The sequence below is a fragment of the Oncorhynchus clarkii genome, chromosome 5, assembly GCF_045791955.1.
Source record: "Oncorhynchus clarkii lewisi isolate Uvic-CL-2024 chromosome 5, UVic_Ocla_1.0, whole genome shotgun sequence".
NCBI classification, from domain to species: Eukaryota; Metazoa; Chordata; class Actinopteri; order Salmoniformes; family Salmonidae; genus Oncorhynchus; species Oncorhynchus clarkii.
In genome coordinates this window covers 74,380,114-74,524,292 of record NC_092151.1, presented here as the reverse complement: position 1 = coordinate 74,524,292, position 144,179 = coordinate 74,380,114, and the positions used below count along the sequence as shown (strand labels likewise).

The window sequence follows — 144,179 nt, the reverse complement described above, 5'->3', positions numbered from 1 at the left end:
CAAACAGGATCCTGAACCGTTTCTATCCCCAAGCCATAAGACTGCTAAATAGCTAAATAGTTAACATTGACCATTTCTGCAATAACTTTTCTCTGTCATCACATACAATGCTGCAACTGTTTGTTATCTGTCACTTTATTCCTAGCAGTATGTACATGTCTACCTCAATTAACTCGTACCCCTGCATATTTCAAATATATCGTTACTCATTGTGCATTTATTATTGCTTTAATTATTGTTTTAATTTTCTCTTCATTGTTGGGAAGTAAGTATGTCACTGTTAGTCTACACCTGTTATTTACTATATATATTTTTTTATCATTTTATTTCTTGACTCATTGAACACACATGTGCGTGTGCTCCTGTTGGACAACAATCAGAGTGGTGGACTGATTTCCACTCTCTCCCTTGTCGAACTGTTCTCACATAAAATAAGCCTTTCAATCTGTCATCATAATGCATAAACTATCTATTTTCCTTACAATACACTGTTTTAATTCCTTCCCTGTGATGCATAATGGGCAGTAATCATCCATTATAAAATACTTTAAAGCCATGGGGAGTTGGTTAAGGCTGGACGCCAGACAGAGACACTCCTTTTACAGGTATGACTCATTTGACTAAAGCAGTTTGTTTTTACCACATTGCAGAGCTTTGCAGTGTCTTAGACACACACATGCATTGAGATACAGTGCATTCAGATCGCTTGACTTTTTCCACATTTTGTTACATTACAGCTATATTTTAAAATATGTTTATCCTAATCAATCTACACACAATACCCCATAATGACGAAACAAAAACTGTTTTTTAGAATTTTTTACACATGTTATAAAAATAACAAAAACAGAAATACCTTATTTACATAAGTATACAGACCCTTTGCTATGAGACTCGAAATTTAGCTCAGGTGCATTGATCATCCTTGAAATGTCTCTGCAACATGATTGGATTCCAACTGTGGTAATTTAAATTGATTGGACATGATTTGGAAAGGCACAGACTTGTCTATATATTGTCCCACAATAAACATTGCATATCAGAGCAATAATCAAGCCATGAGGTCAAAGGAATTGTCCATAGATCTCCGAGACAGGATTGTGTTGAGACACAGATTTCCAGAAGGGTACCAAAACATTTCTGCAGCATTGAAGGCCCCCAAGAACACATTGGCCTCCATTATTCTTAAATAGAAGAAGTTTGGAACAACCAAGACTCTTCCTAGAGCTTACCACCTGGCCAAAATGAGCAATCGGGGGAGAAGGGCCTTCATCAGTCAGATGACCAAGAACCCGATGGTCACTCTGATAGAGCTCCAGAGTTTCTCTTTGGAGTTGGGAGAACCTTCCAGAGTGACAACCATCTCTGCAGCACTCTGCCAATCAGGCCTTTATGGTAGAGTGATGATGGCAGCATCATGCTGTGGGGATGTTTTTCAGCGACAGGGACTGGGAGACTGGTCACGATTGAGGGAAAGCAGCAAAGCAAGGAGACATCCGTAATGAAAACCTGCTCCAGAGTGTTCAGACTGAGGTGACGGTTCACCTTCCAACAGAACAACAACCCTAAGCACACAGCCAAGACAACGTAGTAGTGGCTTTGTGACAAGTCTCTAAATGTCCTTGAGTGGCCCAGACAGAGCTTGGATTTGAAACCGTTCGAACATCTCTTGAGAGACCTGAAAATAGCCGTGCAGTGACGCTCCCCATCAAACCTGACAGAGTTTGAGAGGATCTGCAGAAAGGAATGGGAGAAACGCCACAAATACAGGTGTGCCAAGATTGTATGTAGCGTCATACCCAAGAAGACTCCAGGCTGTAATCGCTGTCAAAGGTGCTTCAACAAAGTAAAGGGTCTGAATACTTATGTAAATGTGATATTAGTGGTATGCTAGTAATGGTGCCAGAGGGGATGGCTGTCGTTTTTATGGCTCTTAACCAACCATGCTATTTTGTTTGTTTTTTCGCATTGTTTGTAACTTATCTTGTACATAATGTTACTGCTAACGGATCTTATGACCAACACTAGTTTCTGGAGATCAGAACGGCGACTTCGACAAATAATTATACTTTAAAACCTGTCTAGGACACACGTTTCGCTAACGGAACCCCCCCCCCCCTACATTCCGCTGAAAAGGTGGCTCGGGAAATTCAAAATATTTTTGAGAAATATTTAACTTTCACACATTAACAAGTCCATTACAGCAAATGAAAGATAAATATCTTCTTAATCTACCCATCATCTCCGATTTTTAAAATGTTTTACAGCGAAAACACAACATATATTTATGTTAGATCCCCACCAGATCCAAAAAAACACAGCCATTTCTCCCAGACAAAGATGGTCACAAACGCAGAATTAGAGATAAAATGAATCACTAACCTTTTGAAAATCTCCATCAGATGACACTCATATGACATCATGTTACACAATACATGTATGTTTTCTTCGATAATGTGCATAGTTACAGTGGTGCAAAGAAGTATTTAGTCAGCCACCAATTGTGCAAGTTCTCCCACTTAAAAAGATGAGAGAGGCCTGTAATTTTCATCATAGGTACACTTCAACTATGACAGGCAAAATGAGAAAAAAAATCCAGAAAATCACATTGTAGGATTTTTTATGAATTTATTTGCAAATTATGGTGGAAAATAAGTATTTGGTCAATAACAAATGTTTATCTCAATACTTTGTTATATACCCTTTGTTGGCAATGACAGAGGTCAAATGTTTTCTGTAAGTCTTCACAAGGTTTTCACACACTGTTGCTGGTATTTTGGCCCATTCCTCCATGCAGATCTCCTCTAGAGCAGTGTTGTTTTGGGGCTGTTGCTGGGCAACATAGACTTTCAACTCCCTCTAAAGATTTTATATGGGGTTGAGATCTGGAGACTGGCTAGGCCACTCCAGGACCTTGAAATGCTTCTTACGAAGCCACTCCTTCGTTGCTCAGGCGGTGTGTTTGGGATCATTGTCATGCTGAAAGACCCAGCCACGTTTCATCTTCAATGCCCTTGCTGATGGAAGGAGGTTTTCACTCAAAATCTCACAATACATGGCCCAATTCATTCCTTCCTTTACACGGATCAGTCGTCCTGGTCCCTTTGCAGAAAAAGAGCCACAAAGCATGATGTTTCCACCCCCATGCTTCACAGTAGGTATTGTGTTCATTGGATGCAACTCAGCATTATTTGTCCTCCAAACACAACGAGTTTTTACCAAAAAGTTATATTTTGGTTTCATCTGACCATATGACATTCTCCCAATCTTCTTCTGGATCATCCAAATGCTCTCTAGCAAACTTCAGACGGGCCTGGACATGTACTGGCTTAAGCAGGGGGACACGTCTGGCACTGCAGGATTTGAGTCCCTGGCGACGTAGTGTGTTACTGATGGTAGGCTTTGTTACTTTGGTCCCAGCTCGCTGCAGGTCATTCACTAGGTCCCCCCGTGCGGTTCTGGGATTTTTGCTCACCGTTCTTGTGATCATTTTGACCCCACGGGGTGAGATCTTGCGTGGAGCCCCAGATCGGGGGAGATTATCAGTGGTCTTGTATGTATTCCATTTCCTAATAATTGCTCCCACAGTTGATTTCTTCAAACCAAGCTGCTTACCTATTGCAGATTCAGTCTTCCCAGCCTGGTGCAGGTCTACAATTTTGTTTCTGGTGTCATTTGACAGCTCTTTGGTCTTGGCCATAGTGGAATTTGGAGGGTGACTGTTTGAGGTTGTGGACAGGTGTCTTTTATACTGATAACAAGTTCAAACAGGTGCCATTAATATAGGTAACGAGTGGAGGACAGAGAAGCCTCTTAATAGGGGGCGGTATTTCCCCTTTGGATGAATTGCGTGCCCATATTGAACTGCATAAAAATCTGTCCTAAATTGCTAATATATGCATATTATTATTATTATTGGATAGAAAACACTCTGAAGCTTCTAAAACCGTTTGAAATATGTCTGTGAGTATAACAGAACTCACAGGGCAGGCATTCTTCCAAACTAGTTTTGGGATCCTGAAAGTTGGGGCAACTTTGACGTCATCGCCCCCTCCCTTCTCAAGTTATGGATCTGGAAACACTTCCTATGTCTTCCAATAGATGTCCTCATTCAGTAGAACTTGGAATGGAGCATATTCTGTGAACTTTGACCTAATGGGGTGAAACACTGTAAGTGTCGCAAGGATTTTCATGTGCGTGAAAGGCGCGCTTGAGAAAGAGTGCTTCCTTTGTTCCAATCAGCCTCAGACGAAAAATGGATGTCACGGTTGGAATGATATTCGATCTGTATGATTATAACATCCTAAGGATTGATTCTGCACTTAGTTTGACCAGTTTCGTCGACCTGTAATATGTAATTTGGAAGTTTTGATGCACAATTATTCTGGACCAGAAGTCATTTTTTGGGCATTTGAGCGGAAAGTGTTAGCAGATGCTACTACATGGACACTAGAATTGAACATTATGAAACAAAACGATTTATCGTTGAAGTAGGACTCCTTCCACTACATTCTGATCGAAGACCATCAAAGGTAAGGGAATATTTATGTTGTAATTTTGTATTTCTGTTGACTCCAACATAGCGGAGAAATATTGTTACGTCTGAGCGCCGTCTCATGGTAAACTAATTCCGTAACGTTAAAAAAAAATGTGACACAGCGGTTGCATTAAGAACCAGTGTATCTTTCTAATTATATGTAGAACATGTATCTTTAGTCAAAGTTTATGATGAGTATTTCTGTTATCTGGCGTAGCTTTCTATAATTTCTCCGGACATTTTGGAGAATTTTCTGAACATGGCGTCAATATAAACCGAGATTTATGGATATAAAATGCATATTATCGAACAAAACATAAATGTATTGTGTAACATGTCATATTACTGTCATCTGATGAAGATTTTCAAAAGGTTAGTGAATTATTTTTCTTTTAATCCTGCTTTTGTGATTGTATCTTTTGTTCTACAAAATGGCTGCATATTGTCTGTGTTTTTGTGGTGGTCTAACATAAATATGTGCTATGTTTTTACGCCGTAAAACATTAAAAAAATCTGACACACTGGGTAGATGAACAAGGTGTTTATCTTTCATTTGAGGTATTGGACTTGTTAATGTGTGGAGGTTAAATATTTCTAAGAATATTTTTTGGGGGTGTAGTTCCCGCTTGGGAACCCATAGGCACAACAGAAGATGTTACAGGTCTGTGAGAGCCAGAAATCTTGCTTGTTTGTAGGTCACCAAATAGTTATTTTCCACCATAATTTGCAAATAAATTCATTAAAAATCCTTTAATGTGAATTTTTTTTTCTCAATTTGTCTGCAATGTTGAAGTGTACCTATGATGAAAATTACAGGCCTCTCTCATCTTTTCAAGTAGTAGAACTTGCACAATTGGTGGCTGACTAAATACTTTTTTGCCCCACTGAATATCCACAAATATCGGTTTACATTGACGCTATGTTCAGAAATGCCTCCAAAATATCAGGAGTAGTTACAGAGAGCTACGTCAGATAACAGAAATACATAAACTTTGACGAAAGATACATGTGCTACATATAATTAAAGATGCACGGGTTCTTAATGTAACCGCTGTGTCAGATTTTTTAAAAACGAGACGGAGCTCAGAAGTAAATATATTTCTCTGCAATGTTGGAGTCAACAGAAATATTATATTACATCATAAATATTCCCTTACCTTTGGTGATCTTTCATCAGAATGCACTGCAAGGAGTCCTAGTTCCACAATAAATCGTTGTTTTGTTAAATAATGTCCATTACTAGTGTCCAATTAGTTGCATTAGCTACCACGTTTAGCTCACATGCCCAAAAGCTGGTGCTGGCGCTGGTCCAGGCGAACTCGGATGAACATTTCAAAAATATATATTCCAGGTCGAATAATCTGATCAAACTAACTAGAGAATCAATCTTCAGGATTGTTCCAAACTGAGCATTCGTTTTTGTCTGCAGAGTCATGGAACACAGGCGATATCAACAGACAATTGCGCAACCAGGAAATGGCATTCTGCCAGGCCAGTGACTCAAATCCTCTCCCATTCGGTCAAAATTCACACTAGGGGCTTCATTCCACGTTCTACTGAATGCTGACATCTAGTGGAAGGCGTAGGAAGTGCAAACATATCCATATCTTATTGGGGTGTGAATAGGGGATTACTTCAAATTCGAACAGACTCAGAATTTCCACTTCCTGTTTCGCCATCATTCGCTGGAGAGAAAACACTGAGATTTCACGGAAAGAGATCGGGGTGCATTATGAGGATAAGATGACAAGTGGATCTGCCATTGCCATGGATCTGCCAATCTGCCATTGCCATCCGTACTGTTAACTAACATTCAATTGCTGGAAAATAAATGTGACAAACTGAAAGCACATATATTCTACCAACGGAACATTAAAAACTGTAATATCTAATGTTTCACCGAGTCGTGGCTGAATGACGATAGCATACAGCTGGTGAGTTATACACCCTAGCGGCAGGATAGAACAGCAGCCTCTGGTAAGACATAGGGCGGGGGCCTATGCATATTTCTAAACAACAGCTGGTGCACGATATCTAAGGAAGTCTCCAAGGTTTTGCTCGCCTAAGGTAGAGTGTCTCATGATAGGCTGAAGACCACACTATCTACCTAGAGAGTTTTTAGCTGTACTTTTCATAGCTATCTACATACCACCACAGACCGACGCTGACACTAAAACTGCACTCAATGAGCTGTATACTGCCATAAGCAAACAGGAACATGCTCATCCAGAGGTGGCGCTCCTAGTGTTAGGCGATTTTTATGCAGGGAAACTTAAAATAGTTTAAACTAATTTCGATCAGCATGTTAAATGTGCAACCAGAGGGAAAAAAACTCTAGACTACCTTTACTCCACACACAGAGAAGAGTACAAAGCTCTCCCTCGCACTCCATTTGGCAAATCTGGCTATACTTCTATCCTCCTGATTCCTGCTTACAAGCAGAAATTAAAGCAGGATGCACCAGTGCCTCGGTCAATAAAAAAGTGGTCAGATGAAGCAGATGCTAAACTACAGAACAGTTTTGCGAGCACAGACTGGAATATGTTCAGGGATTATTCCGATGGCATTGAGGAGTACACCACATCAGTCATTGGCTTCATCAATAAGTGCATGTACGACATTGTCGCCACAGTGACTGTATGTGCATACCCCAACCAGAAGCCATGGATTCCAGGCCACATTTGCACTGAGCTAAAGGGTAGGGCTGCAGCTGTCAAGGAGCGGGACTCTAACCTGGAAGCTTATAAGAAATCCCGCTATGCCCACCGATGAACCATCAAACAGGCAAAGCGTAAATGCAGGAATAAGATTGAATCGTACAACACGGTCGTCGGCTGTGGCAGGGCTTGCAAACTATTACAGACTACAAAGGGAAGCACAGCTGAGAGCTGCTCAGTGACACAAGCGTACCAGATGAGCTAAATAAATTCTTTGCTCACTTCGAGGCACGTAACACTGAAACATGCATGATGTGAGTAAGACATTTAAACAGGTCAACCTTCACAAGCCCGCAGGGCCAGACGGATTACGAGGACGTGCACTCCGAGCATGTGCTGACCAACTGCAAGTGTCTTCAGTGACATTTTCAACCTCTCCCTGTCTGAGACTATAATACAAACATGTTTCGAGCAGACCACCATAGTCCCTGTGCCCAAGAACATGAAGGTAACCTGCCTAAATGACTACCGACCCATAGCCCTCACGTCTGTAGCCATGAAATGCTTTGAAAGGCTGGTCGTGGCTCACATCAACACCATTATCCTAGAAACCCTAGACCCACTCCAATTTGCATATCGTCCCAACAGATCCACAGATGATGCAATCTCTATTGCACTCCACACTGCCCTTTCACACGTGGACAAAAGGAACACCTATGTGAGAATGCAATTCATTGACTACAGCTCTGCGTTCAACACCATAGTGCCCTCAATTCTCATCACTAAGCTAAGAACCCTGGGACTAAACACCTCCCTCTGGATCTTGGACTTCCTGACGGGTCGCCCCCAGGTGAGGTTGCATACTCAGCCCCCTCCTGTACTCCCTGTTCACCCACGCACACCTCCAACTCAATCATCAAATTTGCAGACGACACAACAACAGTAGGCTTGGTTACCAACAACAATGAGACAGCCTATAGGGAGGAGGTCAGAGACCTGACCATGTGGTGCAAGGACAACAACCTCTCCCTCAATGTGATCAAGACAAATAAGATGATTGTGGAAAAAACAGGAAAAGGAGGACTGAGCACGACCCATTCTCATCGACGGGGCTGTAGTGGAGCAGGCTGAGAGCTTCAAGTTCCTTGGCATCCACATCACCAACAAACTAACATGGTCCAAGCACACCAAGACAGTTGTGAAGAGGGCCCGACAAAACCTATTCCCCATCAGGAGACTGAGAAGATTTGGCATTGGTCCTCAGATCCTCCATAGATTTTACAGCTGCACCATCGAGAGCATTCTGACTGGTTGCATCACTGCCTGTTATGGCAACTGCTCGGCCTCCGACCACAAGGCACTACAGCGGTTAGTGTATACGGCCCAGTACATCACCTGGGGCCATGCTTCCTGCTATCCAGCCATACAGGACCTCTATACCAGGTGGTGTCAGAGGAAGACCCTAAAAATTGTCAAAGACTGTTCTCTCTGCTAGCGCAAGGCAAGCGGTACCGGAGCGCCAAGTCTAGGTCCAAGAGGCTTCTAAGAATCTTCTACCCCAAGCCATAAGACTCCTGAACATCTAATCTACCCAGACTATTTGCATCCCCCCCTTCTATGCTGCAGCTACTCTCTGTTATTATCTATGCATATTACCTCAATTACCTCAATTGACTCTGTACCGGTACCCACTGTATATTGTTCCGCCATTGTTATTTACTGCTGCTCTTTAATTATTTGTTATTCTTATCTCTTTCTTTTTTGGGGGGGGGTATTTTCTTAAAACTGCTTTGTTGGTTAGGGGCTTGTGACAAATAAGATTTGATTTGATTTATTTCTATTTTTAATTTGAAATACATTTGAAAAATATTCTAAAAAGCTGTTTTTGCTTTGTCATTATGGGGTATTGTGGGTAGAATAATTTTAGAATAAGGCTGTAACGTAACAAAATGATGAAAAAGTCAAGGGGTTCGAATACTTTCTGAATGTACATTAAAATAATAATATTCTTATTTACAATGGCGGCCTAGGAACAGTGGGATAACTGCCTTGTTCAGGGGGAGAACGGGGATTCGATCTAGCTGGCCCAACGCTCTAACCACCTGCTGCCCCTATACAGCTGTACTATATTAATTTGCCCACTCTGTTGTCGCAGATCATTTTCTGTGTGTGTGTGTGTGTGTGTGTGTGTGTGTGTGTGTGTGTGTGTGTGTGTGTGTGTGTGTGTGTGTGTGTGTGTGTGTGTGTGTGTGTGTGTGTGTGTGCTGACTGGGCCACAGCTGTGTAGTAGGGGACAGAACGTGTCCTTGTGGCCTGAGTGCATTATTCAGACATGGGCTCGGCAGCTGCAGCCTCTGACACTGGCTCTGAGCTCTACGGACAACCATATCTCATCCAGAGCTCTGTTACTCTCCTTTATCTGGCAAAGATTTTGGAAAGGAACGTTGGAATTAATGAAAATTGCGACTAAATTGGTGGCTTTTTATAATTGGGAGAGAGAGAGAGAGACACACACGGCTGATGGGTCTGTAGGGGGAAGAGTAGGTTTATTTTAACCTGGTAATGAGGTGTAGGTCTGGGACACAGGGACCTCTACAGGAGCCACTGTTTAATGGTCCCAGCCCACAACTGTTTGTAAAAAAGTAGTTAGGAACGGGATATACATTGATTTATTTGAACAAACATACAGTGTAGGCCTTGGTGTTTACATTCAGGTCAATTGTTTTTGTTCCAACAGATTTCCAACTATTTGGATTTCAATGATTTTTGTTTATTTAACAAAAAAGATTAGTCTTAGCTAAAATTGATTCAATGAACATCAAAATAATTAGCTTAACGATCTCTCTTTTTATATTTCTAGCGTATGTGGTGTCTTGCTGGTGTCATGGACATTTTATATTTACCTCAATTATACACCCAGGCTTAAAATCTCTCCTCACAACCAAATTAGACTTTTATTGCATGGATATGAAATATAGCATTCTAAATCTGAACTGACTGAAAGATGGATGTTGTGGCATCCTAGGGCACATTAGAATGTGAAGAGCTTATCGTAATAATAGGTAGATTTAAGATGACTGTGTTCAGATACATAAATCCTCTCCTCCCTCTCTTCCCTCATTCACTGGAGATGTGCCAACTTATTGGAGGTCTCAATCTTCAAACTGACAACACTCTGTGGCCTGTCTTTGGGCCGTCTCTGCCCACACAAAACTCACTCATTCACATCTCTCTCTCTCTCTCTCTCTATCTCTCTCTCTCTCTCTCTCAACACCTTGTCTTCTTGTCCACAAGTAGCCTACACAACGCATCAGATAGATCTCCAGTAGATTTTTCATGAATCAGTGATTCCAAATACATAGAGTAAAGGCCTAGATTGAATCACTTCTTCCTTAAGCCGTGATAACAGACAACTGCATAGCAGTTTCATTGATTTTATTTGGGAGATGTCAGAGGATTAACTGTGTGGAAGCTGTCAAGTCAGCAAACAGCTCCTGGTGTTACTTATGGCGGTCATTGCCATAGGATGCTCTGAGTCGAATTAGTAATAATCCCATGCAACCTTGTTACAAGTTTAGGATCGGACACTTTCTTTCAATTTTTGCCTAAAAAGACATACCCAAATCTAACTGCCTGTAGCTCAGGACCTGAAGCAAGGATATGCATATTCTTGATAGCATTTGAAAGGAAACACTTTGAAGTTTGTGGATAATGTGAAGGGAATGCAGGAGAATATCGGCAGGTAGCCTAGTGGTTGGGCCAGTAACCAAAAGATTGCTGAATTGAATCCCCGAACTGACAAGGTAAAAATCTGTCGTTCTACCCCTGAACAAGGCAGTTAACCCACTGTTCCCCGGAAGGCCATCACTGTAAATAAGAATTTGTTCTTAACTGACTTGCCTAGTTAAATAAAGGTTACACAATATAACACATTAGATCTGGTAAAAGATAATACAACAAAAAAACACATTGTTTTTTAGTATTTTGTTTGTACCATAATCTTTGAAATGCAAGAGAAAGGCCATAATATATTATTCCAACCCAGGCACAATTTAATTGTTGGCCACTAGATGGCAGCAGTGTATGTGCAAAGTATGAGACTGATCCAATGAACCATTGCATATATGTTCAACATTTTGTATCAAGACTGCCCAAATGTGCCTAATTGGTTTATTAATAACTTTTCACTCTCCTCAAACAATAGCATGGTATTATTTTACTGTAATAGCTACTGTAAATTGGACAGTGCAGTTAGATTAATCAGAATTTAAGCTTTCTGCCAACATCAGATATGTCTATGTCCTGGGAAGATTTCTTGTTACTTACAACCTCATGCTAATTAGCCTACGTTGGCTCAACCGTCCCGCAGGGGACCTACCGATCCTGTAGAGGTTTTGAACACTGAAATGTATGTTGTAATCTACACCTCAATTAGGCTCATATCAGTTATTTTGTTGAATGATTTTCCATTTGAGTGTCATTAATTCTATATAGCCTACACTTTCTTGATCTAAACCTCTGACGCGGGGAAGGAAGTGTCTTCGTGACAATGACCACACTAGCAACCACTCACCGATTTGACAGGTCTAATGCAGTTACACTTCAGACACTGCCAAAACACCAGCTCTGCGAGTGTCGGCTATCGCCGGTTAATGCTTGATCTACTTGAAGCTTGGACTAATATTCAGTTTGGCAAAAGCCAATCCACTGCACCACATTTTTCAATTTGGTCATGCCTTACAGGACACTCGATTAGCTTCAAGGTAAAGAAACAGTTGTTGGTGTCAGGGGAAAATGTCAGTAAGAGACTTCAGGTCCTTTTAGCATATAAATAGGCTAACGTTTAGAGGTAAATTATTTAGTTTTCAGAAATGAAGGGATGCTAATTCTGTGGTACTTTAGCAAGCTGGTTGGAAAATAATGAAGGAGAAAACAAATATGGTAATTGGTATGTGGCTTGTGTTACCATGGCGACTGTAACTCCAACTGGCAAGCTGGTGAGTGACAGGTAGAAATCAACTAAAGTTAACCTCTTTCTGTGGGTGTGTGTGTAAGTTTGTTTGAGTGTGAGTGTGCATTTATGTTTTCAGAGAAACAGAGAAAAGCTTTTACAGAGCTCGTTAATTCTTCATTCTAAGCACACTTGGCCACATTTTTCATCTGTCAATATTTATAACACAGAAAAAAGTGACTGCACTTACAGTGCCTACAGAAAGTATTCACAACCATTGACTTTTTCCACATTTTGCTGTGTTACAACCTGTGTTACAAGTAGCCTACACAACGCATCAGATAGATCTCCAGTAGATTTCTATGAATCAGTGATTCAAAAAACATAGACTAAGGCCTAGATTCAATCCGTTCTATCTTAAATTGCAATAACAGACAACTGCATAGCAGTTTCAATGATTTTATTTAGGAGATGTCAGATGGTTAACTGTGTTGGAGCTGTCAAATCAATAAATGGCTCCTGGCATTACTTATAGCGTTCATTGCCATTGGATGCCCTGAGTCAAATTAGCAATAATCCCATGCAGCCTTGTTACAAGTTTAAACATTAACATAGCCTACACTTCCTTGTTCAATACTTCTGACGCAGGGGAAGGGTGTGGCTTGTAAGGGTGATGCAAATGGCAATACGTTTTTTCCCACAAAAGGGCTACAACAGACACAAATACTCTTCAGTTTCAACAGCTGTCCTTGTGGCTGGTCTCAGATGATCCCGCAGATGAAAAAGCCGTATGTGGAGGTCCTGGGCTGGTGTGGTTACATATGGTCTGCAGTTGTGAGGTCGGTGGGACACACTGCCAAATTCTCTAAAACAACTTTGGAGGTGGCTTATGGAAGAGAAATTAACATTCAACAGCTCTGGTAGACATTCCTGCAGTCAGCATGCCAATTGCACACTCCCTCAAAACTTGAGACATCTGTGGCATTGTGTTAAGTGACTGAACTGCACATTTTAGAGTTGCCTTTTTTTGTCCCTAGCTCAAGGTGCACCTGTGTAATTATAATAATATTTACTGATATGGCACACCTGTCAGGTGGATGGATTAACGTGGCAAAGGAGAAATGCTCACTAACAGGGATGTAAACCAATTTGTGCACAAAATTGGAGAGTGATAAGCTGTTTTTGTATATGGAACATTTCTTGGATCTTTTATTTCAGATCATGAAACATGGGACCAACACTTTACATGTTCAGTTTATATTTGTCACGAGTCCGACCGAGGGTGTTTCCCTTTCCCGGGCAGGTGGCGCTCGGCGGTCGTCGTCACCGGCCTATTAGCTGCCACTGATTGTTTTTCCTTCCCCTCCTTGTATGTTGAGTGGTAGCACCTGTGAATGTTTAATTAGTTTGTCTTTATTAGACAGCCGGCCCGCCTGGTTGTTGTGCGGGATTATTTCTATGTAAACCTTCGGCTCTGTGGTATAGGCACGTTGTTTCCCATTTGTACATTTTGATTCCCTGTGTTTTGGGAACGTAACGTTTTTGTGAGCACCCTGTGGTGCATTGGTGCGATTAAAAGACGCGCAGCATTGAACTCTCTGTCTCCTGCATTTGACTCCACACCCACGACACCCGGAGCATTACAGAATCCCGCACCTATCAAATTGATGGAGTCAGCAGGAGCAGCAGCCAACCCTCTCCCATCGATGGAGGAACGGGTTCTCCACCACACCACCGTCCTTCATCGGATCGGATCCGCGATGGATCAAGTGATGGAGAGAATGGACAGATGGGAGAGGAGTGGTCTCCTCTCTTCACCTTCGGCACCCACGGTTCCGGACTCCCCATCTCCCGACTCCAGCACCCTCCGTCTGACGCTACCGAGGGCTTATGATGGAGCGGCGGCGGGTTGCCAGGGGTTTCTGCTCCAGCTGGAGCTATACCTGGCCACCATCAGACCCACTCCCTCAGGAGAAGAGAGGGTGAGTGTCCTCATCTCCTGCCTCACGGGTCGTGCCCTGGAATGGGCGAACGCGGTCTGGAATGGTCCAGACTCAGCGCGGGAGCACTACCCAGAGTTTTCCCGTCGCTTCCGCGTCGTGTTTGATCACCCTCTAGACGGCCGAGCGGCGGGAGAACGACTATTTCACCTCAGGGCAAATGGGCAAATGTTGCACAATCCAGGTGTGGAAATATCTTACAGATGTACCCAGAAAGTACTACTACAAGTTATTTACTTAAGGGTGTGAATACTTATGTAAATTAGATATTTCTGTATTTCATTTTCAATACATGTCACTTTGTCATTATTTGTTATTGTGTGTAGATGTGTGAGAAAAAAACATGTTTAATCAATTTTGAATTTAGGCTAAATGTGGAACAATTCAAGGTGTATGAATACTTTCTGAAGGAACTGAAGATACAGTTGAAGTTGGAAGTTTACATACACTTAGGTTGGAGTCATTAAAACTCGTTTTTCAACAACTCCACAAATTCCTTGTTAATTAAAAAAACATAGTTTTGGCAAGTCGGTTAGGACTTCTACTTTGTGCATGACACAAGTCATTTTTCCAACATTTGTTTACAGACAGATTATTTCACTTTAAGTCACTGTATCACAATTCCAGTGGGTCAAAAGTTTACATACACTAAGTTGACTGTGCCTTTTAAACAGCTTGGAAAATTCCAGAAAATCATGTCATGGCTTTAGAAGCTTCTGTTAGGCTAATTGACATCATTTGAGTAAATTGAATTGTACCTGTGGATGTATTTCAAGGCCTACCTTCAAACTCTGTGCCTCTTTGCTTGACATCATTGAATATCAAAAGAGATCAGCCAAGATCTCAGAAAAAAAATTGTAGACCTCCACAAGTCTGGTTCATCTTTGGGAGCAATTACCAAATGCCTGAAGGTACCACGTTCATCTGTACAAACAATAGTGCGCGAGTATAAACACCATGAGCCCACGCAGCCGTCATACTGCTTAGGAAGGAGATGCGTTGTCTCCTAGAGATTAGCGTACTTTGGTGCGAAAGTGTAACTCAATCCCAGAACAACAGCAAAGGACCTTGTGAAGATGCGGAGGAAACAGGTACAAAAGTATCTATATTCACAGTAAAACGAGTCCTATATTGACATAAAATGAAAGGCCGCTCAGCAAGGAAGAAGCCACTGCTCCAAAACCGCCAGACTACGGATTGCAACTGCACATGGGGACAAAGATCGTACCTTTTGGAGAAATGTCCTCTGGTCTGATGAAGCAAAATACAACTGTTTGGCCATAATGACCATCGTTATGTTTGTAGGATAAAGGGAGAGGCTTGCAAGCTGAAGAACACCATCCCAACCGTGAATCACGGGGGTGACAGCATCATGTTGTGGGGGTGCTTTGCTGCAAGAGGGACTGGTGCACTTCGCAAAATAGATGGCTTCATAAGAAAGGAAAAGTACGTGGATATATTGAAGCAACATCTCAAGACATCAGTCAGGAAGTAAAAGCTTGGTCACAAATGGGTCTTACAAATGGAAAATGACCCCAAGCATACTTCGAAAGTTGTGGCAAATGGCTTAAGGACAACAACGTCAAGGTATTGGAGCGGCCATCACAAAGCCCTGACCTCAATCTTATAGAACATTTGTGGGCAGACCTGAAAAAGCGTGTGTGAGCAAGGAGGCCTACACACCTGACTCAGTAACACCAGCTCTGTCTGGAGGAATGGGCCAAAATTCACCCAACTTATTGTGGGGAAGCTTGTGGAAGGTTACCCAAAATGTTTGACCCAAGTTAAACAATTTAAAGGCAGTGCTATCAAATACGAATTGAGTGTATGTAAACTTTTGACCCACTGGGAATGTGATGAAATAAATACAAGCTGAAATAAATAATTCTCTCTGCTATTATTCTGACATTTCACATTCTTAAAATAAGGTGATGATCCTAACTGACCTAAGTCAGGGAATTTTTTACTAGGAATAAATTTCACGAATTGTCAAAAACTGAGTTTAAGTGTATTTGGCTGAAGTGTATGTAAACTTCCGACCTTCAACTGTAAATTCATGTGAATGCAATCATCTGAATGTATATGGGATTTGGGAGGTTTAGCTAAAGCCATAGCTCCAGATTTTAAATTGATAATTTTCTCTGAGTGAGTAAATAATCCTGCAGCAACAGGAAATGTGAATTATTATTATAATTAAATGGCATTTTTGTGTGAGTTGATCCATGTTTTGTTAGGACAAATCAAGTCTGACATTTTAAAGTAGACTTTAGAAGCCTCTTTAAACCTCGAATACACTACAAGTTTGCATTTCCTGCTGTGCATTACATACCATGTAACAACAGGGTGATTAAATTAAGATCCTACACCTGTACTTTCAATAACGGTCTCATTGTGAGTTCAATGAATTCAAGTAAATAAAATAAAATGTTATTTGTCACATGCGTCGAATACAATTGGTGTAGACTTTACCGTGAAATGCTTACTCACGAGCCTTTCCCAATGATGCAGAGTAAAATTATGTTTTTATTAAACTAAAATACAAGAGGAATAAAATCCACAAGAATTGAGCTTTATACAGGGAGTACCATTACCAGATCAATAGGCAGGGGTGCAAGGTATTTGAGGTAGATATGTACATAAAGTCAATGTAAAGTGGCTAGGTATCAGGATAGATAATAATAAGAGTAAGAATAAGAACAGAGTAGCAGCAGCATAGGATGTGTCACGCCTGCTCCCGCTCCCCCTCCCTGGAGCTTGAGGGCGCCAGGCTACCCGTCATCATACACACCTGTTACCAACATCACGCGCAGCTGCGCTCATTGGACTCACCTGGACTCGTTCACTTTGTTGATTACCCCCGGTATATCTGTCTGTTCCTTGGTTGTGTTTCCTGTGTTTGCATTATTGTGTTTGTTATGTGTTCCTGTCCAGACTCTGTTCCGTTTCATATCTGTCAGCTAATAAACCTTCACTCCCTGTACCTGCTTCTCATCTCGTGCGTCGTTCCTTATATGATGAGTGTGTGTGTATGTTTTAGAGTGTCAGTATAGTGTGTGTATATAGTGTGTATAAAGTCTTGTGAGTGTGCATAGAATCAGTGCAAGATAGGGTCAATACAGATAGTTAAATAAATGGTTACCTGAACTATTTAGCAGTCTTATGGCTATTTACCGGTCTTAGCCGAGTTCTTATAACTTTGGAGATTAGGAGAGTTGATATAATATATGTTTTATTGTCACATACACCGGATTAGTGCAGTGAAATTAGTTGTTTTACAGGGTCAGCAATAGAAATACAGCACCCCTGGAGCAAATTAGGGTTAAGTGCCTTGCTCAAGAGCACATCTACAGATGTTTTACATCATCAGCTCAGGTATTTGAACCAGCAATCTTTTAGTTACTTACCCAATGCTCTGCCACCCTAACTCCAGTTCCCCACTGGCTCTCTCACTTCTCAAATGACTGTCTCGCTTCACCGGCGTTGGATTGCAGTCGATTAAGATCATTACAAGGTATTTAATGGGAAATGCATTGCCCAATCATTTTATATATGAGGAGATATGCAATATGTACAGCAGTAGGAATACTTTATTTCATGCTAGATTTAAGCAGAATTTTCAGCTCATTTCCAGATTTCTAAAGCCCAAAATCAGTATTATTTCTGCTTTAACGTTTGTGATCTATCAATTTCACTAAAATAGAATGTAGTCGCTCACGCATGCACACACACACACACGCTCACAAAAACACACACACACACACACACACACACACACACACACACACACACACACACACACACACACACACACACACACACACACACACACACACACACATAAACACTCACACACATGGTTAGCCCTCACACTAAGAGTATTTTCCATAGCAGTCAGGCTGACAGTAATGAATTGTGATACGCTGCATTGATAAAAATAAAAAAAGCAACATGAGAATTTTTGAACGAGATTTCCTGATAGTGACTTTTGAAATAACCTTGCTGTGCGTAGGAATAAATAATAAAATGTTATTCCATGGTTTGAATAATTCATAGGCCTACAGAGGATGGTTGCCAAAGAGGTGGTGGGATGTTCATTATCATAATGATGTTCACACAACAGCCTAATATGTCATGATACTGTGACAATCAAAACCCTATTTTTCTCAGATATTGCATTTCATTATCAAATGTTCTCAGTTTCGCTCAAATGCAAATGCAGAAATTTCCGACAAGGGTTTTTGTTTCAGGTTTCACAGAGAGTGGTTGTGACATGAAAGCTATTTGGAGCTATTTGTTTGGATGAGTTGTCAACATGGGATGAATCAAATGACAAGCAACACAGCAAAAACACAAAGAAGTGACATTTACTTTGAGTGAAGTACTACCGTTCACCTGCTGCTGGAGAAACATACTTATTTATTCCATACATTTAGAGCCTGTATCGAATGGATTGACTGCTGAGCCCAGCTGCAAACATGACATTTAATGCACTATGATCTGGCATGGCTCCATGTGAAGGTTGGGGGTTGGGGTGGGATCCTTATGGTGCTCGGAACCGTGACAGGTGAGTTGAGATATGAAGACCTGCAGAGCACTCAACCTGAACCTGAACAGCATGGTTGTTAACGTGACCCATGGTACCTCACCCTTTAAAAGGCTTGGGATTGATATGGGTTAAGGCAACCTAGAGAGGGTCAGGGGGTAGTGCTGAGTGAGATCACACTGATAAACCCAATTCCCCCATCTGTGGCTCAATACATCTCATTCAATAATTTATAACCCTAACCGTCAAGGTCGAATTCTCCTTTATTTCTTTGGCAGCCAGGAGATATCAACTTGCATCAGCGTCACCGTCTTATTGGGTCTTGGGGGTCATGAAGAGGTAAGGTTGGCACCTTGATGTTTCTCTAGGCTAGACAACCAGGGATGTCATGCTAAAATATAGGTGTAAATTCATCGGTGGCTCGTCATAATAAACACTGACACTATCAACGTGATTGATGTGTAAAGGCATCACTACATCCCTGACCTCGATGTTCCTTCAGGGTAGAAATCCCCCACCACCACCGCCACGTCAACCTTGCATGGCCACCCAGAGACGCTTTGGAAAGCCACAGGGCCACGGTTACATCTGCTGGGGTTGACAATGCAGAATAGAGAGAGAGAGGGGTGGGATCCTTATGGTGCTAGGAAGAGCATAGAGAGGAGTGAGATGAGCATAGGTGTCACTGGAGACCTGGTGTGTGTATAGCCGGCATCAATTGTTATGGAACTTTAACACACTTCTCAAGACTTGTACGGGGAGCAGACTCAGGTGGCACCAAACTGACAACACGTTCCTTTATTCCAAATCCGTGCATCCTCCACCAACTCAACAACTCTCCCATTTCTCTCTCATCCAAATTCTTCTTCTCCCAGACTGGCTCTGGTTCACTCCTCGGCACAGCCGACTGCTCCATGTTCCCCCCCAGAATATTTTCCTCTGGGTTTCTGTGGCCTACCTCCCCGACTTCGTCGCTGTCCCTCCTTCGCTGCTTCCACCTGCCTCCATGGAAGGCTGTTCTCTCCTGCTATTATGTCGTCCCAAGTCCAGGATGTTCTCTCCCTAATCTCCTCCACAGACCAGGATGCCATTATCTCCTGGGCACGCTGCTTCGTCCGGTGTTGGTGGGATCTTCTGTCACGCTCGTCGAAATGATTGGACCACATATTTTAATTAATAGGAACTCACCAAACAAAACAAACACGCACGCATGCACCGTGAAGCTACTGGTGTGCACACAGGCAACAATCTGTAGACAAGATCCCACAAAGCACAATAAGGAAATGGCTGCCTAAATATGATCCTCAATCAGAGACAACGATAAACAGCTGTCTCTGATTGGGAACCATACCAGGCCAACATAAACCGTAAATCACCTAGATGACCCACCCTAGTCACTATCACGCCCCAACCAACAGAGAATAAACAGGTCTCTATGGTCAGGGTGTGACAATAGGGAGTTCGATGAGATGGTTAGGATCCCTATTAGCTAAGTTAGGATCCCTACAAGCAGCAGCTACTCTTCCTGTGGTCCACATAAACCTACAAATGCGTGACAGAACAGTAATTGAAGACAACAACATAATATATTACATTTAAAAAAAAGTTATACACTGTATTGTATATAGAAAAGACACCAATAGACAACAAAAATGCTATTTACACTCTATTCATATAAAGTGCCTTCAGATTCAGTATTCAGACCCCTTAACCTGTTCACATTTTGTTAGCTTGCAGCGTTATTATAAAATTGATTTAATCGGTTTCCCCCTCATCAATCTACACACAATTGTCACGCCCTGATCTGTTTCACCTGTCTTTGTGCTTCTCTCCACCCCCCTCCAGGTGTCGCCCATTATCCCCTGTGTATTTATACCTGTGTTCTCTGTTTGTCTGTTACCAGTTTGTTTTGTTCTTCAAACCTACCAGCATTTTCCCCCTTGCTCCTGTCTTGTCTATAGTTCCTGTTTTCTAGTTTTCCCGGTTTTGACATTTCTGCCTGACCCTGAGCATGCCTGCCATCCTGAACCTTTGCCTGCGATCCTGAACCTTTGCCTGCCCGTGTTCGATATAATAAACTTGTGTTACTTCGACACTGTCTGCACCTGGGTCTTACCTTCAAACACGATTCCCCATAATGACAGAGCAAAAACAGGTTTTTAGAAATGTTTGCAAATGTATTAAAAATAAACAACTGAAAAAACAATTACTTAAGTATTCAGACGCTTTACTAGGTACTTTGTTGAAGCACCCTTGGCAGCAATTACATCTAGAGTATTCTTAGTGTCAAACCCTGATCTGTTTCACCTGTTTTTGTGATTGTCTCCACCCCCCTACAGGTGTCGCACATCGTCCCCATAATCCCCTGTGTATTTATACCCGTCTTCTCTATTTGTTTGTTGCCAGTTAGTCTTGTTTGTCAAGTCATCCAGCAATTGTGTTCTCAGCTCCTGCTTTTCCCAGTCTCTCTTTTTCTCGCTCTCCTGGTTTTGACCCTTGCCTGCCCCTGACCCTGAGCCTGTCTGCTGACCTGTACCTTTGCCCCACCTCTGGATAATTGACCTCTGCCTATCCTGACCCTGAGCCAGCCTGCCGTCTGGTACCGGAGCTTGAGAATATCTGCAGAGAAGAATGGGAGAATCTCCCCAAATTCAGGTGTGCCAAGCTTGTAGGGTCATACCCAAAGAAACTTGAGCCTTTAATGGCAAACAAAGGTGCTTCAACAAAGTACTGAGTAAATTGTCAGAGACATTCTACAAGAAGAGAGACTGCAGATTCTTTCCAACAACAATTTTATTATAAGATTTGCAAAAATGAAGCAATCAACCATCACTAAGAATAGTCAGAGTTGAAAGCTTCAAGAACAGAATTGGCGCTCAGATATTATAGAAATGTCCAACCTCTTTGTCTATGTGGCAGTTAGCAGATGTGTGCAAACAGGGGTGGGGAACATAGTGTATAAAAGGCATTTAGCTTGTCTGTGTAGATTAAGATAGCTGACGTTGCCACCATTGTCTGTTCCTTCCTGCAAGTTTCCACACAGAGGAGTTCCTGCAGGTAGTACAAACGGGTGCCACATACTGCGGTTGCACCCGGCTCTTATCTGTACGCCCAGACTTATGACTAAGTCATACAAGACAAGCCTACATCAGCAAAAAAAACACTAGCATATAACACTGGACAAGTAAAAACAGCATAGTATGTCTAATTTTGTTATTTTTCACGAGAAGGGTCTGAATACTTATGTAAAGGTGATATTTCCGTTGTTTATTTTTATAAATGTACAAAAATGAAAAATAACATGATTTTGGCTTTGTCATTTTGGGGTGTTGTGTGTTTATTGATGAGGATTTGTTTTTTAAAATACATTTTAGATTAAGGCCATAATGTAACAAAATGTGGAAAAAGTCAAGGGGTCTGAATACTTTCCGAATGCACTGTATGTCTGTTCGAAGTGGTTAGGCATTTAGATTATACACGTGGTTAGGCATGTTCAATACAGGGGAGACGTGACTGGAAGCTGGAGGGTGGTAAAAAAAGGAGGGGAGATGACACGAAAAGCAGAGATGGGAGGAGTGGGGGATGAATGATGGAACGAGTGAGGGGAAATGAGAGGAAAGGGAATGTGAGAGGTGGCATGCACATCGATATGTCGTGTTGGCATGTGTTTAAGACGCCAGCACTCAGGGGTTACCATGGACATAGGAGAGCGGCTGAGGTGACAACGTTCACTTACTTACAGGCGATTTCTTTATTCATTGTCTGTTACTTTATAGCAACAACAATTCTTCCTGTGTTCCATCTTTAAAAACAGCACAAATCGATCATACAGACAGAACAAGAATATTGAGACATGTTTACAATAAAAACCTGTTTCAATGTACTTTTTTTCAGTACCTGATATTTGAAATGCTTGGAAGTTCATTCAGTTTCTGTTGACGTGTCGGAAACTATGCCGTAAAGACAGAACATTTTTGTTTCTCTCCAGGATGATTTAAGAGCAGAGTAGTCAGATGCTCCAGACTGATTGATGCTGGAGACAGCTGGATCCTCTTGCTGTCTTGATTGATGCGTTGTTCTTGTTTGGTACATATGCTTCTGAAGTACTCGGTTACGTTGGAATCCATCAATCAATCAAAACACAAATGCTTCATTCTCCTCAGACCGACACAGTATGATTAAAGGCTATAGGCCTTGTCTAGAAATTGTGACTTTGGTTTTCTTATGCTATCCCCATAAACTTGAAAGTGTGAAACTCCCTAATATTTTGCCAATGTAGTTGGATGGCCTCGGTTCTCCATGTTCCTTTCGACTCAGAGAGAGAGAGTCAGAAGATGGAGTAAAAGAGAGAGGGAGAAAAAAAAGGATAGAGCGACAGAGTGAGACAGAGTGTGAATTCCAGACCACGGCACTCACAGTCACCCTTGAAAGGATAAACGGATGAAACATACCAGGGGGAGGGATATACTGTATTTCGGACTGTGCCGAGTCAGGATGTTTCCAGCCGTGGCAGAGGAGCACAATAACAGTTTATGCTGACAAAAACCTTTACCTTGTTCAGCCATAAACCCTTCACAAGGTCAGGAGGGGCTGTAAGAAGAGGATATACGTATGTATGGCTCAGTGCTGACCACTACCACTGCACAGTGCCTGGCCTATTTCCTAATATAAGGTCCATCTCCAGAAGGCTCAAGCCATCACACCATTGTCAGCTTAATCAGTATTAAAGTCACTCAAAGTGACTCCACAATGCTTTGATGGGGATGGGGGATTTGCGTTCCTATTCTGGACTACAGAAGCTTTTTGAGTTGTGTAGCCTGTGCTCTTTTACCAAATCAACACGAGGAATTTCACAGGAATTAGTATTAGCTAAACTCCCAGAGAAAATAATAAATGTCAAACATTGCTTCGAGAAAATGAACGAGCTAGAAGGAATGTGACAGGACAGAGTTGTTGAAAGCAGCCCCGGGGTCGTGTGAGACTGGGCAGTCAGTTACTTCAGCTATAACCTTTACTGTTGCTTTAATGCACTGGTGACCTTGTGAAGTGTGTCTGCCAAGATGTGTCAGTGCCAAGGGCCACCACCGGGGGCTGTGTCTCTCCCTGGGTTAGGCCACTGCAACGCTACTTCCTGTCAGAAGAGATCGAGGTTCCATGTCACTGCAGGTCATCATGAATGTTACATACAGATATGATGAGCCAGTCTGGATCGAGATGTTATCTCATTAACATTCACTGTTCCCTTTTTTGCATCAGGGAGGTTGTGTGTGTCTGTCTACTAAAGTCATTCATCCTTCTTTTATTAAACTCATCTCTCCTCCCCTCATTACACTCATTCACCTATCCCTCCATTCTTCCTTACACTCATATCTCCATTCATTCATCCTTCTATCCATATTTCATTCTCCCTTAAAGACCGATGGACGGAGGTATTTTGTGTCGGAAAAGAACATTGGACCCAACAGGCCCTAAGGAAGAAGAGAGGACACTTTCTGACAACTGCCCGACCGCCCCTGGTTTCATCCAGCCTCAGTGGTTTCACTCTCTGGTCGTAAACCTCTGGCGGAAGCTGTTGTTCATGTGATGTCCTCAGATTCCGTTTTTATGATGGGGCAGTCACAGCAATCCCTTCCCTCCTGCCTCCTCCTCTGCAGTCTTGGCGGGCGTGCTGTATGCTAATTCACAGAAACAAAAATCCAATGGAGTATGGCAGTGAGGTAAATCATGCAGCAGTTTTTATCTTCCTGTCATTACATTGTGGCAGATGTATAATGATTCATTATAATGATAAATCTGCAACATTATCTCAGGGGGGGGGGGGGGTTGGGCTCCGTACCTAGTCACTCAAGATGCTTGTTAGAAACAAAAACAAGGACACAGGGAGGATTCAGAACAGCAATGATAAATAAAGAGGGAGAGAGAGACAAAGAGACAGATAGAGATAAAGAGAGTGCATCAGCTGTACACAATACGCAACACTCCCTCAGGTTGTAATGGGTAGCTCAGGTCTTTGTCTCAAGCCATTCATTGTTGTGTCATTGTCTCATGACATCAATGACAACACAATGTGACCCTCTAAATTCCTGGGCTTATGCAGGGATTGACCTGCCGTGTTGACAACCTTGGGGAGTTATGATCCAAAACAATCCCTAAGTCTTACTAAAGACCCAGAAATAGCTCAGTGACTGCACCGCGCCGCTTGGAAGCACTGCGTACCCTGTAAAATGATAAGAGAGCGAATATATTATTTCATGCAGGCCCACACATACTGTATGTATATAACGGTCCTATGATGTCTAGAACAGAACGATGAGGCTGTTTTCATTACTTACACCAGCACGGAAAGAGAGAGTGTCTGACCTAGAGGTGTTTCATTGATCGATTTGTGTTTCTGATATGATAATGGGTTTCTGATTCGCATGTAAATCTATCAGCCCAACAGAACCCTGTTCAGGGTGACAGAAGAAACGCCTTATCATCCCAAGCCATTCCAAACATGCATAATCCATCAAATGTCCCAGCAGCCAACATTAATCAGTACAGAAGAGAAGAGGACGGCTGGTCATTTGGACAAAGTCACAGACGGACTAGGAGGCAGCACTTCAGGGGTTGATGCAGTAAGGTCAAACCCAGTCAACAGAATGGTTTCTATTTTACTGTATTAATGTTACTACTAAGAAGTGACGAGAGGGATGTTAGAGGTGAGTGTGTGTATGTCTCCTGCATCCTTAATTGTTCACCTCTCAGCCAAGGTTGTTATTGTAAAGAAGAATTTGTTCGCAATGACTGTCCTAGCTAAATAAATTAGGAAAATAAATCACACTTGAACTTGGTGATGCCACTCATATCTAATCGAGCTCATTTGACTTCTATTCATCTATGTTTTCAGGGTGAAGGTCGTCTTGTAGTTCGGAGTGCTTTGTTTTAATCAGTCATTTTAAAAGGCTCACCGCCATCACCTTATGATACACTTATAACATTACTTCAGTTTGGCATCCTGACAGATCTATTAAAGCAGGAAAAAAGACAGCTAGGATATTGAGACAGACATGCCGACAGAGTTCGAGACAGATATGACATGCGGACAGTGTGTGGGTCTGTGATTGTGTCATGAAATACATGATCCCAGTGTCTCAGCTATTAACACTATGGATGTGCAGTAGTTGTAGTAGAATATTCAAGGGCACCTGTTTGTTATTACAGCAACATAAAACTCTGAATCAAACCACATTAGCTAATGGCTTATCACTGGATTGTACGCAAAATTAAACATTACTGGCTAAATAACTGTTGCATAGCATTAATCTGACAGTGCTTCATAATACATGTGTGTTAGTGTGTTACTTACTCTCCCCCCACCCTCCCCAACACACACACACACACACACACACACACACACACACACACACACACACACACACACACACACACACACACACACACACACACACACACACACACACACACACACACAATTTGATAATAGGGTACAGCAATTCCACACCCTGTTCCCAATGTGAGGAAATTACATAAATTAACATTTAATAATTTAAATTTCCTAAAATGACTTTCAAACGTTTTAATTAGCGAGCACTTTGCACACTACACTCTTGCAGCAGATGGGTGCTCGTGTCAGCCAATTTGAAGAACCAGCAATTATCAATGCATTTGCATTCATACCCCTCCTCTCCCCTCCGTCCTTCCCCCTCCTCTCAAACCATCTCCCTTACTGAGTGTTTTACATTTATCCCACTGGGATTCTGACTTTGCAGGTGGTCAAGTGCCTATTGAGGATGTCGAGAGGATCCCAGAGCGAAAATAAAACTCTCCCTCCAAAGGTTAATTATCAAATGGAGAATCCCCAAATAGTTTTAATACCCCTTCAGACAGGAAGTTGGAATGACACCATTTACATGATTAAAAAGTTATGTTATTAGAGCTCTGCTCTGAATGTGAGACAAGAGGGTTTAATTCAAACAAACCTTCCCTGCAGGATTCACATAGTAGTTGTGTACTGAAAAAGCCCAAGTTTTAATGGTACTGTGAAAACATAAGATAGACAAGGTGAGACTTGCCATTTTCAGAATAAAACAGATTATGTGTGTGGGCTCTAGACACTCCAAGAAAAACTTGATTGAATCCGGCCCAAAGTGTTAGTGTTGCTACCATTGATGTCCCTCCAATTCCAATGTGTTGATGATTTCTCCTTCCCCCATGACATGTGACATCTCTACCTAAACCCAATCTTTCAAACACCAGGAAGCAATCACAGTAGCATGTAACATAAGTCCTGGTGGTTTGTTTGTGTGTGGGGAGGTTACGCTACCCCACCTCTCACTCTTTTCCAAAGGACGGTCTGTCAGTGAGATGGAGAGGGTTATGACTACTGTTCAGCCACTGTTCTGGGTGTCACCCCAGACAGACAGACAGACAGACAGACAGACAGACAGACAGACAGACTGCATGAATGAATGAATGAATGATTGAATGAATGAATGAATGAATGAATAATCTAGGTGACTGTGACTCTCCATCTCTGACACCTCACCTTGGCAGTCCCCAGGTCACAGCAGTAGAGGTCTCAGCAGTAGAGGTCACAGCAAAGGCATGAGCCTGCAATTGAAGTCCTCTCTGGTCCATACTGTTCCCTTTAGCTGTCCAGTCACCTCCATATGAGGGCCTGTACGATAGTGTTGGAAAAGAATGAGAGGCTGGCCATAGTCAAATTGATGTTTTTTTTGTTAACCTTTATTTAACTAGGCAAATCAGTTAAGAACTATTTCTTATTTTCAATGACAGCCTAGGAACAGTGGGTTAACTGCCTTGTTCAGGCGCAGAACGACAGATTTTTACCCTGTCAGCTTGGGGATTCAATCTTGCAACCTTTCAATTACTAATCCAACACTCTAACCACTAGACTACCTGCCTACTCATCCATTGTTTTGAATTATGCTGGTCATTGTTTAGAACATATACTCTATACTCTATACTCCCATTCATCTATGTAATCCTGGTACAAAGTAAACTGTTTGAAAGTATACTTTTAACCTTCCCTTCATCATTGTAACTATTTAGGTCTTTTGCTTCTGTAGTTTATGGGGCAGTCCTGAGACCTGTAACTAGTTGGCCATGATGGATCCAGGTTTAGACACAATGGAGAGGCTCACCTAAAATGTTATCTAACCTTTACATAGCTGCACGTAAGACATTGAGAACTATGTTCATTTTATCATAATAACCTTGATGTACAAAATAATATTCAAGTCCTTGTCACTTTCAATTGATGGAGTTGTCTGTTGAGTAAAGAGCAAGATGAATAAAGAAACATCCCACTGGGCACACGCTGGTTGAATCAAAGTTGTTTCCACGTAATTTAAATGAAATGACGTAGAACCAAAGTGGATTATACGTTGAATTGACATCCGTGCCAGTGGGATGTCTGTCCTTAAATGTATTGTTTAGTTTAACAATTTGATTGAACCTTGAATGATTCATCCAGGTTAGGCTTGCTGAGAGAAAAACGATTTTTAAAAGAGAGACCAGCTAGTCCTAGGTGGCATTTTCCGCTTTTTTTGTCAATGGAGCCACATCAAGGACAAGATGGAGACAGGAACTTACCTGTCCTGGTGACAAGAACTCAGCTTTATTTACTTGTAGTATTTCCCTTGCCTGTATAAAAGGATAACACTCCCTGGCCCCAACAGCATATCCATTCTCTTTCAAAAAACAAACAACAAAAATGTTTAGAACTACCACCCAGATGGTTTCCACCTCTAAATACGAGCCCAGATATTTACCATGTAGTTTTGCACCTGTGACATACACTCTCCACTCCACGCCTAAGACATGTCTGCTGTCACAGACTTCACTGACTCCTGCCTGTAAAAGAAAAAGAAATTGCCTATTTTTCTCTCACTTTCCTTCCCGTACTCCCGGGAAATATTTTCTAACGCAATTTCAGAACGATCCCACACACCCATGAAGAAATGTTTTTCCTTTGTTGACTCCGTGCAAGGCTGCATCTTAATAGTACAGAGTGGATTCCTCATCTCTTTTCCCCCATTTGCTCTGATGAGAAAGAACCAGCCTCCAGAAAGCTATTTCCCAGACATTGACTAATTATGCATTTACCTGTAATATGTTTTCAGGTCAACGCAGATGAAAGAGAGGAAATTAAGAGATGAGAGGAGGCCATTTTCAAGTATTGAGATGCACCCCATGTATACCCCTGTGTGGAGCAAGGCATCAAAGGCACCTGGGTGATTGGCACGGTTTCTACGATTTCCAGGGGCTGGCTTTGATGAAGTATGCTGTGGTGCGCCTGCCAGGCTCGCTGCCCGACTGTGGCCTCAGTAAAATAAGCAATCAACAGCCATGGCTGTGGCTCCCCCAGAGCATTCACTGTGTGTGTGTGTGTGTGTGTGTGTGTGTGTGTGTGTGTGTGTGTGTGTGTGTGTGTGTGCTTTTAACCTTTATGCAGAATAGATTATCTGCTGGGGTAAAGGAGAGAGAAAGAGAAAGGGGGATACCTAGTAGAGGACACACACTGACGCACACACTGACACACACTCTGACACACACATAGACTTGAGTGGTGTCAAACGGCAGAGGGACTGAGTCCCTCTCGGACAGCAGGTACAGCAGGTGCTCACTGTAGCCTCCCTGACCAGAACCCTCCCTCTATCACACACACACACACACACACACACACACACACACACACACACACACACACACACACACACACACACACACACACACACACACACACACACACACACACACACCATGAACCAAAAGAGACTTTCACAAATGGCAAGATATTGTTTTCAACTCACCAACTGATACTTGTTACAGTCAGGGAAACATAGCAGACTTACTGGCATACTGTCCAATAAGGGTACAGTGCCACCTATTGGTAATGCCCTGAAATAGAGCAGTGGTAAATTTCTGTTCTGTTTCTGTTACTATTAGGCTACGGCCACACTTAGTTAGGCGCATGAACACCTACAACATTGTTCGTTTTTTTCTGTCCAAGGTATATCTCAAGTCAAGCATATGTAAGAAGGTATGTTTTTTTGCCAGACAATGTCAGCCAATGTCCATTGTCCTATGCCTCCTACTGAAAAAGCATTGGCTCCATCCAAAATTCTCAGACATAAAATCCCAGTTTGTCTGCACCCTTTTTCCAGGAAGTGTCTGTGTTCATGTTCATGTGTGTGTTCATGTGTGTGCATAAGTGTTTTTGCGCATGTGCAAGTATGTGTATGTGTGTTTGATGTCTGATGTGTGAGTGTTCCGGTTCAACCTACAATTAAACACAATTAGTCTGTAAGAGTGACAGACAGCTGTGGTGAAATAGCTGAACCTGAAATAAATACTTCCCTCTCTATTGATTAGACCATATGTGCCTAGTCCTCTGAAATCACAGAGCTGGCCACAAGAAATAAGGCTGTTACTTAAAGGAGCCTATCTCTTTTCACATTGCCGGTAATATCTTTAAATATTCAACAAAATGCAAATGATTGAATAAAAAAAAGTATCAGGTATTCCAAAACAACCACATGTGCTCTTGGAGGGGAATAGTACTGGAAAAACAAAAGGAAAACGTATAACCAAAAATTAGTGCCACTGCATCACAGTGCTTGAGGCATCACAACACTACAGAACTGGGTTCAATCCCAGGCTGTGTCACAACCGGGAGTCCCGTAGGGCGGCATACAATTGGCCCAGCATCATCAGTCTTAGGGAAAGGGTTTGGCTGGGGGTTTTACTTGGCTCATCGTGGTCTAGCGACCCCTTGTGGCAGGCCAGGCGCCTGCAGGCTGAGTTCGGTCATCAGTTGAACGGTGTTTCTTCCGACACATTGGTGCGGCTGGCTTCCAGGTTAAGCGAGCGGGTGTTAAGAAGCGCGGTTTGGGAGGTCATGTTTTGGAGGACGCATGACTCAACCTTCGCATCTCCTGAGCCGATTGGGGAGTTGCAGCGATGAGACAAAATCGCAATTAGATATCACCAAATTGGGGAGAAAAAGGGGATAAAATACAAAGAAACAAAAAAACTTTAAATGTGTGGACTAGTTCATTAGCGTCAGTTTATGACAATTCTCCCAGATCCGGGAGGGGTAGTTCTGTTAAATTACACCAACGTGTTTTGGCTGTCTGAGACACCATGTATTTTATTTATGAACTACCCCACACGTTAAAGGCTTTTTAACTTGCAAACCCACATCAGTGCCTGGACTTGGGTCTTTCTCATGCCACTAAGCACTTATTTGACGTTCTAATTTTTCTTCAAAATACAGAAGATATTCAAATTACAAATTACAAATTATCTCGTGACAGCAGCATAAAGCTCAGAACTAGTCGGCTTTATATTTGGCCATCCCCCATTCCTCGTGGGATGCTCAAATTTATCCAAACCCCAGTGGATTGCTGCATATAGGCTAGTAAGGAGAGGAGCATGCCATTCTCCTCTCATCTGAATAATATTAGAGAGGATAAATGAGGGCCATTATGAGCAAAGAGAGCCTCAATAACACTCCACAATCGAATCACAACATTGCAGGGACCATGTCGGCTCAGCAGTGCCTGAACTCATTTAAAACAAGCCCGCAGCTGGGCTCCTCTCCAACTTGCCAAGTAACCTGCTAAGCTGGTCCACCACTGAAATCCTTCCCCCACAAATGGAATCTCTCCACGCCACATTGTGAGGACGGTGAGTGAACTGCAAATACCATGTCTTCTAGTCCCCTTGAGCCTTATGGTTGAGACACAGTTTTATTAGCTATACATTTGGTTTTGGTTTTAATCCAGTCTCACCATAACGTTCTATGTCTCATCTTGTGAAACAGTTCGGCAGCATGTTCCAGAACCATGGAGCAGAACGCTGTGACAACCATGCAGGCAGTGATACTGTGCATCTTATCTGTTTTCAAATGTCTTTTACTGCTCACTGACCAAATATCTCATCATTGATGTCCTTACATTGTACCACCAATATATTACTTAGTTTTTTCTGCTATTACCTGTAAAATAAATCACCGGCCTACTCACATTGATGAGAAGTTTTTTTTACATTCCTTTGAATCCCCTCCTATTCTACTTTAGATAGCATGCAGATGCCAAACACACACAGTTTCACCCAATTTTTCATACAAGCTCCCATCTAACTTATTTTAGAGGCTGTAAACCATTCCCTGGAGTGCTGTCACAGACTCTGACTATAGTCGAGAGAGTATGTCAAGGATATGTACGCAGCGGCACACTCCAAACTGTCAAGTCACAAGAGGCACGTACACACATGCATGCACACACACACAGCTCCGAAACCTCACACACCCTCATTACCATTTCTCCTATTCTTTAGTTTAGGTCCTGTAGACCCATGTCTCCATGGAATTTGAGAGTAAATAAGAGCGTGTTGGAACTAGATTCGTCAGGCAATGCACCGTGGCCTCTAGGAAATTGGAGTCAGTTTCTCAAATTAGCTGCTGCGTTGTGAATCCAAATGGAATAATTTGCGGCTGATCACTCACGCCACCTAGTCTGTTCTCTGCATAATTTCTCCATCTCAGACTTGTGTACTATGGAAAAGCAATTTGACATTTCTGGGTCAGATCTTGATGTTTTTTAAGCTTCAGCTGAAAATGGATACACGGGGAGCGACTATTTCTGTATACATAATGGTATATTAATTGCATAATAAAGGCATAATGACTTCCATGATCGAAATTAAGGTTTGAGGTTTGCCCTGGATCATGCAGCACATGCAATGACACAGACCTACACACAGACACACACACACAAACACACACAGACGCACATGTCCATGGTGCCTCTCAGTCCGTATTCCCCTTAGAAATAGTGAAGAGAAGCTAGATTTCATCTCTTAAAGCTGTATCCCTTCTAGCCACTGCCTACCTTGTCACAATCCCAGTCAACCTTACAAGCAAACTCTCAGAGGCAGCAACAATGTCAGAGAGAGCAACACATGAACAGCTGAGGGGATAGTGACAAGGGAAGAAAGAGAAAGAGGGAAATGCAGGGATACAAATTTGAAAAAGAATGTACAGTAAAAGATGAGTAGCGAGAGAGAGAGAAAAAGAGAAAAAGTGATAGAAACAGGCAGTGAGAGACCGGTGCTCCGGAGCGCTGAGCCAGTTAAACATTTTAAGACGGTGGAAATGTTAAGATGTTAAATCATAGACAGTGCTGCTGAGGGCCAGCATAATCATAAAACACAGAGGCTCCCTGGCCACAGCAGATTAGACGGATGTTACTAAATAAAATAATCTTACACTTACAGGGTTTATGTTACTTTTTGACCCAGAGCCAACCCTTGTGTTTCTTTTGAGTAGTCCTGAGAGTCCTCATGATTTCAGAAACATTGAAGTTGAAATCAAAGCCTTATGTTGAGTAAAATGTTTAGAACTGTCAAACTGCTCCCGCTTCCCCTCTCTGGCAGTCAAGGGCGCCGGGCTGCCCATCATTGCGCACACCTGTCACCATCTTTGCACGCATGAGTGCTTCATTGGACTCACCTGGACTCCATCACTTTATTGATTGCCTCCCCTATATCGGTCTATTCCTCAGTTTCATCCCCGTGTCAGCATTTATGTCGTTTTGTTTCCCTTGTCCAGACGCTGGCCGTGGTTTGTTTCATGTCTGTTATTTAAGTGAGCGGACCAAGTACTTTGAGGTTGCTCTAAATCGGAAAGGTGAAATGAATAAGTCAGGAGCAGTTTTCTTAATTGAACAAAGTTCTCTATTGAGGTATTTCTTTCTTCTTAAACACTCCAACACAATCAAGGATGATCACCCAAGGAAACACAAATCTTATTTTTTTCAAGAACAAGAAACATAAGGAGAGTATCTTTAAACTATAACATAAATCACGGGTGTGTCACTGCCTTCACGATCCGTCCGTGGAGAGATCGGTCGTCTGGATCCGTGGTGACCATTTCCAAGAGATGGTGTGTCCCCTTCTTCTCTCTTCCGAAAGGTACATCCACTCCTTTGTAGAAGCAAACACTCTTTTCTTTCTCCCCACTCTGCCGGATCCCTCCTCTCTCTTGTAGGGGAAAGAGAATAGCTCATTATTACCATCAGCTGTGCTTAGTTGCCTCTGATCACCTTGACTCACATGCCGGGCTGGGCTACTGTTCGTGGGAGCAGCCTGCCTTCTGGTGGTCCTTCCATATACCTCCCCCCTCAGGACCAGACCGGAGGGCCGGGTGCCGGGAGAGCGTCCTCATTCCCGTTCCTCAATCCAGCCCTGTGGATGACATGGAAAGACAACGGTTATAAAGCAAGAAACCATCTGGCTATTCTGTTGTTACTGTTTCTCTTACCGGCCATCCACGTGATGGTCAGTAACGAGGGCAAACCTACACCCGAGAAGGTACTACCAGAGATAATCAAGGGCTCACTTAAAGGCTAGGGTCTCTTTCTCTACGGTAGAATATCTCTGTTCCCGATCACTGAGCTTCCTACTTATAAAGAGAACAGGACTCTCTGCTTCGCCTTCACCCTGAGTTAGGACGGCTCCGAGCCCCATATTTGAGGCGTCTACCTGCACAATGAACTCTTTGGAGAAGTTAGGAGCCTGCAGGATGGGATCAGAGCACAGGCTATCTTTTAGCAACTGGAAGGCGTCTTCCGTCTCGTCCTTCCACGCTACATGGTTTGTCAGGTTTTTATTGATGAGGTTTGTGAGGGGGTTGGCAATGGTTGCATATCTAGGGATGAAACAGCGATAATATCCCATTACCCAAGGCTCGGACATCCCGCTTCGTCTGGGGCCGAGGCCAGTCCCGCTTCGTCTGGGGCCGAGGCCAGTCCCGAATGGCCCTGGTCTTTTCTGCCTGTGGGCGTATTTTTCCATTCCCCCGCGGTGTATCCCAGATATTCAGCTTCGGACAGACCCAGGCAGCATTTTTTGGGATTAGCCGTCATGCCCTGTAGCCTCCATGCTCACGAGCACCGCCCGTAGTCGCAGAAGGTGGCTATCCCAGTCCTCGCTGTGGATGACCACATTGTCTATGTATGCCGCTGTGTACTCTTGATGGAGCTGTAGAATGGCATCCATGAGATGTTGGAAAGTTGTCGCAGCCCCATGCAGTCCGAAGGGCATCCTCACATACTGAGATAGCCCCTCCGGTGTGGCGAAGGCAGTCTTTGGGCAGTCCTCCGGAGCCACCGGCAATTGCCAATATCCCTTCGTCAAATCCAGGGTCGTGATGAACTTGGCCTTTCCTAAGCGCTCCAGGAGTTAATCCACGCGGGGCATGGGATACACGTCGAACGTAGAGATGGTGTTTACACTCCTAAAGTCGTTGCAGAGGCTCATACTACCATCAGGTTTGGGGACCAGGACTATGGGACTGGACCACTCACTCATAGATGGCTCATCGTCAGCATCTCCCTGACCTCATTCTTTGCGATGAGTCAACGGGCCTCAGGAATCCTGTAAGGCGGGATATGCACCTTCTTGCCAGGTTCAGTGTGGATATGATGAAACAGGACATATTTCTTACCTGGGAAGGGCGAGAATACCCTGCATAATCAGCTTGTCTAGCTGACTTGACTGCTCCGGCAGGAGAGTTCGGCCATGGCGCACCCGTAGCTGGGCCTCTTTTTCCTTGTCCTCCACGGCCATCAAAGCCACACCCTCCTCTTTCCCATGGTACTTCTTCAGCAGGTTGATATCATAGAGTTGGACCTTCTTCCTCCTGTCCGATTGCTTGATGAGGTAATTGACCGGTGAGACTCTTTCCGTTACCTCGTAAGTCCCCCTCCACTTCGCCAGTAAGCTGTGTTTGGCTGTGTGCACGAGTACCATCACTTTCTGTCCCACGGTGAACTCCCTGGGTGTCGATTACTTATCATGGGCCTGGGCCTTGAGTCCATTGCGCCTTCTCCACATGCTCCTTTACTATGGGCCCTCATCAGGGTAACATGTTCTATCGTCGACTGGAATGGGCATGGTTGGGCCTCCCAGGTCTCCTAGGCTAAGTCGAGGATCCCTCGTAGAGCAATTCGAATGGGGAGAACCCAGGTGATGCCTGGGGTACCTCTCGCAGGGCAAACATTAAGTGGGGCAGAAGCATGTCCCAGTTTTTCCCATCTCTAGACACCACTCTTCTCAACATGCTTTTAATCGTTTTGTTCAGGAGTTCGCACAAACTGTCTGCCTGCGGCCTGAATATGCTTGTGTGTATCTGTTGAAACTGGTATAACCGACACAAGTCCTTCATCAATCGGGACATGAATGGGGTTCCCTGGTCGGTTATGATCGTCTTGGGAAGGCTCACCTGGGAGAATAGCATGAACAACATCTTGGCGATTCCCTTTGATGACATGTTGTGAATGGGTATGGCCTCTGGGAACTTGGTAGCGTAATCTATGACAACCAGGATGTACTCGTGTCCTCTGGCGGATTTCGGGAGGGGTCCCATGAGGTCCACAGCGATGCGTTCGAAGGGAGTCTCTATACTGGGGAGAGGAATTCAAAGGATTATGCAGGTGTGGCCGTATCCTTAATTTCCTCCGATAACCTTGTGTCACAAGCTGGGCTGGGCCACTGTCTGTGGGAGAAGCCTGCCCTCTGGTGGTACTTCCTCAGTTATTTATTGAAAATTCACTCCCTGTACTATCTTCTTGTCTCCCAGTGTCTGTCCTTACAGAATGCTGACACCAATATTGGAGGCATCAGGGAGTTTTTATTTATTTTTTAAGTTGGTGAGGTCGGGTCCGGGTGCCGCTGCCGTAGAAACCGGGGATGCCTCAGCTGGCTTGTCAGACTTCCATGCCTTAGCTGGTTTGAGAGGTTTTCTTTCCTCTGTTGGCTCGGAAGGCTCCCATCCCACGTCATGCCTCAGCCGACCCGTCGGGCTCCCACGCCTCGGCCGGACCATCGAGCTTGCCCAGGTGGGACGCCGATGGTGGCCCGGGAGGGGGGTACTGTCACGCCTGCTCCCGCTTCCCCTCTCTGGCTCTCGAGGGCACCGGGCTGCCCATCATTGCGCACACCTGTCACCATCGTTGTGCGCATCAGCACTTCATTGGACTCACCTGGACTCCATCACTTTATTGATTGCTTCCCCTATATCTGTCTATTCCTCCGTTTAATCCCTGTGTCTGCTATGTTTTCCTTGTACCGGCGCTGTCCGTGTTTTGTTTCATGTCTGTTATTCATTGAATACCCATTCACTGTACTTGCTTCTCATCTCCCAGCGTCTGTCCATACAAGAAAGTGTTTACTTCTACTTCAACATTGAGTTCATTTACAGTTGTGGGGCCACAGTCTGGGGATAGTTCAGTGGCTGAGGGAATATGAACTTTGCTTTTCTTAAAACTCAATTCACAGGAGGGGCAGAGGGTGTGACATGGGTTCAGCACTGAGATAAATGATCAAAAGTATGTGAATGCCTGATCATCGAACATCTCAATCCATATAATGGGAATTAATATGGAGTTGGACCCCCTTTACTGCTATAACAGCCTCCACTCTTCTGGGAAGGCTTTCCCCTAGATGTTGGAACATTGCTGCAGGAACTTATGTCCATTCATCCACAAGAGCATTAGTGAGGTCGGACACTGATGTTGGGTGATTAGGCCTGGCTCGCAGTCGGCTTTCTAATTAACCCAAAAGTTGTTAGATGGGGTTGATGTCAGGGCTCTGTGCGGGTCATCAAGTTCTTCCACACCAATCTTGACAAACCATTTCTGTATGAACCTCTCTTTGTCATGTTAAAACAGGAAAGGGCCTTCCCCAAACTGTTGCCATAAAGTTGGAAGCCCAAAACCTTTAGAACGTCATAGTATGCTATTGCGTTAACTTCTTCGATATAGGGGGCGCTCTTTTAATTTTTGGATGAAAAACGTTCCCGTTTTAAACAAGATATTTTGTCACGAAAAGATGCTCGACTATGCATATAATTGACAGCTTTGGAAAGAAAACACTCTGACGTTTCCAAAACTGCAAAGATATTATCTGTGAGTGCCACAGAACTGATGCTACAGGCGAAACCAAGATGAAATTTCAAACAGGAAATGCCCCAGATTTTGAAGGCACTGTGTTCCAATGTCTCCTTATATGGCTGTGAATGTGCAAGGAATGAGCCTACACTTTCTGTCGTTTCCCCAAGGTGTCTGCAGCATTGTGACGTATTTGTAGGCATATCATTGGAAGATTGACCATAAGAGACTACATTTACCAGGTGCTCGCTTGGTGTCCTCCGTTGCAATTATTGCGTAATCTCCAGCTGCGTGTATTTTTCCATTTGCTTCAGAGGAGAAACCCAACTGCCACGAATGACTTATCATCGAATAGATGTGTGAAAAACACCTTGAGGATTGATTCTAAACAACGTTTGCCATGTTTCTGTCGATATTATGGAGTTAATTTGGAAAAAAGTTTGGCGTTGTAATGACTGAATTTTTGGGGGTTTTTCTTAGCCAAACGTGATGAACAAAACGGAGCGATTTCTCCTACACAATTAATATTTTTGGAAAAACTGAACATTTGCTATCTAACTGAGAGTCTCCTCATTGAAAACATCCGAAGTTCTTCAAAGGTAAATGATTTTATTTGAATGCTTTTCTTGTTTTTGTGAAAATGTTGCCTGCTGAATGCTAGGCTTAATGCTATGCTAGCTATCAATACTCTTACACAAATGCTTGTGTAGCTATGGTTGAAAAGCATATTTAGAAAATCTGAGATGACAGTGTTGTTAACAAAAGGCTAAGCTTGTGATCCAATATATTTATTTCATATAATTTGCGATTTTCATGAATAGTTAACGTTGAGTTATGGTAATGAGCTTGAGGCTATGATTACGCTCCCGGATATGGGATTGCGCGACGCAAGAAGTTAAGATTTCCCTTCACTGGAACTAAGGGGCCTAGCTTGAACCATGAAAAACAGCCCCAGACCATTATTCCTCCTCCACCAAACCTTACAGCTGGCATTATGCATTGGGGCAGGTAGCGTTCTCCTTGCATCCACTGCTCCAGAGTTCAATTGCGGTGAGCTTTACACCACTGCAGCCAATGCTTGGCATTGCGCATGGGGTCTTAGGCTTGTGTGTGGCTGCTCTGCCATGAAAACACATTTAATGAAGCTCCCGACAAACAGTTATTGTGCTGATGTTGCTTCCAGAGGCAGTTTGGAACTCGGTAGTGAGTGTTGCAAATGAGGACAGACGATGTATAGGTGCTGCGTGCTTCAGCGCTCGGCGGTCTCGTTCTGTGAGTTTTGGTGGCCTACCACTTTGAGGATGAGCCATTATTGCTCCTCGACGTTTCCACAATAACAGCACTTACAGTTGACCATGGCAGTTCTAACGGGGCAGAAATGTGCCTTGTTGGAAAGGTGAAATCCTATGATAGTGCCACGTTGAAAGGCACTGAGATCTTCAGTAAGGCCATTCTACTGACAATATTTGTATATGGAGATTGCATGGCTGTGTTTTGACTTTATACACCTCTCAGCAAAGAGTTTTCCGAAAATAGCCGCATCCATTAATTTGAAGGGGTGTCCACATACTTTTGTAGATATAGTGTAAGAGATCATTGAATAAGTTTTCTGACAACAAAATTAAGACACTCATTCAGAGGCTGTAGTGTAGTTAGTATGTGTTAATAATTCCATATCTGGCCATGTTTTTTTACTTTAAATTCTTATTTCTTCTTATTTCATGTTTTCATGAACATAAGTCAAGGTACAAGGCAATACTCACTTTTAACTTTTCATTTCAAAATTAAATATGAAGGTCCCCCATATGTGACTTACCACCTGGATTTGGTCTTATGTATAAAAATTTGAAATTGTGTTTTTTACAATGGGAAAGTAATTCTGCTTTGAAAGTTTTGAGAAAATGGCCTTTGAATGTTTTGGTATGTAGAGAAGAGCTCCTCTTTGTCTACACCCATTCAGCATCATTCACACCCTCTAAGCTTTAGCCCCACCAATCTCTTTTGCTCTTGGGGCATTCAGAGCACACACTTGACGCTCTGGCCGATGATTTGTTTACCTCTGGATAACATTAAAACAACCTAAACAGCTTTGCTGGCAACAATTTCATTATGCTTTTTTGCCAACATTTACTGACACCGGGCATATTCAACGGGTGTTGTACACTTTAGCGTAAGGTATGTAGCTAGCTAGCTAGGTAAACAATTCACCTAGCAAGGTAAACAATGTGTAAGATCACACAAGTCACATAATTTAGCTAATGAGCCAGCCAGCTAATGTTAGCTAGTTAAACAACAATGAACATAGTGCCAAATCATGTCGTTACTACTCTGCATGAATCTGCTGGAAACTAACCAACCGGCTTCAATGTTAGCTAGCTAACATTAGGCTCTGACTTGCAAAGCAAACGGTTCTGTAATACGAATAATAACGTCATTCACGTAATGTTATCTAGGGAGCCAGCCAGGTAATGTTAGCTAGCTAGCTAACAGTACACTTTAGCTTGAAATGAAACCACTCTCTGTGGTTTAGCATGTAATATCTCAAAATATAGCTAGCTAGACGATCGTACTCATATACAACTTCATGCATGATGGACGCGTCTCCCTGTCACAGATGCCATGCCACGGTTGCCCTTAGTTTGAAGATATAATCCAGAGACAGGTGTTTTCTCCAGCTCTTTAGCTATCATACTCTAATTGCACTGATTTCAAAACTCGATCCTCCAGAAAGAGTAACACTTATGCAGCTCCACAATATGATATATGTAAAAATGAGTTTGACAGGATTACCAATACAGGCTGACCAGCTCAAATAGACAGAAGTCTTCTATTTGGCAGACCAATCCTCTCTCCTCTCTCGGCATGACCAGCCTACTCATTATCTCAGGCTAGTGGGAAGGTTGCTGACTTTTTCAGTGGCTTAACCAACAAGGCTCATCATTTAACAATTGTATTAGTATTTACAGATGGCATACAAGTTTGTTATTAAGGCACATGAAAAAAAACGCATTTTGATAAAAAAAAATCTAAATATATTCAAATGGCTCTCCTGTGAAGTCGTGACTTGCAACATATGCCTAGTTTCCTGAAACGGGTCACATATGTTAAGTGTACAACGGTGTGTTTGTATATATGCACCATGGTGTGAATGGATTTCAAACTATCTTCCGTCCTTTACTTTCAGTTAAAGGCTGATGAATTGAAAGGTTATGTCCATGACATTTTCTTGGTGTATAAAGTTTGGTACTTCTTTGTCAGGTGAATACTAACCGTGCACACTGATGGAGTTGCAATGAAGCAGCAGCACCTACGTGTCAGAAAGTAAGTAATTCAGAATTAGCACTTAAAACCTCTTGCGACGAGCAAACCCGTATCCGGGAGCGTAATCATAGCCTCAAACGCATTAGCATAACGCAGCGGACATAAATACCCCTAGTAACTTTTCCTATTCATGAAAATCGCAAATGAAATGAAATAAATATATTCAAACACAAGCTTAGCCTTTTGTTAACAACACTGCCATCTCAGATTTTCAAAATATGTGTTACAGCCAACGCTAGACAAGCATTTGTGTAAGTTTATCATGGCATAATGCTATGCTAGCTCTGCTGGCAGCAGGCAACATTTTCACGAAAATAAGAAAAGCAAACAAATTAAATCAATTACCTTTGAAGAACTTCAGATGCTTTCACTCAGGAGACTCCCAGTTAGATAGCAAATGTTCCTTTTTTCCAAAAATATTATTTTTGTAGGCGAAATAGCTCCCGTTTCGACCGGAAAATGCAGCAACTATAACGCCAAACTTTTTTCAAAATTTGCTCCATAATATCGACAGAAACACGGCAAACGTTGTTTAGGATCCATCCTCAAGGTGTTTTTAACATATATATTCGATAATATATCCATCGAGGCAATTGGTTTCTCATAAGAAACGATTGGAAAAATGGCTACATCAGTATTTTACGCGAGATTTTCTGCGGGAGACACCATGTGACCACATGCTATATATGGTCCCTTACAGCCATTCTTCAATGGAAATGCCTAAAAAGACATCACAATGCTGTAGACACCTTGGGGAATACGTGGAAAACGTAAGCTCATTCGTAGCTCATTCACAGCCATATAAGGAGTCATTGGCATGAGGCGGTTTCAAAAAATGCGGCACTTCCTGGTTGGATTTTTATCTGGGTTTCGCCTGTAACATCAGTTCTGTGGCACTCACAGACAATATCTTTGCAGTTTTGGAGTTTTTCTTTCCAAAGCTGTCAATTATATGCATAGTCGAGCATCTTTTCGTGACAAAATATCTTGCTTAAAACGGGAACGTTTTTCATCCAAAAATGTTAATAGCGCCGCCCCCTAACGCATAACTGGTTAAAAGGTCAGCTTTAGGTCACTAATCGGGTGAAGCATAGAGCTCCATTCTAAATCTGTTACATTGGTATTGCTTTACGTCTCCTTTCTTCCACACAAAGGCGGTGACAGCATTAAGCACTTGTTATAAAGAGTTAGTGCATTTGTATCTTCTCAGATCTAAATTAAATAAATGTCTGTTGACAAATTCAGGTTCCATCTTATCAGAAAATTGAGATTGTATTTCTGTGATGGGGAGAGGCAAAACAAGGCGAGGTGTGGTGACACTTCAAAAGCTAGTGGCTGGGATTAGGTACTGTTGGGTTGAGTGGTTTTGTTTGGTGTGTGTTGGGGTGGTGTGGGATGAAGGTGGATTTTTAGGGTGAGTTGGTAGGATGCATGATCATATCGCTCTCAGGAAAGAGGCAGGGCAGAGTGTGACCTCTGATGCCAAGAGAGGGCTGGGTAAGAGGCAGGGTCAGAGAGTGGAAGGCAGTGAGAGTATGAGGCCCCATCGTCTCCAGCTCATGCATTTATTAGTGTGTGTGTGTGTGAGAGAGAGAGAGAGAGAGAGAGAGAGAGAGAGAGAGAGAGAGAGAGAGAGAGAGAGAGAGAGAGAGAGAGAGAGAGAGAGAGAGAGAGGCTCCATCATCTCCAGCTCATGCATTTATTGGTACATAACAACAATGACACCAGATGGCACACAGTGCAAATCAAAGAATTACGTTTTTTCAGTCTTTCCATCAGAATTGAAATAAAAGTCTTCCACACTGTACATAAATATTGTTTTAATTGTTTGTTGTTTCGTTGATGCCATTCAGTTCACTGATCAAACAATCAAACTACTACTTTGCACACCGCCAAATCTTCAGGATATTTATTTTTTTGTCGAGGTTGTCATTGTAAAGTCTGCACCCTTAGAAATAATACTGTCGCATGCATACGTATCTTTTGCCCCCTCCAGCCCAGACTGATAAGGACCCACAGAGGGTTTCTCTATCTGCTGCCTGTTCTATTCACAGTGGACGGCAGAGCACGCAGCTCCAGTCCTATCTCCAGCCCCATCTCCCCTCGGTCGCACTGTGCCAGACAGACAAGAACCTGCATAAAAATAACCAGAATGGAATATCAATGGAGCAGAAACATGTCAGCAGGCGGATACAGCCAGGAAAACATTGCATCATTACACTCAGTGTGGGAAAGCACAGGAGCCTGTTTCATACACAGGACAGGCCAAATCTCCAATGACTCTGTATTCCCCATGTTGTTCAAAACGGAACCGTATAAAGAAAGGGTTCTGGCCAACTGTAGTGTGATGTAAAGGGAAGTCCTTGGAGACACAACCAGAAGAATTACAACAAAAGCTAAGAAGCTATTCTCATTGACAAACATTTAAGGAGAGATAGAGCGACAAGATTTTAATTTACATAATTTGTACATAAACTTACATTTACATTACATCCTTGCCTTACCTTTTGTGGTGGGTAGCAACATGACATTCTTGATCAGCAGCTTGAAATGTACCGTAGATATCAGTAGCTACTGACTAGCCAGTAAGCTTGCAAACTATTCAACAATGGAAGCATTTTTTTAAAAACGTATTAGCTACAGTCTTGAATAATGTAACCAAACCATATTACACTCTTGAATAATGCAACAATTCACAAGCATGTGCAGACAATTAAAGGATTTATTTCATTATTTGTATTGTGCATAAGCTAAATGTACCTTGCAAGAAAATAACACAGCTAGCCAGTAACATTAGCATGACAAACATGAACACTTACCACTCTGATACAAATATAAAAGTACGTTTTCAGCGTATTAAAGTTACCCTAGATCAATCCAGGTTTCATTTGATCAATATCATGGAAGTCATTATATGAGGTAAAGGCTAAATTGCAAATGAAAATGTTGATAATTGCCCAGGTGAATTGATCAGCTTCTTGCTGCATGTTTCTTGCAGTGGCCCTTTCTTAAATATACAGTAACAATTTCAGAATGTAGCAGGCTGTTACTGCAAATTTACGTTTCAGTAATGTCTCTCGAGAATCAATACCTCTCGAGAATTTCTTGAAATTATCCTTTCTTCTTGTCAATGAGAATAGACACTAAGAACAGATTTGGGAGAATGGTACAGTGTGTGTGGGTGTGCATGAATGTGTGTGTGCATGAAAGTGAATGTGTGTTGAGTGCATGTCTCACCAGGCTCTTGTATGAACAGACCCCCTAGGGTTCTCTGCTCCTCTGCTAACGAGATGCTCAACTAACAAACGGAAGTTTAACATGGTATCATTGACGTGAGTTTACACCGAGTTGTAATTATGAACATGTGATGAAGGACCAACATGTTTGAGAATGTACCATACAACATGTATGAAACACATGCCCCTGGCTTGGCCTGAATGGAGCCCACACAGGGTTGTCATTAAAAGTGCAGTCGTTAAATGCACAACTGTCATTAAAGCAATAGTAAGTCAACAGCTAAACATAGTGTTGCCTGGCTGGGTCAGGCGTCAGGCCCGGTGCTCACATTAAAGTGCACAGTGCACTAAATTATCAACGTCAGTGTAGGAGTAGATCATGTGCTGTAGAGAATCATCGGTGCTTAGCAGCGATCAAAGACAAGTGGACTCTAGCCAGGCAACTAATGCAGAACGGGACCTGATATGATTTTTATCCTGTTGGAATGGGCAGATTTATAATTGCGGGGTATAATGGACTTATGCTACTCAATAAAGTTCAGAGAGTGTCCACTGCAGTGTGCAGGGAAGTGTATGAAAGCAGAGCTGAGCTACCTCCTATTCTTTCCCCCTTGGCCCCTCTGGTCAGATCCAATAGAGGTTCGTTAGGACCAGAGAGAAGCTCAATTAAGCGCTGGTCTCTTCTAACTCCAATAAATGTTCACCTCTGGGATATTAACTCTGCTCTCGTCCCTGCTCGTTATGCTATTTTCAATCATTTTCCCTTAGCCACGAGAGAGAGGGGTTGTCAGGTCAGTATACCTCTATGACCGTTTCACGCCCACCTCCCATTACCGGTTACATGCAGTGAGATTCATCATTGTTCTGATTGTGTGACAGGGTCGACTCTCTCTGCGTGGGATGCCGGCTTGTGAAGAGCACTCAGAGTTAACAGGCAGTCTATTATAAGGCTGTAATTGGCTGATTGGCAGGGGGGAGAAAGCAGCACTGGCTTGTGAATGAATGGCCAAATAAGGCCATTTGTGTGTGTGTGTGCGTGAGTGTGTGCGTGAGTGTGTGTGTGTGTGTGTGTGTGTGTGTGTGTGTGTGTGTGTGTGTGTGTGTGTGTGTGTGTGTGTGTGTGTGTGTGTGTGTGTGTGTGTGTGTGTGTGTGTGTGTGTGTGTTTGTTCCCCAGGGTAAGGGTACCTATTAAGGGCTGTTTTCCTCCACCCACTCATTGTTACAGTACCTGGTCCTCTGTGATTCCTTAAACCCACTGTCTCCTCTCTCTTACAACACTAAACTATCAACGCAACGCAACCCAGTAAACTATCAATACAACACAACCCAGTAAACTATCAACGCAACGCAACCCAGTAAACTATCAATACAACACAATCCAGTAAACTATCAACCCAACACAGCCCAGTAAACTATCAACCCAACACAGCCCAGTAAACTATCAATACAACACAACCCAGTAAACTATCAACGCAACGCAACCCAGTAAACTATCAATACAACACAATCCAGTAAACTATCAACCCAACACAGCCCAGTAAACTATCAACACAACGCAACCCAGTAAACTATCTTCCCAAATTTCCCACTGTTCTATGAAAGTCAAATCCAAACAGTCTGTTATTTATAATAAACTCCAAACTATAATTTGCCTGGGCATTGCTCAATGTTAACCTCCATATTTCTGTATGCTCTTGCCAGGGGCCCCAGTGTCTCCTTGGCGGCTTTCACAAGCTCAATAATAATAGGCAAAAAACCATTAGACCCTTATACAGAATCTTTCACTGCGGATATTTTCAATCAGCTCTTTTATATTGCAGAAGCTTTTCCCAGTAGGGCTGTGTGAAAGGTGAACGGAACACAGTCAAATGACCAGTGTTAAATTCAAAAGTGATCAACTCCCATAGAGTTGTTTTAGCAACTGGCAGTGCCAAATGACCCCTAGCGCCAGTGGTGATAATTGTTTTTAATTGCTAAGGTACAGTGCCTTGCGAAAGTATTCGGCCCCCTTGAACTTTGCGACCTTTTGCCACATTTCAGGCTTCAAACATAAAGATATAAAACTGTATTTTTTTGTGAAGAATCAACAACAAGTGGGACACAATCATAAAGTGGAACGACATTTATTGGATATTTCAAACTTTTTTAACAAATCAAAAACAAGGAACACACCAGGCAGGTCCGAGATACTGTTGTGAAGAAGTTTAAAGCCGGATTTGGATACAAAAGATTTCCCAGGCTTTAAACATCCCAAGGAGCACTGTGCAAGCGATAATATTGAAATGGAAGGAGTATCAGACCACTGCAAATCTACCAAGACCTGGCCGTCCCTCTAAACTTTCAGCTCATACAAGGAGAAGACTGATCAGAGATGCAGCCAAGAGGCCCATGATCACTCTGGATGAACTGCAGAGATCTACAGCTGAGGTGGGAGACTCTGTCCATAGGACAACAATCAGTCGTATATTGCACAAATCTGGCCTTTATGGAAGAGTGGCAAGAAGAAAGCCATTTCTTAAAGATATCCATAAAAAGTGTCGTTTAAAGTTTGCCACAAGCCACCTGGGAGACACACCAAACATGTGGAAGGTGCTCTGGTCAGATGAAACCAAAATTTAACTTTTTGGCAACAATGCAAAACGTTATGTTTGGCGTAAAAGCAACACAGCTCATCACCCTGAACACACCATCCCCACTGTCAAACATGGTGGTGGCAGCATCATGGTTTGGGCCTGCTTTTCTTCAGCAGGGACAGGGAAGATGGTTAAAATTGATGGGAAGATGGATGGAGCCAAATACAGGACCATTCTGGAAGAACCTGATGGAGTCTGCAAAAGACCTGAGACTGGGACGGAGATTTGTTTTCCAACAAGACAATGATCCAAAACATAAAGCAAAATCTACAATGGAATGGTTCAAAAATAAACATATTCAGGTGTTAGAATGGCCAAGTCAAAGTCCAGACCTGAATCCAATCGAGAATCTGTGGAAAGAACTGAAAACTGCTGTTCACAAATGCTCTCCATCCAACCTCACTGAGCTCGAGCTGTTTTGCAAGGAGGAATGGGAAAAAATGTCAGTCTCTCGATGTGCAAAACTGATAGAGACATACCCCAAGCGACTTACAGCTGTAATCGCAGCAAAAGGTGGGGCTACAAAGTATTAACTTAAGGGGGCTGAATAATTTTGCACGACCAATTTTTCAGTTTTTGATTTGTTAAAAAAGTTTGAAATATCCAATAAATGTCGTTCCACTTCATGATTGTGTCCCACTTGTTGTTGATTCTTCACAAAAAAATACAGTTTTATATCTTTATGTTTGAAGCCTGAAATGTGGCAAAAGGTCGCAAAGTTCAAGGGGGCCGAATACTTTCGCAAGGCACTGTATAACATTTGACTCTATTAGTGTAGACTTTTACTCAGTAATTGTAAACATCATCACAACCCCTAGCCTCATGCTAGTTTGTTCTCTTCATTTCAGCTGCTTACAATATATTAGGAGTATTCTGATTAAGGTGAGTTGTTTATTTAGCCAAATTACTACATTTTCGACTTGTGGGTGAAGCTTATAGATTAATATTGTGGCCATTGCATTTGCAGCTAGCTGGTCTAGCTATCTGCGTTTCCCACTCGCTCTATCACCAGTTCATTTTGGCGGTCTTGTAAGACTGCTCCTAGAACATGACAACATAATATAGTGACTAGTTGGAATTATGAGTGTATTTTACTGGACTAATTAGACCGTGTCCATACTGTATTTCAGGACAGTAAATGTAAGTTTAATATTCTGTTTGCTGTAGTTGCCCTGTGCAACTTGGTCCTGGACTTTCTGATGGGCCACCCCCAGGTGTTTTTTTTTTTTACCTTTATTTTACTAGGCAAGTCAGTTAAGAACAAATTCTTATTTACAATGACGGCCTAGGAACAGTGGGTTAACTGCCTGTTCAGGGGCAGAACGACAGATTTGTACCTTGTCAGCTCGGGGGTTTGAACTTGCAACCTTCCGGTTACTAGTCCAACGCTCTAACCACTAGGCTACCCTGCCGTCCCAGGGCGGTAGGAGACAAGGAGACAAGGGGGTAGGAGACAAGATCCTCAGCACTGGTGCCCCACAAGAGTGCGTGCACAGCCCTCTCCTGAACTCCGTGTTCAGCCATGACTGCGTGGCCATGCATGCCTCCAACTCAAACATCAAGTTTGCAGACGACACTAGTGGTAGGCTTGATTACCAACAACGACGAGACGTCCTACAGGGAGGAGGTGAGGGCCCTCGGAGTGCGGCGTCAGGAAAACAACCTCACACTCAACATCAACAAAACAAAGGAGATGATCGTGGACTTCAGGAAACAGCAGAGGGAGCACCCCCCTATTAACATCGACGGGACAGTAGTGGAGAAGGTGGAAAGTTTTATTGTTCCTCGGCGTACACATCATGTACAAACTGAAATGGTCCAACCACACAGACAGCGTTGTGAAGAAGGTGCAACAGCACAACCGTAAGGCTCTCCAGAGGGTAGTGAGGTCTGCACAACGCATCACCGGGGGCAAACTACCTACCCTCTAGGACACCTACACCACCTGATGTCACAGGAAGGCCAAAAAGATCATCAAGGACAACAGCCACCCGAGCCACTGCCTGTTCACCCCGCTATCATCCAGAAGGCAAGGTTGGTACAGGTACATCAAAGCTTGGACCAAGAGACTGAAAAACAGCTTCTATCTCAAGGCCATCAGACTGTTAAACAGCCATCACTAACATTGAGTAGCTGCTGCCAACATACTGACTCAATCTCTCGCCACTTTAATAATTCAAAATTGGATGTAATAAATGTATCACTAGTCACTTTAAACCATGCCACTTTATATAATGTTTACATACCCTACAATAATCATCTCATATGTATATATTGTACTCTATACCATCTACTGCATCTTGCCTATGCCGCAAGGCCATCGCTCATCCATATGTACATTTTCTTATTCATTCCTTTACACTTGTGTGTATAAGGTTGTTGTTGTGAAATGGTTAGATTACTTGTTAGATATTACTGCACGGTTGGAACAAGATGCACAAGCATTTTGCTACATTCAAATTATAATCTGCTAACCATTTGTATGTGACCAATAGCATTTAATTTGATTATATAACGTGTCATGATTGAAATACAAATGTAATGCTTTTTCATTCATTTTGGCCTATCTTCTAACATTAACTGCTTTCAGACATAGTCGTTCTGAACAGGGTGAAATTCAATGGTGAACAGAAATATGTCAAGATCATTGACCTAACACTTGAAAACCTTTTGATTGGAGGTAAACCTTTAATTTGTGTTTGGAAATAAATGTATTGTTTTCATACATTTACAAGTTAATCTGATTACTTCTAATTGTAGGTTGTTGTTTATAATGTTTGTCACAGCTTTCCTGAAATTTGAGATCCCACTTACTAGTTTATCAGAGGCAAAGCTGTGTGATGGGTCTGGAACTGAAGATGATGGGGATGGGTTTGAGGAGGTGGTGAAACGGCCAGATCTTGGTGTTTTTAAGCGCACACTGAACAATGATGCTAAAGTTATGTGCTGGTTTTCAAGTCTTGGTTACTTGTGGCATTACTTTCAATATAACCATACATTTGACATGCCTGTATTGTCATCTTTGTGTATTTCAGAATCGTCCTTGATGAGTCCTGTCTCTGACAGTTCTGTGATGGGTGGTTCAGACCATGAGTCGGATGATACAATCATTTTGAGCGAGGATGGAAGCCCCTCACAAACGTGTCAAAGATCTGATGACGAAGCCAAAAATGTACGTTTGTATTTCATTCTTCAATTCACTTGCCGTCAAATGGATTTTTCACTGCAGTTTTCTTTTTACAGCTAATGAAGAAAAAGCCTGGTGGAGAGGTTGTCATCAAGGAATATTCCAAAACTAAAAGCCTGACTGACCGCACACAGACGAAAAATTATCAATATTCTTGTTTCGGCGAGGACAGAGACTGACTGGTAAGTTTCAAGGAAAGAATCATAATGAAAATTGTTGAGCATTACTTGCTCCCATATCTGCTGAATGTTAAAAATGACTTCTGTATCAATATCTCAGTCACATAATTGGTTAGACTACTGCTGACTATCCACTGCTATTGGTAGAAGATTTGTCATGTATCAAACTCGATGGGCATGATACTGATTCAAAAATCTCTCCTGATATTTAGCTGACTGGGGACCAATACTGCTTGTGAAGATTCTGATTGACGCCTAAACAAAACATTATATTCGTGTCAGGACATCACCACCTCGCAGAGTGAGAGAAATGTTTGCCCAAGGCATCGTTTCCTTGTTCCTTGTTCCACCATCCTAAACAAATTTCCACACTTTCTGGATGAAAAGGGCTTGGTAAGACTTTTTTTAAACAGTTTTATGTTGTATAAATTGCGTTTAATCTCTAGATGCCAATTCAGGTTGGCCAGTAATGTGTAGGCTGGTGATTTTACTCAAACTCTGTTTTGGAGGTTAAAGTAGAATGTTTTGTGAGAAAGAAATTGCCAAGAATCTGAAGATCTCGTACAATGCTGTGTATTACTCCCTTCACAGAACAGAGCAAACTGGCTCTAACCAGAATATAATGTCCATTTACATGGGGGAAAAGTAAATAAATTAACACTGAAAAGAGTAAACACATTTTTACTCTAACAGGAGTCACTCTAGATCAACACTAGTGAGTGTCACTATAACACCCAAAGTGTTGATTACCTCTTAATGTCAAATTTGATCAACACCGGCCAGTCTAGTGCAGTGTTAACTTTTTGAACTCCTCAGTGTTAAATCAAAACTAGAAATATAACACTTTGACCAGTGTACTTTTTACTCTGTGTAGAGTGGGACCATATGTACTTGCTGACAGTGTTACATTTAACACTTAAAGTGTTGATTTAACACTTTCAAATGTACTGTTTGGAGAGGGCGAGCAGAGCTGCGTAGACAGTCGGCCTTCCTGTCTAGATTATCCATGCTCCTTTTAGACAGCGCTCAAGGCATGTTTTGTTTAACAAAAGGCAGATTCATGTGTAATGGTGAGAGATCCGCTAACAGAAAGGTCCTCATCCTCCTGTTCTCTGAATGGGTCTGTTTTTCTTCCCTTCTTTTTATGTCAGACCCAACAAGGAAACAGGAACATCATTCCACAACACAAAGAGCTACCTAAATAGCACAATGAACTTCGATGTGTACTGTCTGTGACCTTTTTATCAGACAATGGATGAGAGAACTATACTGATTTCTGCCACTTTGAGAGGTGCAATATGTGACTGAGGTATTATTCATGCCCGAAAGAATAAAACCCCAATATGCACCAGTATTTTAATAAACTAGGCTTTAAACACAGAGCATCTTTGTCAGGTTAAGAGTTAAAGAACACATCCCCAGGCAGAGGGGACCTCCCAACCTCTCACACATAATGAACACCTATAGCCTTTAATTAGGGATCCATTAGGGCTTAACACAGGACCCAGCACCTCTTGTCCGTAAGGTTTTTTTTACTGTTCATATCCACCTGTGGGATGGGAGGTACGTGAGGTGTGGTGTGGTGACTCTGCAGGTGAGAGGAGAGGCCAGGCTGAGACCTATAGGCTGTATGAGAGCGAGTAAAGGAGGGAGCATGTAGAGAGGAGGGAGCATGTAGAGACGGCCCTGAACACAACGAGGTTGGCATGAATTAACCTACCTTATCACAAAAGAGTCGGAAAACTGTGCATGTGGTGCACAGAGTAGTGTTTTCTCACGTTGCCCTGGAAACAGGTTCCCTCTACTACTCAGCGAGGAATCAATTATTAATCGCATGTCCCGCTCCCCGCTTTACATAGTCGTTCAAAAACAGCATTTGTTTGGTTGGCATGGAAATGCATAAGGGAATTCCAATTCAAACCGTGGGGTCTGTCTCACTTTACCATGCAGTCAGAATCTGTATTCCATATTTTTCAGTGCTGCTTTATTAGGCAGTAAATGTTACTAAATACACATTAGCAAAATTCAAACGCGATCTGTAGAATTGCAGATCATTTGGTATGATTAATTCATTGGGAGTGTGTGTGTATTTGTGTGTTTGTATGCCTTTTTTGTTTGTTTGTTTGTGTGTGTGTGTGTGTGTGTGTGTGTGTGTGTGTGTGTGTGTGTGTGTGTGTGTGTGTGTGTGTGTGTGTGTGTGTGTGTGTGTGTGTGTGTGTGTGTGTGTGTGTGTGTGAAGGTTACAAACGGTAAAATCAATGACAGTGTTGATCCAAACAGCGTTATGCAGGGCTGCAGGGGACTATACGTTTATAGTGTATCCCTTTCCACACCAGCCTAACACCAAAATCAATTAATGAAACGGGTTAAACAAGCAAAAAGTAATTGTCTGGTTCCTCAGAGAGCTCTTAACCATCTGTAGGATCATGCTTCTACAAACACAATCAGTAAACTTTCGCTCAGCACACAGCGTAAAACGGCCGCGGTAATCCTTAATCACGTGAGGAGTGATTATTAATTTGCCAAGTCAGTCAGAAACTCACAGATGTGTCTTTAAGTCAGGCTTCTGGACTGGCGGGGGCAGATAAAGGCAATGTATCAACTAGTCAATTACAGGACCACTATAAAGAGGACTTAGCAGTTAGATGAGCACAGTCACTGGCTGTTTCGGATGGGACTCTGTCATTCTTGGCTCATTCGGCAGTTTTTTCCCATGCAATGTTTCAACAGTTTTGTTCCGGCATGAGAATGTGTTCTATTTAGTCAACCTTTATGGTACTTTGTAAAGAATAAAAAAAGACAATTATAAATAAAACTAACGCATTGAATGTTCCATGCTTCCTTCATTGAAAGTAGAGTTACACAGCTTGTGATTCAGACAAATAAGACACCAAGATAAAGGGAAATGTCTAATCCTCCTCTGACATTTAATGTGACAGACAGTCAAAAGCAGCCCATGCATGATGAGCAGTACTCGATAGGTTATGACTCTTGGGGTATATACAAACGTAGGATCTTAATTTGATCACAATGTTGCAAGATAACTTACCTGAAAAGCAGACTTAATTTTCAGACTTGATTTTCCAATGCTAAAAATATATCAACCCAAACAAAGATTTCTATGAATTATAATCCACATATAATAGTTTACATTTCCTGTTGCTGCAGGACTATTTTCCTGCAGTAGCAAGCTGGAGAGCATATTGGAGGTTGATTGAACAGCTATTATTGATTGGTATCCCTGCCAACATGTACAGTTGAAGTTATACACTTAGGTTGGAGTCATTAAAACTAGTTTTTCAACAACCACAAATTTCTTGTGAAAGAACTATAGTTCTGGCAAGTCGGTTAGGACATCTACTTTGTGCGTGACACAAGTAATTTTGCCAACAATTATTTACAAACAGATTATTTCACTTATAATTCACTGTATCACAATTCCAGTTGGTCAGAATTTTACATACACTAAGTTGACTGTGCCTTTAAACAACTTGGAAAGTTCAAAAAAAATGATATCATGGCTTTAGAAGCTTCTGATAGGCTAATTGACATAATTTGAGACAATAGAAGGTGTACCTGTGAATGTATGTCAAGGCCTACCTTCAACCTCAGTGCCTCTTGGTTGACATCATGGGAAAATTAAAGACCAAGACCTCAGAAAAACAATTGTAGACCTACTCAAGTCTGATTCATCCTCTGGAGCAATTTCCAAACGCCTGAAGGTACCTCGTTCATCTGTACAAATAATAGTACGCAAGTATAAACACCATAGGACCACGCAGCCGTCATACCGCTCGTGTTCTGTCTCCAAGAGATGAATGTACTTTGGTGCGAAAAGTGCAAATCAATCCCAGAAGAACAGCAAAGGACCTTGTGAAGATGTTGGAGGAAACAGGTAAAAAAGTATCTACATCCACAGTGAAAGGAGTCCTATATCGACACAACCTAAAAGGCCCAGCAAGGAAGATGCCACTGCTCCAAAACCAACCTACAAAAGCCAGACTACGGTTTGCAACTGCACATGGGGACAAAGATCGTACTATTTGGATAAATGTCCTCTAGACTGATGGCCATAATGACCATCGTTATGTTTGGAGGAAAAAGGGGGAGGCTTGCAAGCCGAAGAACACCATCCCAACTGTGAAGCACGGGGGTGGCAGCATCATGTTGTGGTCGGTGCTTTGCTGCAGGAGGGACTGGTGGACTCCACAAAATAGACGGCATCATGAGGGAGGAAAATTATGTGGATATATTGAAGCAACATCTCAAGACATCAGTCAGGAAGTTAAAGCTTGGTCGCAAATGGGTCTTCCAAATGGTCAATGACTCCAAGCATACTTCCAAAGTTGTGGCAACATGGCTTTAGTGTCACAAATTTTACCGAAGGTGGCTCCCCTTCTTGTTCGGGTGGAGCTCGGCGGTCGTCGTCGCCGGTCTACTAGCTGCCACCGATCCTTTGTTCCGTGTTCGTTTGTTTTTGTCTAATTGGTTTCACCTGTTCATTGTTTGGTTGTTAGGGTGGGGTTATTTAATTTCGTTTAGCCCGCTTCTGTTTGTGCAGGCTTGTTCTTCTGTATTTTGTGAGAGGTGTTAGTGTTTTGTTGGGTTTTCTCGCTGTCCTGGTATTTCACATAAGGATACTATTTTGTTTTATAGTTACGCCTGTGTTGGGTATATTATTTTGTTCCTGTGATTTTTTTGGACATTAAAGCGTGTTTTTTCCCACATCCTTTGCTCTCTGCGCCTGACTCCACACCCATTCACTCATTGAGCGTTACAGAAGCCCGCACCATATTAAGCAGTCAGCAGGAGCAGCGACCACCCCTCTCCCCACGATGGAGGAGAGAGTCCTTCATCACACGACCATCCTCCATCGCATCGGATCAGCGATGGATCAAATGATGGAGAGGATGGACCGTTGGTAAAGGAGTGGTCTCCCTACTACCCCACCTACCCACCCACCAGCACCTCTACCATCTCCCCCAGCGGGGTCCGGTACCAGCGCTCTGCGCATTACGCCTCCGAGGGAGTACGATGGAGCGGCAGCGGGGTGCCAGGGATTTCTGCTACAACTAGATCTCTACCTGGCCACCGTTCGGCCGGCTCCCTCGGACGAGGAGAGCGTGAGTGTCCTCGTCTCTTGCCTTACGGGTAGAGCCCTGGAGGGGGCCAATGCTGTTAGTTCCACCTCCTGACCCGCCCGCTCCTATCCCGATGGAGCTAGGAGGGGCCGCATCTAGGGAGATCGGAGGAGGAGGCTCCTCCTGTACCAGTTGTGTCCGGAGAGGGCACACTTCAGGTCGGTGCTGGAGGAGTTCATCTGGGAGTCGAGAGGGCAGGCAGAACACTCCTCGGTTACCCCAGGTGAGTCAGCACCACACTCTCACAGAGTTTCCTGTTGGTCACATGTTTTAATTAATTTGTTTCCTTAAATTTTTTCCCTCTCCCCAGCATAAGACGCTAGTCGATTCAGGCGCAGCTGGGAACTTTATAGATCGCGGACTCGCTCAGAGGTTGAGCATTCCGTTAGTTAAGGTAGACCCCCCTTTTCCCGTGCACTCTTTAGATAGTCGACCGTTAGGGTCAGGGCTGGTCAGTGAGGCCACAATTCCTTTGGAGATGATTACGCAGGGGAATCATAAGGAGCGGATTAGTCTGTTCACCTTAGTCAATTCACCTGCGTTTCCGGTGGTGCTGGGGATTCCCTGGCTGGCTATTCACAATCCGATGATTTTGTGGAAACAGGGAACTCTCCAGGGGTGGTCTGATGAGTGTTCAGGCAGGTGTGTAGGAGTTTCCATCGGTGCGACAACGGTGGAGAGTCCAGACCAGGTTTCCACCGTGCACATTCCCGCTGAGTATGCCGATTTGGCTATCGCTTTCAGTAAAAAGAAAGTGACCCAATTACCACCCCATCGACAGGGGGATTGCGTGATAAACCTCCAGGTAAACGCTGCACTTCCCAGGAGTCATGTGTATCCTTTATCCCAGGAGGAGACGTTGGCTATGGAGACATGTGTCACGGAAGCTCTGGGACAGGGGTACATTCGGCCGTCCATGTCACCCGTCTCCTCAAGTTTCTTTTTTGTGAAGAAAAAGGATGGTGGTTTGCGTCCGTGTATTGATTATCGAGGTCTCAATTCCATCACGGTGGGTTTTAGTTACCCACTACCTCTCATCGCTACGGCAGTGGAATCATTTCACGGAGCGCAGTTCTTCACGAAACTGGATCTCAGGAGCGCGTATAATCTGGTGCGTATTCGGGAGGCAGATGAGTGGAAAACCGCGTTTAGTACCACATCTGGCCATTATGAGTACCTCGTCATGCCGTACGGGTTAAAGAATGCTCCAGCTTTCTTTCAATCCTTCGTTGACGAGATTCTTAGAGACCTGCATGGACAGGGTGTGGTGGTGTATATTGACGATATTTTGATCTACTCCGCTACACGCACCGCGCATGTTTCTCTGGTGCGCAAGGTTCTTGGGCGACTGCTGGAGCATGACCTGTACGTGAAGGCGGAGAAATGTGAGTTTTCCAAACGAGCCGTTTCCTTCCTGGGTTATAGCATTTCCAGCTCGGGGGTGGTAATGGAGGGTGACCGCGTCAAGGCCGTGCGTAATTTGCCGACTCCGACCACGGTAAAGGAGGTGCAGCGGTTCTTAGGGTTTGCCAATTACTACCGGAGGTTTATCCGGGGTTTTGTTCAGGTTGCAGCTCCTATTACCTCACTGCTGAAGGGGGGGCCGGTGTGTTTGCAGTGGGTTGAAGGCGTAGGTTGAAGGCGCTGTTCACTGAGGCGCCGGTGTTGGCACATCCGGACCCTTCTTTGGCATTCATAGTAGAGGTGGACGCATCCGAGGCTGGGGTTGGAGCGGTGCTCTCACAGCGCTCGGGTGCACCACCGAAGCTCCGCCCCTGTGTTTTTTTTCCAAAGAAGCTTGGGCCAGCGGAGCGAAATTATGATGTGGGGTACAGGGAGTTGTTGGCTATGGTTAAGGCCCTGAAGGTGTGTAGACACTGGCTTGAGGGGGCTAAGCACCCTTTCCTCATCTGGACTGACCACCGTAACCTGGAGCATATCCGATCAGCTAGGAGACTGAATCCTCGTCAGGCAAGGTGGGCCATGTATTTCACCAGATTCCTAGGCACCTGCCACGAGGGAAGTTACAACCCCTCCCCGTTCCACAACGGCCGTGGACCCGTCTATCGGTGGATTTTCTTACTGACCTTCCCCCCTCTCAGGGGAACACTACGATCCTGGTCGTTGTGGATCGGTTCTCTAAGTCCTGCCGTCTTATCCCGTTGCCCGGTCTCCCTACGGCCCTGCAGACTGCGGAGGCTCTTTTCACCCATGTCTTCCGGCACTACGGGGTGCCCGAGGATATTGTTTCTGATCGGGGTCCCCAGTTTACCTCCCGAGTGTGGAGGGCATTTATGGAACGTCTGGGGGTCTCGGTCAGCCTGACCTCAGGGTGTCACCCGGAGAGTAATGGGCATGTGGAGAGAGTGAACCAGGAGGTGGGTAGGTTTCTGCAGTCGTATTGCCAGGACCGGCCAGGGGAGTGGGCGAGATACATCCCCTGGGCTGAAATGACCCAGAATTCACTAAGCCACTCCTCTACCAACATGTCACCATTTCAGTGCGTGTTGGGGTACCAGCCGGTCCTGGCACCATGGCATCAGAGCCAGACTGAGGCTCCTGCGGTGGAGGAGTGGGTGCAGCGCTCTAAGGAGACCTGGAGTGCCGTCCAGGAGTCATTACGTCAGGCGAGTGGACGGCAGAAGAAGAGCGCTGACCGTCACCGCAGTGAGGCCCCTGTGTTTGCACCGGGGGACAGGGTCTGGCTCTCGACCCGAAACCTGCCCCTCCGCTTGCCCTGCCGGAAGCTGGGTCCGCAGTGTGTAGGGCCATTTAAAGTCCTGAGGAGAATAAATTAGGTTTGTTATCGATTATTACTTCCTTTGTATAATCGCATTAACCCCTCGTTTCATGTGTCTCTCCTCAGGCCGGTGGTAGCAGGTCCCATGCAGGAAGGTGAGGTTCCGGAGGTCCCTCCGCCCCCTCTGGACATGGAGGGGTCCCCGGCGTACACGATACGAGCTATTCTGGACTCAAGACGCCGGGTGAGGGGCCTGCAGTACCTAGTTGACTGGGAGGGGTACGGTCCAGAGGAGAGGTGCTGGGTCCCGGTGGAGGATATTCTGGATCCATCTATGTTGAGAGAGTTCCATCGCCTCCATCCGGATCGCCCTGCGCCTCGGCCCACGGGTCGTCCCGGAGGCCGGCGTCGGCGCGCCACACCCATTCACTCATTGAGCGTTACATTAAGGTATTGGAGTGGCCATCACAAAGCCCTGACCTCAATCCTATAGAAAATCTGTGGGCAGAACTGAAAAGGTGTGTGTGAGCAAGGAGGCCTACAAACCTGACTCAGTTACACCAGATCTGTCAGGAGCAATGGGCCAAATTTCACCCAACTTATTGTCGGAAGCTTGTGGAAGGCTACCCAAAACGTTTGACCCAAGTAAAACACTTAGGCAATGCTACCAAATACTAATTGAGTGTATGTAAACATCTGACCCACTGGTAATGTGATGAAATAAATAAAAGCTGAAATAAATAATTCTCTCTAGTATTATTCTGACATTTCACATTCCTAAAATAAAGTGGTGATCCTAACTGACCTGACAGAGAATATATTTTTACATGTCAGGAATTGTGAAAAACTTAGTTTAAATGTAGTTGGCTAAGGTGTATGTAAACTTCAGACTTCAACTGTATGTATGATTGACCAGTTATTAAACATGAGTTACCAGAACTCCACTAATGTATCCAAAATGTTTGTTAAGCCCACTGAGCTAAAGGCTAAGTCAAGATCTGACCGCACGGACCCAACAACATCCACAAAGCCTGCCGATGTTTGTACTTGACGTCTTAAGCTAACAGAGACAGACAACATGCAGAGCACAACCATGAGATTCCATCAGACAGACAGTTGTGTTTACAATAAATAGACAGACAGTTGTTTTTACCATGTCTGAGGCTCAACACATGTTCCAGTGTAGCAGAATGAGGGGATCAGCAATTCCAGAGAATAGAGAGATGGTAAACTGGATGTTGTTGGAGAGGATTTGGGCTGAGGTGTTCAGATAGAGAGAGGGAGAGAGACAGAGAAAGAGACAGACCAGACCAGACCAGACCAGAGGGAAGAAAAGTAATAAACAGAGGTAAAAAGAGGACAACGGGATGAACTGCTGAATAAGAGAGTTGGAGCAATAGAACTCTGACTTTGCAGTGCGGCCTCTGACAGAAGCTTTGAGGGGAAAGCAGACTAGGGTTCTGGCTAAAGAGTGTGTGTGTGTGAGATAGAGAGAGAGAGAGAGAGAGAGAGAGAACGAGAGAGTGATAGAAAGTTATTAACTGGCGAACTGAAAGGATGGCAGAGATATGGAGGTTGGCAGCTTGGCGGTACAGGCTGCCAACAGGGAGAAAGCGGAGTCTCGCAGGGCACAGCATGAAGCAGTTAAAGCCTGGGATTTAATCAGTCCAGCAATAACACAAGTCCATAAAATGTTATGTAGCCATCTCGCTTTTATAACACCTGAACAGCGTTTTACATTTTTGTGCATTACTCTGGTCAATTAAAATGACCAACACAAAAAGTATAGGCTTCCACCTAGGGAGGACTGATTAATATCATTTCAAATAATTATGTCTAAGTTGTTCCTCTTTTTATCTACCAACGATTAAGCTGAAATAATTCACAAACACATAATTGTCAAGCAGGGCAGTCAATATCCACTGAGCATTCCTTCTTAGAAGAGGAAGAAATTTCCTCATTTCACGATGGCTCATCCTTTTTGGTTATTATTCTTAGTGTTTGTATTTTAAGGTAAATAGCAGAAAATAGGATCATTAAGAAGAAAAACATACTCCTTTGTTCTTGAGACCTTTCTCTTTCTAAGCTGATGCCAATATCTATAGTTGACGCCAATACGTCTATAGGGTGCTTCTCTACTGGGGTGAGTCTTTGTCTTCACCGAGTAGTTGCACCCCCGAGGCAACAAAACCATTCTTGTCAAAATGATGTTTCCAAGTGGGTAATGAAGCATCACTGAGCTGTTGATAGTGCCAACAGAGTTTGGCCTTCAGGTTTTTGTTCACGTTGTCCATATCAACAGTCATATTCATATCCACGCCACACAACCAATTACTTCACTTAGAAAACATTCAGTTTCACACTTTCTAGTTTGGTCCCGTAGCAATGGTATGTTGACTCATTGTGTGAAGTACTGTGAATGCCACTTCATTCTACAACACACACACACTGTAACAATACTGTATAAGAGTCACAAATGTACTTTTTTGCATGCAGTCCAACAATAAACTCAGTCATGAACTAGTCATATTTAAAAGGGTATGCAGTAGCTCTGAATGGCACTATTGCAGCGTTTGCCTATTGCATCCAAAGTTTAAGCTCATCACCTGAAACCAATTGGTCTAAGAGTAGGGTCAGGTTAAGTGTGTGTGTGTGTGTGTGTGTGTGTGTGTGTGTGTGTGTGTGTGTGTGTGTGTGTGTGTGTGTGTGTGTGTGTGTGTGTGTGTGTGTGTGTGTGCGTGTGTGTGTGTGTGCATGTGTGTGTGTGTGTAAATGAACACTAAGAATAATTGACAAGACTTGAGAATGACGGCATTAACAAGCACCGTCACAGGAATCTTGCCCCTGTATTGGGATGGACATGAGGACTGGAACGGACGTCAAAACTCAATCTTTAACCATAGATATTATTTTTTCAAATACTGTAAAACTATATGTTGGAATATTTTTTGTGGCTACCCGATTGGGCAAGTGACATTTTGTCTTGAAGACAACATTAATGTGCTTTGACTCTAGTGTTCTGGTTGTACATATGCAAAAAAAAAAACAAGCCAAGCATCACACCGTTCTTCTCAATAAATTTTCTTTCCCATCGATGTCTCATTCACTCAATTCTGAACATTCCCTCCACACACGTGTGCTGAGTGCGCACACAAGCTCCTGTTAGGCCTCCTGAAATAAAGGCCTATTAAAACATATCTAACCGATCCACAAGCTACATTCCTTGCCAAATGATGCCAGTTCTATCACACATTGAAGTAGAAAATTATGTGTTCCAACAACGAGCTCCAGTTTTGGAATAATTGTGTCCTATCAATTTTCCGCTTAAGCTACTTTGCGAACTGCTAGTGCCATTTAGTATTGGTTAGCCTAGGCTATAACCCTGCTAAACATAGACAGGTTCCATACTGAAAATATGCAAAAACATTAGTTTGGTCAAAACAAAGAACATATTTTCATCTGAATCATTAAGCATATGCCTACTCCCCAAACATATGTCCTGGCAGTAATGCATCAACCTTGCAGTGTTCCATGCGGAATTGTTCATCCATTTAGAACATTCCAAAGAACAAGTATGATACACTAAATCGAACATCTGTATATCGAAAAGAGAGATTTTGGATTGTAACCCTGTAAAAAATTGTCTTTCAACTTGCCAAATTAAGCCACGTTTCAAATGATGACTTTGAGAATAACTGCTCCAGGCACAAGATGTGCATCACTTCACACTGGCAACTTCTTTCCTTTGGAAAACTGTTCTGTCATTACATCATGTTTAATAAGGGCTTGGAAAACAAGAGTGTCTTGTCTGCTAAATTAACAAAACTAGGCTCTGCCAATATAATATAACCAGTTGATATTATGGTTTCAATAAAAAAAATCTTAAATGGCTCTTGCTTTTTTATTGACTTTTTATATGCGGGGCAATTTAGCAATTAGGATTTATTTTCTGTAAATGTTATGGGAAAAAAATAATGCTCATCCCTACCCCTGTATCCCCGCCAACAACCCCCACATGACTCCAACAACCCCCACATGACTCCGACTTCCCTCCGAAGGGATGCCAAACATCTCAAATCCATTATGTACTGTATGCTCTCATAGACTTAATTGAAACGGAAAATGTTATGTTCCACTCCGGTGCACTCTTAATAGGCCTGCGCTCAGTGACCAGCCTGGTAAAGCAATTACAAGGCAGAGCTGCCACACTGCATCCACCATGACAACAGAGCTTAGCCAGTGGAGATGCTGCTCAGAGCTACACAGACACACAAAGAGAGAGAGAGAGAGAGAGAGAGAGAGAGAGAGAGAGAGAGAGAGAGAGAGAGAGAGAGAGAGAGAGAGAGAGTGAAAGAAAGAAAGAAAGAAAGAAAGTGTATTGATGGGGTTCTGAGTGATGGTTTACGACACTCTTTTACGACACCTGTGGTATATGTGTGGCAATGGCGGAATAACATTAAAACTCGTTAACTATGACTGATGGTGCTAGTTGTCCTTGCTCGCTGAAACTAACAAAGTAATACAGAATGAAAGAAAAAAAGAAAGAAAGAGAGAAAGAAAGAAAGAAAGGCGTGGAGGAAAGCTCAGAGCAGTTTAGGGGATAAAGGTGAAGAGAGCAGTTATTTTTAGACATTTAGCTAGGTACCTTTATGTTTCACACTGATCTACCAGGATCAGCCAAATTCAGCAGTTGGTCTTGGTCTTTCTTTTTCTTTCTCTCTATTTTCGCCCCCTCCTTGCCACATAACCATTCTACTGCATCCCATCTGTCCATCTGTGTATCATGATTAGATCGATACAACATGAGTGTTTTGAGTTTACCAGTTTAAAATGAGATGGGGAAAAAAATTACTTTTTGAGTAAGGTTTAAAACAAACTATGATACACTTTCAAAACCAAACGGATTTGATATTCAAAGTATAAATGTTTAATGTTTGTCAGCTGGTTGCACTTATGCTGATTTTGCTGGGAAACATTAAAGCATTTAGTGGACCATTGGAAGTGACTAAGCTCCCATAACAGATTGCTAAAACACATTCTAATAGTGAGGTGTAAAATACCATTAACGAGGCTAGCAAGGTCATCACAAACTAGCCTCTCTCAGTCCAGCATACGACTTTTTAATTCTGAATGTATTCGCCTGTAGCTCAGTTTGAACTTAAGTGATTCACTGCACATTTCACTTTAATTAAAATAATGAATGCCAAAATCAGTCTCTTTTTGTTGCCTGCTAATGCACTATTGATTATCTCTGCCGATCTTTTATTAAATGCTTCCTAATTAACATGTATTAACACAGGGGTGGGCAAACTACGGCCAACATGACATTTGAGTAAAAAAAATAGATATAATTTTGGGTTAAAAAATAACACTCCAAGCCTCTCTTCAATATCGAAACTAGATTGAAAGTATGTAGAAATGATAATGGACCGATATATTTTCAGATAATTGCCGTTTTTGGGGGCGCAAATTGCTTTTACAAACAAATCAGTCCAAAACAAAATCTGAGCCCTCTGCTGAAGAATAAAATCCAGTTGAGGCCCTCAAACCAAAATGATTGCCCATCCCTGTATTAACAGGACTTAATGGGGAATTAGCTTTGCCACAAACAGCACTGAAGTAAGGAACAAAAACAGCGCTTACATTTTTGTCTGTGTGTGTTTGAAGATGTTTATGATATGATATAAGTACTGTTATAACCAGAAGGTCAATGGCTTATTAGCATTCTGTTGACTCTTGAGAGCAGGCCAGCAAGAAAAGTAATGTTATGACTGAGACACACTTACCTTACAGCCCATTCAATCCAACACAACTCAAATTAAGAGTGCATAGACTAGAATTTGATTAGCTGATGGAAGCTGCCTGTAGGGTCTGTTTTAGTGCTGTTGAAGTGCTGCTGAAGTTAAGACTGACTGAAGACTGGAGGAATCCCAGAGAGGTAACAATATCCTCTTTCCATCCTCTATCCTACAGGCAGAGATAAAGAGAGAAAGGGGGAGAGGAGTAGGGGGAGAGGGACAGAGAGAGAGAGAGAAAGAGAGGAGGAGAGGAATAGAGAGAGAGAGAGAGAGAGAGAGAGGAGGAGGAGAGGAAGAGGGAGAGGGACAGAGAGAGAGAGAAAGAGAGGAGGAGAGGAAGAGGGAGAGGAAGAGAGAGAGGAAGAGAGAGAGAGAGAGAGAGGCTCCATCATCTCCAGCTCATGCATTTATTGGTACAGAATTACAATGACACCAGATGGCACACAGTGCAAATCAAGAAATTACTTTTTTTTTCAGTATTTCCATCAAAATTACAATAAAAGTCTCCCACACATCCAAACTACTTTGTACTGTACATAAAAGTTGTGAATTGAAAAATGTAATTGATGCCACACCGTCAGGGTGTGAATTATACTGTGACATCCGGGTGTCACGGGACTTCATATTTGTGCACCCACATGTGTGAACACAACATATCATATATTGTTTTTTATCTGACTGTCAAACAAATCAGTTCATAAAGTAGGCTACCTGCACATGTTCATCTCCTCCAAAATAATTCCAGCATCCAAACAGCACCTCCCATTTGATGAAAAGAAAGAGATATTGTTACAAAACACCAAAAAGTGTAATGACCTTCGACGATTGTCATTAGGCTTCACTCTTGTACCTGAATTAACTGATGCGTCTTGCTGACAAAAGAAAAGGGGCTGAAAGATGGGCACTGGAAACTGTGACGTCCCAGTTGATCATGTTACAAGTTTACTAGCAGGCTGGAACCAGTCAAACAATGTTGCAATGTTTGCTAAAGAAAGCTGAGGAAAGACAGAGAGAGAGGCAGACATGCAGAGTAGAGAGATGAATGTGATTGAAAGAACCTGAACCAACTGTCACTGGTTTAAAGAGAGAGAATGAAAGAGAATCTAACAACCGTGCTCAATGGTCTCACACAGACCAGGATATTGAACCGGAGTGGAGCAGAGTATATCAGAGCAGAATGACTCTCCTACCTAGAGCATGTGAAGTGTGTGCTGCTGACACCTTTCCACTCCACCCCTCTATCACTCCTCATTGCTCATTCTGATAACTCATCTCTTATGGAAGACGGGCTGCAGCAGGACATTAGCCATCCGCACAGGGTGCCGTGGCAACCGCCCGACAACACCCATTACTCCAAAGAGCCCTTCAGCTATGACATCATAACAGCACGTCAGTGACCTTGATGGATTGGAACAGAGACGTTCTATGCCATCTGATTGGAGCAGAGGCATTCCGTGCCACCCTAACAAGCTCTGAGTTTTAACGCATGACTTCTGATAGATCTAATAGATATGTCCTAGTTGGTATGAACATCGCCATATCAAATCCGTTTTCCGATTCATTTAGCTATGAATAAGAATCTAAATGCCAAGGGACTGCGAACAATGTTAACAACGGTCCAGTCTGCTGTGTGTGCAGCATTAGCATACCTGCCTCAGGCTAGCATTATGTTGAGTGTCAAATATTAGTGCATTGTTGTGGTACAGGGTAACTATATAATGGCTTGAAAATGTCAATGTTTGATGACATTTGGATTTCAGTGCTACTATTCCTTCCCGCTCTTGGTCACCTCTGCCCTTTTTCTAGCAGGTGATAGAAATACAATTGCACAGGAATGAATTAACTCAACCACTGTCATTACTCTGTCTGTCTCTCTGTGCTATCTGATGTAAGATCGCTCTGTCCCACACAAGATGTTCCCTGGGTCTTTAGACTGTCAAGACAAGTGTTTTAACACCTCTCTGTCTGGGTGAGGAGACAAAATGTTCTAGTTGTGTTTTGTTGACTTCCTGCTTCAGCTGAATGACTGGTTGAGAGAGAGACTGGATCTCAGTGATTTCCTCAGAGCAGTTAGTGGGTCATTACCATTTTTGTAATAGCTTTGGTACAATTTTTACAAGTATGTTGTACACTCTTAGTAAAAAAACTCAAAAATGTATCATCAAATTCTTAGCACATTTTCAATTGACAAAGTAGGACAAAGTAGGACACACAAAATCATGGTCACTTTTCCACCAATCTTAATCAGCATTTCATCTAGAAATACAGTGCCTTAGAAAAGTATTCAGACCCCTTAACTTTTTCCACATTTTGTTACGTTACAGCCATATTCTAAAATTAATTCAATTGTTTTTTCCCTTCATCAATCTATCCAAAATACCCCATAAAGACAAAGCAAAAACAGGTTTTTAGAAATGTTTGCTAGTATTAAAAAAATAGAAAACTGAAATATCAGTATTCAGACCCTTTACTCAGTACTTTGTTGAAGCCCATTTGGCAGCAATTACAGCATCGAGTCTTCTTGGGTATGACGCTACAAGCTTAGCACACCTGTATTTGGGGAGTTTCTCCCATTCTTCTCTGCAGATCCTCTGAAGCTCTGTCAGGTTGGATGGGGAGCGTTGCTGCACAGCTATTTTCAGGTCTCTCCAGAGATGTTCGATCGAGTTCAAGTCCGGGCTCTGTCTGGGCCACTCAAGTACATTCGGAGATGTGTCTCAAAGCCACTCCTGCGTTGTCTTGGCTGTGTGCTTAGGCTGGTTGTCCTGTTGTAAGGTGAACCTTCGCCCCCAGTCTGAGGACCTGAGCACTCTGGAGCAGGTTTCCGTCACTTAATATTTGGGAAACCTATAGATTTTACATGTAAACTGGAGTGTACATATTTTGAGAACTACATAATGAAAATGTTTATCTGTAAAGTAGGAACATAAAAATTATTATACATAGAAATGTTTGCTAAATGTTTGCCACTCACCCTCGCCGTGGAGTCCATTCATCAGGAAAGCAGCCCCTTCTTCATCACTACTGCTCCAGCTCACAAGATCATCCTCTGCCTCCCTTAGCTCCAGCGCCATAACCCCACCATCTCATGGTCGAGGATGAGAATCACAGACTGGTCACCCGAATGCCAGAGGACCCGTTTTTCTGTTCCCTCTCATGGTGTTGCCCCTGTGGTCTGGGAAGAAGATGTGGACATTCGCCTAGCTCTGGAGAGGGAACCCGCTCCCACTACCTGTCCTCCTGAGTGTATCTACATTCCCACTGGGATAAGGGAGCAACTGTTGACCTGGGTACACACAGCTGTCATTGCTGGACATCCTGGGATCACCTGTACTATACAATCACTCTCAGAAAATGATTGGTGGCCAACCATGCCGCAGAACGTTACTCGCAACGTCAACTCTTGTTCTGTGTGTGCCCAAACTAAATCTCCCCACCACGCTCCAGCAGGAAAACTCCTTCCCCTTCCTGTGCCTCAGTGTCCCTGGTCTCATCTCCCCTCTGACAGTTTCACCACCATTCAGGTGGTTGTGGACAGATGTTCTACATTAAATCATGCCGGTTTATTCCTCTCTCTGGTCTCCCTACCTTTCTCCAGGTCGCTGAGAATTGGGGGCCGGCCACAGAGGGTACCAGCCTCAGAGGATGAACCAGGAGCTGGGGAGGTTCCTGAGGAGTTACTGCCAGGAGCGGCAGGGGGAGTGGGCCAGATTCCATCCCAGGGCGGAAAATGTCCAGAATTCCTTAGGTCACTCCTCCACCGGGTTTACTCCCTTCCAGTGTGTTCTGGGTTGTCAGCCGGACCTGGCTCCTTGGACTCTGAGCCAGACCGAGGACCCTGTGTTGGACGAATGGTTCCGGAGCGCAGAGGAGGTTTGGAGTGATGCTCATGTGAGGCTCCAGCCGTCCGTAGCCAGAAGTAGCAGACAGATCGCCACCGCAGTGAGTGAGGTCGATCCGCCTGGGTTTATTGATACACCATCCAAAGTGTAATTAATAACTTCACCATGCGCTTAAGGATATTTAATTTCTTATTTTTAATTTTTACCCATCTGCCAATAGGTGTCCTTTTTTGCAAGGCATTGGTAATCCTCCCTGGTCATTGTGGTGGAATATGTTTAAAATTCACTGCTCGACAGAGGGACCTTAAAGAAAATTGTATGTGTGGGGTACAGAGATGAGGTAGTCATATAAAAATCATGTTAAACACTACTATTGCCCACAGAGTTAGTTGATACAAACTATTATGTTACTTGTTAAGCAAATTTTTACTCCTTACGTACATTTTGCATCAATGGTTGTGTGGTGAAAGATGCCTACAAACAAAATGAATGCACAATTAAAGGGTTTGAATGTAAGACTGGTGTTACAAGTGTTACCAGTTTGGTGTTTTGCAATAAGAGTTCAAATAATTCACCACATACTTGTGAAAACAGTACCGAAGCAAAAAACAACAACACTGTTATCATAAACAACCCCTTCCGGCTTCACACTTCACACACGGCAGTGTGTGTACAGTTGAAGTCGGAAGTTTACATACACCTTAGCCAAATACATTTAAACTCAGTTTTTCACAATTCCTGACATTTAATCCTAGTAAAAAATCCCTGTCTTGGGTCAGTTAGAATCACCACTTTATTTTAAGAATGTGAAATGTCAGAATAATAGTAGAGGGAATGATTTATTTCAGCTTTTATTTCTTTCATCACTTTCCCATTGGGTCAAAAGTTTACATACACTCAATTAGTATTTGGTAGAATTCCCTTTAAACTGTTTAACTTGGGTCAAACATTTTGGGTAGCCTTCCACAAGCTTCCCACAATATGTTGGGTGAATTTGGTCCCATTCCTCCTGACAGAGCTGGTGTAACTGAGTCAGGTTTGTAGGCCACCGTGCTCGCACACACTTTTTCTTGTTCTGCCCACAAATTTTCCATAGGATTGAGGTCAGGGCTTTGTGATGGCCACTCCAATACCTTGACTTTGTTGTCCTTAAGCCATTATGACACAACTTTGGAAGTATGCTTGGAGTCATTGACCATTTGGAAGACCCATTTGCGACCAAGCTTTAACTTCCTGACTGATGTCTCGAGATGTTGCTTCAATATATCCACATAATTGTCCTCCCTCATGATGCCATCTATTTTGTGAAGTGCAACAGTCCTTCCTGCAGCAAATCACCCCACAACATGATGCTGCCAACCCCGTGCTTCACGTTTGGGATGGTTTTCTTCGGCTTGCAAGCCTCCCCCTTTTTCCTCCAAACATAACAATGGTCATTATGGCTAAACTGTTCTATTTGTGAATTTATGAAACCTGTTTTGGTGGAAAAATAATTTGATGTGAGGCGCGGTCCTCAAACAATCGCATGGCATCTATGCCACAAACTGCACTGAAGTAAGGAACAAAAACATCAAACAAAATGTCAAAAGAGATATCATGGTTGTTATTGTCACATAAAGCTACGCAGACCAGTCGATACAACATGCCTCTGATCGTCTAAAGAGGTTGATTCATTTTAGTTTTTCTACCCTGAAATGAAATATCACTCAGTCAATCTCAAGCTAATGAGAAATTGAATCGACGAAAATGTAATAATATCAAACAAATGGGATGAACTGATAAATATATGAATCAAAAACATATGGGCCAGAGTAAATAAAAGTGTGTGGTAAAACAGTTACATCTGAGAAAAGAAGGCTTAATTGCAATGGTCATTGTACAATTAATTAGCTGAGGCAGATGGCTTCAGAGTGTGGACAGCTGGTTGTGGACCGGATGCTGTCTGTCGCTCTCTCCTATCTTTTTATTCTCTTCTTTTTTATCAGCTTTTACAGGCTGGGGGCTTAGATTCTCAAAGCCCATCTCACATCACAGACCGATGCATAGCCGTGGAGATGGTTCTACACCTTCTGATGTGCTACTATTAGCTGCTACCGCCACCTTGTGGATTTCTTCTCTCACGACATTAAAGAAAGAGAGAGAGAGAGAGAGAGACTGACAAAGAGCGAGAGGGAGAGAGAAGGAGAGAGAGAGAGACTGCTGGCCAGTCTCGCTAAGCCTCTGAGATCCAGCGTTCTCTGTCAGGGGATCAATAAAGCTCTCGTCAAGATGGATGGTGATGTTTTTTCTACACTGAAGTCTCAATCTTCCCAATGCTAAGCACCCGATAACACCTGTATGGGCTGTGTTACTGATGGCCTGAGCTGATGCTTCACAACTGATAATGTTTGGCTGGCCCTGGTTGACCAGAATTAGGAGAGGGATCAGAATAAGAATGGAATTGGCAGCTAGTAAACATAGGGCTCTATTCATTCTTTCTAAAGTTTTACAGATTGTGCGATAGAAATGATCATTGCCTTTAAATTTCAATCACGCTGTAACACTGAACTTCTGCGATACGGATTGAATAGAGCACAAGCTCTTAATTAATAATAGCTTGTTTACCATTTTAAGGTTATACAAGATATCATACTATTATGATTATCTTCCAACCACTGCTGATATTTATAATGATAACAGACACATACTGTAGCTTTTAGGAGTAGTCCAACTGTAGCATTATAAATTCAAAAGCAAGGGTTGTAAAAGTAAAGAAAACATATTTTAGTTTACATGTCTTTCAAAATTCAATCTGAGCTATCTTTTTTGCAGGTGCATGGTAACAGTTGAATAACATGAGAAAAAAGAAGAAACCCGCACACTGCTCTTGCTAGTATCACTGCTCTTTGATAAGCTGTACGTATCGGCCTCAGGCCTTCACCAGAGCTTTTAGTTTACACAACTTATCAGTGAGCCTCAATCAAAGTGCTGTTATGCAGTGAAGCCAGGCATCTACTGTTCAAACATTCCTTTACACACACACACACACACACACACGCAAACCCACACATACTTATCTGGACTTCACAAACACAACTATTTCACCCGTCGCTTGTTTCAGTCAGCCTCATATGCTCTGGCAGCAAAACCCTATGTAAAGAGGAATAGAGATAGCAGGGGGGCAGGTAGGAAGGGCTGAACAGTTCTATGCTATCTCTGTCATGTATCATACAGAATGTGAATCAGATCAATCAGACCATAGTGTTTACCTCTATCTGCCGCCTATGGTCTGGGTCCTGCTCCCACTGTGGGGTCTGATTCTCACCTCCTTTTTTTGTCTATTGTGCTCTTTCATAAAACTGGCTGTGAATTAAATAAAGAGGACACACACACACACACAAACTGACAGAGAGACCAACCTAAACTTAAAATGCAAAAACTAAAGGAGGGTTGTTGGTCGGGGTGGATGGGTGACCGTATAACACAAACGTCTAGCAACCCAAAGGCTGCATGTTTGAATTTTATTACGGACAAGTTCAGTATTTTAGCTCATTAGCAAATACTTAGTACTTTTAACTGCTTTGCAACTACTTAGCATGTAAGCTAACCCTTCCACTAATCCTAACCTTAACCCTTTCAAAAACCCAAGAGTCGATGCACTACGGAAATCTAACTAGCACAATACAAAAAAATCCTAATAAAAATGTCAGTGATGCCTCTTGCACTGAGATGCAGTGCCTTAGACCACTGCACCATTCAGAAGCCATGATTAATATGACCAATATATATTGTCCTGTTAATAGCCCATCCTAGAAACATGGTTTACAGAATTCACAGCCTGCTACGCTTTTTCCCCATTCCAAATGTTAAAGGTTCCAATTGATGAAGTTTTTTTAACCTCTCTAGGGGGTGTGGGATGGTAGAGTCCCACCTGGCCAACATCCAGTGAAATTGTATAGCGCCAAATTCAAAAACAGAAATACTCATTATAAAAATTCAGAAAACATACAAGTGGTATACATCAGTGTCAGAGTTCAAAAAGGCTTCACGGCGAAAGCATACCATGTGATTATCTGAGAACAGCGCCCAGCAGACAAATCATTACAAACAGTAACCAGCCAAGTAGAGGAGTTACACAAGTCAGAAATAGCAATAAAATGTATCACTTACCTTTGATGATCTTCATGTGGTTGCGCTCACAAGACTCCCATTTACTCAATATATGTTTGTTTTGTTCGATTAAGTCCCTCTTTCTTTTATTTAATTTTTTTAATTTTTTTGAATTTTACCCCTTTTTCTCCCCAATTTCGTAGTATCCAATTGTTGTAGTAGCTACTATCTTGTCTCATCGCTACAACTCCCGTACGGGCTCGGGAGAGACGAAGGTTGAAAGTCATGCGTCCTCCGATACACAACCAACCAAGCCGCTGCTTCTTTAACACAGCGCACATCCAACCCGGAAGCCAGCCGCACCAATGCGCCGGAGGAAACACCGTGCACCTGGCCACCTTGGCTAGGGTACACTGCGCCCAGCACGCCACAGGAGTCGCTGGTGCGCGATGAGACAAGGACACCCCTACCGACCAAGCCCTCCCTAACCCGGGCGACGCTAGGCCAATTGTGCGTCGCCCCACGGACCTCCCGGTCGCGGCCGGTTACGACAGAGCCTGGGCGCGAACCCAGGACTCTGATGGCACAGCTGGCGCTGCATTAAGTCCCTCTTTCTATCCAAAAACCTTTTGTTTCCGCGTTTTGTTCAGTAATCCACAGGCTCAAAGTCAGTCACAACAGGCAGACGTAAAATCCGAAAAGTATCAGTAAAGTTCATAGAAACGTGTCAAGCGATGTTTATAATTAATCCTTAGGTTGTTTTTAGTCATAATAATCAATAATATTTCAACCGGACAAAAGCAGTGTCAATACCTCTGGTGAAAAACCTCTGGGACACTGCAGTGTACACTCATTCAGAGTGGTGTTACTCCCTCATTTTTCTGAATACAAGCCTGAAATATTTCTAAAGTCTGTTGACATCTAGTGGAAACCATAGGGACTGCAATTTGAGTCCTAAGTCAATGGAATCTGTATAGGCAGTCAATGGAAAACTACAAATATAAAAAAATCCCACTTCCTGGATGGATTTTTCACAGGTTTTCGCCTGCTATATCAGTTCTGTTATACTCACAGATATTGTTTTAACAGTTTTGGAAACTTTAGAGTATTTTCTAAATCTAACTCTACCAATTATATGCATATCCCAGCTTCTGGGCCTGATTAACAGGCAGTTTACTTTGGGCACGCTTTTCATCTGCAGGTGAAAATAGTTCCCCCTACCCTAGTGACATTTTAATCAATTAGTATATTTGAGTTTAACCACATTATTTGTTATGTCTTTTCTGATGGACTACACTGATATTGCTGTCACGTTGGTATGAAGAGATTCAGGAGACAGGCGCAGGAATGCGTAATAGTTTTTTTTATTGAGCCCATATTACGGCGTGCTGTGTAAAGGCACGGGGACGAAGACCAAACAAACACGTAACAAAAACACAGGGTTGAAACCCAAACAAAAGAGCGAGGAGTACCTCGAATAAATAACACACGCGCACAATGATTAACACACGGGATGAGACCCCTAATCCTCTGTGCAATCCACAAGGGCACGAAGCCCAAAACACAGAGCACAGGTACTCACACGCACCAACAGATAATGTAACAATAACGGACAGCCCAATGGACACCAAAGAGTGCACTTATACAAGTACTAATCAGTGGGAACAGCGGACAGGTGTGTGTAATGAAAGTTCCGGACGGATCCATGACAATTGCAACCAACTTTCTATGGCTTGTTTAAAAAATAACTATATTTTGGAGATTATTTAGTTTTCAGATAATCTAAAGTGAGCGATAAAAATACCATTACTGAACATGGGGTAAGACATTGTTACTAATTTGTAAATAAAGCCAGTTTGTTAGTTAGAATGATTTGTTTCTGTTTGTAGAGGGAGAGAAACCAAAAGCCTACCATCACTTCATAGGCCTCCCAGTCATGGATATTGAACTGGCATCTGTAGCAAAGCAGTTGGCACTGTGATGCAGTGTCTTAGACCGCTGCGCCACACAGACACTGGACAATGTTGGGAGTAGGCTACAGTACTACAGTAAGAGCAAAATAATCTGAACATTTCCACACCCTAATTGTAGTCTAAGTTTCTCATAGAATAAAAACCTTAGTGTAACAACAGTTTTAGTAAGTGATACTGATGTGTAGAAACAAAAGGAAAAGCGTATTTTTCCAGGTGTGTGCGTTACAGGATAGAGAAATAGCAATTCTTACACTATTGTTCTAAATTCAATCACCTTCTTCATCGTCATTATTCAGTTCATTGAAATTCAATTTTGAAGTCAGGCACAATTATCAGTTTCTATTTGGTTAATGTCAACCATTCATTGTCAGTTAGAGACACAGTAGTGCCTTGGGACTCAAAAGCATAATCAGTGCTCTAACTTCCCCTTTCGCTGGTCTGGAGCAATGAAGTAGTGACGCAGGGTACAGTACAAAACCAAAAATGACCTCTAAATCCTGCAGCATAATCACACAACTTTTAGTTGAGCAACCACTGTAGTAAAAGTAATTCTGTCTCCCTCCATTTAGTATGATGGGCGGGCCGCTGCTGTATCATACTAATTTGATTGTCCCGGATGTACGTTTACTTTGTTACGTCTAGTCTATGAGACCAGGCTGGACAGACAGACTGAAAGACAGATATGCACACACAAAGGAGAGTCGTCATTCTAAGCATAACGTTTGATTAGCTGGTTTCTTTATAACTGTACCGTACCTCCCTTAGTACCCCTGTTTGACATGTTAAGGAGTAGAAAAGTATCTCATCCAAGGGCACTGAATCCAATTTCTCCTGCTGGGGGCAATAGGGCTTGAATCCTGCCAATGCTGCTTGCAGCTATATTTCCATATTCAATTCTGAGCTATGAAGTATGAAGGAGGTGGAGGGTGATATATTTATGACAACACCAACTCTTGGACTTCACCCCCGTATTTTTCATCTTAATGTTCCCTGTCTGGGTAGCTCTCCCTCTTCAAACCTCAGGGGGAACAACAACAATGGGAACAGCCAGGTGACTTTACAGTCAATCTCACCTTGGGTTTATCTCCACCCCCATATCACTGCAGATTAAACAGGCTGAATTAGACTGAGCTCAGCCCAGCCGTGGAGAGACGTCCCTGTGGAACAACAAAGAGACGATGGGGTTCTGCTGGGACTGGAGCAGGGAGTGTGGGCCTCACGGCAGAGGCTGGGTGGGCCCCACAGTGCTGCTCTGTATCTATGGCTTCTGCTCGATGATGAGGCCCTCTGAGCCTTTCCTCACGGACTACCTCACCGGGCCATACAAGAACCTCACCACCAAACAGGTATGGCACATCAACCGTTTATTCATTTATTGATTTAGCTAGAGAACTCATATCACAAATTATATTTTATAATAATGGCAAATGCTTTTATGTTAATTTATTGTTGTATGACATATCCTGCCATTTTCCTGATCTTTCCACAGGTTACAAGGCAAGTGTTCCCAGTATGTGCGTATTCCAACCTCTTCCTACTCATCCCAGTCTTCTTGGTGACAGATATCCTGAGGTACAAGCCTGTCATCGTCTTCCAGGCACTCAACTATATTTTGGCATTTCTGCTGTTCATCTTCAGCTCTGGTGTGGTGTTGACTCAGTGCGCCCTCTTCATTTACAGTATGGGCACCGCAGCAGACGTGGCTTACTATTCCTATATCTACAGTGTTGTCCACCCCCAGTATTACCAGAGAGTGACTAGCTATGCCAGAGGGGCTGTGCTACTGGGCTACACAGCGGGAGCCATGTTGGGTCAACTCTTGGTGTCCCTGGGAGGGGTTTCCATCTACTGGCTCAATGTCATTACCCTGGGATCCCTCTGTGTGGCTCTGTTGGCTGCCCTCCTCCTGCCCATGCCCCAGAGAAGCCTGGTCCTGGGGGGGACTCAGAATGATAACGGCCCATTGGAGGAGGTTGTGTCCAGTTCATGTGTATCCTGGGTTGTGTGGTGGCTGAGGAAGGGGAGGAGGACCGGGAGGGGGAAAATGAGAGCTCTGAAGAGGTTAGCGGTGGATTGTAAAGAGTGTTACTCCTCTGTGGCCGTGCTGTTCTTCTGTGTGTGGTCAGCCATGGGGAATTGCGGCTACCACCAGATCACAGGCTATGTGCAGCTCCTCTGGGCATCCAAACAGCCCCAATACAACTTCACAGAATACAATGGAGGGGTGGAGGCTGTCGCCACACTCTCAGGTAACATAACGATTCACTATAACACACTCGTCACATGACACTTGGTAACGCACTGGAGTTAAACCACATATTTTCTCCACTTTCACTCTCCTAACAAATGTTATTTAACATTGAACTTCAAGAGGACTGTGTATCATCAACTATTACACTTTATACAAGCTTTTAAGGAGATCCAGAACTACACATACTCTACTGTTCAAAATTTTGCGGTCACTTAGAAATGTCCTTGTTTTTGAAAGAAAAGCAAATGTTTTGTCTATTAAAATAACATAAAACGATTCAGAAATACAGCATAGACTGTGTTAATGTTGTAAACGACTATTGTAGCTTGAAAGGGCAGATTTTTTATGGAATATCTACATACTCCATTATCAGCAACCATCACTCCTGTGTTCCAATGGCAGGTTGTGTTAGCTAATCCAAGTTTATCATTTTAAAAGACTAATTGATCATTAGAAAACCATTTTGCAATTATGTCAGCACAGCTGAAAACTGTTGTTCTGATTAAAGAAGCAATAAAACTGTCCAACTTCAGACTAGTTGGGTATCTGGAGCTTCAGCATTTGAGGGTTTGATTACAGGCTCAAAATGGCCAGAAACAAAGAACGTTCCTCTGAAACTCGTTAGTCTATTCTTGTTCTGACAAATGAAGGCAATCCCATATGAGAAATTGCCAGGAAACCGAAGATCTCGTACAACGCTGTGAACTACTCCCTTCACTGAACAGCGCAAACTGGCACTAACCAGAATAGAAAGAGGAGTGGGAGGCCTCGGTGCACAACTGATCAAGAGGACGAGCACATTAGAGTGTCTAGTTTGAGAAACAAACGCCTTATAAGTCCTCAACTGGCAGCTTCAGTAAATAGTACCCGCAAAACACCAGTCTCAAAGTCAACAGTGAAGAGTCGACTCCGGGATGCTGGCCTTTTAGGCAGATTTTACCCAATGCACAGCATTAATTACACTGGCTAAAAGACTGCCTGAATTACATTGCATTAATTACACTGCATTAATTACATTTGCATTAATTACACTGGCTAAAAGACTGCCTGAAATTTTGGTGGGATGGAGTTTTGGCCTTACATGGTGACATCACCATGCAGTAAATTAGTTGATACTCCAATAAGAAAGAGAGTTCCAAACTTCTCCCTCAATTACAGCTATATGACAATGAACTTGGCACTAGGAATGTTATTGGAATTGGTGAAAAGCATGAACCAAGACTGTTTTGCATGAACATGTAATATATTCCGGCTATCAAAAACCCTTATCCTCTTCACATATGAGTTCTACAAACGTTGGAGTTATATTCCATAAAAAAACAGTGTTATCAGAATAAACTCATCCACTCCAAACAACACACAGTTCATAGAAAGGTCAAAGGGTTATGTTCTCTCCATCCATCTTGTCTCTAAAACCTCCTGCCAGGATCAAAGGCTCGCTCTGTAATACAAATTACCAGGAATGTGTCCCCGCTTATTTCATTTCAATGTATGTAATTGTCTGACTCTCATGGAGGGATTAAAGACAACGCTAAGCTATTAGCAGGTCTATCTCATAACCCTCTTCAGATGGAAGGCCTCTCCTTCTCCTTCTCCTCCCCCTCTTTATCCTCCTCTCCGTTTCCTCTCTTCCTCCCCTCCTCTCCTTCTTCAGAATGAGATGAATTCCATCAGGTGAAACTATACTCTCCTCAGGCCCAGAAATTGATTAAATACATCTCTAATACAGAGAGCGGTCAGCAGTGCTTATAAACCAGCTATTATTGATCTGCCAAGGCGGGATGGGCCAATGAATATAGGCGTTAAGTGGATTAAAACAAGCCCAAGCTAGCTATAGTAGCCTATATTGCGTTAGCATCACAGTGATATGGAGATAATACAGGGTCCTTTCCTTACTTGGTCTTGTCTCTTTCATTGTTACAATTCTGACTTACAGTTTATGTATGGACTACTCTATAGCGCAAAAGAAACATGATCAGTGGTGTATTTGGTTAAGGACTTCTTTTACCGCATTCACCTCAGTTCTACCAGATTAGTGAGATTGTATCTACCTGTGTTCCAGGGGCGGCAGCCTCCATAGCTGTGGGTCATGTGTCTCTGGACTGATCAGTGTGGGGAGAGCTGGTCCTGGGTGTGTTTACTGCTCTGACTGCTGGAGTTCTTTACCTGATGGACCTGACCAACAGCATCTGGATATGCTACGGCTGCTACGGACTCTTCAAAACCATCTACATGGAGCTCATCACCATCTGCACGTAAGAGATATTTCAACCATAGGAAATATCAAGTTTAGGGACTGGGCAGTCAATCAATCAATCATTATTTTACTGTACAAAGTAGAATCCTGATTGAGGTGACTCTATGTCTAATGATTCCCATTGTGTGTCTCTGTCAGGTTCCAGATAGCCCAAGGCTTGAGCAGGGAGCGCTATGCCCTGGTGTTTGGTGTAAACAGCTTTGTGGGCATGGCCCTGCAGAGTCTTCTCACAGCCATTGTAGTCAACACCAAGAGCCTGCAACTCACCATCACCTCACAGGTACAGCAGAGAGAGAAAAAAATATATATATTTACATTTTATTTTTACCCCTTTTTTTCTCCCCAATTTCATGGTATCCAATTGTTTAGAGACTATCTTGTCTCATCGCTACAACTCCCGTACGGGCTCGGGAGAGACGAAGGTTGAAAGTCATGCATCCTCCGATACACAACCCAACCAAGCCGCACAGCGCGCATCCAACCCGGAAGCCAGCCGCACCAATGTGTCAGAGGAAACACCGTGCACCTGGCAACCTTGGTTAGCACGCACTGCGCCTGGCATGCCACAGGAGTCGCTGGTGCCCGATGAGACAAGGATTTCCCTACCGGCCAAGCCCTCCCTAACCCGGACGACGCAACGCAATTGTGCAGACCTCCCGGTCGCGGCCGGTTACGACAGAGCCTGGGCCCGAAACCAGAGTCTCTGGTGGCACAGCTGGTGCTGCAGTAAAGCGCCCTTAACCACTGCGCCACACCACTGTGACTACCACACACACAAGTACTCACCTCACTGAAATGAAATAATCTTACAAGCAATTACTGACAGTTACAGTTTGCAAGAACATACTGAAACATCAGAAAAAGTGGTAGGTATTTTGTAACTACTTGTACTTTTTAGCTTATAACATAGTAATAACATAGTAATAACAACATGTTGTTAGTTACACTGGTAGTTACTGTGTTAGAATAATTTTGTAATGTAGCCTAATAAGAGTATTCCTCTCATCTCCTTCCTCTGGCAGTTCTTGGTCTATGCCAGTTACTTTGCTGCCATGGTCGTGATATTCCTTATCAGAGGAGTGTATACTCTTCTCCAGAGCCGATTGATGGAGCTCATCCCAGCTGAGGGCCAATCAGAGAGAAGAACTGACCTGCCACAAGTCTCACCTCTGGCATGACACTCAAACAAAGGGAAAGATCATACAACGCTGTCACCACACCTAGCCTAAATGGAGAACAAACCGATGTAAAGGATACACAACCACCTGTATTACAATTATTTATGTCAAAGAAGTGCAATATCTGTATTTAGCCACAAGACAGCACTGTAACCTTATGAACATGGCCAATGTTGTTTCAAGTTTCCAGCTGACTCTTTACTAGCCTGAGTGCAAGTCTGTTTCTGCCATAGAGATTCTATTCAATTACTAGAGGGACTATGTCATAAACCATTAATGTTCCAGATTGAAGTGAAAATGTCAGCCATATTGTTCAGGGAAAAATCCAAACCAGTCTAATTACAATTAATGTCAGTAGAAGCCAAGTCGTGAGTTTACATATACAGGAAAATTAAAGTAAGGCATGTGATTTATCAGAAATTGTGTAATAGAATTATTTTAAACATAAAATATTGTCATATAATTATAATGTTGGCCCTTTGTCCCTACTCCTGCAACGAAATAATCATGTTCAGAATTTTATCAACAATTTCAAACACCACTAATTTTGAAAAAAAAGGTATTTCTGTCAGACATTACAACCTGTCTGAGCTTATGAATCTATATATAGAAATATACTACCATTCAAAAGTTTGGGGTCTTGGTCTTGAAAGAAAAGCTAATTTTTTTTGTCCATTAAAATAATATCATATTGAGTGTAGACATTGTGAAATAGAGTGTAGACATTGTTTTTTTTTTTGTTGTTTTTTTTTACCATTTTTTCTCCCCAATTTCGTGGTATCCAATTGTTGTAGTAGCTACTATCTTGTCTCATTGCTACAACTCCCATACGGGCTCGGGAGAGACGAAGGCTGAATGTCATGTGTCCTCCGATACACAACCCAACCAGCAATACTGCTTCTGCGGAAGCCAGCCGCACCAATGTGTCAGAGGCTACACCGTGCACCTGGCAACCTTGGCTAGCGCGCACTGCGCCCGGCCCGCCACAGGAGTCGCTGGTGCGCGATGAGACAAGGAGATCCCTACCGACCAATCCCTCCCTAACCCGGACGACGCTAGGCCAATTGTGCGTCGCCCCACGGACCTCCCGGTCGTGGCCGGTTACGACAGAGCCTGGGCGCGAACCCAGGGACTCTGATGGCACAGCTGGCGCTGCAGTACAGCGCCCTTAACCACTGCGCCACCCGGGAGGCCCGAGTGTAGACATTGTTAATGTTGTAAATTACTATGGTAGCTATAAGCGGCAGATTTTTTAATAGAATATCTACATAGGCATACAGAGGCCCATTATCAGCAACCAACATTCCTGTGTTCCAATGGTACATTGTGTTAGCTAATCCAAGTTTGAATATCTGGAGCAAAAGCATTTGTGGGTTCGATTACAGGCTCAAAATGGCTAGAAACAAAGACCTTTCTTCTGAAACTCGTCAGTCTATTCTAGTTCTGAGAAATGAAGAAATTGCGAGAAATTGCAAATATATATATAAGGATCTGGTAGCCTAAGCCAGCTGGTTATGTTAAACACTTCTCCAATAATTATTGAGATCTGATATTTTATAATGGGCATCTAACGTTAGCTACTCCATACAGTCAATTTGGCTTGCTTGCTTGCAATCAGATTTCAGCTCAAAAGATAACATCTGCTAGCTAGCTAGCCTTGACCAAGATTAGCCCTGCATCTCACAACACAAACTGTAGCTGATAAAATTGCCTTGCTAAGAAAAAGTTAGCTAGCTAGCACACCAGACAGACACTTTGCTTTTCGACCATCCAGAGCAAAGGAATTTAACGTTAGCTAATATTACAGACCTTACCTTATGTATTAATTCAGTACATTCCCCCCTCTCTCCTTGCGAATGTCTTCTTGTCATTATAATATGAATTTGCACTGACTGAACAATACTGATAGGTTCTAAATTAACAGAGTCAATAACTCATGGATTCTTAATCAAGCTCAAACCAAATGTATTCACCCACTGGGCCATACAGTTGCATAAGACAAAGAACATATTAACACAGGCACTTGTATTTAACCCTTTCTCCTATATTGAGCCCCTCCTTGCACATCTGAGCAGCCAATTCGCCTCTGTTGCTTTCCGGAAGATTAGTGATATGTGTTCTTCCTCACTTCATCTAACCTGACCTCTGCCTAAATTCCTCACTCCTCCCCAACTCAAGACTGTCATGTTGACTTGGACCAGACTTGTATCTCTACTCCTCCCATAGGATCCCTGATGGTTAATAATAACATATCCTGACCGAATGTACATTTTATACATTCCCCTCTCTCCTTTTGTGACATGAATAAGTATATTTCATATTTTCGCATTTGTAAGTCAAAACCCATCAATAGGGTGTCAAGTTACTTTTCAGTATGTTCCCAAAAAGAAAAAATTGACATCCACATAAGCAGCACTTTGTGTGAGTACACAGATGCACCTAGTTAAAACAGCAATATCATTGCTTGCTAGCACAACTGAACCTGTACGCAATTCAAAAGAAAACGCCATGCTTGTTAAAACTTCTTAAGGCTAGGGGGCAGTATTCGGAAGTTTGGATGACTGAGGTGCCCAAAGTAAACTGCCTGTTACTCAGGCCCAGAAGCTAGGATATGCATATGCAGTGGTAGTATTGGATAGAAAACACTCTAAAGTTTCTAAAACTGTTAAAATAATGTCTGTGAGTATAACATAACTGATTTGGCAGGCGAAGCCCTGAGGACAATCCAAGCATTGGATGGATTGGACATGTCAATGTTGTTCTATGGGAAAGCCTAATTATTAGTACCCAAATTGCAGATCCTATGGCTTCCACTAGATGTCAACAGTCTTTAGAATTTGTTCAATGTTTTTGTTTTGAAAAATGAAGACGTTTTCGTATTCTTTCTAAGTGTCACTCAGGAGGACTCTAGTGTTTTGGTGTGCATGAATGAGAGCGCGCTTCTCGTTGTTTTTCTCCGGTACTGAAAAGAGTTTATTCCGTCTTAAATTTGATTGATTATTTACATGTTAGGGTACCTGAGGTTGGATTATAAACGTTGTTTGAAATGTTTGAACCTAGTTTACAGGTAACTGATTAGATCCTTTGTAGGCATGTTGGGCGAGTTGGAACGGGTGTATTTCTGAATCAAATGCGCCAAATAAATGGACATTTTGGGAATATAAAGAAGAACAAAACAATCGTTCATTGTGTAACTGGAAACTTTGGGAATGCAAAAAGATGAAGATCTTCAAAGGTAAGCAATTTATTTTATCGCTATTTCTGACTTCCGTGATGCATCTGCTTGGTTGGAAAATGTATTTAATGCTTTTGTATGCGGGGCGCTGTCCTCAGATAATCGCATGGTATGCTTTCACCGTAAAGCCTTTTTGAAATCTGACAAAGCAGCTGGATTAACAAGAAGTTAAGCTTTTAAATGATGTAAGACACTTGTATCTTCATGAATGTTTAATATTACGAATTTAGTATTTTTGAAATCGAACCCGGTAACGGGATTCTAGCCATAAGGGATCCCTAAGAGATTGGTTAGAGCTAACACTATAAATTACCTAACTGTATAAATGAGACTATTTTCAACACATCAACTGTTTTTGGACAATTTATTTTTAACCAAGTAAGACAAATAAATGTTTATTGGGCTCCCGAGTGGCGCAGCAGTCTAAGTCACTGCAGCTCTGTGCTAGAGGCATCACTACAGACCCTGTTTTGATTCCAGGCTGTATCACAAACGGCCGTGATGGGAGTCCCATAGGGTGGTGCACAATTGGCCCAGTGCCTGGGGTTTGGGGGGTACGTTGTCATTGTAAATATTGTCAATTGTAAAATTGTACATTTCTTCTTAACTGATCTTGTCTAGGTAAATAAAAATAAAATGAGAGAAGGAACAACCAAAACATTGTGCAAAAAAGGTATCCTGTCATCAACAGACTGTCCAGTTAAATAGAGTTAACATGTTTATAATCAAGTTGACATGTTTATAATAAGGTTTGTAGTCTAACGATTACCGTCACCGCCTTAGAAACTGAAGGTACTGGGTTTGCCTCTCAGAGGATACATTTTGACCATTCTCTTTAGTGTATAGTTTTGACACAGAATGCTTAATTGCATTTATTAGGTGGCTCTTAAAATAGCCTTTGGGTTTGTGGAGTTGCAGGCAAGTGAGAGTGGTGGTGTGTACTACTGCGTGCGTCTTGCTAGAACGGAGGGGAGACCAGCTCTCAGATTATCAAGGAAGAAAGAGGTCGTTGCCCTCATCCATGAGATGCACGCTATACAGTACTGCCCAGGGACACTTATGGCAGATTGTGGGCATGGTCCTGCAAGCTGGCCCATGTGGAAATGACAAAAAACATTTGCCAATTCAAAAGCATGCAGTACACACGGTACATCGCACACTATAAATATTTAACATGTATGTTCTAATCCAAGTCTGTGAGTACTCTCACATGTTTTCTTATTTATACAGCCATTTACAAATGAGGACATGTGTGCTCTTTTACTGGAGATGGACAGGTGTGTACAGTACATCATTACTTAGGACATTTGTAGCTGAAGTTTTTAGAGCACCTATCTATATTCATATTTGTTAATATGACTATTTTTCTTAAGTGTTTTGAACTTGTTTCTCAGCAGTTTGTCATTTGTTGTAGTGTTTATATCAGGAGTTATCAAAAGCCTGCATTGTGCAGGCTTTTCTGTTCAAGCTCAGTGCTACCACACCCGATTCTACTACTCAGCTGTTCATCAAGACCTCAGCTGTTCATCAAGGCCATGAATAGTAGAATCAGGTGTGATAGAACTGGGCTTGAACAAAAAAGCCTGTATAAACCCGTAGCTTGTCAAAATCAATTGTGGCCATCCATGAATTTTATTTACAAAGTTGAGTATATCTGATGAATGTACATTTGGTTGTAAATGTTATGTTTAGTGATAATTCACTTTTGTTTACAGGTAATGTCATTCTAGGCTTTTCTTCAGTAAACTACAATGTACATTTTCATGTAAATAGTTAATGGTTACATGTTTATTATTTGTGTATTCTCCAGGAGCTTGATCGTGTGTCTTGAGAGATAAAGACATTTTTTCCAGTTTACTCAATATTGGCTTAATGATTTTCATTTTTTTTAGCTTCCCTCTGTAAGATCATATGTTAATATTAAATAAATACTAACAACTACATTATTTCTGTTGCCATTTGATATTATTGTTTACCTTTATTTAACTTTGATTTTTGAGTTTCAGACTAATGATATTTTCACTTAAAACAAAAAAGATTGTTTTGAATTCTCTGTCCATTTTCTCAATATTCTGTACATTCTCTGGTTCTCTGTCTCTTCTCTGTCCATTCTCTGATTCTCTGTTCATTATAAATAACATCCGAGGATATCCTGGAGCTAATATTTTAGATGAAGAGTCTTGTTTACCTGTTCTGATCAATCAATCAAAATGATTCAGGTTGTTTATGATAGGATGAGATGATTGGTGGGTGATTGGTTTGTTCATATTTGGGAGATGTTATTCTAGTGTCCGGTTAAATTTGAATGTCTATTTTGCAGATAATATATTATAATATTTGTACTTGTTGTTGGCAGTTGATGTCAATTTCAAGGAATTTACCCTGTTGTATTATGTTGACGCATTGCTAAGTCTACCTTTATGTTCCCATTTGTCTGCAACAGGTGTTCACAGAGACTAGAGGGCGGGGTGGGGTACTGTGCAAACAGACTATGTACACATCCTATTCTCTCTATCATCATCATACCATACTGCTTCCTCTGGACAGGAAATGACAACCTTAAATGTGCATGTCACAAAGATGATGTATCTGAGTGTCTGATTTCCTTCTCTACTCTCTCTTTCTTTGACTTTTGCTCTGTCACTTATTTAATAAAATACCTGATAACAGTAAAAAAATAAGTCAGGACATAGTATGTTTAGTGTGTTCCCATGTCTCAACTGTCACAAACAAAGAATGTCATATAGGTGTACAACACTACATGAAACAGAACAAAACAATGATTTATTATCTGTTTCTTCTCTGAAAACACGAGACCCCCCCCCCTCACAAACACACACACACACACACACACACACACACACACACACACACACACACAGATGTAGGATCTTAATTTGAGGCAGTTTGCTACAGCAGAAAAATAATCCTGCAGCAACAGGAAATTTGAGTTATTATCTGGATTATGATTAATGCACATTTTTATAGTGGTTTATACATTTTCCGTAATGGAAACTAATGTATTAAGCAGGGGGACACGTCTGGCACTGCAGGATTTTAGTCCCTGGCGGCATAGTGTGTTACTGATGGTAGGCTTTGTTACTTTGGTCCCAGCTCTATGCAGGTCATTCACTAGGTCCCCCCCGTGTGGTTCTGGGATTTTTGCTCACCATTCTTGTGATCATTTTGACCCCACGGGGTGAGATCTTGCGTGGAGCCCCAGATCGAGGGAGATTATCAGTGGTCTTGTATGTCTTCCATTTCCTAATAATTGCTCCCACAGTTGATTTCTTCAAACCAAGCTGCTTACCTATTGCAGATTCAGTCTTCCCAGCCTGGTGCAGGTCTACAATTTTGTTTCTGGTGTCCTTTGACAGCTCTTTGGTCTTGGCCATAGTGGAGTTTGGAGTGTGACTGTTTGAGGTTGTGGACAGGTGTCTTTTATAGTGATAACAAGATCAAACAGGTGCCATTAATACAGGTAACGAGTGGAGGACAGAGGAGCCTCTTAAAGAATGAGTTACAGGTCTGTGAGAGCCAGAAATCTTGTTTGTTTGTAGGTGACCAAATACTTATTTTCCACCATAATTTGCAAATAAATTAATTTAAAATCCTACAATGTGATTTTCTGGATTTGTTTTTTCTCATTTTGTCTGTCATAATTTAATTGTACCTATGATTAAAATGACAGGCCTCTCTCATCTTTTTAAGTGGAAGAACTTGCACAATTGGTGGCTGACTAAATACTTTTTTGCCCCACTGTATATAGTAAGTAAATAACCCATATTAGTCAATCCTTGTGTTGTGTAAGATTTGATATGTGTGTGGGGGGGCATTAATTCAGGCTGATCTTTTCCACCCACCCACCACTTGCCCAGCCCCAGTACATCACTCTGACGCATACAGGGTCTTCCTTTGCCTCTCCGCATAAATATGTGACATTACTCCCAGAGGAAGCCACAGAATGCCACTGACTAGCATCGATCCAACCACCAGAGATATTACACCCATGCCTCACTTCACCCCAAGATATATTGTTCCCATCAGTGCTACCATTTAATGCCAGGGAGCAGAGTCTGAAATGTCACTGGGCACCTAATTGGGAAGAAAGAGGAAGCAGTGTATATCAGTCACGGCCTGTGATCAGATTAATACCAGAGGGAGGGGAGTCGTGACGGGAGGTAAAGAACAAGATCTGTCACACAGAATTAAACTAAAGTAGCTACATGCCGATTTTCCATTGACAATTTACCCTGGTGTTTAACCCAAAATACCTTTATTTTTCCATCTACGCAGAACGGCACCCATGTCTCACTGGGCCATGGTTACGTTTGACGTGCCCTGACTTGGGGCAAAGCCCAGACCCTGGGACCCCTTCAGTTTGTATTGACATAACAATGGCTAACTTTGAAATTGAACACCTCACAAAGCAAATGTCTTTCATGATGCAGAAGTTGATTCTATTCGCCCCAAGTCCTTTGTGTCACACTCCTGATGGAAACACAACTAGACTAGAGCTAAAACACTGGTGACCCAATTGTGTGGGGGTAAGTCTCATTGGAAAAACCCAAACAGTATAGAGACTAGTGTCCCCTATGCTTTTGTTTGTCCAACTACAATGCAGATGCAACCTCTCATCTCGCTCTCTTTCTCTCTTGCTCACTTCAATAACATTTAGTTCAAAGAGATTTTTTGGAATGGGAAACATATGTTTACATTTCCATAGCAAGTGAAATATACAATAAACAAAGTGAAATAAACAAAAATGAACAGCAAACATTACAGTCACAAAAGTTTCAAAGGAATTGAGGGATTTCAAATGTGATATTATGGCTATGTACAGTGTTGTAACGATGTGCAACTAGTTAAAACACCAGTCTCAACGTCAACAGTGAAGAGGTCAACTCCGGGATGCTGGCCTTATAGAAAGAGTTCCTCTGTCCAGTGTCTGTGGTCTTTTGCCCACAATCTTTTATTTTTATTGGCCAGTCTGAGATATGGCTGTTTCTTTGCAACTCTGCCTAGAAGGCCAGCATCCCGGAGTCGCCTCTTCACTGTTGATGTTGAGACTGGTGTTTTGCAGGTACTAGTTAGTAAAGCTGTCAGTTGAGGACTTGTGAGGCTGTTTCTCAAACTCTCTAATGTACTTGTCCTCTTGCTTAGTTGTGCACCGGGGCCTCTCACTCCTCTTTCTATTCTGGTTAGGGCCAGTTTGTGCTGTTCAGTGAAGGGAGTAGTACACAGCGTTGTACGAGATCTTCAGTTTCTTGGCAATTTCTCGCATGGAATAGCCTACATTTCTCAGAAGAAGAATAAACTGACGAGTTTCATTAGAAAGTGCTTTGTTTCTGGCCATTTTGAGCCTGTATTCGAACCCACAAATGCTGATGCTCCAGATACTCAACTAGTCTAAAGAAGGACAGTTTTATTGCTTCTTTTAATCAGGACAACAGTTTTCAGCTGTGCTAACATAATTGCAAAAGGGTTTTCTATTGATCTATTAGCCTTTTAAAATGATAAACTTGGATTAGCTAACACAATGTGCCATTGTAACACAGGTGTGTGCTGGTTACTGATAATGGGCCTTTGTACAACTATGTCCATTTTCCATTAAAAAATCTGCCGTTTCCAGCTACATTAGTCATTTACAACATTAACAATGTCTACACTGTATTTCTGATCAATTTGATGTTATTTTAATGGACAGCAAATTTGCTTTTCTTTAAAAAACAAGGACCCCAAACGTTTGAACGGTAGTGTACCTATGGTGCTGATGTTTAGGCCAAGTTATGTACAGTTTTTTGTGTGCTCTAGGGCAACGGTATCTAGATGGAATTTGTGTTTGTGGTCCTGGCAACTGGACCTTTTTTGAACACCAGGTCTGACAGAATCTGTGCAAAAGATCCAGGTGTGGGCCCTCCAAGCATTGCAGAGCTGGCTACAATTTCAATTTCATCCCCCTGAAAAGGTAGAACAAATATTACAACAAATGTTATGGCTGTACTCAAATATGCTGGTTGATAAAATACCTGTATTTATGGGAAAGATGTTTGAAAAGGGTATTTTGTTCTTAAATTATATTGTAAATTGGAATGGTCGAGTTATGTATTTCATGGAATTGTACAGGAAGGTCTGCTCAATTCAAGAGTACAAACAATTGATTACAGAGGCAGGTGGCAGCGGGAAGAGGTAGGGAACTGGTCTGTCTGCCCAATATAAAGGATCAAAACTGTCAGAGGAATAAAAATAGCATAAATAGGAAAGTACACATAATAGGAAGTTCCACATAATAGAAACAGGTTAAGGGTTTACATTTCCCTCAACTTGTTAAAAGACAACAACCTTCAATCATTACTCATCGTCCCTATCTACAGGGGGAAATGGGGACTCATCCAGAGTTGGCAGCTCATTAGTTTCACCATCCTCTGGAGGAGCAGAAAACATGATTGCTGCTGAAATCTTATCAGCCAGAGAGGCACAGATCTCCTTACAGCATGTTAATAACATTTCACAGGGACGAGAGAGAGAACACGTTATAACAGTTTCACACCAACCTTGCTAAGAATTAGATTGGGGCAAGATTAGCCCAAACTACAATCTAGTGGCTTTCCTCACCTTTTAGGGCACAGCTCTGTCTCTAGAAGCCTTTCCAAATCATAATTATAACTATTGATAAATTATCCAACCCAAATGTAGAATGACAGTCCTTAGTACTTCACGTTGTTTCTATCACTTTAATTTTAGACCCTCAACTTAGCACACATTGATACTAGCAGAATGTACATTTACATTTCACGTATTTTTCTAGCATCTTATCTTTTCTCATCATGGCCCCCATTTGTGGTATTGACAGATTGTATCTCAATACATTCTTGTCTAAATTATAGTACATTTTTCACTGTGCAGACCTCCACAATCAATCTGATAGCCCAAATAAACAATTTTGGATAAGCCTAAATAAATTACGGGCATGGCTGACCACAAACCTCCATCCCCGGCACTCATCCTTCCTGGTGTTCTTCTTCAGATATTGTTTCAGTTCGTCCTTTTTAATGGCACATGTTCAAATTGGATGGCCCTTGATAATGTCTCTCACCTGAGCCACCAATGTCCTTTACAGTCCATTATGTCTTTGTCAATTTCACCTACCAGTACACCAACAGCATGAGAAAAATGTGGATGGGATCACTCTCCATGCTCACTCCACATGGACCCATGTCACACTCCTGAGAGAAAAAGCAGTTGATAACTTTGACTGGATGCTGTGTACAGGTTGCTGTCTCGGACTCAGGTCTCATGTTAGAAGTGGTGAAGGACCCTATTGAATGCCATTTTTGCCATTATTTCATCCAGTTAGAGGGGGTGTTGAGGTTCACACTGTTTTTGGCCGAATGATCTTCCAGATACCATCTGTGGTCACCTTTTCCATAGCCTCGATAGAGGATAGACCAGAACAATAGTAGTTTAGGGTATTTCTAATTTACTGCATGACAAATTATTATTACTACCTGATTCAGGAAATCCAGACATCTAAACAACAACAACAACACTTCTTCATATAAAAGTAGAGGTGGAGGCAACTTCAAAAATTGAAGTAACTGTCATTCGTTACCAACATCTCTTTTTTCCTTTTACAGGCAAACGTGAAGAAAATGTTTGCTTATTTACCAAAGGGCCCCAGGGGACCAGTAATTCCCCCTTTGGACACATGACTCACATCGTGATTCATGCGTCCAAAAAAACCAACAACACTGCCTGTTAAATCTAAAATAAACAGATTGCAATAAATCTCTCTAAATAATTGTATCCCGTAAGCGCTCTCTCTCTCTCTCTGTCCTTCTCGTGGTCCGAATCACACAGAGGACTATTGATAAATTATAAACTTCTTAATTATTTGTGTTTGCATAGCCCATTAAAAAAAACAATGTCGCCTGTCTTTCTAGTGAGTGTGATTAGGCCTCACCAGGAAATCAGAAGAGCGGTCAGAGGTCAGTCAGCCCTATTAAGTGAGTGTTTTTTTCCTCTACCTCAGACATTATTTAAAGATATTTGAAGAACATTTCAAACATTTTGAGTATCAGGTTTACGTTGGGTTTTCCAATTAATTTATTCTAATCAAGAGAATTTACATGTGTGCAACCACAACTCTAACAATAAAAACATTCATTTATGTACAGCATCCTTTCGAACCTGTGAAAAACCCACTAAAAACAAATAAAAAGACCCCACACTTTTAAATTAAACAGAATGTTAACCACTAAGAAGTATTCATTAACAGGTGGGTTGTGTGTGGGTGCCAGCGTGTGTGTAGCAACAATCGTAGGGTAAACACAAACAAAATGGCCAGGCCTTGCTTAATTTGGGAGGACACTTAACGGCTGGATCCAGGTACTTTTAACTGCTCTCCCAAGGCACCTGCCTCAGGAAGCCTTTCAAAGGGAGAGATGCATAATAATTGATAAATATATTTTTTAAACTTGGTAGCGGACATTCTATCAGTCCTGGAAGAAAGAAAATAAACTTGTATTTAGTTTTCACTATGCTACATTTTATTCAGTCCTAAACATTCTTAATCATTAATTGAGTTAACTGCATGTTGGGCAGGAAGTCTTAATAAACGCATGCGTATACAGAATTATACTTCAGACACATTTATACTTCAGACAGACACATCAGATGATATGGTGTCCCGTAAAGCTGAATTGGGCACCTTCTAAAGCAAACCACTCTCTTGTAATCTTAATATTTTTAACCTGTTGCATTGACATACAATTCTGTACAAACTGTCACAAATTTCCCCACTGTGTCTCTCACAGCCTGTTTGAGGTCAGTGTGTACTGGCAGCTATGTAGTGTTCCATAGGAAGCTCACTTTAAATCACAAACAACAGATTACTTAAACACAAGAGCAGTGGACCAGGCCTTGAAGAGTGAGCAGCCTCTAATTTATTATCAGTCCCAATGCTCAATCTTCATCAAATTACTAAAATATGGTATTATTAGATTGCTATCTAAAAGCCAATTACCATTCACTTTGTTACTTTCACTAGTCTCCATAATATATTTCCTTCAACTAGTATTCCCTTCTTCCCAATAGGAAGACCTTCTTAATCTACTACTTATACACACGGATCACTCTCAAACTGTCACGACTCCCGCCGAAGTTGGCTCCCCTGCCTGTTCGGGTGGTGCTCGGCGGTCATCGTCACCGGCCTACTAGCTGCCACCGATCCCTTTTTCCTTTCGGTTAATTTTGTCTCATTAGTTACACCTGTTCCTATTTTGTGTGTTCTTGATTTGCTTCCCTATTTAGCGTGTGGAACCCGCCCCTTTGTTGTGCGGGATTATTTTGGTGTTCACGTTTGTGTCGTTGGTGTTGTTTGTGCTCCGGACGTGTTACCCGTTGTTTTGGGTTGGTCAGTGTTTTGCGCCCTGTGTGTTTGGGCGTTTACTTTTGGTGCCGGAATAAAGTGCATCTTTCCCCTGGAACTCTCTGCTCTCTGCGCCTGATTCCTATCTACACACCTAGTCAGCCGTGACACAAACAACATTCTGCTTTCCCCCCTAACGCAAGGTGTAAAACAAAACATAACAAACATGATAACGTTCTCCATATTGGAAGGCATTGTTTTCTTTTCAGTATACCTTCATAAAGTTACTCTATATTTTTATTACTAATATCTGTTGGATATTCACTTTCTGCTTCAATATTTATTAAATGTCTATTTTTTTAAGATTCATACATAATGCTTTGGAGGGATCAATATGTATTAACTGGGTTGGCACTGTCTCATTCCCTAGTAGATGTCACTCTCCATCCATAATAAGTCTGGCACCTGAGGCAGCAGGGAAACAGATACAGTCTCCAATTTGCCTACTCACGAATTGGTTTAGAATGTCATCATTTGGGATATCAACAAAAACTATGTTCAGCATTCATTAGTTCTATTTAACAAGGTGTGGGGTTCATTTCAAAATGCCAGGGTGGAGGAAATCTTCTAAGCATTCATCAGTTCTATTGGTTAGGGGAAGTCAAGTCCTGTGCAATGCTTTAACCTTATCATACCTCATATTATCCATAAAGGGACCACTCTGAACATGATCTTTTATACCACTTTACGTAAGTCTACGTGTGGGTGTGCATGTTGTATATTATTATTTTTTTCTATTGTTACTTCATCAGATCGTCATAATAACATAATTACACTCAAAATTATGTTACTTTAACTGCGGAACCCCTCGACAAAATTCTTCTGAAAAGGCAGCTCGCGAAATTCAAAAATATGTTTTAGAAATATGTAACTTTCACACATTAAGTCCAATACAGCAAATGAAAGATAAACATCTTGTTAATCTACCCGTCGTGTCCGATTTCAAAAAATGCTTTACAGCTGAAGCACAACATATGATTATGTTAGGTCAGAGTCAAGTCACAAAAACACACAGCCATTTTCCAGCCAAAGCTAGGAGTCACAAAAAGCAGAAATATAGATAAAATGAATCACTGACGTTTGATGATCTTCATCAGATAACACTCATAGGACATCATGTTACACAACACATGTAGGTTTTGTTCGATAATGTGCATATTTATATCCAAAAATCTCAGTTTACATTGGTGCATTACGTGCAATAATGTTTTGATTCCAAAACATCCGGTGATTTTGCAGAAATACTCATAATAAACATTGATAAAATATGCAAATGTTATTCACAGAATTAAAAATAGACTAATCCTCTATACAACCGCTGTGTCAGATTTAAATTTTAAAAAATACGGAAAAAGCATAATCTGAGAACGGCGCTCAGAACCCAAAACAGCCAGAGGAATATCTGCCATTCTGGCGTTAACAGAAGTTAGAAAAAACACTACAAATATTCACTTACCTTTGATGATCTTCATCAGAAGGCACTCCCAGGAATCCCAATCGACAATAAATGACTGATTTGTTCCATAAAGTTCCATAAAGCCCAACATTTAGCCACAAATGATGTATGCAATCAATCTTTTTGTTCTGTTTATGTTAAAAACATTCTAAAGGTGCCAACCGGAGAATTTCATTGTCTGAAGAAAAGCATTGGAACGAGAGCAAACTCTGTCGGGAGCGCGTGTCATGAGACCAAGGCTCTCAAGGGAAAATGCCTTGTGTCATGCACAAAGTAGATTTCCTAACCAACTTGCCAAAACTATAGTTTGTTAAAACTTCTTAGGGCTGAGATCCCATTAACGGGATCGGTATGACAACAGCCAGTGAAAGTTTAGGGCGCCAAATTCAAACAACAGAAATCTCATAATTAAAATTCCTCATGTTACACAATGCATGTTTGATTTGTTCGATAAAGTTCATATTTATATAAAAAAAATCTCACTATACATTGGCGTGTTATGTTTAGTAGTTCCAAAAACATCCAGTGATTTTGCAGAGAGCCACATCAATTTACAGAAATACTCATTATAAATGTTGATGAAAATACAAGTGTTTTACATGGAACTTTAGATGAACTTTTCCTTAATGCAACTGCTGTGTCAGATTTAAAAAAAGCTTCACGGAAAAAGCAAACCATGCAATAATCTGAGTACGGCGCTCAGAGACCCAACAAGCCAAAAAGATATCAGCCATATTGTGCAGTCAACAGAAGTCAGAAATAACATCATAAATATTCACTTACCTTTAATGATCTTCGTCAGAATGCACTCCCAGGAATCCCAGTTCCACAATAAATGTTTGTTGTGTTCGCTAATGTCCATCATTTATGTCCAAATAGCTACTTTTGTTAGCGCATTTTGTAAACAAATCCAAAATCACGAAGCGCGTTCACTAGGAGCAGACGAAATGTCAAAAACTTCCATTACAGTCCGTAGAAACATGTCAAACGATGTACATAATCAATCTTTAGGATGTTTTTAACATAAATCTTCAATAATGTTCCAACCAGAGAATTCTGTTGTCTTCAGAAAAGCAATGGAACGGGAGCTACCTCTCACGTGAACGAGCGTCACGTGTTTGTGGCACTCTGCCAGACCACTGACTCAAAGAGCCCTTATGAAACCCTACTTTACAGTAGAAGCCTCAAACAAGTTCCTAAAGACGGTTGACATCTAGTGGAAGACTTAGGAAGTGCAACATTACTAATATCCCACTATATCTTCAATAGGGAATGAGTTGAAAATTGACCAACCTTTATATTCCCACTTCCTGGTTGCATTTTTTTCTCAGGTTTTTGCCTGCCATATGAGTTCTGTTATACTCACAGACATCATTCTAACAGTTTTAGAGACTTCAGAGTGTTTTCTATCCAAATATACTATATGCATATATTAGCAACTGGGACTGAGTAGCAGGCAGTTTACTCTGGGAACCTCTGGGCACCTTACTCATCCAAGCTTCTCAATACTGCCCCAGCCATAAGAAGTTTTAACAAGAAATTTGTGGAGGGTTGGAAACGAGTTTTAATGACTCCAACCTAAGTGTGTAAACTTCCGACTTCAACTATAACATGTCTCAGAGGATAACATGTCTCATTAGTAGCGAGGATAACATGTCTCTGTGGTTAACATGACTTTAGATTACATGAGGATAACATGTCTCATCAGTGTAGTTTGATGGTATAACATTATTAAGTATGGAGGTATGAAAGAAGAGGGAACTATTTCCGAATATGCTGTTAAATAGAACTCGTGTAAATATCTAAACCCCTGTATGAATAGAACACTAGTCTAAAAGAGGAATTTTTGATGTAACACAAATGTATAATGGTAACATAATATTGAGTTGGTTGGAAACTCTCCAGCGCGCTTACAATAAACAATGATTCAATTAAGATTGACTTGTGTTCCCGTGTAAGAATTTTCACAACATAGTGTCAATGATACCTGACAAGGCGGTAACACGTTATATTATGTTGCCCCTATTACTATCAACTACACAGTAATAACTGTAGTAACAACATAGTAATTATAGGTCTTACTATGTAATTACATGGTAATAAGGTTGTAGCACGCTCAGTTATTGCACATTTGAAACTAGGAATCCACTTGCTGAAGGTTATTCCACATGTGTAATTACTGATGTTATTACACATTTTCTAGCTACACTAGCTTTACCACCCTGTGTTAATATATTCTACCAGTTAGTACATTTTCCAAAATGATTGCAATGTGTCTGCAATGGGGAATTGCATTTGAATGGTTTGAATACGAATCTTTGTCAAATCCATAAAATAATATCAAATTGAAAAATGTTCTCCTGTATCCTTCTCTGAATCAGATAAAAAGGAGTGGATTTTTCTCTGTCCTCCCCTGATTCAGAATATATCATTTTCATATCGTTACTTCATCAGATCATCATAATAACCCATTATACTCAATATTATGTAACTTTAACTCTAACCCATTATACATTTGTGCATAATGAGGTCAACCCCGAAACTTGACCTCTGCGCATTTCCCTTGTAACAACATTGTAATTACAGAGTTGATTGATAAATTTATTCTGGTTAGCCGATAGTATGCAAAGGTTGTTACATTGTAACTACCTAGTAATTATAAAGGTTATACCCTTCTGGGTTTACATTGTTGCTTGCTCCTAGGTTGGTTAATGATAATTACAAGTAGATCCTATGTAACTACATTGTTCTTACATTACACCTGATTCGGTATAGCCTTTGCGCTAGGTCATAACATAGAAATAAACAAATAGAAAATGACCGGTAGTTAATGACAGGGTGTGCCTTGTTACAATTGTCATTGTCAGGTCCTAGCCTATTTATCAACCCTGGTATTACATGTGAATTCAAAGGTAGTGGCACCTTGCAGTTACACGTAACAAGGTCCGATTTGAGTAATTAACATGGTAATTAACAGGTGACTTGCAAAACAGTTACATTGTGGATCAATAAAATGTGCAATAACATCATTACTTATACATCTGGAATAACTTTCAGCAAGTGGATGTGTTATTACACAGTCCTTGTCCCAATTGTATAATAACTGATTGCGCTACAACCTTATTACTATGTAATTACATAGTAACGTCTAGTTAACTCCTATGTTGGTACTATAGTCATTACTGTGTAGTTAAATAGTAATAGGGGAAACTTAATGTAAAGTGTTAACGCAACTGCTTACAATGTGGGGTAGCATACAACATAGAGCTGACTTTGTCCTAAAAGAAATGTAAATCCCCCAGTATGTTTTCTCTCATATACTGTAGTGATCATCTGATTTATATATACAACTAGTACATATTCTAAGAAAGAAGATTAAACAGTAATATACACTATACATATAATAAACATATCAACAGATGTGTATTTCCTGAAATTCTTAGTATCAAAAAAGTTCACTGTATCATACCTTAAGGGTCTAGTGATGAAACCCTGGTAGTGTGATTGAAAGTCTGGTAGTGTAGGTGAAAGCCTTGTAGTGTGGTTGAAAGCTGACACTAAACTGACTAGAAGTAGAGGTAGTGGTACAGTGCCTGCCCAATAGATAACAAAAGTGCTCCAAAGATAGAAAGCAGCCAGGTTTCCATCTAATTGGCGACAGATTTTCATGTGAATATCCTCAAATCTGCATGAAACAATATGTGCATTTTCCCACCAGAGATGTGTTTTGATCAAATTGACTTGTTGCAGATAAAAGGCTTTGCGTGATGACATAGTGTACATAAAAATACCCATGTACCAAATATAAAATACAAGTTAAATGGGTTTCAATCGCATTTTAAACTCTATTGATGGTTTGCACACACAAAATAAAGCGTTATGTAGCGACTGTGCCCACTCTGGTATTGGCACGTGCACTCTAGGCGACAGCGCAACCCTTGTGCTGTTGTCTAGAGCCACGTATTGCCTACATTATGAGATGATTATGGACAAAAGATAACGATTATTTTTATTTGTCAAAGGGCAGCCAAGATGATTGTGTCACCAGAGTAAGACCCTCGAAATGTATTGGAAAGGAGCATCAAGCTCATCACCATGCACTTTCACCACCCTGTGAAGTTCATCATCATTTATTTAATTTGTAGCCTATCAAGCTGCATGCATTCCCAGGAGTCGTAGTGGGAGGACCACACAACATGTCATCACATTTTGCGAATAAAAGCATTTCCACCGATATTTCTGACATAATTCACTTTACCAACACAAAAAGATTCCACCTAGTCTTGCGTATTTTGTTTTATCGACATTTGGAAAGTTTACCGAAAGTGTTTCTGTTTCCATCAGGCCTGTCATTACATTTTTTTATCCAACATGTACTTTACTCGCATAAAAAGGTTGGAAGGAAAACTGGTTAGTGTCTCAGTCACCTTCATCCCCTGGGCTATTTTAGGACTCGCCATTAGGGGTCGAAACAGTACCCAATTGTCATATTTGAGTAGGAGTAAAGATACCTTCATAGAAAATTACTAAAGTAAAAGTTACAGAGTAAAATACCACTTGAGTAAAAGTCTAAGAGTATTTCATTTGAAATATATTTAAGTATCCAAAGTAAATGTAATTGATAGTATACTTAAGTATCAAAAGTACAAGTATAAATCATTTTAAAAAATCCTTATATTAAGCAAACCAGATGGCACAATTTGTTAAAAAGATAGCTAGAAACACACTCCAACAACTCAGACATAATTTACAAATTAAGCATTTGTGTTCATTGAGTCCGCCAGATCAGATGCAGTAGGTATTACCAAGGATGTTCTCTTGATAAGTACATGAATTGGACCATTTTCCTGTCCTGCTAAGCATTCAAAATGTAACAAGTACGTTTGGGTGTCAGGGAAACAAACTCAGTAAGGTAATGTGATTACGTTTAGTTACTTTTAGATTACTTTCCTCTTAAGAGGCATTAGAAGAAGACAAAAATGTATGTTACCAATTGAACAACATCTATTGCAGGATAAATCAATGTTAACGTTTACATACTGTAGCTGGCCATATATGGATGTTCAATTTTACTTTATGGGTTGGTTAAGTAGATTTCTTCTAACCCATCACTTTCTACTACATATAATACGATTAAATTATATATTTACATTAAAAACCACAGTCAGTCTATTCCAGTCATTCCAATAAATCTTATACCCCTTGATCTTCAAGAATAGGACTTTGAAATATAGAAGTATTTATTAACCAAATTGTTTTACCTGAGCATAACCCAAAAACGAAGGACTTATTAGCCAGCTCTACTTTGTTGTTTATGATTTTGTTGTCATGGAAGACTGATTGGGCTCATTGCTTCGAGTTCAAAAATAAATGCTGGGCTCACTTTTGAAAAGTGCTATTTACATGTGAAAAATGTATGCCATATGCTGCATTTTCTATAGGCCAATTGTTTAACTTTTTGTTGGTGACACTTTGATATCTTGATAATATGCAGCTGTTTAAAGGGCAAATCCAATAACAAAATGGACACCCTGCCTCTGTTTTGGTAAAAGTCTGAGGGATGGGCCTGGAGAAATGTAACCACTCTCAGATTAATAGACAGAGCTACGGATGCATGGACTGACCATCAATGATATCAAAATTATTATTTTAACCATGTTATGAAGCTATAGAGTGTTTGTTTACATTTACAATGTTTACAAACATTGGAGAAAAACAAGCTTATATTTTGGGTTCTGTGACAGTTGAGTGTGACAGTTGAACCAAGCTCATGAGGCATTTACAAGTTATATTCTTCAAGAAGCAATGGATATATATGTATATATAGTTGCTACATACATTTTTGGACTTATGTAGTATATGTAGTTGCTACATACATTTTTGGACTTATACAATATATATTATATATATATACAGTGCCTTGCGAAAGTATTCGGCCCCCTTGAACTTTGCAACCTTTTGCCACATTTCAGGCTTCAAACATAAAGATATAAAACTGAATCAACAACAAGTGGGACATAATCATGAAGTGGATCAACATTTATTGGATATTTCAAACTTTTTTAACAAATCAAAAACTGATAAATTGGGCGTGCAAAATTATTCAGCCCCCTTAAGTTAATACTTTGTAGCGCCACCTTTTGCTGCGATTACAGCTGTAAGTCGCTTGGGGTATGTCTCTATCAGTTTTGCACATCGAGAGACTGAATTTTTTTTCCCATTCCTCCTTGCAAAACAGCTCGAGCTCAGTGAGGTTGGATGGAGAGCATTTGTGAACAGCAGTTTTCAGTTCTTTCCACAGATTCTCGATTGGATTCAGGTCTGGACTTTGACTTGGCCATTCTAACACCTGGATATGTTTATTTTTGAACCATTCCATTGTAGATTTTGCTTTATGTTTTGGATCATTGTCTTGTTGGAAGACAAATCTCCGCCCCAGTCTCAGGTCTTTAACAGACTCCATCAGGTTTTCTTCCAGAATGGTCCTGTATTTGGCTCCATCCATCTTCCCATCAATTTTAACCATCTTCCCTGTCCCTGCTGAAGAAAAGCAGGCCCAAACCATGATGCTGCCACCACCATGTTTGACAGTGGGGATGGTGTGGTCAGGGTGATGAGCTGTGTTGCTTTTACGCCAAACATAACGTTTTGCATTGTTGCCAAAAAGTTCAATTTTGGTTTCATCTGACCAGAGCACCTTCTTCCACATGTTTGGTGTTTCTCCCAGGTGGCATGTGGCAAACTTTAAACAAGACTTTTTATGGATATCTTTAAGAAATGGCTTTCTTCTTGCCACTCTTCCATAAAGGCCAGATTTGTGCAATATACGACTGATTGTTGTCCTATGGACAGAGTCTCCCACCTCAGCTGTAGATCTCTGCAGTTCATCCAGAGTGATCATGGGCCTCTTGGCTGCATCTCTGATCAGTCTTCTCCTTGTATGAGCTGAAAGTTTAGAGGGACGGCCAGGTCTTGGTAGATTTGCAGTGGTCTGATACTCCTTCCATTTCAATATTATCGCTTGCACAGTGCTCCTTGGGATGTTTAAAGCTTGGGAAATCTTTTTGTATCCAAATCCGGCTTTAAACTTCTTCACAACAGTATCTCGGACCTGCCTGGTGTGTTCCTTGTTCTTCATGATGCTCTCTGCGCTTTTAACGGGCCTCTGAGACTATCACAGTGCAGGTGCATTTATACGGAGACTTGATTACACACAGGTGGATTGTATTTATCATCATTAGTCATTTAGGTCATCATTGGATCATTCAGAGATCCTCACTGAACGTCTGGAGAGAGTTTGCTGCACTGAAAGTAAAGGGGCTGAATAATTTTGCACGTCCAATTTTTCTGTTTTTGATTTGTTAAAAAATATATATCTATATATAACTATCCAATAAATGTCGTTCCACTTCATGATTGTGTCCCACTTGTTGTTGATTCTTCACAAAAAAATAAAGTTTTATATCTTTATGTTTGAAGCCTGAAATGTGGCAAAAGGTCGCAAAGTTCAAGGGGGCCGAATACTTTCGCAAGGCACTGTATATATATTGTATGTTTATATATATATATTGTATAAGTCCAAAAATGTATGTAGCAACTGCAGAATGCCCCTTTAAGTCTATCAAAAGTGTGCGAGTTTGAGCATGTGTCCATTATGTCACCCCCTGATCAGTTTCGCCTGTCCTTGTTATTGTCTCCTCCCCCTCCAGGTGTCGCTTGTTATTCCTGATGTATATATACCTGTGTTTCCTGTCTCTCTGTGCCAGTTCGTCTTGTATGTTTCAAGTCAACCAGTGTGGTTTTCCCTTGCTCCTGCCTTTTTCCTATTCTCTTTTACTAGTCCTCCTGGTTTGACCATTGCCTGTTTTATGGACTCTGTTTTGGATGACTGGCTGCGAATGTTTATTGAATTGTTTTATTTCTGCCTTTTCAATTCCAGACATTCTGAAATTCACTAAAGCATCCCATGTATGTAACTTTAGTCTTTCACTTTTCAATTTGCCTTTGCTTGACCATTCTGCCTGCCCTGACCTCGAGCCTGCCTGCCACACTGTACCACCTGGACTCTGAACTGGTATGGACCTTTTGCCTGTCCACAACCATTCTTTTGGCTACCCCTTTTGGAAGTAATAAATATCAAAGACTCAAACCATCTGCCTCCCGTGTCTGCATCTGGGTCTCGTCTTGTGCCCTTATACATTAGGCCTATGGATTTATTTATTTTATCAGCATGGATTACATGGAGTAATAAAAGCCCCACTTTTATTCCATAGGCTGGGATCCGTACTATGCAGCTGTTGCAAGAGCGCATTTTTTCACGGGCTGTCCACTGGTTTCAAAAACAATGATTGATAAGCAGCTTAAACTTCTTGAATTCAACCATTATTGGGTTCAAATACACATTACACAATACACAATACACACATATGTGAACAGCCATCCTCAACAACCACAATCCGTAATGCACAAATGAGAGAGCAGCAGTGAGATTCACATCAATGCGCTATGTAGATATCAATAATAAGTGGTATACGTATCACCGTAGACTACACCACTGCTGTCATCCTTACCTCCAAGTGTTTATTCAAGTTGGATAATCTTTGGGTGCTGACAGCAGTCGCACTATTGGAAGACATAGATTGTACTGTAGCCTACAAAAGCCTATTCTTGCTCTTTTCCTGCGATTGATCAAACACATTTGGTGTGTCATCATAGTCAAATCAAATCAAATATTATTTGTCACATACACATGGTTAGCAGATGTTAATGCGAGTGTAGCGAAATGCTTGTGCTTCTAGTTCCGACAATGCAGTAATAACCAACAAGTAAACTTACTAACAATTCCAAAACTACTGTCTTATACACAGTGTAAGGGGATAAAGAATATGTACATAAAGATATATGGATGAGTGATGGTACAGAGCAGCATAGGCAAGATACAGTAGATGGTATCGAGTACAGTATATACATATGAGATGAGTATGTAAACAAAGTGGCATAGTTAAAGTGGCTAGTGATACATGTATTACATAAGGATACAGTAGATGATATAGAGTACAGTATATACGTGTACATATGAGATGAATAATGTAGGGTATGTAAACATTATATTAGGTAGCATTGTTTAAAGTGGCTAGTGATATATTTTACATCATTTCCCATCAATTCCCATTATTAAAGTGGCTGGAGTTGAGTCAGTGTGTTGGCAGCAGCCACTCAATGTTAGTGATGGCTGTTTAACAGTCTGATGGCCTTGAGATAGAAGCTGTTTTTCAGTCTCTCGGTCCCAGCTTTGATGCACCTGTACTGACCTCGCCTTCTGGATGATAGCGGGGTGAACAGGCAGTGGCTCGGGTGGTTGTTGTCCTTGATGATCTTTATGTCCTTCCTATAACATCGGGTGGTGTAGGTGTCCTGGAGGGCAGGTAGTTTGCCCCCGGTGATGTGTTGTGCAGACCTCACTACCCTCTGGAGAGCCTTACGGTTGTGGGCGGAGCAGTTGCCGTACCAGGCGGTGATACAGCCCGCCAGGATGCTCTCGATTGTGCATCTGTAGAAGTTTGTGAGTGCTTTTGGTAACAAGACGAATTTCTTCAGCCTCCTGAGGTTGAAGAGGCGCTGCTGCGCCTTCTTCACGATGCTGTCTGTGTGAGTGGACCAATTCAGTTTGTCTGTGATGTGTATGCCGAGGAACTTAAAACTTACTACCCTCTCCACTACTGTTCCATCGATGTGGATAGGGGGGTGTTCCCTCTGCTGTTTCCTGAAGTCCACAATCATCTCCTTAGTTTTGTTGAGTGTGAGGTTATTTTCCTGACACCACACTCCGAGGGCCCTCACCTCCTCCATGTAGGCCGTCTCGTCGTTGTTGGTAATCAAGCCTACCACTGTTGTGTCGTCCGCAAACTTGATGATTGAGTTGGAGGGGTGCGTGGCCACGCAGTCGTGGGTGAACAGGGAGTACAGGAGAGGGCTCAGAACGCACCCTTGTGGGGCCCCAGTGTTGAGGATCAGCGGGGTGGAGATGTTGTTGCCTACCCTCACCACCTGGGGGCGGCCCGTCAGGAAGTCCAGTACCCAGTTGCACAGGGCGGGGTCGAGACCCAGGGTCTCGAGCTTGATGACGAGCTTGGAGGGTACTATGGTGTTGAATGCCGAGCTGTAGTCGATGAACAGCATTCTCACATAGGTATTCCTCTTGTCCAGATGGGTTAGGGCAGTGTGCAGTGTGGTTGAGATTGCATCGTCTGTGGACCTATTTGGGCGGTAAGCAAATTGGAGTGGGTCTAAGGTGTCAGGTAGGGTGGAGGTGATATGGTCCTTGACTAGTCTCTGAAAGCACTTCATGATGACGGAAGTGAGTGCTACGGGGCGGTAATCGTTTAGCTCAGTTACCTTAGCTTTCTTGGGAACAGGAACAATGGTGGCCCTCTTGAAGCATGTGGGAACAGCAGACTGGTATAGGGATTGATTGAATATGTCCGTAAACACACCGGCCAGCTGATCTGCGCATGCTCTGAGGGCGCGGCTGGGGATGCCGTCTGGGCCTGCAGCCTTGCGAGGGTTAACACGTTTAAACGTTTTACTCACCTCGGCTGCAGTGAAGGAGAGTCCGCATGTTTTCGTTGCAGGCCGTGTCAGTGGCACTGTATTGTCCTCAAAGCGGGCAAAAAAGTTATTTAGTCTGCCTGGGAGCAAGACATCCTGGTCCGTGACTGGGCTGGTTTTCTTCTTGTAGTCCGTGATTGACTGTAGACCCTGCCACATACCTCTTGTGTCTGAGCCGTTGAATTGAGATTCTACTTTGTCTCTATACTGACGCTTAGCTTGTTTGATAGCCTTGCGGAGGGAATAGCTGCACTGTTTGTATTCGGTCATGTTACCAGTCACCTTGCCCTGATTAAAAGCAGTGGTTCGCGTTTTCAGTTTCACGCGAATGCTGCCATCAATCCACGGTTTCTGGTTAGGGAATGTTTTAATCGTTGCTATGGGAACAACATCTTCAACGCACGTTCTAATGAACTCGCACACCGAATCAGCGTATTCGTCAATGTTGTTATCTGACGCAATACGAAACATATCCCAGTCCACGTGATGGAAGCAGTCTTGGAGTGTGGAATCAGCTTGGTCGGACCAGCGTTGGACAGACCTCAGCGTGGGAGCTTCTTGTTTTAGTTTCTGTCTGTAGGCAGGGATCAGCAAAATGGAGTCATGGTCAGCTTTTCCGAAAGGAGGGCGGGGCAGGGCCTTATATGCGTCGCGGAAGTTAGAGTAACAATGATCCAAGGTCTTTCCACCCCTGGTTGCGCAATCGATATGCTGATAAAATTTAGGGAGTCTTGTTTTCAGACTAGCCTTGTTAAAATCCCCAGCTATAATGAATGCAGCCTCAGGATGTATGGATTCCAGTTTGCAAAGAGTCAAATAAAGTTTGTTCAGAGCCATCGATGTGTCTGCTTGGGGGGGGAATATATACGGCTGTGATTATAATTGAAGAGAATTCTCTTGGTAGATAATGCGGTCAACATTTGATTGTGAGGAATTCTAAATCAGGTGAACAGAAGGATTTGAGTTCCTGTATGTTTCTGTGATCACACCACGTCTCGTTAGCCATAAGGCACATATGTCAGAGTCAAGGCCCGCGGGCCACATCCGGCCCGCAAGAAGGTTTTTTACGGCCCCTGGGATGATCTTGATTTATTATTAGAACCGGCCCGCAGCAAGCCGGCAGCCCGCAGATCTTTTACACGCACCAATACTACATTTCCCACAATGCAAAGGTGACGCACCGAGCAGTAGGCTGCTTCATTTCAATATTTATTGGCACAGCAGTCGTCAGCATCACAGTAAAATTAACTTTCAGATACCCATCAAAAATGGCAAAACGGAAGGTGGATACTGAGAACCGGGGGTTTCAAACAAGGTGGGAGTCGGAGTATATGTTCACGAAGGTAGCTGGAAAACCTGTGTGTCTTCTGTGTGGAGAAAGTGTGGCGGTACTGAAAGAGTATAATCTGAGACGACATTATGAAACGAAACACGCGGACAAAAACAAGAATATGGACATGGAACAAAGGCTACAAAAGGCAGAGGAATTAAAACGAGGCCTCAAATCTCGACAGGCTCTGTTCAAAAAAGCCAAATCACAAGGCCAGGCTGCTGTCAAGGCCAGTTTTATTTTGGCAGAAGAGATCGCTAAATCAGCCCGGCCATTTACGGAGGGGGATTTCATCAAAAACTGCATGATTAAAGTTTGTGACGAAGTTTGCCCAGAAAAAAGGCAACTCTTTTTAAATGTGAGTCTGAGCAGAAACACCATTGCCGAGAGAGTAGACCAGTTGTCCATCAATCTAAAAGAGCAGCTTGTGAAAAAGGGAAAAGATTTTATTGCATATTCCTTGGCTGTGGATGAGAGCACCGACATTTCTGACATTGCCCAGTTGTCAATTTTCATCCGCGGAGTGGACTCCAACCTAAGCGTGACAGAGGAGTTTTTGGCTTTACGTCCTATGCATGGCACAACTACGGGGCATGATTTGTATGAAGAGGTGTCAAGATGTGTAAATGAGATGGAGCTGCCTTGGGAAAAACTCGTGGGTTTGACAACCGACGGAGCACCTGCGATGTGTGGACACAGGAGCGGACTGGTGGCGAAGATACGGGAAAAGATGCAAGAGGAAAACGCGACAGGTGAGCTGACAGCTTATCATTGTATCATACACCAGGAAGCGTTGTGCGGTAAAGCCTTGAAAATGGAGCATGTAATGAGCATCATCACGCGCACAGTTAACTTTATCAGAGCCAAAGGTTTGAATCACCGCCAGTTCAAGGCATTTCTGACGGAGTTAGAAACGGAGCATGGTGATTTGCCTTATCACACAGAGGTGCGATGGCTAAGCCAGGGAAAGGTGCTTCAAAGATGTTTCGAGCTTCGTGAGGAGATTTGTCTGTTCTTGGACAGCAAAGGGAAAGACACAACACAACTCCGAGACGAAATGTTTCTGTGTGAAATGGCTTTTCTGTGTGACATTACGAGTCATCTGAATGCAATAAACTTGCAGCTGCAGGGTCGGGATCGTGTCATCTCTGATATGTACAGTACAGTGAAGGCATTTAAAACCAAACTGACTCTGTGGGAGACGCAGATGCGGAAAGAAAATTTGAGCCACTTTCCCAGCTGCCAGACCATGAAAGAGAAGCTCTCTACCAGTGCGTTCCCGAGCACACAGTTGGCTGATAAAATAGGTATGCTTGCCGCTGACTTTCGACGCCGATTTGCTGACTTTGAAGCACAAAAAAGCAGGTTGGAACTGCTCGGTAACCCATTTGCTGTTGACGTGGAAAGCTCACCACCAAACCTCCAAATGGAGTTGATTGACCTCCAATGCAATGATGCACTGAGGGCAAAATATGCGGCAGCGGGTGCTGCGGAGTTCGCCCGTTTCCTCCCCGGCACAATGCCCCAGCTGCGCATCCAGGCTGCTCAAACGTTGTCTATGTTTGGCAGCACATACCTGTGTGAACAACTGTTTTCTTTGATGAACCTGAACAAAACATCACACAGAAGTCGACTTACTGCTGAACACCTCCACTCAATTCTGAGGATTTCTTCAGCTCAGAGCCTTACCCCGAACATTGATGAACTTGTGGAAAAGATGGGACACCACCAAGTATCACCCTCAACCTCAAACAAGTGAACATTACTGTGCAATCACATATTTAGAGTTTTTACTCAGTTCAAGTTTAAAAGTTAAAATTTAATATTTGTTTTCACTGCATGTTACTTCTCCTTAAACAAAGTGTTGTTTTTGATTAATAGATTTTTGCACTTTATTTTTTTGTATTTCAATCCAATTATATTTTAAAAATATTTCAGTTGAGTGGATGATAGAAAATTGCTATTATTGTTTTTTCTTTGAAGTAAATTTAGCCCACTTTTGCTAAAATAGAAAATATAGTCTACTGATGGTGCCTTGAATACCGGTTTCTTTCATTTAATGTTCATGTTATGGGGATATTTATATAAAGGAAATTTGTCTTTTGTGTCTGTTGAAAATTAAAGATTACTGACAGAGCCATAAGAAAATATTGCTTTATTTATCTGATCATATTGTAATATATTTGTTAGGTTTTCAGTAGGTTCAATTAGGTTCACTAGACTATATGCGTCATTTAAAATTTTTTCAATGAACATTCGAACAGTCCGGCCCTCGTCTTGTAGCTGATTTTTTTATTTGGCCCTCCGTCCATTTGACTTTGACACCCCTGCTTTAGGTCGATGGTGGTGAACCAGACCACTTGGGGGTACTGTTGTCACCATGGGTGTTTGGGGAGGCTGGCAAGGGAGAACCCGATCCTGCGCCACCTCCCATCCCCGAGCTAGGGCTGTCTCCTTCCCTGTGCTGTGGCAGGACCATCTCTCACCTCATCTCCACAAACTACACATAAATCGTGAGTATCTTTCAGAGAAATTCTATAACCGCATGACTGGGGGCACGATCTCGACCCCAAACCAGACTTAGCCATCGTCGTCTCTGTTGCTTTCTTAGCAATCTTACTAATTTCGCTAGCAAATTGAAGAATAACAAATTGTTTGTGATTAGGAAACTTATGAGAACAAGTACAAACTGGGACAGATTAGTTGGAGTATGAATCGTTCCTTTTCACACCGAGGTGAAGAGCGGAATAATTTAAGGAATAAATCAGAGCCTCACGCTTATCACCTTTGACAGGCGGGGTGTCCACCGAGGCAAGGATTTTATTGGCCTTGTCAGGCGGGATTGTAGATCTTCAAACAAAGTCGCGAGAGTGGGACTCCCCCACAGTGTGTTGTACCGAAGTTGTCTGTCTGAAAGGGAACTGCAATTCACATGTGATGTAAAAACATGCTGTTCTCCTCAAGTGAATAGGTGGTGTTAACATGTAAACTCTAGATTGAATACACGTGAAAATATGATTTGAAATTTAAGATCAACATGTGAAAACAGTTATTTTCAACTGAAAATTTGACGTCTTTTTTTGTAATGGATCCCACATCTGAATCCTAGATATACAATACTCTAAGCTGACCTACTTGTATAATATGTGCATGATTAGTAAATACTTTAATTGTGCTATTTTGGTCCAATGATGCCTTCTAACTTTCCCCAATAATGTAATCTGGAAGTGAAGTGAATGTGTGTGCTTTATGTGAGTGAACATAGCTGGTCACGGGTACAGAAGTCAGACATCTGTAGAAGAATCTGTTTGCTGTGAGGCTGTGAGGAGCAGTGTGCCTGATAGAGCAGAGCTACAATATAGGAATGTAGGCTTCTCAGCATGTGACATGTGCAGCTCCAGCAGACAGCGGCCACGTGAGACAGACAAAGAGACGGCAGAGAGATGAAAGGTCAATGGTTAGGAAGCAATAATAACAGGGATTCACTTTAGTTAAATGTTTAAAGAAAGTGTGTGTCATGCACACACATGACACACACACACGACACACACACACTCTCACACAATTGCCGGGGAGGTTCTCCATGTCAATTAGTCATCTACAGCAGAGGTAAAGAGAAAGAACGATTGAGAGAAAGAGGTGTCTGTGGGATTCAGCGATGCCAGCAGCATTAGTTAGCTCTGACTGTAGTAGCCGTATGAAAGGTGTGTGTCCTTGGTACCAAGTGGGCGGACATCTCTCATCACTTTCCTTTTGTACGGTTCTTCCTAGTATTGAAAAGGGCTCCATTTGATTTGCTTGCGGCTGATTCTCTCCTTGAGGCAAACAAACTTTGCTTCTGTCTGACGTTGCCTGATGTGGAGGGAAGTTAAAGGAAAAAGACTTTGGTTCAGGGCTTTTAAGGGTGAGCATTCTGACAGCTATGTATATTTCTGATTGAATATGCTATGAAAAGCACTGTTTTTTCTCTTTGTGCATACTGTCACAATTGTCATTGGTGATATCAAGGGATGGCATGTTCATTGTTGTTCAGTAATTGGCTGCTACATTCCTCCGACTCCCCAATGATTTGACAGGAGACTAGAAAGGGTTGTTCAGCAGTGAAGTGCACGTGCCAATTATGCCCCTGAACAAGAGACAGATAAAGGGAGAGAGAGAGAGAGATAGAGAGAAGGGACAGTGAAAGAGAAACAAAGGGAGAAAGAAATAAAGCGCTAGAGAAAGAGACAACCCTGGCTCTCTGCACTTCGTTTGTGCTGTTGCTGGAAAATGGGAAGTATTTCTGCTCCACCATGTGAAATAAAAAGAAACACATCCATACATTTCCCATGCTTAGAAAGGTGTTTTCTTCTTTCACTACTGTCGAAGAAAAACACTGCTAACATGTATCTGAGCTGCTGCTGTGTTTGCCTCCCAACACCCTGACCATGAGACCTCACTCCACTACAGCCACCCCCCTGTTGTTTCCTGCTGTGGATGAGTGCCCCTGTTCCCCATTTGGCATCGCAGCACTGGATAACTGAGTTATGTGTGTGTAGTGTTTGTGTATAAGTGCATCCGTCTATGTCTGTGTGCACATACACTTAAACATTGGTGGCTTCTGAGCAAGGTTATTATAGTTTTGTGAGTTTCTATTCATTTTTATTTCTATTCATTTTTAGATTTACACTACCGTTCAAAAGTCTGGGGTCACTTAGAAATTACCTTGTTTTTGAAAGAAAAGCACATGTTTTGTCCATTAAAATAGCATCAAATTGATCAGAAATACAGTGTAGACATTGTGAATGTTGTAAATGACTATTGTAGCTGGAATCGTCTGTTTTGGGGGGGAATATCTACATAGGCGTACAGAGGCCTATAATCAGCAACCATCACTCCTGTGTTACAATGGCATGTTGTGTTAGCTAATCCAATTTTATCATTTTAAATGGCTAATTGATCAATAGAAAACCCTTTTGCAATTATGTTAGCACAGCTGAAAACTGTTGTCCTGATTAAAGAAATCAAATCAAATTTTTATTTGTCACATACACATGGTTAGCAGATGTTAATGCGAGTGTAACGAAATGCTTGTGCTTCTAGTTCCAACAATGCAGTAATAACCAACAAGTAATCTAGCTAACAATTCCAAAACTACTACCTTATAGACACAAGTCTATAATATGTACATAAAGATATATGAATGAGTGATGGTACAGAGCGGCATAGGCAAGATACAGTAGATGGTATTGAGTGCAGTATATACATATGAGATGAGTATGTAAACAAAGTGGCATAGTTAAAGTGGCTAGTGATACATGTATTACATAAAGATGCAGTAGATGATATAGAGTACAGTATATACATTTACATATGAGATGAATAATGTACGGTATGTAAACACTATATTAGGTAGCATTGTTTAAAGTGGCTAGTGATATATTTTACATAATTTCCCATCAATTCCCATTATTAAAGTGGCTGGAGTTGAGTCAGTGTGTTGGCAGCAGCCACTCAATGTTAGTGGTGGCTGTTTAACAGTCTGATGGCCTTGAGATAGAAGCAGTTTTTCAGTCTCTCGGTCCCAGCTTTGATGCACCTGTACTGACCTCGCCTTCTGGATGATAGCGGGGTGAACAGGCAGTGGCTCGGGTGGTTGTTGTCCTTGATGATCTTTATGGCCTGCCTGTGACATCGGGTGGTGTAGGTGTCCTGGAGGGCAGGTAGTTTGCCCCCGGTGATGCGTTGTGCAGACCTCACTACCCTCTGGAGAGCCTTACGGTTGTGGGCGGAGCAGTTGCCGTACCAGGCGGTGATACAGCCCGACAGGATGCTCTCGATTGTGCATCTGTAGAAGTTTGTGAGTGCTTTTGGTGACAAGCCGAATTTCTTCAGCCTCCTGAGGTTGAAGAGGCGCTGCTGCGCCTTCTTCACGATGCTGTCTGTGTGGGTGGACCAATTCAGTTTGTCTGTGATGTGTACGCCGAGGAACTTAAAACTTACTACCCTCTCCACTACTGTTCCATCGATGTGGATAGGGGGGTGTTCCCTCTGCTGTTTCCTGAAGTCCACAATCATCTCCTTAGTTTTGTTGACGTTGAGTGTGAGGTAATTTTCCTGACACCACACTCTGAGGGCCCTCACCTCCTCCCTGTAGGCCGTCTCGTCGTTGTTGGTAATCAAGCCTACCACTGTTGTGTCGTCCGCAAACTTGATGATTGAGTTGGAGGCGTGCGTGGCCACGCAGTCGTGGGTGAACAGGGAGTACAGGAGAGGGCTCAGAACGCACCCTTGTGGGGCCCCAGTGTTGAGGATCAGCGGGGTGGAAATGTTGTTGCCTACCCTCACCACCTGGGGGCGGCCCGTCAGGAAGTCCAGTACCCAGTTGCACAGGGCGGGGTCGAGACCCAGGGTCTCGAGCTTGATGACAAGCTTGGAGGGCACTATGGTGTTAAATGCCGAGCTGTAGTCGATGAACAGCATTCTCACATAGGTATTCCTCTTGTCCAGATGGGTTAGGGCAGTGTGCAGTGTGGTTGAGATTGCATCGTCTGTGGACCTATTTGGGCGGTAAGCAAATTGGAGTGGGTCTAGGGTGTCAGGTAGGGTGGAGGTGATATGGTCCTTGACTAGTCTCTGAAAGCACTTCATGATAACGGAAGTGAGTGCTACGGGGCGGTAGTCGTTTAGCTCAGTTACCTTAGCTTTCTTGGGAACAGAAGAAGCAATACAACTGGCGTTCTTCAAACTAGCTGAGTATCTGGAACATGAGCATTTGTGGGTTTGATTACAGGCTCAAAACGGCCAGAAACAAACTTTTCCTCTGAAACTCATTAGTCTGTTCTTGATCTGAGAAATAAAGGCTATTCCATGCAAAAAATTGCCAAGAACTGAAGATCTCATACAGCGCTGTGTACTACTCCCTTCACAGAAAAGTACAAACTGTCTCTAACCAGAATAGAAAGAGGAGTGGGAGATTAGAGTGTTTAGTTTGAGAAACAGACGCCTCACAAGTCCTCAACTGGCAGCTTCATTAAATTGTACCTACAAAACACCAGTCTCAACGTCAACAGTAAAGAGGCGACTCCGGGATGCTGGCCTTCTAGGCACAGTTCCTCTGTCCAGTGTCTGCGTTCTTTTACCCATCTTAATCTTTTATTTTTATTGACCAGTCTGAGATACGGCTTTTTCTTTGCAACACTGCCTAGAAGGCCAGCATCCCGGAGTCGCCTCTTCACTGTTGACGTTGAGACTGGTGTTTTGCAGGTACAATTTAATGAAGCTGTTTTAGTTTCGGTTTTTAGTTTTAGTGCTTGGGAATGTAAGGAGTCACTTATGTGCTGTCGGCCTATAGCAGGGGTACTCAAGTAGTATTTGAGATGGTCCAGTCACACAAATGTCCTAGGTGGCAAAGGCCCGGAAACATATTTTTATTTATTGGCGTATTAACAAACCCCAACCTCGCAATCCATAGGACCCCAAACTGTTCAAACTGTTCACACCCTTCTTGTTGGCAGAGAGACAAATTAGTAGTTTAAAGCTTATTATGCCATCAAGCAAACAAAACATTTAGCCATTTTTTCCCCTGCAATTCCCCCAAAATGTGTGTCTTATTTTTGTTCACATCCTTACCAAATTCCAAAAATATTTGGACAGTATAGGTGTCGTACCTAGGTACGACCAATAATTTTTTTGTGGGTGTTGTTCAGATTAAAGTTGGGTTTGATTGGGATTGTCCCTTTTATCTCTATTCTACTAAAGCTGCCATCTTCTAACACTACAAAAGCCAGCAATTTACTCACCAGATTCAGAACCTTGAAAACCCCATTAGAAAAAAGCTTAAAAACCCAAGGTTTAGAAGGGAATTGTTTTTTTAAACTAAACGTAATTTATGATTGTTTTGATTTGAATTTAGTTTGTTTTGAGGTCAAAGATTATAGTTTCAGTATAGTTTTATTTTTTCAAATGTTTTTATTTTTTATTTTATTTTAGTCTACTAAATAGTTTTTCCACTTTTAGTTATTATTTCAGTTTCAATTGTGTTTACTATAATTTACTATAATGTCGCTACAATCATATATAGGGCAATATGACACCAATCTCGATGACACACTCCGCGCCATTCATCATGAGCCGTACGTCCGTTACCAAAAACCACACACCAAATTTTTTACAGGTTCGTTAGCAAAATCTTTAGCCAGGAACTAGCTCAATATCTTGCCGTTGGATAAGAACAAGACAACAGAGTCCATAAAGGGACCATTAGACTGGACACCTTTCGGACTGAATAAGTTTGTAGGTGCAACATTTTTGATTACATTTAAAATTTATCACTCTCACATGCTGATTTTTATCATCTATGCAGCATTCCGCCAATCAGGCCTTTATGGAAGTGTCCAGATGGAAGCCACTCCTAAGTAAAAGGCACATGACAGCCCGCTTGGAGTTTGCCAAAAGGCACCTAAAGGACTCTCAAACCATTAGAAACAAGAGTCTCTGGTCTGATGAAACCAAGATTGAACTCTTTGGCCTGAATGTCATGAGTCACATCTGGAGGTAACCTGGCACCATCCCTACGGTGAAGCATGGTGGTGGCAGCATCATGATGTGGGGATGTTTTTCAGTGGCAGGGACTGGGGGACTAGTCAGGTTTGAGGGAAAGAAGAACAGAGCAAAGTACAGAGAGATTGCTGATGAAAACCTGCTCCAGAGCGCTCAGGACCTCAGACTGGGGCGAAGGTTCACCTTCCAACAGGACAGCAACCCTACAGTAAGCACACAGCCAAGACAATGCAGGAGTGGCTTCAGGACACGAGGCTGTAATCGCTGCCAATGGTGCTTCAACAAAGTACTGAGTAAAGGGTCTGAATACTTATGTAAATGTGATATTTAAGTTTTGTATTTGTAATACATTCGCAAAAATGTATTAAACCCTTTTTTTGGCATTTTAGTATAAGTCTCTAACAACAAAATGTGGAAAACGTCAAGGGGTCTGAATACTTTCTGAAAGCACTGTATATCATTTGGCTGTATGTATTTTTAGATATAGGCCTATTGTAAATGTGTATTAACGTTGCATCACCATCTTTATTGCAAAAATAAAGTACAAACATAACTTTAAGCAACATATTATTTTGACAGGGGTAATGAATTGTCAATTGATCAGCACAGCAATTGATAAAACAGGACAATTTTTGACACACAAGGGGTTCTGAGCTTATGTCAATATTACACAGGTAATCTAGCAGTTACATGAATCCGGAATGTAGACAGGCTCTATCTATCTGAGCTACTGTGTTGATATGTTGGGCACCTCCTGACCAAAAAATTATGTCATTATGATTTCTTTATGACACGTATTGCTAAAATAAAGGTTTAAGGAAATACATGCATACACCACATTATTACAAGACAAAACAGCTCAATCATGCCTTATGGTCTTGTGATTATAAAAGCAAACCTTGCTTTCATTTTTATGTATTTTTTACATGAAAATGTAGCGTAATGGGATAATGCCTTGCTGTGGTATGTGAAGAATCCAATACTTTACCTTGTATTCAATACAAATCACATTATTGTGGAAGCACCTACTCTAGTATGTATTAGGTTGTTTGAGAAGGTTTGAATCCTAAGAAACCTGCCTACACATAATTTGAAGCTGTGTGTTGGAAAACCTTGGTAGAGCATGGGTGGATTAGGCATTGTTGGTGCTCATGTGAATGTCCTTTCTTTTTCAGCTTCAAACCAATGTGTGTATGTGTGTTTGTCAGCGTAATATTTTAGTTATTAGATATTCAGAGGGATGTTTCTCGATGTGGAAGCAGCACAGTGGTCACATCCTTGCTGTGTATATCTCCCTCTGCTGAAAGATATCAAATTCATTTCTCTCCTCTCCTATCCTCTCCCTCTCCTTCCTCGCCTCTCCCTCCTCACCTCTCCCTCCTCTAAGAGAGAGGTGGATGAAAGGAAGGCTTTAGTCCATCTGCCAGCATCATTATTATTTTTTATAGGCTGAATAATGTTTCTGTCCTACCTCACCTCAGTGGTTATCCTGAAAATGCCTCAACATTCTCTGTCCAGAACAGTATTTCTATACAGCCCCTGTGTACAACTGTATATTTCTATACACTGTATCTTTGCCCATATATTGTTTAAAGCAACTACTCTGCTGAAGCTTGGCTTGTCCTCAGAGAATTCTCTGAGCATTAACAGCGTTCTCTACCTCTCCCTCCCTCTGTTTCTCCCTTTCTCCATATTCCCCTCTCCATACGCCTGTCTCTGTTTCTCTTTCTCCAATGTTTTCAAACCGATGAGCATGCTGTATGGCTCCTAGCCTCCTACTCATCACTGCAACTGTAACAGTAACAGCAGAGATATCGCCACTCAAGAGGAGTGCCATCGCAGACATCTACACACACACCAACGTTGGATGAACATCGGCTTAGTCTTCTCAAACGTACGCTGGGGAGGTAGAGAGAGAGAGAGAGTGTCTACCTGCGCTTATCTCATACACAACAGGGCTAAGGTAAAGCATCATCCATATTCATCTGGCTAGTAGATAGTTTCATTACGTAAGTAAGTCCACTATGGATAAGGGATGGGAGGCAGGCTGCCGTTATGTACATCTGCTGTTTTAATGTACTGTATGTCTGTCTGATCTTGACTGACATCAGAATATAAAAGATGGAGACTGTTTGTTTACAGGACAGGCAACTGTCATCATCTGGATAATACATACCGTTAGAGACGTAAGTGGAGAGTGTGTTTGCTACTCCAAATATATTTAGGTAAAATTGGTTCTTGATTATTTACTACAGCAGTGCATTGTTTACAAGTTTTGAAATGTGTGTGTGTGTGTGTGTGTGTGTGTGTGTGTGTGTGTGTGTGTGTGTGTGTGTGTGTGTGTGTGTAAATGTCAAACAGTGAAGGAGTCACAGATGGAGAGAGGCGGCTTTGAAGCACCCACACATCCAACCTACATGTTTCACACCTCTCTCTCTCTCTCTCTCTCTCTCTCTCCCGTTCTCTCTCCCTCTGATTTTTCATCCCCCTACTCAGAAAGTCAAAGCAACTCTTCCTTCCTATTTATTTTTCTTCTCCTTCCTCCCTTCTCTTCTCTCTCAATAGGTATCCCTCTTCCTTTCAGTTTCTCACACAAGCATCTACAGTTAGGTCAATCATTTTTGGCAATGTTGATAAAGATGCAAAAATGACTGCATAAAAGTAATATTACAAATACTGAGCTATGTTGCATGCAAAAACAATGCTAATTGATGTTACTTTATATACTAATGCAATTGCTCAGAGAAAGAGATAATGTTTAAGTCATTAAAAAAATATATTAAAAAGTCTAAAATAATCTTTCAGCAAGAAAATAACTCCACGCACTAAGCAAAATCCACATCGAAATGTTTAGTTGACCACAAAACTGACATTTTTCAATGGCCATCACAGTCTTCTATATCTTTTCTATATCCCATTTCCATATCTGGAAACATTCTGCATGGAGGAATGGTCTATGATCCCACCCAACATGTTCTCCAATTTCATGAAATATTTCAGAAAAAGACACCCACCTGGTGTCCCAGGTATAAATCAGTCCCTGATTAGAGGGGAACAATGAAAACAATGCAGGGGAACTGGCTTCAAAGTCCAGAGTTGAGTTTTAGGGCGCAATAGAATTAAAACAGTGGTGATAATCAGTTTTACCCATATCTTTAAAAAAATCAAATGAATTACTTGTTAAACATTAGCTCTTTCGCTGAGCATTTGTATTAGTATGAAATAATATACATTTCCGCATTTTTGAGAATACAATAATATAGCTCAATATATGATTTATTTATTTTACAATCTGTTTTGGTCAACTTTATCAAGGGTGGCAATAATTATGGACCTAACTGTCTCATCCTTGTGTATAAAGAGAATCAACATATCTCCCTCTTTTCTTCCCTTCATATCTCCATTCCTCCCTCTTCCCTTACCCCTCCCTCTTCCCTTATCTCAGTACTCCTCCCTCTCCTGCATATCTCACACAAGCACCTGCCCCTAATCCAACAAAGATTCTGTGTGGCCACTCTCAACACAGAAACACTATATGAAAGTCTACATTCAAACTGAGAACAGGATGGGTTTAAAAGAGCAAACAGCTGCCTAAACATAGATAGCTACAATACTTTTAAAACAACTGACCCTACAGATGGTTAGCAACTGTGAAAGTTTTAAACATAATGAGCTGTCAAATGTATACTTCTGGATGGAGTGGTCTGCAAACCTAATCCCCCAAATAAATTGATTACATAAAAAACTAAAGTCAGGATTAAGAGCATCATTCCTGACTCTTCAGACAAAATATCAAAATACCAACAGAAGAGCAATGGTCCGACTTGTAATCATAAACTTGATAATCTTTATACTAGTGGTTATTATCACCACATAGAGCATGAATCCAGACCCCAAAACACACACATACACTGAACAAAGATATAAAAGCAACTTGTAAATTGTTGGTCCCATATTTCATGAACTGAAATATATGATCTCAGAAATGTTCGTTTTGCACAAAAAAACAGATTTCTCTCAAATGTTGTGCACAAATTAGTTTACATCCCTGTTAGTGAGTATTTCTCATTTTCCAAGATAATCCATCCACCTGACAGGTGTGGCATATCAAGAAGCTGATTAAAAAGCATGATCATTATACAGGTACACCTTGTGCTGGGGACAATAAAAATGCACTCTAAAATGTGCCGTTTTGTCACAAAACACAATGCCACGGATGTCTCAAGTGTTAAGCGAGCGTGCAATTGGCATGCTGACTGCAGGAATATCCACACGAGCTGTTGGCAGAGAATTTTATGTAATTTCTCTACCATAAGCCACCTCCAACGTCATTTTAGAGAATTTGGCAGTACGTCCATCTGACTTCAATACCGCAGACCAAGTGTAACCACGCCAGCCCAGGACCTCCACATCCGGCTTCTTCACCTGCAGGATCTTCTGATACCAGCTATCCGGACAGCTGGTGAGGAGTATTTCTGTCTGTAATAATGCCCTTTTGTGGGGAAAAACTCATTCTGATTGGATGGGCCTGACTCCCCAGTGGGTGGGCCTGGCTCCCTAGTGGCTGCGCCAGTAATGTGAAATCAATTGATTAGGGCCTAATTTATTTATTTCAATTGAACTATAACTCATTAAAATCATTGAAATTGTTGCATGTTGCATTTATATTTTTGTTCAGTATATATTTTTTGATGTGCTAAAATGCTTAACAAGTTTTCTTGTAAAACATACAATGATTCTAAAACAGAGACAAAAACAAAAGCTTATTATCTGATGCTCTGCAGAATGTCCCAATTACCGTGACCACTCTGTGCATATATTTATTTTAAATAGTAATATCCTCATCACTCAGGGCTGGATGGGTATGGCCAATCTCAGGGTCATCACAAACCTTGTGTCTTATGCCTCAATCCTCAACTTCCACCTCCATGTGTGCGCGTGTGCGTGTGCGTGTGCGTGTGCGTGTGTGTGTGTGTGTGTGTGTGTGTGTTAGCAAGAGATGTGCAGGTGCACATGCATGTGTGCATGCGTGTGTGTCTTACTCATACTTATTTGTCCTGGTTTAGAGTGCCTTGGAGTTTATTGTAGCCTACTGGGCAGCAGTAACTATTAAAATCAAGCAGAAGCAAACTACCACTGTGGGGGAACAAAGTGACATTAACAGGACTGTACATCGATGTACCTGAATAGGAGCAAATAGTAAAAATAGATAGACTGTATTTGTTTGATGAGCTTAGACTGAGAGGCTTCTGTCCTGGCTTTACCCCATGCCTCTCTAGATGAGCCATAAACCAGGGCTGATGTGTTCATCAGGATTAAGCCTACTCTATGAGAGTGTTTAGATAACAAGTGTAGGCTAAGTGCTAAGCTGGCGTAAGGCAAGGACATCAGTGAGACTGCTAGCTGCAGAACAGACAACAGGGCTATTTTTACCTGGGTGGGTAAGGTCAATGCCTCTGTGGATAAACATGATAGCTGGAGGTCCACATAACAATGTTGGAGGGTAGCTGTTGGCAGTGGCTACAGGTAAACAAAACAGGGAGGGAAGAAGAGATAGAGAGGGGCAGGGAGGAAGGGATGGAGAAAGAGGAAAATACTAACGGAGAGAGTGATGGAGAGGGGGTACAGAGAGAGCGATGGAATCAGTTCAAGCGGAGTCTGGTTTTCCCCTCAGAGACACAGTGGACAGACAGACAGTCCCCAGGCTGAAACAGAGAAAGGAGAGCAGCATAGGTCTGTAAGACCAGAAATTACCCAAACGGTCCTCCCGCCGGAGGCTACACATCAGATGGCCTGACACACTGTCTGTGGGCAGCACGGCTTCCGCAGGAGGCACTTTCCTTCAGACAGGGACATAGAGGGTAGCCAAATGCATGCAGGTGCACACATTAACACACAAACATAGGCGTCTGAATGTGTCTGAAAGTGGAGGTGCAAAAGGGGAGGGGGATTTCCAGTGATTTTTTGTTTTTTGCATTTCCTGCAATTCTTGGGGGAATCCATATTTGTGACTCCTTTCAGGAAACTATGGGTATGTCACGGCTCACTACTTCACAGGAGATCCACCATGCAGAAATGCCTTCTGGAACATGTGAACTTTTATGTGCCTTAATAACAAACTTGTATGCCATTTGTAAATTCCAATAAAATTGTTAAATTACAACCGTAGTTGTGTTTGCCTCGGAAAAAAGAAGGAACCTTCAAGCTAGCCATGATGGCTGAGAAAATGAGTGGGCTGGACATGCCGAGAGATGAGTTCGGATTGGTCTGCCATGTAGGTAACCTTTTCTAACAATACTTTTTTGGAAGATATCACTTGGTAGAACTACATAAGTTTTGCGCTCCACTTTTTGGAGAACGGAGTTTTGAAATCAGTGAAATTAGAGTATGATAGGTAAGGAGATTGAGACATTTCTGGCGTGTGATTGCAAATATGCAGACAGAGTCGAAAAGAGAACGCACAGAAGGCTGTTGTATAAAACATCTGTCTCCAGATTACATCTTCAAACTAAGGGCAACAATGACATCCATGACAGAGAGGGAGAAGCATCCATCCATGCATATGGGTAAGATAGTCTAGTTAGCTACATTTTCAGATATTACACATTTCTAATTTTGTCAGAAAGTTGTTTTCATTTCAAGTTAAAATGCTAGCTAGCTAATGTTATATGTATGATCTGTGTAGTAATATTATTCGTATCTCAGAGCCATTTGCATTGCTAGTTATAGCCTAATGTTAGCTAGCTAACATTGAACCTGGTTGGTTAGCTACCTGCAGATTCATGCAGTGTGGTAAATGCTATGCGTTGGGATTATGGTTCATTGTTTCGATAATTTGCTACATGTCTAAACAAAAGACACTATGCAAGTAATCATTTCAGTTGAATGTTCATGATGTCACTGCGACAACCTCTGCTCTGGCTGTCTACTCTGATTTCAGATCACTCTCATCTGACTGTGCCAGAATAACTGAGGAATTTACGAATGCTTAATACCTGTGTCAGTAAACGTTGGCAAAAAAGAGTAATTACATTGTTGTCAGCAGCACAGTTGCAGTCGCCAACACTCTGGATAACATAAAAGCAGCTTAATGACGAGTTTGGAGGGTATTATGGTTTTAAATGCTGAGCTGTAGCCGATGAACAGCATTCTTACATAGGTATTCCTCTTGTCCAGATGGGTTAGGGCAGTGTGCAGTGTGATTGCGATTGCGTGGGTCTAGGGTGTCAGGTAGGGTGGAGATAATATGGTCCTTGACTAGTCTCTCAAAGCACTTCATGATTACGGAAGTGAGTGCTACAGGGCGATAGCATTTAGCTCAGTTACCTTAGCTTTCTTGGGAACAGGAACAATGGTGGCTCAATTTTGAGTCTGATAGCAAAGGGTCTGAATACTTATGTAAATCAAGTTTTTCTGTTTACATTTTTTTTGTACATTTGAAAAAAAGTTTTTAAAAAACAGTTTGAGTATAGATTGACGAGGAAAAACTTTTAGAATAATGCTATAAAGTATCAAAACGTGGAGAAAGTCAAGGGATCTAAATACTTTCCCAACGAACTGTATATCCGTAAATTAAGGCCCTGAATCTGCAATAGAAAGAATCAAATGTAGCTCTGTTAATACGAGTCATAGTTGAATAGTTTGGCTTGGAGTAAGTCTCTCCAACACTTTATTTCAAAGGCTACTTCATGCCCAAGAAAATGTGCAAGCTACTCATATACAGCCTGCATATTTTTTTTAATTATGTAGGCCAAATTTTAAGAATAGAACAAATAACAGCACTGCATACATAATGTAATTGCGTTTTGGTTTTTAAAACCACACATTTTGAACATATATTCTACTGTAAGTCTACCTTGAGAATCTTGCCTTTTTAAGATGAAACAATAAAATGGTAATTCTGTTTAATAGTAGCCTTTTGAACAGCAACCACAGTGAGTAGGTTACGTATTTGACAACAAATCATGAAGAAACAGACTAATAATAAAAACTATGACGAAAGCAAAAGTGTTATCTCAGCAAGCACATTAATTGACCGTTCGGCTTTTCCTCCAACATTGACTTTAATTGATGCTGTTGTTTGAAGCGCTGTCACCATGACAATGTTTAAAATGAACTTGTCTTAGCAGCATACATATTTGATGAAACAAGGTTAGAAATGGCTTAGCAGAGCTGTTTAATCAAGACTCAAATATCCTGCGCTTTTCCATTTGATCAGAGACACAGCTATGCTGCTGCGTTTGCAAATGAGGCTCAGCCAAGACTGTTACTTTGTAACTGAATGAAAACATTTTAACAATGAGATTTAACATATTGAAGTTGGGAAAATAGATAGCAAAAATGCACAATGGTGTTAGATGCTTGTAAACAGCTTTTTTGGGGTAGGGGGGGGGTGTTATATCAAAGGTTTAATCATATAGGCATACTTATTATTTCTCACACTGGAGCTTCTGGAACCTGCCAGTCGTTTCTGTCCCAGTGCTCCCTCATCTTCGAGCTACAGCCTTTTTCATTTCCCTCGGGCCGCTCAAAGATAGAGTACGTGATAACGCTGATGTCTGAGAGGGCACTCGCCTGGGCTACGGTGGTGTGGGAGCAACAGTTCAACATTTGCCTCAGTCTGGAGGAGTTTGTGGCGGAAGTACGAAAAGTGTTAAATTCTCCATTGTCCAAAAGAGACTGCTCGTAATGATACACTTGGCGGAGCAGGTGAACCCAAGTGCAGACTCAGACCTTGGAGACAGAAATAAGGTAACTAAGGTATTTATTGAAAAGTGTGGGGGGGTACAGGCCAGGGGAAGCTTGGGCGGGTAGCAGGGAACCAGGAACTGAGGCTGAGGCTGGGGAAAGGGAAGTAGGGGCAGGGTAAGCAGGTCCGGAGTGGAATCCAAAGATGCAGTAGAGCGGGGGTCCGGGGCTGGAGACACGGACCAGAGTCAGAGCGGACGGAGCTGTAGTTGAGAGAAAAGCAGCGTCAGTCTAGGGAAAACAGGCAAATAGGATAATAAGATCTATGCAGGAACAAATTACTTGAAACACAGACTGACTGAGCAGAGGCTATGAACTGGCAGCGTGGAAGTGGCAGGGCTGAGTATTTGACCTTGATTATGGAACAGGTTGCAGCTGGTGGGGATCTGCTCTGCCTCCAACACACCTGTCTCCACTCACACAATCACATACACACACACAGAGAGAGAGAGAGGGAGAGAGCACTGGGGGAGTGGCGGCAGGTTATGGAGACACAGGATGAGAACTAGAGGGCGTGGCAGGAGCAGATGTCACACTTAAGCTGCTCCAACTATGTCAAGACTCCCGTAGTGTGGCAGACTACGTAGTGGATTTTTGCACGTGGGGTCTGAGAGTGCCTGGAACCCGGAAGCCTTGTTTAACACGTTTATTCACGGATTATCGGAGGTGATTAAAGACAAGCTTGCAGCCCGGAAGCTGCCCATGGACCTTGACTTCCTCATTGCCTTGACCGTCCGGATCGATGGGTGGATACGGGAACGTAGGAGGGAAAGGGGTCTGTTCCTTTTTGCCCTTGCTCGTCCTCGAATTCCACCTCGCCTCCAAGGAATCCCTTTCCAAGAGAATCCAGTGTGACCCGAGTTCCCTTGGAAATCACAGAGGGCTGTGGACCCGCCTCCTCCGGAGCCCATGCATCTGGGCAGGGATAGATTGTCTCATGTTGAGCGCTTACACAGATGGAACACCAAGATCTGTCTGTATTATGGAGCTTTGGGACATTTCTTATCTACCTGCCCATTAAAAGGCCAGGCTCATCAGTAGGTATAAGTACACTGGTGAGCCGTATTGGGATTTTCCAATCGCTCACTACTCGAAAGCCCCTCTATGGGGTCTGTTGTGGGGAGACCAGTCCACATCCATCCGGGTGCTCACGAGAGCTTTATAGACACTACCCTGGTGTCGGAGCTGGGCATCTCCACTCAACCCCTTTCATTCACGATGGACGTCAGAGAGCTGGATGGGCGCGCTATTGGCAGAGTCACCCACAATTCTGTTCCTATCAACCTGCGTGTCAGACAACCACAGTGAATCTATGCAGTTTCTGCTCTTGGATTCTCCTCATGTACCCATGGATTTGGGGTTTTCATGGCTCCAAAGGCACAACCCCCTAATCGACTGGGCTACGGGTTCCATCATGGTTTGGAGTCCATTTTGCCATGCACATTGTCTGAAGTCAGCGAAGCCTGCCCCAGGACGTCTTCCTGCAAGCTTGGGGAAAGTCTCAGATCTCTCCCCCGTTCCCGCAGAGTACCAGGACTTAGGGAGATTTTCAACTCTGCCCATGTCACATCTGTTCCTCCACATCGACCGTGCTACGACTGTGCTATCGACCTTCCACTGGTCACCGTACCGCCTATGGGGCGACTTTATTCTCTGTTGGGTTGGAGACCAAAGCAATGGAAGGGTACATTGAGGACTCTATCGCAGCAGGGATCATGTGGAAATCTGCCTCCCCAACCGGTGCCGGGTTCTTCTTCATGGAGAAGGACAAAACCATGCATCAGTGTATTGACTACCGGGATCTTAATGACATTAAGGTTAAAAAACGTTACCCGTTACCACTCATCGCTTTGGCTTTCGAGCCTCTCCAGGGGGCGGTCATCTTCTCCAAGTTGGACCTTCGGAACACCTACCATTTGGTTCGGATATGGGAAGGAGACGAGTGGAAGACAGCCTTTAATACGGCTAGCAGGAACTGCAATGACAATGGTGATGCCATTCGTACTGTTCCAGGCCCTGGTCAATGATGTGTTCAGTGATATGTTTAACCGATTTGTGTTTGTCTACCTCGATGACATCCTCATTTATTCCCAGTCAGCTCAAGAGCATGTCCTCCATGTCCGACAGGTCCTCCAGCGTATCCTGGAGAACCAGCTTTTCATGAAAGAGGAGAAATGTGAGTTCCATCACTCTACCATCTCCTTCCTAGGATACGTCATCGCTGTAGAGAACATTCAGATGGACCCTGACAAGGTGATAGCGGTGGTGGATTGACCTCAACCCACATCCAGAGTGCAGCTGCAACGTTTCCTGAGGTTTGCTAATTTCTACCGTTGTTTTGTCCTGGGTTTAAGCACCCTTGCTTCCGCCCTCTCTGCACTCACCTCTCCCAAGGTTATGTTCATATGGTCTCCAGCAGATGACCGGGCATTCTCAGACCTCAAGCAGCGATTCACTACAGCCCCATCTTAATCCATCTGGACCCATCCCGTCAGTTCGTGGTGGAGGTCGACGCCTCGGACGTCAGAGTGTGGGCTGTCCTTTCCTAGCGTTCTGCCCAGGACCAGAAGCTGCATCACTGTGCCTTCCTTTCCCATCGTCTTAACCCCACTGAGAGGAACTATGATGTGGGAATCGAGAATTAGAAGGGGTGGAACATTCATTCTTTGTGTGGACAGACCATAAGAACCTGAAATATCTCCGCACTTTTAAGCGCCTCAACTCAGCAAAGACGGGCCCTGTTATTCACTCATTTCCATTTCACTATTTCCTACCGCCCGCGGTCCAAGAATGTGAATCCTGACGCACTCTCACATCTGTACAGCCCTGCTACTACACCATCAGACCCCAAGAACATCCTCCCTAGTTCTTTTCTACCGCCTGCAATCATCTGGGGAATAGAGAGTGTGGTCCGCAAGGCACAGTGTTCCCAATTGGACCCCGGGGGAAGGGGGGGGCCCGTTAACCGGATGTTTGTCCCGGACTCTGTCCATGCTCCAGTCCTGAAATGGGCACATTCCTCGAGACTCACCTGTCACCCTGGCTCACGTCGGACCTTGGCTTTTATCCAACAACGTTTTTGGTTGCCCACCATGGTTCCTGATGTCTCTGCGTTCGTTGCTGCCTGAACTGTGTGTGCGCAGAACAAGACACTGCGGCAAGCTCCGGCTGACCTCCTTCAACCGCTCCCTGTTCCTCACCACCCCTGGTCCCAGATATCCTTGGACTTCATCATGGGTCTCCCTCCATCAGATGGCAACACCACCATCCTTACGGTGGTGGATAGGTTTTCCAAATCTGCCCATTTTATCCACCCTAAGTTTCCCTGAGCTAAGGGTGGCCCAGCTCATGGTGCTACACATCTTCCGGATCCACGGACTTCTGGTTGACATGGTCTCTGATCGTGGTCCTCAGCTCTCATCCCGATTCTAAAAGGCGTTCCTGCACCCTCATTGAGTCATTGGTCAGCTTGTCCTCTGGTTTTCATCCCCTGTCTAACAGCCAGTCGGAGCGAGCCAGTCAGGACCTGGAGACGACTCTTCGTTGCCTTGTCTCCACCAATTCCACCCACCTGGAGCCAGCAACTTGTGTGAGTGGTATATGCCCACAACACCCTTCCCTGTTCTGCTACTGGTCTTTCACCTATTGAGTGTTCCCTGGGATATCAGCCTTCCCGGAGAAGTAGGAAGAGGTCAGCATACCTTGCTCCCAGACGTTTGTCTGTCTCTGTCGCCGTACCTGGAAGAGAGCCTGGGCCGCTCTTCTCAAGACCACCTCCAGGTATTGACGACAGGTGGACCGACACCAGACCCCTGATCCCCGCTACTGTCTTGGGTAGAGGGCATAGCTTTCCACTTGGGATCTGCCCTTCCAGGTGGAGTCCCGCAAACTTTCCACCTGTTTAATTGGCCCTTTCCCCATCTCTAAGGTCCTTAGTCCCTCTGCTGTTCATCTTCTGTTGCCCCGCACCCTCCGTATATATTCAACTTTCCATGTATCTAGAATTATACCCCTGTCTCACAGCCCTTTGTCTCCTGTTTCCGGGCGTACACGGTGAGGCACCACCTGAGTGTTCAAACTCGAGGCAGGGGATTCCATACCTGGCTGTGTTATGCGGGGTGGAGCAGGTGAACTCAAATGCAGACTCAGACGAGGAGATAAGGATAGGTAACCAATGTATTTATTGAAAAGTGGGAGAGGAGATGGGGTGTAGTCCAGGGAAATCTTGGCCGGGTAGTAGGGAAACCAGACTGAGGCTGAGGCTGGGGGCAAGGTGATTAGGACCAAGAAAGCAGTAGGGCAGGGACCCAGGGCAGGGAAGCAGGACTGAGGAGACTCGGGACTGGAGACAGGTACCAGAGTCAGAGCAGACAGGACTGTAGTGGAGAGAAAAAGCAGAGTGAGGCTAGGGAAAACAAGCACAACAGGATCTATGCAGGCACAAACAGTGAGAAATGCAGACTGACTGAGTAGAGGCTACGATTTGGCAGCGTGGAAGTGGCAGGGCTGAGTATTTTTAGGGTTCTTGACAGTGGAACAGGTTGCAGCTGGTGGGAATCTGCTCTGCTTCCAACACACCTGTCTCCCCTAACACAATCACATACACACAGAGAGAGAGAGAGGGCACTGGGGGACTGGTGGCAGGTTAGGGAGGTCCATGATGAGAAGTAGAGGGCGTGGCAGGAGCAGATGTAACAGGTTGACTGGGAGGGTTATGGCCCGGAGGAAAGGTGTTGCATCCCAACTAGGAATATCCTGGACCAGCACTCATGGCAGACTTCCTCTGTTGACACCCAGGTCAACCAGGCTTGTCCCAGGGAAGGACGCCTGGTGGGGGTGGGGGGGTTACTGTCACACCCTGATCTGTTTCACCTGTCTTGTAATTGTGTCCAACCCCCACCAGATGTCTCCCAGTACATCATGTGTATTTATACCTGTGTTTTCTGTTTGTCTGTTGCCAGTTCGTCTTGTCCAGTCAAGTCCTACCAGCGTGTCCCTGTGTTTCCTGTGGTCTAGTGTTTACTAGTCTTCTCAATTCTGACCTTTCTGCCTGTCCTGACCCTGATCCTGCCTGCCGTCCTGTACCTGCCTGACTCTGATTTGGATATCAACTCTTTGCCTGCGTTGACCTACCAATTGCCTGCCCCTTGTACTGTTATAAACTCTGAGACTCGTATTATCCGCCTCCTGTGTCTGCACCTGGTCTTAGCCTGATCCATGATAGACATGCAGTTTTCTGCTAAGGTGCAACCTTTGGAAGTCTACGGAGCTCTAGTTTTCTAAAATTTTACTCTGAATTTGTTGCAACCCCTATTACTAGCCTGTTCAACCTCTCTTTTGTATCATCGGAGATCCCCAAAGATTGGAAAGCTGCCGGAGTCATCCCCCTCTTCAAAGGGGGAGACACTTTAGACCCAAACTACTACAGACCTATATCTATTCTACCCTGCCTTTCTAAGGTCTTCGAAAGCCAAGTTAACCTCTCTGGGATATGTGAGATGCTAGCGTCCCACCTGGCCAAAAGCCAGTGCAAATGCAGAGCGCCAAATTCAAATAAATTACTATAAAAATCTAACTTTCATGAAATCACACATGCAAGATAGCAAATTAAAGCTACACTTGTTATAAATCCAGCCAACATCTCAGATTTCAAAAATACTTTTCGGCGAAAGCAAATTATGCTATTATCTGAGGATAGCACCCCAGTAAAGAGAGAGAAACATATTTCAACCCTGCAGGCGACACAAAACATAGAAATAAAAATAATTAATTCCTTACCTTTGACAAGCTTCTTTTGTTGGCACTCCAATATGTCCCATAAACATCACAAATGATCCTTTTGTTCAATTCATTCCGTTGATATTTATCCAAAATGTCCATTTATTTGGCGCGTTTGATCCAGAAAAACACTGGTTCCAACTTGCGCAACGTGACTATAAAATATCTCAAAAGTTACCTGTAAACTTTGTCAAAACATTTCAAACAACTTTGTAATACAACGTTAGGTATTTCTTAACGTAAATAACCAATAAAATTGAAGACCGGATGATCTGTGTTCAAAACAGGAGGAAAACAAACTGTAGCTAGCTTTCTGGTCACGCGCCTCTATCTAACAGTACACTTCAAGTTACCCTCGTTCTGAACAGTGCTACTTCTTCATTACACAAAGGAATAACCTCCACCAATTTCTAAAGACTGTTGACATCCAGTGGAAGCGGTAGGAACTGCAAGAAGGTCCCTTAGAAATCTGTATTCCCAATGAAAACCCATTGAAAAGAGTGTGACCTCAAAAAGAAACAATCTGAATGGTTTGTCCTCTGGGTTTCACCCACTAAATAAGTTCTGTTATACTCACAGACAATATTCAAACAGTTTTAGAAACGTCAGAGTGTTTTATATCCATATCTACTAATAATATGCATATCTTATCTTCTGGGGATGAGTAGCAGGCAGTTGAATTTGGATATGCATTTCATCCGGACGTGAAAATACTGCCCTGTCCCAAAGAAGTTAACAAACAGATCAAGTTAACAAACAGATCCCGACCATTTCGAATCCCACCGTACCTTCTCCGCTATGCAATCTGGCACCTCATCCACACTCAAGGTCCTACACAATACCATAATCACCATTGATAAGAGACAATACTGCGTAGCTGTATTCATCGACCTGGCCAAGGCTTTCGACACTGTCAATCACTGTATCCGTATCCGCAGACTCAACAGCCTTGGTTTCACTACTTCTCAGATAGAGGTCAGTGTGTTAAATCGGAGGAACTGTTGTCCGGACTTCTGGCAGTCTCTGTGGGGTGCCACAGGGTTAAATCCTCAGGCCGACTCTTTTCTCTGTATACATTAATGATGTCGCTCTTGCTGCTGGTGATTCTCTGATCCACCTCTACGCAGACGACACCACTCTGTATACTTCTGGCCCTTCTTTGGACACTATGTTAACTAACCTCCAGACGAGCTTCAATGTCACACAACTCTCCTTCCGTGGCCTCCAACTGCTCTTAAATGCAGGTAAAACTAAATGCATGCTCTTTAACAGATCGCTGCCCACTCCTGCCCGCCCGTCCAGCATCACTACTCTGGACGGTTCTGACTTAGAATATGTGGACAACTAAAAATACATAGGTGTCTGGGTAGACTGTAAACTCTCCTTCCAGACTCACACTAAGCATCTCACACCCAAAGCCAATTCCTCCTTCGGCCGCCTTTCCTTGCAGTTCTCTGCTGCCAATGACTGGAACAAACTGCAAAAATTGCTGAAGCTGGAGACTCATATCTACGTCACTAGCTTTAAGCACCAGCTGTCAGAGCAACTCACAGATCACTGCACCTGAACATAGCCGATCTGTTAATAGCCCATCCAACTACATCCCCATACTGTTATTTATTTTATTTATTTGCTCCATTGCACCCCAGTATCTCTACTTGCACACTCATCTTCTGCACATGTATGACTCAAGTGTTTAATTGCTATATTGTAATTATTCAGCCACTGTGGCCGATTCATTGCCTTACCTCCCTTACCCTACCTCATTTGCATACACTGTATATAGACATTTTCTGTTGTATTATTGACTGTATGTTTGTTTTTCCATGTGTAATTCTGTGTTGTTGTTTGTGTCGCACTGCTTTGCTTTATCTTGGCCAGGTCACAGTTGTAAATGAGAACTTGTTCTCAACTAGCCTTCCCGGTTAAATAAAGTTGAAATAAAAAAATACAAATAAAGAGCCTGCGCTACAGCAAAGCCTAATCAGAAATACCATGCATCATGGTTGTTATAGGCAAAGTGAAACGATACAATGAATTTGCTTGTGGTGCCCTCATCTCAAATTATTTTTAACAACACCATAGGACCAACACCATCTGACATGAAACAATGATACAAATGTAACAACAGCACAACAAATTTGATTTTGCAGGTGCCTTTTCATTTTAAAACGCCAGTGGTTCAACTAGTGCTTTCTAAATGCACTGAACCAAAACAGTGGCGTGCGGGTGTGAAGCAAAACTTTCCAGAGTTCAAAACCATTCATCTTGAAGGACGGGGGCGGTGGTGCAAAATACAATTTTTAATTATACTATATAAAAAATGAGCATATCTATTTTAATACAGACTAGCTGAAAACACCACTAATTATTCAAAATGACAATTTACCCAATGGATCATGATCATTCTCTGGTAAAAAGTGGGGGTGCAAAAAAGGACACAGAGTTCTTCAGTGTTCCCATTTTTTAACTAATAAACACACTGGGATATTTATTGCAAGAAATGCTTTTCTTCATTTCTAATGCAACATTTAGGATAGATAATAATGTACTGTAGCGACAGAGAGAAACTCTACAAGGTGAGAGACTGCTTGCATCAATTCAGGGTTGTTGTTATTCATGCAGCGTTTTATACTGTGCTGGGTAATTTTTTTCAACAAGTAATAGATTGATTTGAAGTGATACATGTTCGTTGCCAAATGGCTGCTGAGAGTGATGTTTGCTTGACAGATGGACATGCCAGGATCTGCTCTCCAACTACATCCTCCACACTAAGAACAAGAAAACCAGGGCAAAGGAAAAGTTGAAAAAACGCAATGCACCAAAACGACATCAAAGGGAATTTCAAGACTCAGTACTTTCAGGGTCCCTTTAAAGTAACCAGGCATCTTTGAAGAGGAATTTATAATGTTGGCATGTTCAAAATTCATGATGCAACATGACATGCCCATTTTTTCTGGCACATTAAAATTCAGACTCCTTTTTATAGCTGCCCCTCCAGGAGTCTGTGCTTGCTGCATGGCTGAATAAAACATAAAGTGGCTTCCCCCTGACTGCACGGATTTGTCAGAGAACTTTATAAATAGCTCTGCAGGCAGGCAGGCAGGCACGTGTACCCAACCCATGTGGGCAAAAAAAGATTCCGCCCGCTGCTAAGTAGAGTAGAGAGAGAACAGGAAAACACAGATCTGCTTTCCACTGCAGAGAGACTGCAGACTGCTTTGAAATCTGCAATCAGCAGACGTATATTCCAAAAAGATTGATACCTGGAAAAGATATGCATCTTGAAATGCATTGATATTTGTGATATATCTGTGGTAATTAGTTTGCAGTTATCTTCAAAAATCTACGACACAGTAATCAGTGGAGCATCATTAGTTTCTCATAATACTAGCAACTATTAATGTCATTAGTCTCAAAAGGGTTCAAAATTCACACTTTGTGACATCATTTGGTTTTATATACTGTAGTTTCATCATGTGACCTCCATACTTCAATGAAATCGGATCACTGACGCCTAAAACTATATATGCCCATATGTTAATATTTGCAGTGTTAGGCTGACTAATGCAACAAAACATTGTAGAAGATATATCAGTGTCATCAGAACATCTTCAGAAAAATGAAAAAATGAAATGCTTAAAAAGCTTAGAAATCAATTCCACATCTCCCTGTTGTTCATTTTGATTGCAAGTAACAAGTATTTTTCTCAAGAGACTCCTGGAAGAGCTGTATACCCAGTCTGTTTCTATTTCATCAAGTTACCACACACACACAAATACAAGGACTAACGGACAAACAGACAAACACACCACACACATAAACACACACCGAGCATCATAACAAATCAACTCTGCCTAGATAGAATCTATGAGTGGAATCTTAAGAGTACATGATAAGAAAGCCCATTAATTCCAGTAAAGTGCTTTTCTCTAGAAACATGAGTGGTACGTTTCATGCAATGTTCCCAATTACAGCAGACGGAAAAGCAATCCACCATATCGCCTCCTTCAACACCCATCAATGTTTGTAGAGGAAGTGTTTGTTCAGATAGATTCTAAAATACAGTAAAGCTGCAAGCTGAAGTGCAGACACTTCCATCCAAATTAACCTAGATTTTACACATCATGTATTCAGTATGTGTGGCACATGCAGGAATTAAACCAACAACCCCAGTGTTGCTAGCAGCACCATGCTCCATCCAACTGAACCATCTTAACCACAAATTGTTTTGGAAACTAGTGGCCTTTAGGGATCAAGCTTATTGAATAAGATAAGCTGTAGGGACCCAATCAGTTTGTTGATATTGTGGTGGGACTTCAGGTGGCATCTGGCATTAGGACAATGAGCACCAATGGGAGTAATAATTACACTAACTACCTTGCTGTTGTTCACTATAAAAATGCATGACTTTATTTCTCTCCAACAGAGAACTCCAGCAACCACCAGTGATCTTAGAGGAGTCCTTGGATTACTGAAGCTTGACTGACCATTCTAACAAAACCAAAAGGCAACGCAACAGTGAGTAATCTAACAGCTTACCCACTAGAGGGATGGAGATTGTGTCCCTTATGTAACCAACTATTGATGGGAATACTCATTCCACTCATTCCATTCCAGCATATTAGGCACCCACTGCAGTGCTTGGTTTGTTTGGTCTGTGTGTTATCAGGGGGACTAGATGCATGGTAGAGAAGCTCGTGGCTCACTACCCAGATTGGATGTTCTCTAGTGGCTAGCTGATGGGTATGTTGCCTGCTCCATATGGAGCTACACCTGCTGTAAATGTCTATCTGGGTATTTAGAGCAATGACTCTTATCAGACCCATCAGTATGTCTGATCTGTCTAATCCTACAGCAGCTGGCCAATAGGTAATGATATTAAACATCACTTTTTGATTATATCTACAACTGGAGTGCATGAAACACCATAGACAAAACATTGATCAGATTGATTGTGTGATATGTACTGTAGTGTGAGAGAGTAAGCAGAAAAATGTTGAAAGCAAATGACCATGCGTCATCAGGTCGGTGCAGACTAAACAAATGTGAAGTGATGTTTAGCAAACTTCATCAGGCACATCCTGAACCAGCTCTCCACCTCCTCCAACATCTGAATCAATTTTCTTATGCAGTCATTCGAAGGGTCAGTACACTGATTGAAGACCATGGCCTTGCTTATGACTGATGCATTAACATACTGCCTATAGGCAGGAGGTTAACATTGTTACCTGTTAATCCATTAGAGACTTTTATCCAGAGCTATTTACTGCAGTGAGTGCATACATTTTCCTTCTGGTCCCCCATGTGAATTGCACCCACAACCCTGGCGTTCCAAGCACCATGCTCTACCAACTGAACCACACAGGACAACCGTGTGGCTCAGTTGGATCTGAGCACTTTCTGAGAAGACTATGCTCAGAGCTGCAAGCTGTAGGTGTACATGGAAATAGCTCAGTCTTTAGTTAGCTACTGTAGAAAAAAAGCTGTGAAGAGAAATGTATACATCAGAAGACAATCAATGTGATCTGCATCTGATATCATGTTTTGATTCAGAAATGTACTGTACTTTCTTAAATGCTTGTATTCTATTCTTCCCGTCATTTGAGCAGAACCATGAAGACCAGACTAGCCTGCCTGTCCAATAAGTCTGACTCCTACACCGACTTCACTGAGTTCCTGCCCCCTGCCCAAGACAGGACCACCAGATGCCTAAAGTAAGTAGACCTTTATATCCGATTGCATGGTGTCAGTCTCTCCCATTCATATAGTATTTAGATATTATTTCTCCCAAAACTAGGGATATGTAATAGGACTACTACACAATAGATGGTGTAGGGTCTTTTAAAACAAACCTTTGAAACTGTGAATATCTGTGTGTTGAAATCCTGCAACTGCATATTTGCATACACATTTAAAAACATGTGTCTCGGTATCTCTGTCTTTCCTTCAGGCTGACAAAAGACGAGGTCATTCGATGGGCAGATTCCTTCGATGTTCTTCTATCGCACAAGTGTAAGTGAAATTTAAATGATAGTCCCTTTTATATTAAAAAGTAACAGTCGACACTCTAACTTCTCTTTAGAGTTAGATATAAATATTTCACCTTTTATCAACGAACCTGGGAGTCCATGTCATTGTTAGCGAACTGTTCGAAGCAAACCAGGCAACTGTACTGATTACATTTTCTCCTCCGTCCCATTCTGTACTCTTTCTGTTTGTCCCTTTGACAAAATGCTTGCCTATGTATTTCCTTTGACAAGAGGATTGTTTATCTGTTCCCTATCTGAGGATGGCTTTCTTATTTAACATCTCCTGTCTGTCTGGTTATTGATGTGTAGCACTCCACAACACACAATGAGACACACTCTTGGTTGTGACCTTCTCTGTGTATTACACAATAACACACATACAAACACATGTTCACGCGCAAATACACACATGCAAACACATGCAGATGTTCACGTGCACACACACACATGTACACGCAGAAATAGCTGTGATAACTAGGCTCTCCACAGGGATTGGGAAATTACATTGCACAGAAGACTTTAGTTGTATTATATATGTTTTGATTTTGTAGTGCATCAATGAACACCACCTAGCTGCTTTTTAATATTACTAGTTGTTCCTTCCAAAACCAGAACCTGGATGTTGTGCTGTGCAATGCACAGGGCAGGTTTTGCACTAGAAAAAGTTGACCTCTAAACCGCTGACTGATTCTGGCTTCATAGTCAATATATCAGGCTTTGTTCTTCCAGTGTTCCTGAAAAGCAAACTAAATGTCTTACATTTTCTGTTGTCTTATTGTGCTGTTCCTTTGTTAGGATGCCTAATAAGTCAATAAATATGTTGTCCAAACTAGAGATAAACATGTACACACAAATCAAGTCATATGTTAATGGACATTTGCAAAAACATTGCATGTGTGCATGTCTCATGTTAGTATTTGTAAGTAATGAGTTAATCAAGCATAGTATACAGTATCCTGTAGATCCCACTGCCAACTGTTTAACAGGTGGTGTAGTTTGTATAACATAGACAAATTGGTGTGAACTTGATGGTTTGAAGTCGCATCCACACCTTATTTAACCAGGTCGGCCAGTTGAGAACAAGTTCTCATTTACAACTGTGTCCTGGCCAAGATAAAGCAAAGCAGTGCGACACAAACAACACAGAGTTACACATGGAATAAACAAACGTACAGTCAATAACACAATAGAAAAGTCTACATAGAGTGTGTGCAAATGTAATATGATTAGGGAGGTAAGGCAATAAATAAGAAATAGTGGCAAAATAATTAAAATTGAGCAATTAAACACTGGAGTGATAGATGTGCAGAAGATGAATGTGCAAGTTAGAGATACTGGGGTGCAAAGGAGCAAAAAATAAATAACAATAGTAGTATAATAATAGTTGGGTGGGCTATTTACAGATGGGCTGTGTACAGTGTGTACAGGTGCAAATATTATCTTCAAATTACAAATATTATCCTCAGACACAAGGGGGCAAAGAGACAGACTTTAGTATCCGGCTTCACTGAACATAAAGGAGTGAATCAAGACACGCACACACACAACTTTATAATCGCATAAGAGGAACAGAAGCAGTACTATTTGTTCCCATGCCTTGGCCACATTGGCTCTGTCCTCACCTCCTGATTTAGCACTTAGTGGATCTAACAGGAGAACACAGTTATCACATTCACCCGGCCGATCATATAACCACAGCCCATTTGTATCACAGCTAATTCTATTTATCTGGTTGCCCTTTGCTTCTGGCTGGGTACCTTAGGCAACCTATCTGTGATGATGTGGTTTGTGACTGCTTCTCATTTCTATGGGAGTCCATTTTATGCTGAACTAAATAAGCCTCAATTCAACACTCATGTATATGTTTTTCAATATTTAATTATAACATTTACGTGTATGTAAACATTACTTAAGAAAATCGAAAATCCTTTCAGGGTTTGAAATTTACACTGACCTACATTCACACATTAGAAGGCCTTGGCTTCATTAACATATCATAGACTATTCCTAAAGACGCTGATTAAAAATAAAGCAGCGAGAGAAAATCTTCCTCCAAGAAAGGTTCAATGCCTCAGGGATCTATTTTTATTTTTAACAATGTCTGTTGACAAGGCTACATGCAGTAAGTGTCCTTCTGGTGATCTTCCTAAAAACCATTGTTTAGTAAGAGTGTGTGGCTAATGTTGGTGATTGGGCCTGATGGCCTACTGTCCTGGTGCTCCTGCTGAGCAAATGTTAAGCAAATACAGGCAAGAGAAAATAGCAAGTGAGGGAGGGAGGATGGATAAAACATGTCATCATGACACGGCCGATTGTAAAACAAGACCTCCCTCCATGTTATCATTGATGTCAGACAAATTGATCTCATCTTTGATTGATGAAGACGAAAAATTAATTGGAAGGTTGTGGGACACATTTTTGTGTTCTAGTCGCAGGGCTGTTTAATGTACTGAGAATGAAAGCACACTTGGAACGCGATTCATTTTCCTCTGACGAGGAGTATGAAAGATTGGACCAATGTGCAGCGTGGATGGAGGAAACACAGACACAGAATCACAATCACCCACAACTCAAGTGGGATAAACAGGCTGCCTATGTATGGTTCTCAATCAGAGACAACGATTGACAGCTGCCTCTGATTGAGAACCATGCCAGGCCAAACACATAGAAAACCAAAACTAGAACAACACATACTGTAGAATGCCCACCCCAACACACGCCCCGACCAGCCTAAAATAGAAACAAAAAAAGGAACTAAGGTCAGGACGTGACAACACTCATCTCAGACAATATCAATGCATGATAATCAACCCTGTTATTATATGCATCAAGGGAACTGCAGGTGCTCTATGTGGAAAAAAACACATCAGTTCCAAAAAAACTGGCCCATGTTCAGAAATAGGTGCTGGGATACGATATAGATCTTTGTAAAGACACACACACTCTCTCTCTCTCGCACAGACACACACACACTTGCTGTCCATTAGCCCCTCTAACTGGCTGATGGATGTTTTGTGTCGTAGATGGCCTGGCTGCCTTCCGGGCTTTTCTCCAGACGGAGTTCAGCGACGAGAACATTGAGTTCTGGATGGCCTGCGAGGAGTATAAAAAAATCAAGACTCCCGCTAAACTGGTGACCAAAGCCAACAAGATCTACAATGAGTTTATCGATGTCAAGGCTCCCAGAGAGGTTTGTGTTGGATCAACCAGCTAATGATGCAAAATACGCATTTTGTCTGTTTTATTGTGACTGTGCAGTGTTTCCAGATTTCTATGAAATATGACCTATAATTAATTACAATATGAGTAAAATAGTTTTCCTTCCAAAACAGGGTAATAAAGTAGATAACACTTTATTGGAATAGTCCCAAGTAGATGACTTGTAGATGGTTTGTAGATGTTCAGTAGATGGCTCAGTTGGTACAACATGGCACTTGTAACACCATGATTGTGGGTTCAATTCCCATGATGAAAATATATGCATCTGCTCTGGATAAGAGCATCTACTAAATGACTCAAATGTAAATGTTCAATAACTGTCTGCAACATTTTAACTAACTGTAACTTATTCTTAAACATAACCCTAACTGTAACTTTAGCAGGCAATTGCTTATTAAAACATAGTCATACTATCAACAACCTATCTGTACATCATCTATATGGGATAACGTGTCACCATAAAGTACGTTATAAAGCAGCTTTTCTGTGTTGGAACGGTGTAGATTTAATCCTCCAACAGAATGGTTATACCGGTCATTTAACATATTCATGTGAGTAGACCGCTGATTGGCCAGCTCAGCCAATGAGCCAACATGACACTATGTTCCATCAGGAAATAGCAAGCATTTTTTTAATACTTTTTTTTTCTCCCCAATTTACGCTTTGGCCACAAAAACGAGTATAGGATGAGTCATCAACATCATTTGGGTCCTAGTTAACAGAATATTAACTTTTAAAAGTTTCCCTGGACAGTTACTTTAAATATCAATGCTAAGGGTTGTGTTTGGTTTTAAACTGGAGTTACTATGCGTAACAATCCACAACTCTGTAATATTACACATAGGTACACATGAATACACATACTTTGATTATATGGAATAAAAGTAATTTTGATACTGTCTTCAATTTTGATACTGTTTTTCATAGAACATTGACACACTTACATGATTCAGATATCTAATATTTATTTTGCACTCCCTTGGTCAATGTAGGTAAACATAGACTTCCGTACACGGGAGGTGACGAGACAGAGCCTTGAGGAGCCCACTCCTTCCAGTCTGAATGAGGTCCAGGCCAGGGTCCACAGCCTCATGGAGAAAGACTCTTACCCACGCTTCCTCCGCTCCAAGATCTACCAGGACTTGCTCAAAACGCAGTACACACACTGCCAACGGAACTCTGTCTGAAGAACACACACGTGCAGCCGCAGATACATATACGCACACTTAAGTGATAATGCCGTGAAGCCAGTGTTTGGAGGATATATTGGCACAGGTGTTGCTAGAGACAAAGTCGAGGGTCGGCAAACCGTGCCAATATATCCCCTAACATCAGCTTCTTGGGCATTATCACTTTTATACAACGGGTTAGCAACATATTAAAAACATTAATTTGATAAATGTATTCATACTATTTCATCCTTCCACAATATATTGTCCCAAATCTAGGGTTGCTACCCAAGCTGGCTGGTTGTTCATTCTATCGGTTCGGTTGCTAGAGACGCGACCCAGTCATTCAGATGTTTTGTTCTGTATCTATGGAGGCGACACAGTTGTTCCTTCTAAATATTCCATTGCCATACTGGCTAGCAACGTTCTTATCCCTTGCTTGCTAGCTAGCAAACTACGGCTAACTTACAGTCACATCAAAAAGTGCAGCCAGAACAACAGCAAGCATTTGCATTTGTTTAAGCTGTTTTCTAGTGACATTAATTTGGATACATCCATAACAATGAGCTAGTGAGGTGCAATTTCGCCTGGCATATAACATCTGCTCACTCGTCAGGATACAGTCGTTGAGAGGAGCTAGCCAACAACACAGCTAATGCAATCACTTCAAACTGAAACTGGAAAGACTGCAAACTAGCTGCACTTAATTTCGTTTTACCTTGTTTCAATTGATATTTCTTTGTATATATCCATAAAAAATTATGCCAGCTGATTCATGATTTCGACTGGCTGAGAAACGCAGCTTGCCTGTCGGTCTCGTTCCGACTCCCGACACGTTCATTACTATGGGACAGCTGGAGATCGAAATTGAATATTGAAACAATGTTGTAAATGTCAGAGAGACATGCTGCAAGGTTTATACAAATCTCCTCTGTTGAAAACTAAATGTTAGTCTAAAATAAATGTGAGATAATATCTAGATGCTTTTTATAGTGGAGATCAAGTTTATAAATTGCCTTGCTGGGCTGATGAGACAGTGGATTCCGCAGTCAGATGGAACAAAGTAAATAGGCATTTTAAGTTCATAGATTTAGCCAGTGGTAACTTGTGGAATAGACACCGGCTGGATTGCTGTTTTAACCAATCAGAATTCAGGATTAGACCCACCCGTTGTATAAACACACACACAAACACACACACACACACACACACACTTCTTCAGTAGTTAGAAGAACACAAGTAACCATTATTCCTCAAGTCCTAGATTGAGATATATGTGCGTAACTCGATTTCAGTCTCCCATTGACATAGTGAATCATGTGAAAGTTTAAGTTAAAAGATTAAGTTGAAGTATCAATTTAGGATTCTAACAAAGGGATTCATAGATTTTAGACATATCGTGATATTGCGTCGAGCTAGTTTGCACTTAGAAAACAAAATACCACAAGACCTTGTACTGTGTATACTTGTATTACTCTTATTAGACAACGTGTTGTTTTTGTTCATGTGTATTTATCCTCTCAATATATACTCATTTTGAAGTTGATAAGTTTCTGGGAATTTGATTCAACTTTTGCAGCACATCATGTTCTATATATACTGTAATATTCTTTCAGATGATTAATATTTCGATTATTATTCTTTAAAAATGACATAGAATATAGAGTATATTTGAATTATTGATGATATACACACTTTAAAAGATATGATTTAAACTTACTGTGGATCAGTGAAACTGCATGAGTAAAATATAAATTATACATATTTGCAATGGTTTGTTCATAGTGGTGCATACCTTGAAAGTAATGTCCTCTTGAGTTTTTTTCTATAAAAATGAAATGACCTGTTGTCAAGCTGAATTTTATACACAGACAAAATGCACACAGATACAGACCAAACCAACGAACACATAACACCTCCGGAGAGAGGGCGAGAGCGAGAGGGAAGATAAAGATAAAGAAGACAGGGACAGCATCTGGTTATTCAGGAGGGGGTTTAGTAAAAACTCAAAACAGGTGCAGGTGTCAAAAATGTGTGTTTGCTGTGCCAGCCATGAGGGATCTGTGCCCTTTGAATGTGTAGGCCAGGTGCCCAGTGGTCTTGGCCACTGCACCACTTAGTTCGCCTGCTGTGTATATGTAAGTTGTTGAGTCACTGTGGGGAAGAGGACCAGGGGAAATGTAGGCCAGTGTTCTCATTCGTAGACACACGAGCAGTACACGGGCAGCACACGGGCAGCACATGGGCTGATGTAGGTCAATAGACAAACAACACACCCACTGAGCTACGTTGGATATTATTGATGATGATGGTTGTGTAATTGTGATGATTATGATGGGCATGCATGTTGCTAATAGCAGTAGTAATGGTGCTCCTTTCTTACATAAAATAAGTCATCAACATCATGTTTTTGGCTGATCCTTTTTTGAATGTTATTTCCACATTCTATATTTATTTGCAGTAAAGAGAAACAAATGTCCCACTCAAGCTGCACAGATTTCCAAAGCAAACTGTTGGCAAGGCAACACTTGTTCTACTTCACTAATGAGAAATCTAACAAACGTGCCACACTCTCTCTCTCTCCTCTCTCTGTAGCTTCCTAATCAATAGCAAACGCAATCACCTGCCCAGAGCCTGCTGCTATGATTGCTCCTCACTCATCACATTTACAGAGAAACAACAACAACAGTCCCAGAGAGTAGAAACCCATATGTCTCCATCCAAAAGATGGTGACTTTACATATTGATTGTTATTGCCAAAATCACTTAAAATGGCACATTGGTGTGAGTGAAGTAAGACACCTGTGATCAACATGTTATTTCCCAGGCTTCCATTGTGTAGTGAAAGATAAGCACCAAATCTCAGCTAGAGTTAATCAGTTAGCAGTCTATGTTGATCATATGGCCAAAAGGCGAGATACCTCTATGCAGTCGTTAAACCCAGTCAAACAATGGGTAGCATGTGGTCAACACCTCAAGGTTCTGTTAGTGTAGTGTTCAATAAACTGGACATTATTCACGCTCAGTCCCTCCTCTGAGGCAGAGGAGCTGTGAAATGGTTTTATCACAGGGCAATAAAACAGACAAAACAGTGATCACATTACATGCAGTCACTGAGCAACTGTCTCAGCCCAGTCAATATGCTATGAAGGAACCAGCCAAACACAAGGGAAGTACATAGCAACAAGAGGTGTTGGAGACAAGCAAAACACGAGGAAAATTGACGGCCAATCCCTTATTGAAAAAACACATGAATTTCACATGTTAACACGTGGAAGTGTTCCAAAAGTACATGTTTTCATGTGATCACTTGTGACAACATGTAAAGCAACGTGTGATAAAATGAAACTACACATCTGAAAACGTGATCACATATGAAGTGTTCCAAAAACACGTTTTCACATGATTTTACATCTGAAATTTAATGTGGAATCATGTGACTTTCCATGTGAAATCATGTGGTTTTTGATTGATTGTAATATTAAAGTCTGTAGTGTTCATGTGATGTCAACATATAAAATATGTAATTTTTCAGTGTGTATAATGGGAATGCTGCTTAATGCAGGTCTACATATATTCATATGGACATGCATTTTTTTGCGCACAAAGCATCTTCTAAATACCGGAAGCATACACAGGTGTCAACCTGGTGATTTACCAGCACCCCATAACATGTATTACACATGCCACTTCCTGTACACTACAAAGTGGGTTTGATTGAAGCGGGCCCTCAAATCATTGTGAGCCAATAGGGAGAGGTTAGATTGCCTGTCCCTGTGGAGTCGTACAGTGAATATTGTGTAACGAGGCCTGGGCAGCATCTGTTGGCTCGGGGCTAAACCCTCCTCCACCTCATCCCTTTCGCTCTTCCCCTCTTCACTTGGGAACTATCAGACAGATGAGCGACCTAAGGCTCCCAAACTCACCACATGGAGCCAGATGGAGGGGAACATTCTGGTACTAAAAATGTGTAATTTCAACTGATACTAATCGCATGGCATTTGATTGAAAACTAGTTTCAAATCAATCAAAATCAAATCAAACTTTATTTGTCACATGGGCCGAATACAACAGGTTTAGACCTTGAAATGCTTACTTACAAGCCCTTAACCAACAGTGCAGTTCAAGAAAGAGCTAAGAAAACATTTACCAAATAAACTAAAGTAAAAAATAATTGTAAAAAGTAACACAATAAAATAACAATAACGAGGCTATATACACGGGATACCGGTACCGAGTCAATGTTCGGGGGTACAGGTTAGTTGAGGTAATTTGTACATGTAGGTAGGGTGAAGTGACTATGCATAGATAATAAACAGCGAGTAGCAGCAGTGTGAAAAACAAATGGGGGTCAATGTAAATAGTCTGGGTGGCCATTTGATTAATTGTTCAGCATTATTATGGCTTGGGGGTAGAAGCTGTTAAGAAGCCTTTTGGTCCTAGACTTGGCACTCCGGTACCGCTTGCCTTGCAGTAGCAGAGAGCACACTCTATGACTAGGGTGACTGGTGTCTTTGACAATTTTTGGGGCTTTCCTGTGACACCTTCTAGTATATAGGTCTTGGGTGGCAGGAAGCTTGGCCCCAGTGATGTACTGGGCCGTACGCACTACCCTCTGTAGCACCTTACGGTCAGATGCTGAGCAGTTGCCATACCAGGTGGGGATGCAACCGGTCAGGATGCTCTCAATGGTGCAGCTGTAGAAGTTTGGAATTACAGTGGATTGTGATTTCACAGCATTCATATATTTGATTTTATCAACACTAGAGCCGCCAATACTTGTCACATACAAGAAGCATACGCATACCAATGATGCCTTTCATACGTTTACACAAAAAAAACTGCATAGAATATCTTTGTCTACTCATGGACGTTGCAATTATAGAGGTTTTGAACTGACATTATATACCCCAGAACCATAGAGCATGTCCAGCATCTCTATAGCATAGGGTTAGGGTTAGGGTTAGCTGATCCCACTCCGTCAACTCTGGGTTCATGGAGGTGCAACTTCCCATGTGTCTCAAGCACTGGCGGCTGGTCACACATTCATTGGGGAGGACAGCCTCATAGTAAGGACCAGGATAAATAGAATGGTATCAAAAAAATCAAACGTGGTTACCATGTTTTGGATACCATTCC

The 144,179-nt window shown here is 42.2% G+C and overlaps 1 protein-coding gene and 1 pseudogene across 3 annotated transcripts; both read left to right on the top strand.

Moving 5' to 3' along the window:
• Nucleotides 1-74,986: 74,986 nt before the first annotated feature.
• On the top strand, nucleotides 74,987-124,150 carry LOC139409758 (thiamine transporter 2-like; annotated as a pseudogene).
• On the top strand, nucleotides 115,950-139,836 carry LOC139410216 (regulator of G protein signaling 8). 3 transcript variants are annotated; one of them, XM_071155681.1, is made up of 6 exons: nucleotides 115,950-116,057; nucleotides 133,050-133,141; nucleotides 134,233-134,337; nucleotides 134,574-134,635; nucleotides 137,676-137,842; nucleotides 138,864-139,836. In XM_071155681.1, exons 3-6 carry the CDS (start codon nucleotides 134,237-134,239, stop codon nucleotides 139,056-139,058), a joined length of 525 nt encoding a protein of 174 aa, XP_071011782.1. In that variant the 5' UTR covers nucleotides 115,950-116,057; nucleotides 133,050-133,141; nucleotides 134,233-134,236; the 3' UTR covers nucleotides 139,059-139,836. The 3 variants fall into 3 exon arrangements, with proteins under 3 accessions (XP_071011782.1, XP_071011784.1, XP_071011783.1); XM_071155683.1 differs by lacking the exon at nucleotides 115,950-116,057 and adding an exon at nucleotides 118,482-118,556; XM_071155682.1 differs by lacking the exon at nucleotides 115,950-116,057 and adding an exon at nucleotides 126,940-127,009.
• Nucleotides 139,837-144,179: the final 4,343 nt, after the last annotated feature.

Coding starts and splice junctions, on each gene's coding strand:
- LOC139410216 (XM_071155681.1), top strand. CDS start 134,237: ATGAAGACCAGACTAGCCTGCCTGTCCAATAAGTCTGACTCCTACACC. Junction 134,338..134,573: donor AGGACCACCAGATGCCTAAA/GTAAGTAGACCT, acceptor TCTTTCCTTCAG/GCTGACAAAAGACGAGGTCA. Junction 134,636..137,675: donor TGTTCTTCTATCGCACAAGT/GTAAGTGAAATT, acceptor TTTGTGTCGTAG/ATGGCCTGGCTGCCTTCCGG.